This window comes from Oncorhynchus masou, chromosome 9, assembly GCF_036934945.1.
Source record: "Oncorhynchus masou masou isolate Uvic2021 chromosome 9, UVic_Omas_1.1, whole genome shotgun sequence".
Taxonomy (NCBI): Eukaryota; Metazoa; Chordata; class Actinopteri; order Salmoniformes; family Salmonidae; genus Oncorhynchus; species Oncorhynchus masou.
The window spans coordinates 58,492,785-58,626,461 of record NC_088220.1 but is presented as its reverse complement, the minus strand read 5'-3'; the positions used below and the strand labels follow the sequence as shown (position 1 = coordinate 58,626,461).

Below are 133,677 nucleotides of genomic sequence, written 5' to 3'. Positions count from 1 at the left end.
TGAGGACAGAGCACCATTGTGTTTGTTTATGAGTATGACCTGTAAGTTATGTAGCACATTCGCCACAATCACAGCCTCCTAATGTACAGATTTGGAGCGCCCCCCATGAGCTACCCAAGTACACAGATTGGCCAATATAAATGGTCAAAGTTACAAACCCCCCCCTGAAATGGAATCACTGAAGCATCGATTATAGAGACCTGAATTATATTCACAGGAAAAGAGACACATGCACACCTAAACACACCTTCTCCTTGTCCTTCTCAAGTTCTTTCTGTAGTTTCTTGGTGTGCTTCAGTTTCTCTCAGACCTCCACATCCTGCAGGTCCAGCTGGGTAAACTTCTCCTGCTGGAACTCTTTGTACTTGGTCAGCTTGCCTTGTTTCCTGGGAGAAAAATCACAACATAGACATTATGAATGGCAATCAAACAAATTACTGCTAATTTTGCTTTTCTGTATCACTGGTTGCCAGCAGGTCCATGAACATTTTTCCATTTCATAACATTATTGCACTTTAGACTGACATTCATTTTACATTAGGACTATATTTTGCTCATAAATGTGTCCCTTTGGTGTCAATTTCCATTTAAGCAACAAAACCCATGAATAACAAATAAAAAATAGAAAGGCCTACTTCTCCACATTTTTCAGATCTTGGTTCTTCATCTCTTCAGCGATGTTGTTCTTCTCTGAGTTTCTTGGTGTCGTTTTGGATCCTCTGCTTCCCCCCCTCTTTGTTTGCCACTCTCTACTGGAAGTCATGGCTAACAAAGAAACAATCGCACTCTTGTCAACATGGATATATGAACTCTAAAAAGTGACCGTCTGTGGTAATTACACCCAACTGCATCATCGCTTCCTCCCAGATTCTTTCAAACCTGATATCCTGTTAGTAAAAGACACTAAATTTAGCAACACCCTGTGTGGTTGTAATACTCACACAGTCCTGGCAGAGCTGGCTCTTTTGTTGGAAAATATCGTTCTCCAGAGTGAGGAACTCCACGGCGGTGTTCTTCACTCCATCCAGAGCAGTCTTCTCCACCATTCTGACCCTGTTTAGCTGTAACACATGGTCCGCAAAATGATGAAACAGGAAGACAAAGGCTACAGCACCTCTGACTTAAACATTCATGCTGAATTGTCATAAGATTAAGCCCTGAATAAATGTTTGAATTTAAATTTGTTCCTTTTCAGGTGTGCTTAGAATTTGTTTTTGCACTGATTGACCGTGCCGGACATTTATTGATAAACTCTGAGCTTTCCCAAAAAGTAAAATTTTACTCCACAAGCTAGGGTTAATTTGGCTTCAATGCCAAGATTATGCCATTTTTAGTCAGCCAAAAGGCATACGTGACTTAATCAAATATAGACAAATGCAGAGTAAAGGGAAACGATAGAACTTGGACAAAGGCAGAAGTGTGATATGATGCTACACTGCAATAAGATCAACCCATAATCTAATAAGATGAGGATAGTCCAAACCAGTCATGACTCAAATAAAGCATTTGACCCTGTGTATGTGGTATTGCCATATCTACTGCAGGCATTGCGTTAACACAGGAAAATATATCTTAATGCGTTTACAAACGCAGATCTAAAATGCTTCTTATTGTAAATTATGTTCTGCTTCAGTCAGGGTTTGTTCCAAATCATGAATGTAAAATAACTAATTCTGTGCTTCGGTTACACTTCTCCACTTGGATATGAAATAGCTTTGCTCTCATCTTGCCCAATCAAATTCCACCACTCAGAAACCAGCATTGGATCACCAGACAGCACTCTGAGTGATGTGTACTTTTCTCTGGTGGTTTTAGCAAGTTAAAATGATAGATTAACCAGGAAATGTAGTTGGCTACATTCTTTCTATGATAGACATCCAAAATATGATTGCTGTATGTTGTTTTTGCAAAAAACGTGCTTTTTCCATTGTAAACAAATTTACTTGCGTCTGCTCGCTTTGCACTTCTCTGATGAAAACAAAGTTATCGTCTGCCTATTGTGTTGCACTGATATTTTTTGTGTAAAGAAATTATAGTTGCATGCCCCTCATCACTATTGAAGCAAAAAAACACATGACTTTCAATATAAAACAGGTGAAATGGTTTAAAATGCAGATTTGGTCTGCGTTATGAAAATGCAGATTTCTGAATACTAAATCTATTCACTACTGTAAAGCTGCATGAACCAAAAAGTCTAAATCATGGCACCCATATGAAAAATAATAGATATGTTAAAGTAATAAAAACAAGACAGACCAATTAGTTAATACAGTACAGGGAGAAACTTTTTTTATTCTAAACAGGCCTAATTAGTAATGTGATAGTGTAGCCTGCAACAGATTTACTGAACCGGCGGGCTTCACCAGACAACCAGTATTTCACGTCAAATGAAACCCTACCCTGTCAACCTGACTGGTACACTGGAACTCCAACACCATACCCAAATAACAATGTCACTAGTACTGCAATACAAATAAATATATTAGCAAACATCAGGTAATTATCAGCCAAACTTCACCCCCTGCTCACATAATTACTAACACATTTCTAATAAAATCTGATCTAGGGCTGGTCATTAAATGCATTTGATTACAAAAAAATATGACTTGCACATCCCGTTCTTATTCCTTCTCTCAACCGCTCTTTAAAAATAACAATTAAATTGATTGCAAAGCAATTGTTTTTGGCACAGCAATAAAAAAAACTAACGAGCAAGGGGATTAGCCTAGATACAGCAATCTCTGAGGTGTGTGTGGAGATAATTTGCTGCCTTGTAAGAAGAGGCAGGTGTCAGGCCAGGGGCAGTCATTCTGGCCAAGACACAGCATACCTCACAGATTTCACAGTAAAACAGGCCCCTCTAACACACCCCCACAGGGGAAACCATCATAATTTCAAAAAGGAAAAAACACACACATTTTTTTTTTTTTAAATACAACAAATGGACCAATGTCTTGTTACTGGGGTTGTTTCTCACCTTCTCTCCCCGTTGAGGAGCTCCACACGTCACCTCAGGGTGTGGATGGGCTGCTTCAGGCGGCAGGAGGCAATGATGTCCTCCAGGTATTCCATCATGCCCTCATCATGCTCCGTCTGCCCCTTGGGCTTCATCATGGCTATCTGCTCCACCTCACCCTGACCAATGCACAGGGAGGGAGAGACGCAAGCAAGGACACACAGTTATAGCTTCTTCTCACCATAAACTCTACAAACACACACCTTGGATACATGTTCTGTTCGAGACCACCTGATTACCATCCCAGAACAGACATGGATGGGCGGGTTTATACTTTTTTCCAACTTTCTAAAGTCTGAAAAGCAACGAGGGGAAAAATACCTGAAATATTTTTTGTTGAATTCACCCTTTTGGAAGCAAGTTTAAATGCAATTCAAACTAACCTAGGCTAAAACCAGAAAGAGCGACTTCTGAGAGACCCTCAAAAGGCAATTTAATTTTTGATGATTTTAAATAAATTGGTTGCTCTGCTCACAAAAATATTGAGGAAACTTTGCTGATGTTATGATAACCCCTCATTAAAACACATTAACATCTCCTTTATGATATAACCCTAGAGTTTTCATGGGCAGCCAGTCAAATTGGCTATTTACAGTACATTTGGGCATTTTAATGTACTGTACTTCTTACACAACTTCAACCCACACACACCTGAGCCTCAAATAATAACTTATCCTGCACATAACTGTACCCACAACACAGAGAACATTTGTCCATATCCATGACAAAACAATGAAAGGCAAAACTACGATAATCACTTAAACATAGAACCAAACATCTCATCAATTGGAACCGCTACAATAAAGGTTTTATATTTTATGAGGTCACGAAATAAATACATAAACTAAAAGGGGCATCTGGCAAATGTAACTGGTGCCTGTGTTTTAATAAAATTATGAATTTCCTTTCTATGTCAGACATGGGGTAATAGTCCTTGTCTGAACAGTCCTTGAAACATTGATTAAACACAAGCCTGAATGATGGCCTATATAATTATCAGAATGGTCAATCTTGTTTTAATCCTCGGTGTGTGTGTGTGTGTGTGTGTGAGAGAGAGAAAAAAAGCATTTTTCTGCTCTGCCTGACCATTGCACTAAATAGGAACCTTCCCCTGAGCCGTAGGCCTGTAAAAGTGACTTTGTTCTCCAAACTGAAGCTTCTTGCCTCAGTCAGAACAACCCTGTCATATTTAGTGAGCTCAACAATCACCTAAAATTCCAGGAGATAGGGTGAAGAAAATTGCACAAATCAGGACAGAAGAGAGCCTGCTTCTTCTCCCAAAATAAATATTATAAAATGCAGCACAACATCTAATATTCACTAAAAACTAGTCATCTCATTAATCCAGGAGTTGATAGGTACTAGTAAACTATTGTGCAACAAGTGGACTGGCTTGTTCTTCAAACAACCCCTGGATGAGTCTACACACCAAGCTGAACACTACAGGGATGTTCCAAAACTGTATTAATAGAAAAGAAAAAAAATCTAAAATGTATCCATTTGGACCGTGACTGGCAAAAAGCAGCAAATATGACCCAACGCAAACAAAATAATATGTCTTTTAACAACTACACATATTGACATTGGCATTACATTCTATGAAAGATGATTCCAACAAAATCCAAACTGAAGACATAATCATGCACTCAAATGATAGAAATGAAGAGTGGATGCTTGATCCTGCCACACTGAAGCAGCACAGCTAATATTGGGGTCGGGTTCTGTATTCTCACGCCAATATTTACGTGCTGCTATAGCGTGGCAGGTAAAGGGGGGCCAAACTGACCTGCGTCTCCATTCACCCACTAGACAATTCCAGGAATGTTAGAGTTTCCTTAAAATACTAAAGCAGCAAATGATGGTTCGCACCTTTCCAACATTGTTTCAAACCATGATGCGCTGCTATAGCAGTCCAAGTCCGTTTCACACTTAACAGGTCACTCACACAGGCATAATACCGGTTTTCCTCCAAGTGAAGGGGGTCAAGTCTGAGCAGCAAAGCTTTTACAGGATGGGATGTGTGACACAGGAGGGATCAAAGACAAACTGAAAGGAAAACTAAAAATGAATAACTATTTAATTACCTGTAAAATCAAAAATCTGTTGTGTTCCAGGTCAATGCCATGGCTACGCAGCAGAGTCCCCACATCTTTGAAAGTGGCCTTCTTGCCATTGATGTGGTAGGACGAGGAATTGTCTTTGCTGGCAGTTCTGGAAACATAGAACTTGCTGTTGGGGATGACTTCGTAGTCATCTCCTTCCTGACTCAGAGGGGGAGGGGCACAAGAAACACACGAGCTTAGATCCAGTCTTCAGAACACACTCAAGGCAAAAAATAAAAATGCTTAGCAATACAACCCTCCCAAATATAGGCAAGTGACCATCTAAACACACACCTACATACGAAAGTGAAGCCTCAACCACAGAAATGTTGCTGCAAACAGATTGGTGTGATACAAGTAATCATTTAAAATGTATTTAACTTGCACATTTATTAAAAAGTAAAATTCTATTGGTTTATTAAACTAATTTTGAGACAATAAATAAATGATGTTGTCAAGATATGAAGGGGGGCAAAAACAGAATAGCTTAACCTGTTCAACCTTATTTTTATAGAGAAATATATAGTGTGTAGGCTTAAAACTGCAGTGTTAGGAGATGGTTGTATCGTATTGACAAAAAAACAGCTTGGCTGCAAAGAGATTATTTTACATTAAATGTCAATGTCGTCGTTATTTACCGTACTACACCCCCAGTGGTAGTACAATATGTTTTACAATTCTGGAAAAATATTTCTTACTCTGCATACAATTAATATATATACAGGATTCTAGGTTTGCAAAGAAAAGGAGAAACTGTATTGCCCACTAACATTCATTTAACCACCACTAAACTGAAGAAAAAAACTTCCCTGAGGTCCTAATCAATATAAAATCACAAAATAAAGAACAATTTGCAAAGTTAGTAATTTACTTGATTGTCACTTAACTTGAAATGGCTATTCTGAGTCTGTTGCAGTCATTGTAAATAACGTTTTTTAAATACTAAACCAAATGTATACAAGACAATTACAACTACACCCTAAAATAACTACATACATACAAAAACAATTATACGATTCTGCCGCTTTACCCAAATCGCTTATAAAATGTTAAATTGTTATGTTACAGCTGAGCAAGTAAGCGTGTGTTACCTTGTCAGTAATTTTCTGAAAATGCACATCCACAGTGCAGCTTTGCACATCCTTGTGCTGGTCAGAGCTGTGAATCAGCACAGAGTTTTTTTGGATCTGATTTTTCGAGCCCTATAGCCTATGAATCTATCATGTTGGACTTCCCACTGCAATTTGGACCAATAATACAAGAAAAACACTAGGGAAGGGAGAGAAAAAAATAGAAATGAAGTGGGTGGAAAATAAAAATGTACTTCCAATCTGTTCAAATCAAACTAAATTAAATAGAAACCGTATTCACAATACAATTTTCGACCGCTTTGAATAACTAGAAAATTATGCTGGATTAAAATGGTGGGACTCTAACCTCAGTGGGTGTATTTAAGATATTTTATTGCACCTGTGTCCATGATGCAATAAAGAGAACTAAGAAAATGTGATAGAGGGAAAGTTAGTGGGAAACCCTATTTTGTAACTTTTTGAGGACAAGACACAGCTAGATCACCACTAGTGTGAAACACACACACACACACACACACACCACAGCCAAAATGGAGGAGTATGATATGCTGCAAACTATAAAATATAAATCTACAACTTTAAAATAATCAACAATTAAATTACAACTATTCAAATGCTGCTGTCACTGAAGATACAAATATATATAAATAAAAGTTAAGGAAATGGACAACACCCCATACTGAGGCAATGATTAAAACACAAAACCACAATTCCTAGTGTCACAAAAGAGCCATAATGGGGAGTTAGTATGCTTTTTCGTACCTTATGGAAAGGATGCCAGCACATGATTTGACGTTCTGATTAAATATATATATGTGTAATCATCAAGCAAGGAGCGCCTGGTTCATTGGTCATGGCTGGGGGCGGGGGTGGAGGGATGCTACCAAGAATCTCCTCCAAACCTCGATTATCAACAGCCTCGGCACCCTCCCCGGGAGCCGGAGCTAGGGCAAAGAGTTTAACTTTTATTCCCCAGTGCGATTCATTTCAGGTGGGAACACTGGTGTATGGGGGAGGGGTGGTGAAACAAAAAAACAAAAACAAACAAAACAAACATTATAGAGCAAGTCACAGTGGAGGAACAAAGACTCAGGGGAAGATCGAATGTTAACAAAGAGACAGTTAATGTGCGAGTTAACAAAACTAAATTATAACAAGATTAACGTATTCATAAACGACCGCTTGAAGTAACCCCTTTCACAAACGCTCACATTGCAAAGCAAATACACAATATGCACTCACCAACGACAACATCATTTTCATTATATTTCAAACATTGATTCAACGTCGTTTCCCCCACACCAAAACCTACTTTCCAATCAAAACAAATGAATACAAATATAGCCTAGCTGCAAATACATACCGATGATGGTCCCATATCAATGACAAAACGTTTGGTCTCAAGTCTATTGTTGTGCTCAGTAAAAAAAAATTAAAAAAAAATACAATTAAAAAAAAAAGACCCTGACAAATAGTTTCCGACCAACAAACGCTGCAACCATAATACTTTCTAAATCAAGAGTAGACAACATGTCAAATACGGTTATTGTTGTCAGACGAAGTTCTCTTGACAAACCGTTGGCCAACGTTAAATAAATGGAAAGATAGAAAATCATAATCATCCTTCTAGAAGCGAATCGTTTAAAATGCATTCATATCCCAACATAAATGACCTTGCTAGTTACCCAGGCTGGAGACAAACGCGCACACGCCACCATTATAATCATCTCAAAAATCACAATAGACATTTATTAATGCCTTGCTCACGTTTGAAAAACTAGCCAGCAAGCTACGTGTTATGAATCAAGACAACAACTACCACAACTGTGCCAGTTGGACTCAACCATCACGCACTTACATTCAACAAAACACGTTGCCATTGAGTAGACGCGCAACTTATTTAGATGCAGACACCAAAACACCCTTTGTTACTTACCATTTTGTCGGCGGAGCCGCTTGGCCATTGGAGTTCGCTTCTTTAAGGGGTACGTCCAACTCGCCTTCGGAGTCATCCCGAGGCTGCGACCCTTTCCCTCTTGGCTTGGAAGTAGTTATACTTTTCGACGTTTTGGCTGTCATGATTTAGAATCTAAAAGATATCATTCAAATCACAGGAGTAAAAGTAAAATCCATTAGGTGTTTTCGCTTGTCAATCACTTCTCCACAATTGATAGTCAACGTGAAGCACCCCGTTACCCCCCTCCGTCATCACCATCGGGCATTTTATCCAAAGTATATTACTTCATAAACTACACCGAGTTAACTTCACATCGGGTCATAAATCGGTTACCCAGTCAATTATAAAGCTGCAAATAAATTGCCAGTCTGTGTTGTCTGATAAGACAACAGATCTAAAAGTGTTTTGTTTTAGTTTCTTTGCTAAATATGTTTCGTTTTAACTGTACCATAGGTGTATATAAGCGATATTCTAAAGATGTAACCATAATCCAAAATAGAAAATACTTGACACAAAATTGCAATTTAACTCAACTTAATTAGCTGTCTAACTTGAATCTCCCCTTGTCAAGTAGCTTGATTTTGTCTAACATAAGCTGACAACAAGCATCGATTTCACTCAATTATCGAGAAATTAACTGATACGTTTTCCGTACAGTGCGTGTAACTAAAAGACGGACAAAATTGTGACGTTACAGGCTGTCAGTAACGCCAAACTGAGCTCAAAAGTAAATCAACTGCTACTGAGAACTAGAAAAAGATGGGAGGTAAATGTGCAAAATAAAGTCATTGCACTGAAGTAGCCAATCAGAGTCACGTTATCATTAGTGCCATGTAGGCTGCACTCAGTAGTCCAAATTGACCAGCAACAGTTGAAAGTGTCATGTTTAGTTTATTGTACAGATCGAGAGTTATAATCATAAATAATCTAAGATAATATAGCTACAATATGGCTAACTAAATAGCTATATCGTTAATGAGTGAATAAAAACGTCACCTGTGTATAGAAGATTTAACTGAGTTGATCTTGTTTTTTTTTTTAGGTACAGTTACGTTAGTGTTATGCTTCAGTTGTCCACTTGTAATCTAGTTAAACTAACGTTAATAATTTGCCTAAACCGATAAGACGTGGAAATAGCCATTTACACTAGCTAGCTGCTGTATAGAGTATACTAATGTCTGATAATTAGTTAGCTAGCGTTAGTCAGGTAGGCCACATTGGGCTTTGTTAGGCATGATTTTCACGTCAACTGTTAGCCACGAACAAATTTAGATAACGTTAGCTAAAGTACGCTACCTGGATAGCGAACACAACTAGAGCACAGATGAATAGGGGAAAACGGTACTTTGCTTACAGGTTAGGTTAACTTAAATAACGTTACTTTGCACTGGTTCGCCAAGGTAGATAGCCTAGTAACATTAGATAGCTATTTTAGTTAGTTTTTGATGTGTTGCCGATAGCTTAATGTTAGCTGTCGTCTGATCACTTTAAGTTAACGTTACTCAGCTTACTTTACCTAGCTCAACAACCACATATAATCGACGAAAGGTGCCCACAAACGTGCTTGCTACATAGCTATGGTTTGATAGCTAGCGAGCTTACTAGTTTTCTTTTAGCTAACGTTAACTAGCTCTTTCGTGTTCAGATAAAATGTCAGTTTTACCTTGCGGACGAAGTTATTTTGTTGTAAATATTCCCTGTGTATCACTCTCTTTTCAAAGCCAATTGAAAACTGTTTATCGATATCCCGAAGTTAAAAATAAATAAAGTGCGCAAAAGTCAACCCTGTGTCACTCATATCGTTAGCTCGCTGCAAACTCACTCGTAAATGGCGCCTAAACTCTGTTGTCGAACCAAAATTCGTTACAAACTGATGCAAGGCACCATGGATCCTCGACATTGGTAAAATATATATATTTTAAGGACAATATATATATTCAAAAATAGGGCCGATGCCAGGCAACCATGAACATAAATGCAAAAAAACATGTTTAAGTTAACATTATAATGAATATAAATTATACTTTGGTAATGATTTGGGATATTTTCACAACATTTTTTAAAACAGAACGCGCCCCGTGACGTTTGGGCACTGTTACCTAGAGACGACGGAAGGTTGTTGTTTACAGTACGGGTCAATTTATTATGTTGAATTTGGATTGTATTGGTTGAATAGTCGAAAATATGTAAGGGATAATCAACTACGGGCTGTGTGTTCCATGGAAAATAATGCTCTAGGTGGAAGGTGTGTGCCACGACGCACTAGTGGAGTGGCACTAGCCTTCCATAGAGTTACATTATTTTCTAGAGAGAATGTGTAAGAGTTAAGTCTCAAATTGATTATACCCAATGGTGGAAAAAGTACCCAATTTTCATACTTGAGTAAAAGTAAACATACCTCAATAGAAAATGACTCAAGTAAAAGTCATCCAGTAAAATACTAATTGAGTAAAAGTCTAAATATACTTAAGTATCAAAAGTACATGTAAAAGTATAAATAATGTCAAATTCCTTATATTAAGCAAATCAGACAGCACCATTTTCTAGTTTTTTAATTTATTGATAGCCAACACCTAGATATAATTTACAAACGAAGCATTTGTGTTTAGTGAGTCTGCCAGATCAGAGGCAGTAGGGATGACCAGGGTTGTTCTCTTGATAAGTGCGTGAATTTGACCATTTTCCTGTCCTAATAAGCATTCAAAAAGTTGTCTCGACCTTCTTGCCCTTTGTGCTGTTGTCTGTGCCCAATAATGTTTGTACCCTGTTTTGAGCTGCTACCATGCTGTGTTGTCATGTGTTGCTGCCATGCTATGTTGTTGTCTTTAGGTCTCTTTATGTAGTGTTGTGTTGTCCCTTGTCATGATGTGTGTTTTGTGCTATATATTTTTTTTTAACAGGTTCTCTTTCCAAGGTTGTTGACAAGGAACTCTCGCGATAGTTATTCACAAAGTCGACGAACGTCAGCGATATTGGAAAAGGAGTATCTCTGGGTACGTTCCAGAACAGAGCTAGCTTGTATAGCGATCCGTCTATTTGTCTGGTTTTGTCGATAAGTATACGTGTTGAGGAATATATATCACCTTATATGCATTAACTATTAACGGTGGAGCAACTGGACATGCTTAGTTGTCTGCTAGCAAGTGTGACAACAGTGAAGAAGACTCACCACGCGTTAGTTACAATGTATGTCCCGTAGCAACGACGAACGCTTGTTTGTCTAGATAGGTACTGTAGCTAGCGTAGCAGCTACGGTTAGTCAGTAACTATCCGCTACTTATTATTTGCTATACTTTAATGTTATTGCCAGCTATATACAGGCTTAATTTAGCTAGCTAGACAACGAAGTTTTATTTTTGACTCGACCAAGATCAGCAAGTGATACTTGCAAACTGAGTATCGTTAGCTATGAATAGCTAGCTATTTTGCTACTTTCTTTGCTAATTGTATAACAAGCAAATAGTCAGTTTTGTAGCTACAGTACAATATTATGTCCAATTTGAATGATCGATGGCACTCACTGTAAACAGAAGGGGTTTCAAGTACCTATTTTCTGAATACTTCTTTCACATTAGCCACCACAATGAGATTAAAGACATCATTACTCAAGGAACCAAAACATATCCTTTTCAATTGCGTGAATGATAGAAAGATACAACAGTGCTTTGACTTGATTGTTGGTCTTTTCTGTTTAAAAAATATGGACAGTCAGCAATCATGAATTAAAAATATATTATGAAGTTGTGCCTCTAATAACATACTAGAGGCACAACTTCTGGTCCAGGGGGTTAGTACCCGTTGCTCTAACACCATGGACCAAAGCTAGGGCCGCCTGAGACATGATATTCAGTACACCTTGCACCACCAGACCTGGGTTCAAATACTATTTGAAAGCGTTCAAATATTTTTAGTGTTTGCTCTACCCTGCCCCAGGTTTGCAGTTTTGGGACTATTCTAATGGTTCATTAACCCCACTAAGCTCAATCAAGCACAGATAAAGTATAGATTTCAAATAGTGTTTGAACCCAAGTCTGACTGGAACCTTTTTACTAAAGGCATGCTTTTTGCAACCAATATGGAGATGAAAAGATTTTCTATGTGCTATTTGTGATCACATATGTGTGTGGATCTCACCTACCTCAATACAAAGAAAGGTGAATACAGGATCTGTGTTCATTAATTCGACTGAAAGCAACCACTGTGTTTGAGTCTACTGCGGCCACCAACCCTGGATCCGAAGAGTTAGTCTACAGGGTGTGAAAACGTTCGTACCAGATTAACGCGAACACACCTGGTTCAAGTAATTAAGATGAGATATGTTGCAGCAACCACTGATCTATTTCCACATTACCATTGTCCTCCTTAACACCTGGACACACAAAGAGCTTGTGGGCTGGACCACTGCAGACGAGTTGTACTCCTGCAGTGAGGACCACCAGATCCAAAGATCGAACCTGCTAACCAGTGAGATCAGCCTGGTGGTGAAGGTGCAGGAGGACCTCTTCCCCATTAACCTGCACTGGTTCCCCAAGACGGTGGGAGGCAAGAATCAGGCCCAGGCCGAGATCTTTGTGCTCACCAGTACTGACGGCAAGTCACCAATAATGATTTTCTCGTAAGAGATTTTGATAACCAAAAAGTGCTATCTGAAACATGATTATGGCACCGTTAACATAGAAAATAAATGTTGAATTTTAAAACTGATACTTTCTCACATTATTCAACAAGACAGATTGATATTGAATTAGGTAGGTGAAAGAGGATATGAGTCCCAAGGTACATAACTGTATGGTTTGAGTGAAATGTCTCTGGTTGACAAGCTCTTTGTGTGTCCAGGTGTTAAGTGGTATACTACGAAGCAAGTTAGATCTACTCAGGCTTTTATAAAGATAGCCATCTTCAGTTAGCTGCACATTCCAGGTCAGGCTTCAGCCGTACTATGAAGGTGGATATTGCTCATCCGCCTGCCGCTGACTCGAACAGGTATGTCACACGTGGTTACTCAAACGTCAAGCTCTTTGAAACAATGTTGAAACATCAATCCATGGGCGAGTCAGTGACACATTTAAATTTGTGTCAAAATCAAAATGAAAGAAAATATATCTTGAAAATTCAGCAGGCTATGGTGTGAAATAGCTTTTTAAGTAGTGCCATCTTTATTTTACTACTGATCGTTAATGTCGGATTTGGTGTTTGCTCATTTATTACATTTAAAACTGAAATATTATATTTACAGTCATGGCCAAAAGTTTTGAGAATGACACAAATATTAATTTTCACAAAGTCTGCTGCCTCAGTTTGTATGATGGCAATTTGTATATACTTCAGAATGTAATGAAGAGTGATCAGATGAATTGTAATTAATTGCAAAGTCCCTCTTTGCCATGCAAGTGAACTGAATCCCAAGAAAACATTTCCACTGCATTTCAGCCCTGCCACAAAAGGACCAGCTGATATCATGTCAGTGATTCTCTCGTTAACACAGGTGTGAGTGTTGACGAGGACAAGGCTGGAGATCACTCTGTCATGCTGATTGAGTTCGAATAACAGACTGGAAGCTTCAAAAGGAGGGTGGTGCTTGGAATCAGTTCTTCCTCTGTCATCCATGGTTACCTGCAAGGAAACATGTGCTGTCATTATTGCTTTGCACAAAAAGGGCTTCACAGGCAAGGATATTGCTGTCAGTAAGATTGCACCTAAATCAACCATTTATCGGGTCATCAAGAACTTCAGGGAGAGCGGTTCAATTGTTGTGAAGAAGTCCAGCAAGCGCCAGGATCATCTCCGATAGTTGATTCAGCTGCGGGATCGGGGCACCACCAATACAGAGCTTGCTCAGGAATGGCAGCAGGCAGGTGTGAGTGCATCTGCATGCACAGTTAGGCGAAGACTTTTGAAGGATGGCCTGGTGTCAAGAAGGGCAGCAAAGAAGCCACTTCTCTCCAGGAAAAACATCAGGGACAGACTGATATTCTGCAAAAAGTACAGGGATTGGACTGCTGAGGACTGGGGTAAAGTTATTTTCTCTGATGAATCCCCTTTCCGATTGTTTGGGACATCTGGAAAAAAGCTTGTCCGGAGAAGACAAGGTGAGCACTACCATCAGTCCATGCCCAAGTAAAGCATCCTGAGACCATTCATGTGGGGTTGCTTCTCAGCCAAGGGAGTGGGCTCACTCACAATTTTGCCTAAGAACACAGCCACGAATAAAGAATGGTACCAGGGCCTCCCGGGTGGCGCAGTGGTTAAGGGTGCACGGTTAAGGGTACACAGTGTTTCCTCCGGCACATTGGTGCGGCTGGCTTCCGGGTTGGATGTGCGCTGTGTTAAGAAGCAGTGCGGCTGGTTGGGTTGTGTATCGGAGGAAGCATGACTTTCAACCTTCGTCTCTCCCGAGCCTGTACGGGAGTTGTAGCGATGAGACAAGATAGTAGCTAATACAACAATTGGATACCACGAAATTGGGGAGAAAAAGGGGTAAAAATTCAAAAACAAAAAAAGAATGGTACCAACACATCCTCCGAGAGCAATTTTTCCCAACCATCCAGGAACAGTTTGGTGACGAACAATGCCTTTTCCAGCATGATGGAGCACCTTGCCATAAGGCAAAAGTGATAACTAAGTGGCTCAGAGAACAAAACATCAATATTTTGGGTCCATGGCCAGGAAACTCCCCAGACCTCAATCCCATTGAGAACATGTGGTCAATCCTCAAGAGGCGGGTGGACAAACAAAATCCCACAAATTCTGACAAATTCCAAGCATTGATTATGCAAGAATGGGCTGCCATCAGTCAGGATGTGACCCAGAAGTTAATTGACAGCATGCCAGGGCGGATTGCAGAGGAAAAAGAAGGGTCAACACTGCAAATATTGACTCTTTGCATCAACTTCATGTAATTGTCAATAAAAGCCATTGACACTTATGAAATGCTTGTAATTATACTTCAGTATTCCATAGTAACATCTGACAAAAATATCTAAAGACACTGAAGCAGCAAACTTTGTGAAAATTAATATTTGTGTCATTCTCAAAACATTTGGCCATGACTGTACATAAGTATTCAGACCCTTTACTCAGTACTTTGTTGAAGCACCTCTGGCAGCGATTACAGCCTTGAGTCTTATTGGGTATGAGCTTGGCCCACCTGTATTCAGGGAGTTTCTCCCATTCTTCTCTGCATATCCTCTCAAGCTCTGTCAGGTTGGATGGGGAGCGTTGCTGCACAGCTATTTTCAGGTCTCTCCAGAGATGTTCGATCGGGTTCAAGTCCAGGCTCTGGCTGGGCCACTCAAGGACATTTAGAGACTTGTACCGAAGCCACTCCTGATTTGTCTTGGCTGTGTGCCTAGGGTCGTTTGTTGGTGAACCTTTGCCCCAGTCTGAGGTCCTGAGCAGGTTTTCATCAATGGTGTTACGAATCCCTTTTGGCCCGACAGTCTAGGAGGGGATGGTAATGAGACCCGTAACATAACTCATGCAAATTATAATAGTGACAAAGTAAAAGTGTGAACGAAATAACCACGACAACTGAAATCTACCGTCAAACTCAGGGTTTATTAATAGACACATGGTAATGGAGGGGAGCAGGAAAAGGGGCTGAGCTGGACCCAAGGAAAGAAACAATAAGCATCCAAAAACACCCCTGAGCTAGACTAGCCTACTTTAACAACAACTAACTAACCAAAATACAGTGGGTGGTCCGCCCAGTTCTAACTAGTGTATTTAACTAAGTTTACCTATGGGTAGTGTATGCCCATGGGCGACTTGTCTTGGTTCCCCTTTTTCCCACCAGCAATCAAACACCATAACCAAAAACAATATTCACAGGTGAGGACAAAGTGCTATGGAGGTGCTCAAACAAAAGAGAGGTTAATACACAAAGAGAGAGTGACACACAGAGACCTACAGACATGGCATTTACAGAGAGATTGAGCTCTAGAGCAAACAACTGACAGGGTTTTTAAACCAAGGGAAAGGAACTGTGATAGGGTAGGAAACAGGAGGAGGTGTGTCTTCTGATTGATGATTGGATTGGTGACTGATTGGGGAGTGATGATTTTCACCTGTGAGGGGAGAAGGAGAGAAAAGAACACAGGATACACACACACACAGGATACTGTTATCCGTAACAAAGGGTCTCTCTGTACTTTGCTCTGTTCATCTTTGCCTCGATCCTGACTAGTCTCCCAGTCCCTGCCGCTGAAACCCCCCCCCCCCCACAGCATGATGCTGCCACCAACATGTTTCACCGTAAGGATGGTGCCAGTGACGCTTGAAATTCAGGCCAAAGAGTTGTCTTGGTTTTATCAGACCAGAGAATCTTGTTTCTCATGTTCAGAGTCTTTAGGTGCCTTTTGGCAAACTACAAGTGGGCTGTCATATCAAATCAAATTTATTTATATAGCCCTTCGTACATCAGCTGATATCTCAAAGTGCTGTACAGAAACCCAGCCTAAAACCCCAAACACCAAGCAATGCAGGTGTAGAAGCACGGTGGCTAGGAAAAACTCCCTAGAAAGGCCAAAACCTAGGAAGAAACCTAGAGAGGAACCAGGCTATGTGGGGTGGCCAGTCCTCTTCTGGCTGTGCCGGGTGGAGATTATAACAGAACATGGCCAGGATGTTCAAAATGTTCATAAATGACTAGCATGGTCGAATAATAATAAGGCAGAACAGTTGAAACTGGAGCAGCAGCACGGCCAGGTGGACTGGGGACAGCAAGGAGTCATCATGTCAGGTAGTCCTGGGGCATGGTCCTAGGGCTCAGGTCCTCCAAGAGAGTGAAAGAAAGAGAGAATTAGAGAGAGCATACTTAAATTCACACAGAACACCGAATAGGACAGGAGAAGTACTCCAGATATAACAAACTGACCCTAGCCCCCCGACACATAAACTACTGCAGCATAAATACTGGAGGCTGAGACAGGAGGGGTCAGGAGACACTGTGGCCCCATCCGAGGACACCCCCGGACAGGGAAAAACAGGAAGGATATAACCCCACCCACTTTGCCAAAGCACAACCCCCACACCACTAGAGGGATATCTTCAACCACCAACTTACCATCCTGAGACAAGGCTGAGTATAGCCCACAAAGATCTCCGCCACGGCACAACCCAAGGGGGGGCGCCAACTCAGACAGGATGACCACATCAGTGAATCAACCCACTCAGGTGACGCACCCCTTCCAGGGACAGTATGAGAGAGCCCCAGTAAGCCAGTGACTCAGCCCCTGTAATAGGGTTAGAGGCAGAGAATCCCAGTGGAAAGAGGGGAACCGACCAGACAGAGACAGCAAGTGCGGTTCGTTGCTCCAGAGCCTTTCCGTTCACCTTCCCACTCCTGGGCCAGACTACACTCAATCATATAACCCATTGAAGAGATGAGTCTTCAGTAAAGACTTAAAGGTTGAGACCGAGTTTGCGTCTCTGACATGGGTAGGCAGACCAGACCGTTCCATAAAAATAGAGCTCTATAGGAGAAAGCCCTGCCTCCAGCTATTTGCTTAGAAATTGTAGGGACAATTAGGAGGCCTGCGTCTTGTGACCGTAGCGTACGTGTAGGTATGTACGGCAGGACCAAATCAGAGAGATACAGTGCCTTGCGAAAGTATTCGGCCCCCTTGAACTTTGCGACATTTTGCCACATTTCAGGCTTCAAACATAAAGATATAAAACTGTATTTTTTTGTGAAGAATCAACAACAAGTGGGACACAATCATGAAGTGGAACGACATTTATTGGATATTTCAAACTTTTTTAACAAATCAAAAACTGAAAAATTGGGCGTGCAAAATTATTCAGCCCCCTTAAGTTAATACTTTGTAGCGCCACCTTTTGCTGCGATTACAGCTGTAAGTCGCTTGGGGTATGTCTCTATCAGTTTTGCACATCGAGAGACTGACATTTTTTCCCATTCCTCCTGGCAAAACAGCTCGAGCTCAGTGAGGTTGGATGGAGAGCATTTGTGAACAGCAGTTTTCAGTTCTTTCCACAGATTCTCAATTGGATTCAGGTCTGGACTTTGACTTGGCCATTCTAACACCTGGATATGTTTATTTTTGAACCATTCCATTGTAGATTTTGCTTTATGTTTTGGATCATTGTCTTGTTGGAAGACAAATCTCCGTCCCAGTCTCAGGTCTTTTTGCTTTATCCGGGTAGCCGGAAAGTAGAGCATTGCAGTAGTCTAACCTAGAAGTGACAAAAGCATGGATTAATTTTTCTGCATCTGCCTTTTACTGAGGAGCAGGTTCCGTCTGGCCACTCTACCATAAAGGCCTGATTGGTGGAGTGCTACAGAGATGGTTGACCTTCTGGAAGGTTCTCCCATCTCCACAGAGGAACTCTAGAGCTCTGTCAGAGTGACCATCGGCTTCTTGGTCACCTCACTCACAAGGCCCTTCTCCCCCGATTGCTCAGTTTGGCGTGGCGGCCAGCTCTAGGAAGAGTCCCCAGATCTGTGCCTCAACACAATCCTGTCTCGGAGCTCTACGGACAATTCCTTCGACCTCATTGCTCGGTTTTTGCTCTCACATGCACTGTCAACTGTGCGACCTTATATAGACAGATGTGTGCCTTTCCAAATCATATCCAATCAATTGAATTTACCACAGGTGGACTAAATCAAGTTGTAGAAACATCTCAAGGATGATCACTGGAAACAGGATGCACCTGAGCTCAATTTCGAGACTCATAGCAAAGGGTCTGAATACTTATGTATGTAAGGTATTTCTGTTTTTTGTTTTTAATAAATTTGCAAACATTTCTAAAAACGTGTTTTCGCTTTGTCATCATTGGGTATTGTGTATAGATTGATGAGGAAGTAGTTTTATTTCATCCATTTTAGAATATGGCTGTAACGTAACAAAATGTGGAAAAAGTAAAGGGGTCTGAATACTTTCTGAAGGCACTGTATTTATAATCCATAGAAGGGTTTGGGAGTCTCTAACCCTGGCAATTTGACTGTTAAACTCATGGGTACACTAACAATGGCTGCCTGTCTTGACTTGAATGGGAACTGCCATCTATGCATTACACTGTATGTCTATGGTTGGTTGCGGTTGTCGGTTTGCCTTCTTTCAATCACGGGAAAAATGTACAGTTTGGAAAGCAAAAGCTGTCTACTTAATGTCTAATGTGATATATATTTTAACATTACTTTTTTACACGCAAAAAAAACATTTGAATAAAATATTTGATCTGCCGTCTACCTCAGATGAAGAGGATGATGACACAATCTTTGCGAGAGGGATGGCATCTGATTTCATTGGTCCTCAACTCATGGCTCAGACACTTCATTCAGGATAAATGGAGTTAGCCTGCCCGGATCAGGTTAGCCTGAAGGATTCATTGTCATAGAAATGTACTGGTTAAATGGTACCGGTTATCCCAAGTTGAACTCAGAGATGACACAAGTTACCTTGCTAAGTCCTCAAACCTGATTCCTTGCAGAGGGCTCTGTCTATATTAGCTCTAAACACACAGAGTGGAGATGTGCGGCGATGGCAGGCGACGTGTGGTCACAATGTTAATGGCAGTGTAGGGTTGCATAAACACACCCACAAACTGAAGCAACAATTTTCCCTGGCAGACCATGTAGTCATGAAAATGTTTGCATCTGTCTTTCTGGTACAGAATGATTATAGTCATCATATAGGTAATATTGTCACAATCGACTACTTTTTAGAGCAAGTCATTGGTCTCCTCTATGGAGAGGCAGTGTATATGTTTTTGGTGTAATAGTCCTATATCCTAATGCTCAGCAACCTCAACATGTTGGGGTGGATTGGCAAAATACTCCACTGCAGCTTGTAACGGCATATTTTTCTGGTTTCTGTTTTTAATGTCAGTGAAACTGCACATTGCTATGAAATGGTTAAATAGAAACCACAGATGTATAGCTTTGGTGGGTGGGGAAAATCTATAGTAACTTTTGTGGCTTTCTCCAACCTCATTTGGTGCGTGGGCCTCTGTCTGAGGCGATATGTCAAAAATGGTTTTGGTTCATAGTACTGACAGACATAGAGCACATGCTGGGAGCAGTTTGAATGTGGTGTTTAACAGTCGGGTCTTTAATAGAATTGACATTTTTAAAAGGCTATTTTAATTCTTAAGCGTCCTTTTAATACAGCGTGGTTGTATACACACTACCTGTTTTTCTGGGTCGGCGACATTCACATTTGTTAGGACATCCAAATATAGAAACTGGAGAGAGCAGCATCATGCTGATTTGCAGTTTTAGGCAACCAGAAATTACATAGAACACTCTGTATTTTTTAATACGCACCGCCACAAAGTATATGGTAGGCTAGTGTCTTTGATAACTGTCTCCATGCCTGATCGCTCCCCGTCTCTAGCAGATAGGAAACTGTTTCATTTAAGCAGCAGAGAGACTTTGCTTTCATTCTTCCGTCTTGTGTAAAAAAAAAAAAACGTGTCTTCGGGAGGTAGCTACCAACCAGGACAGTGGAACAAAAGGCATTATGTATTGGAACCTGACTCTATGGGTTACAATTCTGTATGTTTATCTCAGTTTGTTTGTTTATGTGTGAGTCCGAGTGCCTATATTCCTGGTCTTTTGTATTTATTAACTCTTCTCACATCATGCCATATGCTTTTATCGTGCCTTTTGACTGTTTGTTGCCTCTCAAGTGAGATTTAGAAATGGAGAGACCGTTTAGGCAGTATATTTCCTTCATATCTAATGGACTGTACCTGTCTTCTACCTGTCGGTTCTGTTGTCCGTCTGTAGGTAAGCTCCACCTGGCCTCTTAAGATGGGCCGTATTGAGAAGAGTGCGGAGGCCCACAAAGGAGCTGTGTTAGCCAGGAGATAGAACTACGACGGGACCGCTCTCATCACAGGTGAGGGATACACAGGGTAATAAACACACACAACAAGAACACTCAAATGTAATACGCTGCTCAGTAACAAGTTTGTTACAATTGCCGCAGGTTGTAACTTAGATTGTTGATGTTGTTTCCTCAGCTGGGGAGGACGGGCATGTCAAGATCTGGTCTAAGAGTGGCATGCTGAGGTCCACCTTGGCCAGGTAAGATTACTAGGAAAAAAAGTTTCAAACTATCCTTTCAAACACTCAGCTCAGAAATGACTATATTTCAAAACAAATTTGGAGTGCAGCAGACTCGTAGTGCATAGCCACACTTTGTTTTGAAACAAATGCAGCCACCAATATTGTCCCTTTTAACAATTTCCTGTTTTGTCAGAATGGGGCCCTGTAGTTTTTGTGGTGCAGTTGCTCCACAGTGTAGAGCCAGCATTGCACTCTCTCTGTGTGAAGAGGTGTATGTGAGCATGTGTGTGTGTGTATGCTAATCTTCCAGCCCGGTGTTGTCAGCATGCTTCGGTTCAGCTGGCGCCTAGTTGAACTGAACAACTGTGCTCGCATACTCCCTTAAAATACCTTTGCGGCAATAGTTCTGTTTGTCCTTCTTCATGTGCCATAGCCAGTATACGCTTCCTCAAAATAGTCAGAATTAATCCCACGATAACTCAAGAAATCTGTCATTATTTTGACGTATATTCCAAGGACATTTTAGCCGTGCAATTTTACATCTAACTAAGATGTTTGGTGCAGTATTTCTCAAGTGAAAAAAATTGCATGAAAACAAATGACAACAAATACTTAATTGAAGAATCGCTACTGTTCACCAATCAACAGGGCATAGACTTCGTCTACTGACTTCGGTTTGCCTCAAGGAAAATGTTGTGTGTGTGCACGAACAGTCGACAAAACCCTTGCTGAAGACCAAATCGAACTTAAACATCCCAAAATGTCATCATAATATATGCACAAACTGTTTTGGATGGGAAGCCTGTGGACGCCTGCTGGTGCTGTGTGGTTAACACTAACATGTCAGGTCTTGTACTGTACCATTGCTGAACTCAGATCAGCCATGTCCCTGTCTGTAAAGTCACCTACAGGTGGTTCTGTTACTCTCTAACAGAACCAGTCCAAGTACTGAATGTGCTTTTACACACAACATGTATATTGAAATTGGCTTTCACTGAATTAATCACTGTACTTATTGAATGAATCACTGAACTAATTTTGAAATCTCAATTTGGAACTAGGATGTTATTTCACTATCCATGTGTGAATGAGGATGCATGCTATTAATCATAGGGGCTGAGTGTGTCACCCTGGTGCTTTCTCAAGCCGTCGGTAGTTCTCTCACACTCTGGTGTGCCCAGTCAGAGGACCTGCTGCTGCTGTGGCTTGGGCCGGGCCTGGGACAGTTGTAATGAGGTCAAACCCATGAACACAGCCACGTGAGTTACAGAGAGATAGACTGCACTGGTGGACATTTTGTAAACATAAGGCAACACAGCCTCCAATTATATTCTCACACACAGACCGCAGTGTTCATTAAGGCCTCTTCTGCTTTTGAGGGCACCTCACTGGATGAAAGAGAGAGAGAGAGAAAGGGATCTGATGAAAAGGGAAAAGGCTTGTCACAGAGGGGTACAATACTGTTCATGTGTATTCAGGGAGCCCTTCCCTCTGTGCCATGACACAAAAGTTTCTCTGCTTAAACTGAGCTTTTGGTTGACCCCAAGTGGAGCATGATGCGCTGCCATTAGACAGCTCTGAGAACAGAGGTTATATAGTAACCTAGATAATGTCGTCACCGTACATATAGAAAGACTAATACAGTTTGAAGCACTCCAGGATATGCCTCATGTTCTTACAATTTTTTGACTTTCAAATTTACTTCCACAGTCGGGATTTGTGTGTGTGCGTACAGTGTGTGTCCGTGTGTATTTGAAACTGCTTTAAACTAGGCCGGTGCGATGATCTGAAAGATGGCCTTTGTGTTAACAGTGATTTAGTCCAGCCAGATGATTTAAGATGACAATCTGGCAGAGGGAGAGGTGTGTGTGTGTGTGTGTGTGTGTGTGTGTGTGTGTGTGTGTGTGTGTGTGTGTGTGTGTGTGTGTGTGTGTGTGTGTGTGTGTGTGTGTGTGTGTGTGTGTGTGTGTGTGTGTGTGTGTGTGTGTGTGTGTGTGTGTGTGTGTGTGTGTGTGTGTGTGTGTGTGTTGGACTATTAGGGTGTAATGCTGCTGGATACAGTTGAAATTGCAGCCAATCCTCCAGTTCCATTTTTATTAAAAGCACCATAAAGTTTTAAAGGTTTATTGGAGTGGAGTTTTATTAAAATCTATAAAAAAGACTCTTAATGATAAATCTCTCTATCCAGTACTCACATACAGATGGGTCTCTTATTAATTGATTCATTCTGCCATTTGAAATATCTTCAGTGTTCTCAACATTTCTGCGTTGATGTGGAGTGGATGCATTCTGCCAAATGAACGGGCTCTATTTCTCCCTCAGTCCTCTGTTTAATGTGTCCGTCTGTGCTGTTGTGATTGTGAACCATGGCATTGACTGGACAGGTGTGAGAGGGAGTGAGCTGCACAGCCGCTGTTGCACGTACAGATTTGTAGAGCGCATGGAGGAACTGGTGGTGTCTCCAAACAGGTGTAGACACCTCATCCACACTGCAGATGCATTCTGTGCAGGTGCAGCTCCCCCTTATGCACACACACACACACACACACACACACACACACACACACACACACACACACACACACACACACACACACACACACACACACACACACACACACACACACACACACACACACACATACACTGCAGGAGTCACAGGTACAGCTGGGGGCCATTGTTGTGAGTCTTGAGTGCGATGATGTACCCATGTCCCATTTGTGTGGGAGAGGAGGAGAAAGAGAGAGGGAGGAGGGGGGGGGCAGAGAACTCGTCTCAGCCGTCTCTCATTGTCAGCCCGCAATCATGTGACCTCTTAGCATTTGTGAGAAACCGCAAGCACCTGGAGCAGGGTTAAATGTCAGCCTGCCTCTCTCTCCCTCTCTCACTCACTCACACACACACACACACACACACACACACACACACACACACACACACACACACACACACACACACACACACACACACACACACACACACACACACACACACACACACACACACGTTTTAGGCAGGTTTCTCTTAACGCTCAGCTGTCTTGCTGTGACACATAGCCAGGTCTGCAGGATTGAAGCAAGCTTTACATACTAAATCCCATTCCTACAGGCTGTACGAAGTGAACCCTCAGAGTAAGTATGACACTGCTGTGGTGTCGAAATTAGAAATGCAATCTCCTCCAGCTACTGCAGTGTCTCCGTCTCTGTGTTTGTAAGGCATACCAAGCACTTCTCCCTATTTGATAAGGACTGCCTCGAGGCAAACTCTGTGTGATAGCTAGTCAATGCTTTCATGAAACCAGAGTCAAGTAACTAGTGGATCTTCTACTGACAGAATTACTTTATTATATGTCACGCTGTTTGAGGAGGAGATGCAACTGTGAAATGGCCTTAAACAAGTTTCAGTTTTCATAATTTTTAATGGTTGTGTTATGAAAATACTATTATAAAAGTTATTGTTTAATCACATGAACATTGCTCAGCAGTGTGATTCCTCACCTCTCCTGCTGTGTGTGTGTGTGTGCGTGTGTGTGTGCGTGTGTGTGTGTGTGTGTGTGTGTGTGTGTGTGTGTGTGTGTGTGTGTGTGTGTGTGTGTGTGTGTGTGTGTGTGTGTGTGTGTGTGTGTGTGTGTCTCTCTCTCAGGGTCTCCTGTATACTCGGTGGACTGGAGCCCGGACTCTGATAGGATCCTGTACACGTCAGGCAGACTGCTGATAATTAGGCCCCTGCAACCCAGCGCCAAGGTCCAACAGGTACTGTAAGTGTGACTGTGTGTGTGGGGATTGAAGACCTCGCACTACAGTGAGTATTTTCCTTGTTCATGTACATTTGTTTATTGTTCTTTTTGGCACTGAATTGTGCCTGGGACCCTGAGTAAACACCAGAGGGTTTAGTGTTCCCCCCTTCACCCCTCTCACCTCACCACCCCTTCACCCCCCCTGAGCAGAGCAACAGCTGGCTGTGTATGGAGAAGCCCCCTGCACAACTCTGTGACCCCTGCAATCCCCCCCATCCCCCAACTCCTATAACCCCCTCACCTCACCCCCCTGCTCCCTCTGGGAGAGACAGACCCGTGGGAGGGGGAGGGGTTTGGGGAGGGGGTGGAGATCAGGAGTTGTAGTGATAACCTTCACATGGTAGGAGGAGAAAGGAGATAATGACTGAGTTGACTCCTCTTGTCCTCCTTTTATGGCACATGCCTCTGGTTATCTGTTGGTCGATACATCTCATGAGCATTGACGTGTGTGACTGTCCAACCTTTCCTGAATTTTTGAAGGGGAAACTATTCTGAAGATTTTCCCCAGTCCCATTCAGTATGCTGAACAATAAGCAGCACATCAGGATGTGTCAGTAAGTCACTTGGGGAAACTCTGGGGTGTGTGAGTTAGTTAGTGTGTGTGTATTACAGAGATGTAATGGGGTCTCTGACGGGGTCGTGTGTGTGATCTCGTCCCCGTGGCGACCTGTGAAGGCTCTGCCCTGTTTCCAATTAGAGCCAAGTCCACGCTATTACATTAACACAGAGCAGACTGGGAGGCTGTCAGAGAGAGCACCTCGCTCGACCTTCAGCTCTAGCTCTCTCTCTTCTTGTCCTCTATGCTCCTTCTGATAAGAACCCTCTCCTCTCCCCTGTATTTGCTTTATCATGTCTCCTGTGTGTGAACTCTCCCTGCAGTCTTCTCCTGCTTGTCCTTGACAACAAAAAAACTCAGTCATATTAGCCTGCAGCCCAGCGGGTAGTATATTGATATGGACCTGGGCCCCCCTCTCTCATTCAAACTCTATCCCCTTCTCCCCATCTACCCCCCTTCTCCCCATCTACCCCCCTTCTCCCCTTCTCCCCATCTACCCCCTTTCTCCCCATCTACCCCCTTCTCCCCATCTACCCCCCTTCTCCCCATCTACCCCCTTCTCCCCATCTACCCTCCCTTCTCCCCATCTACCCCCCTTCTCCCCATCTACCCCCTTCTCCCCATCTACCCCCCCTTCTCCCCATCTACCCCCCTTCTCCCCATCTACCCCCCTTCTCCCCATCTACCCCCCTTCTCCCCATCTACCCCCTTCTCCCCATCTACCCCCCTTCTCCCCATCTACCCCCCTTCTCCCCATCTACCCCACCTTCCCCCATCTACCCTCCATTCCCCCTCTCTCATTCAACCTCTCCCCCTTCTCCCCATCTATCCCCCCTTCTCCCCATCTACCACCCCTTCTCCCCATCTGCCCTCCCTTCTCCCCATCTACCCCCCTTCTCCCCATCTACACCCCCTTCTCCCCATCTACCCCCCTTCTCCCCATCTACCCTCCCTTCTCCCCATCTACCCCCTTCTCCCCATCTACCCCCCTTCTCCCCATCTACCCTCCCTTCTCCCCATCTACCCTCCCTTCTCCCCATCTACCCTCCCTTCTCCCATCTACCCCCTTCTCCCCATCTACCCCCCTTCTCCCCATCTACCCTCCCTTCCCCCTCTCTCATTCAACCTCTCCCCCTTCTCCCCATCTACCACCCCTTCTCCCCATCTGCCCTCCCTTCTCCCCATCTACCCCCCTTCTCCCCATCTACACCCCCTTCTCCCCATCTACCCTCCCTTCTCCCCATCTACCCCCTTCTCCCCATCTACCCCCCTTCTCCCCATCTACCCTCCCTTGTCCCCATCTACCCCCCTTCTCCCCATCTACCCCCCTTCTCCCCATCTACCCTCCCTTCTCCCATCTACCCCCCTTCTCCCCATCTACCCCCCTTCTCCCCATCTACCCCCCTTCTCCCCATCTACCCCCCTTCTCCCCATCTACCCTTCCTTCCCCCTCTCTCATTCAACCTCTCCCCCTTCTCCCCATCTACCCCCCTTCCCCCTCTCTCTCTCTTTCTTTCCCTCCCTCTGTCTCTCAGGTGTGGGGCAGAGCCTGGGACTGGTTAACTGAGGTTCCATCCTGATTGTATTGGTTGTGTTTGGAGAATATCCCTGCTCTTGCATAAACATCTGCTCTCTCTCTGCTCTCTCCCTTGTTCCTCGCTCCCTCCCTCCCGTCCTCTCCCCAGTGGAAGTCCCATGATGGGACCATTCTGAAGGCGGACTGGAACTCTGTGAATGACCTGATACTGTCAAGTGGAGAGGACTGTAAATACAAGGTCAAGTTTGTCCCGTGATCCAAAAATGATTGTCTATGTTATAATGTGTGCATCATTCAGTCACAACACTGTGTAATTGACCCTGTTCCTTCTCCCACCTCGCTCTCGCTCGCTCCCCCTCCTTCCGTCATCTCCCTCCTCTCTCTCTCAGGTGTGGGACAGCTATGGTCGTCTGCTCTACACGTCCTCGTCACATGACTACCCTGTGACCTCCATGTCCTGGTCTCCGGATGGGGAGGTGTTCACAGTGGACTCCTTCAACAGCCTGCATCTCTGTGACAAGCCCGGGGTAAGGGCTCCCCTCACACCCCACCCCCGTCCTTTGCCAATCCCCCACACACCTCTGTATACAGTCACTGTGTGTGTGTTTCAGTGTGACAAACCTGGTTCTGTAAGAGGTCCTCTGTCACTTCCCTAGTGTGTGGAAATAGATGGTGAATGCATGGTGTGAGTCTCTCGGTATACCTCCCTCACTAGTCCCTGTCACATGTTCATATTAATACCTGGTGCTGATCGTGCTGTTGATAGTAAGTGGACTTGTAATGGGAGAGGCCCGAGGGGGCGTGGTATATTGCCAATATACCACGGTTAAGGGCTGTTCTTAGGCACGACGCAAAGCAGAGGTATATTAGCCATGGTATATTTATTGACCATATACCACAAACCCCCGATGTTCCTTACTGCTATTATAAACTGGTTACCAACGTAATTAGAGCAGTAAAAATACTTGTTTTGTTATACCAGTGGTATACGGTCTAATATACCATGGCTGTCTGCCAATCAGTATTCAGGGCTCAAATCGGCCAGTTTATAATTGTTGTTTTGTTATTCTTCAGCGTATGGCCAGAAACAACATGTGGAGTCTCAGCTGGGTTTATTGTTCAGTTAGAATAGAAATGTCAGTGTATTGTTCTATGAGATGTGGCCTAATGAAAACAAACAGCACAAGTCTCTGGTCCTCTGTACTGATCACCACGTATTTCATGCTACAGTGTACATTTTGATCTAATTAGGATCAAATTGCGTTTTTTTTTGTTGCACCGAACAAATGGTCTGGAGAGAGACTCTGAGCCAACGCAGATGTCTACACAACACCGAGGTTATGAAAGAGTGTGTGTGTGTGCGTATGCGTGCGTGTATGCGTGCGTGCGTGTGTGTGTGTGTGTGTGTGTGCGTGCGTGTGCGTGCGTGTGTGCGTGCGTGCGTGTGTGCGTGTGCGTGCATGTGTGTGTGTGCGTGCGTGCGTGTGTGTGTGTGTATTCAAGGGTATTCTCTTTCACTTGTCTAGTTGTTACAGATCAGTGTGGATGAAGGAAAGTAGATGTGGAGAGGACAGAAGCCATCTTGGTCTTCTGAGTTGAACCCTCAGTAGAACGCTATCCAGTCAAAGCCTGTTTCTTTTTGGGGGTTATGAGTCAGAAACAAGATTGCAGCAAGAGTACAGTAATAAGCACTATCTTCGTTTCACACTGTAAATATTGCTTGTTTTTTTGAGTACACAAATCCAGGAAGATTGTTTGGACTACTGAGACCACAGAAACTCTGTGAGCGGGTGTAATTGTGTCGAATAAGGAACCTAAATCACCTTTCTTCACAATGACAATTGTGTCTCTGTGTTATGAGTTTGTTGACGTTGCTAGTCTGTCTGTCATTGCCCACTCTGTGTCTTGTGGTGGAGTTGACTGAGGCTCTCTCTCGCTCTCTGATGATGATGATGCATACAGTAACTCTAACTAACTGGGGTAAGGGTCTGTTTACCTCCACCACCTCCTCAGCTCCTCCCAGGCCACAGAGAGAGAGTGTAGTGTATACTGTAGCCCGGCCCTGGCCCGCCGTGGGAGGGTTGCTCAACACCAGGGAGAAGAAGACTGAGGAAGAAGAGAAACAAAGAGAGGAGAGAAAGAGAAAAGGCCACTCAGAAGTCACTTCGTGACTCCTCCTTGATGAGCTGACGAATCTGATCCCGTGTTCCATCGGCCCAGCGGCCCTTGCTTTCAGTCTCATGCACATTTGATGTGTATGTTGAGTTACAGTACGGGCATGGTAACTGTTGCATCCTTGCCTGTATCTGGCTGTAGTAGGGCTGCGGTGCAGAAGGAGTTAAGCACAGTGAGGAATCTTTGCTGTTACTACCGTGACTAATGTGCAGGAGTTTCATTCTGTATCTGGTACAATGAAACCTTGCACTTTACAGAGCGCTGCCTCAGCAGGAACGGCCCAGCGCGTTTAACCCCTAACCTCCAGCAAGACTCCCCCCCCTGGGACAGATGAAGCACATTACCCCCCTCATTATCACAGGGCTGGGAGAAGGGGGAATACACCATTACAAACACGCGCGCACTAGACGCACAGATACTGAGCCACACAGATGCACCGATACAGACACACGTGTTGGGGCTAGTCTCAATGTCAGTCCTGGGCTGAACTTGATCACTTTTTCTCATGGGCTTTTTTTATGGATTGTTGATCATTTGGAAATATGGTGTTCTATTGGCTTGAATAAGGATCTTGTAAGTCCCCACCCCCTCTCCTCTTTAGGCATGGCTGACGTTGGATTCTGGCACTTTAACTGGATTTGAGCACAAGAAGTGAGTCTGTCTGTGGATATGTGTGTGTTTGTGTGTGCCTGCGTGCGTGCATCCGTACATGCACTCCAATGTGCCTGCGAGACAGCAGTCTATTTACGAGGCACTGCAGCTGGTGTCTAGCGTCTGGACTCTGTCACGATCCCTGACACTGTGACACTCACTAACAAGTGTGACTCATTGTGCCCTCTCTCCTTCCCTCCCCCTCTCTCTTTCTTTTGCCTTCCCTCTCTCTCCCCCTTTCTCCCCTCTCTCCCCCTCACTTCTCTTCTTTTTCTCCATCTTTCCTTCTCATCTGCAGATCGGTACACAGACACTATCATAGACCCTGTTAGTGTGTGTGTGTGACTGTGCGAGTATGTGTGACTGTGCGCGTATGTGTGTGTGTTCGACTAATTTGTCAGAATAACAAATACAGACTGATGATGATGTTCCTGTGGATGCTATGACATGACGGTAAGACGGTAGACGGTAGACTCTTCCAAACCATCCAAACAGAAACCCCCACTCCAGCTTACTAAAAAACCGAACACACACACATCAGACTCCGTGTCCTGTCCCATGTTGGGTCTTGTTTCAGGCCTTAATTGAAATGTCCAGAACAATCGTTGGGCTATTAATACCTGCTGTTCCCGCGGTGTGGTCGGGACTGAAGACGTGGCCCAGCTCTGGCCCAGTCCAGCAACCAGGAACCCTTCACTCCACTAATTAGCCAAAACCAATGGCTGGCCTGCTATAGAAAGCCTGTACTTAATCAGGAGCGGCTGATGGCTTCTTAAAGCTGCTATTTGCCGATCTATTTGACCTCATCTGAAACAGCGCTGTTACATGTAATGACATGAAGTCAGAATGTATCCCAAATCTGTTTCCTACCACCTGACACACACACACACAACACACACACACACTGGAAAAAGGAAAGTCTGACGCTCCCTCCCCACACCCATAACATCTGCCTGCTCCACTCACACAGCCATAGGAGATAAGTCGTCAAATTTATAGCTCACGATTGCAGTGTTGTTCTGAAGAGGAGGGGGGGTCATGATTTGGAGTGTAAAACCACTGGTTTCTGGTGTAATGCAGATGATATTTTGTGCAACACGCAAAAGGTCCCAAATCAATGAAATCAATGATTTATTGATTTAATGTCTCCAGCTGTGATTTGTCTGCCTGATAAGATGTCAGTGTGTTGGCTCACATAACTACACAGAAAACACTCCATACAATGGGTTCTGATAGCATTTGGAAACGTTGTAGGAGGGTTTTTAGTGTAACATGGTGTGATGTGGAGAATCCTATGAGGTCAGGGTCAGTCTAGTCTGACCTGTGTGTCCCATCCTGCTCTCTCTCTCATTCCTCTCCTCAGTTTCACAGTGTTTAATAGTCACTTGTACAGGGTTGCAGGTGTGATTGCAGGGTACAGTGAATATCTTAGTCACCGAGCTCCAACATGCAGGATTAAGTTAAATAAAATAATGAAAATGGTAATAAATAAATAAAAAACAAATAGAAATAACACTATATACATCATAACTGTAGCATTGATGAAAAAAAGAAATGTCCATTAGGGTGAAAAGAGTGTTTAGGGGGTGGGGGAGGGGTGACCATAGGGGGAACAGCATGACCATTGTGGGTGTGTGGCGACCAAGTGAAATAAAAACAATACCAATTATTATAATCAAAAATCTAGAATATACAGTACATATTAACAACTGCAACAGTGATGAGTGTCGTTGGTGTGGGGGCAGAGAAAAAGTCAGTTGGGGGCGGGGTATGCATAGGGGGAGCAGCATTTAAGGTAAATGACCGTTGATGGGGTGTGGGGGTGAAATGTCAATAGGGGGAGTAGCAGGGGGAGGGGGAAGCAGGTAGCTGACTAGTGGTGCCTATTCAGCAGCCTGATGGTCTGGGGGTAGAAACAATTGAGGACAGGGCGTGGCTTGGGTCCCTGATGACGTTATTGGCCTTCCTGCGACACCAGGTGTTGTTGGTGTCCTGTAGAGCAGGCAGTGTGCACCCAATGGTGTTTTTGGCTGCACGTATCACCCTCTGAAGAGCCTTGTGGTCTGCGGTGGTGAAGTTTCCGTACCAGGCTGTGAGTCACCCCGACAGTATGCTCTCGATGGTGCTCCTGTACAACACTGTAAGGGGCCCTTGGGGACAGGCCTAATTTCTTCAGCATCCTGAGGTTGAAGAGTCGCTGTCATGCCTTCTTCACCACAGTGTCCATGTGGTTAGAGCATTTCAGCTTCTCTGAGAATTTGGCCGTCTCCACGGCGGCGCTGTTGATGAGGATGTCCAACCTGGTTCCTCCTGAAGTCCACAATCAGTTCTTTTTGTTTTGCTAATGTTGAGGGAGAGGTTGTTTACCTGGCACCACGCCATCAGAGTGCCTACCTCATCCCTGTTATTGGAAATCAGGCCTACTGCTATTGTGTCGTCAGCAAACTTGATGATGGCGTTGGAACTATGTGAAGCCACTCACTCGTGGGCATACAGGGAATACAGGAGAGGACTGAAGACGTACCCTTGTGGGGCCCCCATGTTGAGAATCAGTGTCGAGGAGGTAATGTTGCCTACCTTCACCACCTGGGGGCGGCCCGTCAGGAAGTCCAGGACCTAGTTGCATAGGGAGGAGTTCAGACCCAGGGCTGTGAGCTTTGTAATGAGCTTATAGGGCGCTATGGTATTGAAGGCCAAGCTGTAGTCGATGAACAGCATCCTCACATACAGTTTAAGTCGGAAGTCTACATACACATTTAAACTCAGTCAAATACATTTAAACTCAGTTTTTCACAATTCCTGACATTTAATCCTAGTAAAAATTGCCTGTTTTAGTTAGGATCACCACTTTATTTTAAGAATGTGAAATGTCAGATGTACGGTGTACGGTGTATCCTCCGTCACATTGGTGTGGCTAGCTTCCGGGTTGGATGTGCGTTGTGTCAAGAAGCAGTGTGGCTAGGTTGGGTTGTGTTTCGGAGGACGCAAGGCTCTCAACCTTCACCTCTCCTGAATCTGTATGGGTGTTGCAGCGATGAGACAAGACCATAACTACTACCAATTGGATAAATAAGAGGAATATTTGGTAGCATTGCCTTTAAATTCTTTAACTTGGGTCAAACGTAGCCTTCCATAAGCTTCCCCATAAGTTGGGTGAATTTTGGCCCATTCCTCCTGACAGAGCTGGTGTAACTGAGCCAGGTCTGTAGGCCTCCTTGCTCAAACACACTTTTTCAGTTCTGTCCACAAATTTTCTATAGGATTTAGGTCAGGGCTTTGTGATGGCCACTCCAGTACCTTGACTTTGTTGTCCATAAGCCATTTTGCCACAACTTTGGAAGTATGCTTGGGGTCATTGTCCATTTGGAAGACCCATTTGCGACCAAGCTTTAACTTCCTGACTGATGTATTGAGATGTTGCTTCAATATAGCTACATAATTGTCCCTCCTCATGATGCCATCTATTTTGTGAAGTGCACCAGCCCCTCCTGCAGCAAAGCAACCCCACAACATGATGCTGCCACCCCCGTGCTTCACGGTTGGGATGGTGTTCTTCGGCTTGCAAGCCTTCCCCTTTTTCATCCAAACATAACGATGGTCATTATGGCCAAACAGTTCTATTTTTGTTTCATCAGACCAGAGGACAGTTCTCCAAAAAGTATGATCTTTGTCTCCATGTGCAGTTGCAAACCGTAGTCTGGCTTTCTTATGACGGTTTTGGAGCAATTGCTTCTTCCTTGCTGAGCGGCCTTTCAGGTTATGTCGATATAGGACTCGTTTTACTGTGGCTATAGATACTTTTGTACCCGTTTCCTCCAGCATCTTCACAAGGTCCTTTGCTGTTGATCTGGGGTTGATTTGCACTTTTCGCACCAAAGTACGTTCATCTCTAGGAGACAGAAGGCGTCTCCTTCCTGAGTGGTGTGACGGCTGCGTGGTCCCATGGTTTTTATACTTGCATACTATTGTTTGTACAGATGAACGTGGTACCTTCAGGCATCTGGAAATTGCACCCAAGGATGAACCAGACTTGTGGAGGTCTACAACTTTTTTCCTGAGGTCTTGGCTGATTTCTTTTGATTTTACCATTATGTCAAAGAAGGAGGCACTGAGTTTGAAGGTAGGCCTTGAAATACATCCATAGGTACACCTCCAATTGACTCAAATTATGTCAATTAGCCTATCAGAAGCTTCTAAAGCCATGACATAATTTTCTGGAATTTTCCAAGCTGTTTAAAGGCACAGTCAACTTAGTGTATGTAAACATCTGACCCACTGGAATTGTGATACAGTGAATTATAAGTGAAATAATCTGTCTGTAAAAAAAATTGGGAAACATTACTTGTGTCATGCACAAAGTAGATGTCCTAACCGACTTGCCAAAACTATCGTTTGTTAACAAGAAATTTGTTTAGTGGTTGAAAAACACCTCCAACCTAAGTGTATGTAAACTTCCGACTTCAACTGTATGCATTCCTTTTGTCCAGGTTAGTCAGGGCAGTGTTCAGTGCAATGGTGATTGCGTCTTCCATGGATCTGTCAGGGCGGTAGGCAAATTGAAGATGGTCGAGTGTGTCAGGGAGGGAGGTGATATGGTCTTTGATCAGCCTCTCAAAGCACTTGATGATGATGGAAGAGAGTGCTACTGGTCGGTTTCTTGGGCACAGGGATGAGAGTGGACATCTTGAAGCAGGTGGGTATAGCGGCCTGAGCTAGATAGAGAACACAACAACTGGTCTGCACATGCTCTGAGAGCATGGCTAGGGATGCCGTCTGACCCGACAGCCTAGCGAGGGTTAACACATTTGAATGACTTACATACGTCCTCAGTAGAGACTGCGAGTGTGTAGCCCACATTGTCATCAGGGGCTCTCTGCAGCTCAGGGTCATATTGCTCGAATCACGAGTAAAAGGTGTTTAGCTCCTCCGGTAGGGTGGCGTTGGTGACTTAGATGTGGCTTGTTTTCTTCTTTTAATCCGTGATCACTAGGAGCCTCTGCCACACACGCCTTGTATCCAACCTGCTGAATTTCTCATCCACTTTGTCCCTATACTTGTGTTTCGCCATCTTGATCAATCTGCGTAGGTTGTATTTGTACTGTTTAACCAAACTATTGTTCCTGGTCACCTTGCCCTATTTATAAGCAGCATCTCTCTCTTTCAGTTTTTCTACAAGACTGCTATCAATCCATGTTTAATTACTCCTCATTCCCACCCCTGGGTCTCTCTCTTTTCTCTCATCCATTTTTTCCCTGGCTTCTATCTTTCTCCTAACTCACTACTTATCCCACCACTCATATTCCCTCAGTTTTATCTTTCTCTCTGGGGAAGGTATGTGACTTTAGGTTCCCTGTGAGGCCCTGTCAGCTTAGACCCTGTAAGGCTGGCATCTGTGTTTCTCCCTCCCTCCCTATAAAGTATCAGTCTCTATTCTCCAGGCTGTACCACTCCCGTGTGCCCTGCCTGGCTGCCAATGGCTGGCCTGGAAACTCTCCCTGCTGCTAGAGCGATATAAAAAGCCTCTAAACTTAACGCTGGTTCGAGTCCTGAAGTGCTCTTAGTAGAGCATGAAAAGGGCAGAGAAAACTATTGTAGATGTATTAGTATTTTCTGCTTTATCTGTTTTCATCACATGAGCTATGATGGTTAGCGGAATACAGATGGCGAAAATGTCACTAAAAGTGAGAGGGCAGGCTGCACGAGTGGGACAGGGGGAAATAAAGAGAGAGAGAGGAGAGCTGCATGGAAAAACAGCAGATGTGGGGGGGTTACACACCAGAGGGAGAGAGTGGGAGAGAGAGAGAGAGAGAGAGAGGGTGAGGGAGAGAGAGCGCAGTGAAACAAAGAGAGTCCTGAGTCAGCAACTGCAGAGCAGTTTTCTCCCCAGGCAACTGGGCTGGGCTCCTCCACTCTCTCTCTCTCTCTCTCTCTCTCTTTCTCTCGCTCTGCCTGACACACTCCACATGCTCCTACTTTGTCTCCTCTATCTCCTTCTTCTCTTGCTCTCTCTCAAAAAGGTAAAATATGCTTTATTGCTATGCAGTTTACAGGTACAACAATCTTGTCATAGTAGTTAAAGACAGTTCATTAGATCAAAAGTATGAAGATAACTATCAAATTAACTCAATTTGGGGGAAAAGGGTGGAGACTTTCTCTCACTACACTTATTCTCCCTTTTCTCCACCTTTCTCCTCCCCTTATGATCCAAACTCTACATGTTCTCTTTCTCTCTCTCTCACTCGCTCTCTGCCCCCAGCTCCAGTTTAGAGAGGTAGAGAGTTTAAGCAGTGAAAATGGCACTTTGGGGTCTATCTTACCACTTAAGTCAAGCCTCTCTTCCTTCACACATTTTCTCTGTTTTCTTTTAAATAATTTTTACTTCTCCTTTTAACACGTCTGGGTGAGGCTGCCTATGAAATGTTTTTGAACAAGTGGGCACATTCTGGTTTTAACAGCCTCTACTTCTCAGCCAGTTAAACAGCCATCAAATGTATGTCTCTCCAGTTTGCATGGTAATAACACAGGCTGGCACTGCAGGCAGGTTCAAGTCCTGGTCTTAAATGATCGTTGCAGGACAGTGGAATCCTACATCAACCTGCATCAAATGGAAAAGAATGTCCTTGTTAAAGCAGCCTCCTATTTCATAACAGTGTGTCTTCAGGTAAGGATGTGGAGGGACAGTCATTACCAGGTGTTGGTTTGCTGTTGCTTGGACTTTTGTTGGCACGGCTGGTGGAAAAGTGTATGTGTTTCACGGTCTTTTTTCAGATGATTGACTGCACTTCCGTTGTGTGTGTGTGTGTGTGTGTGTGTGTGTGTGTGTGTGTAATACCGGTCAGAGTGAGAGGCACTTGTTGACATGGTATTACTTTTACACCTCTCTGGAGCTGGGCTTCAGGCTTGCCATGTTGGAAAGTGAATGGAGGGAGCGTGAAAAAGAGTAAAAATAAAAGGGGGAACGGCTGATGGAGAAATGTAGTGCGGATCTGTCCAATATATCCTGTGAAGTTGGCTGGAGAGTGGAGCTCGGAGAATTGGTCTCCATAAACGATGGTGGTTACCCCCCCCCCCCTCTGTCCTCTCTCCAAACTCCTCACCCCTTCCCCTCACTCCCCCTTTCTGGTCTGGTGTGGGTAAGATGTATGACAGCCTGAGACAGTGCCATGCCAGGCCCTCTGACAGCCATCACTCCCCACACCACTAAATCACTACCTCCACACACCAGGAAAGAGAGAGAGGGTGTAATGGGAGGCAAGATGCAGGTCATTCGAAGGAGTGAAATGTTTTAAAAGAGAAATGAGGTATAAAAAAATCAGGATCAGAGATGCAAAGAGAAAGTGAGTGAGGTACTGTATATAGAGTTATAGAGTTTGGGATATAGAGTACTGTGTATAGAGAAGTTTTATTAATATCAATGTCAATAAAAGGTTCTACATTCAGCTAAATTATTAATTTGACCCTGAAAGCACACAAACCAGCCTCCACATTTCTCCCAAAGTTTGTTGTGTACTGCGGTGAGTGATTATGTATTTATGTATTTGGTGTGTGTTATTGCATCTGTGTGGATGCTTCCGTGTGTGTGTGGGGGGGCTGAAGACCAGTGTTTATTGGTGTTTCACTTCATTTTCACCGCTTATTTACATGGCCCGAGCTCAGTGGCGTAACAAGTAGGGCTGCCAAGTTCATTATGCTATTACTGGGGACCAGGGGAGAGGCCAGGGCGAGAGGGGAGAATGGGGGATGGAGGGGTGAGGTAAGGAAAGGGGTAGGGGGTAGGAGCAGGGGTCGAAGATTTTGGCTGGTCCCCAGAGTTTCTCTCTCCCCTCTTTGTTCCACAAGCTCTACTTCTTGACATTGACAAAGTTATTGACTGCCTCCACAAATGGCATAATTTGATGGATCTGTTTGCGTCCACGAATAAGTAATGGTCTTGCCGTAATTTTTGTGCGTTCATGTGTGTCTCTGCAGTGGTGTAAAGTAAAAATATTTGAAAGTTACTTAAGTAGTTTTTAGGGTATCTGTACTTTACTACTATTTTTTGACAACTTTTACCTTTACTTTATTCCTGAAGAAAATTATGTACTTTTTTACTCCATACATTTTGAATCCTAAGCAGGACAGGGCAATTGTCTAAATCACACATATCCCTGGTCATCTCTACTGCCTCTGATCTGGCAGACTCACTAAACACAAGTGAAGTTTGCAAATTATGAGTGTTGGAGTGCCCCTGGCTATCAGTAAATAAATAAAATAAAAATTGAAAATGATGCTGTCTGGTTTGCTTTATATAAGGAATGGGAAATGTATTTATTCTTTATTTTTTACTTTTGATACTTAAGTATATTTAAAACAAAATTACTTTTAGGTTTTTACTCAAGTAGTATTTTACTGGGTGACTTTCACTTGAGTCATTTTCGTTTAAGGTATATTTTACTTTTACTCAAGTATGAAAATTGGGTATTTTTTCCACCACTGTGTCTGATATTCGTAAGAGCATGCTGTAGAAGGATATGCTTCTTAATAAAACCTTTTGAAACAAGCCATTACACCTCGTTATTATCATTATTATTCGGGTTATTACTTATAAATATTCATCAACAAATTAAGAAACGCCAGGTTGGAGAGGATCTTTCGTATTGACACAACATTAACGGAGTCAAAATAAAGATATGTGCTACCTTGTCCTTTGTGCATATAAAAAATGTAAATACAGATCCTATTTCGAAGCACAAAACTGTTCAAACGAAGTCCGATAGGTTCTCACACTTTCCCCGAAATATTCTCATATCACAAACCCTGCTACTGCGGTCATACGATGGCAGTGGCAAGCGAGGATGCCGTAATTAGATGAATAATGTAGACTAAACTACTGAAAATGGGCCTTTTACAAGATTAAATCATGACAGGAGAATTTGAATCTTATTAAAGAGATTGAGTCCAGACAGGTTACTTTGGGACATTTTCTGAATAGACTATAGAGAATCAGCAAACCCACACCCCAGTAAAAGCACCCGTCAATCAGAGCCACCAGCGTATATCAGACACGAGCAAATATTTCTCCTTTCCTTAAAACGTATCAGGCTTTCCAAAAGTAGGCTTGAAGATAATGAATTGAAAAGGAAAGTATGAAGGGGACAGCTATTCTATAGTATGAATATGAAATTGACAATCATTAAAATAGAAACAAATACACTCAACATGTCCATAGCCTGTTTAGAGTGTTGGAAATATTTTTCAAGTACTGTAACGATTTATTATCATTTGAATAGATTTAAAAAACGGACTAAGTTGACTTACTGTGTGAGGTGAAGAAAAAAATTACTCCGAAGCCCAACTGGGCACTTTCCTACATTTGACATTTGCGAGAAGTAGGCCATGTACTTCTATGCGTGCTCAGTCAACATTAACAGGAAAGAGAAACCAGACACATGCTCACATGAAGCGCGTAAATTATGTTATGAAATAAACCAAACCGTGTTTCTCACAAGTGTAGCAGGTTGTGAACTCTGCAAACAGCATTTCCAGTCCGAGAATAAGAACGGTAAATGACTGTAACATAAATGAATTGCTAGGGCCCAGCCTGATCACCTTGATTAGTCCACTCAATACTGCGCATTCGGAAAACATTCCCTTTTTTTTCAATCTACACACAATACCAGATAATGACAAAGTGGAAACAGGTTTCTGGATTTTTTTGCAAATTTAAAAAACAAATACAATCACAGACCCTTTGCTATGAGACTCCAAATTGAGCTCAGGTGCATCCTGTTTCCATAGATCATCCTTGAGATGTTTCTACAACTTGTTTGAAGTCCACCTGTGGTAAATTCAATTGATTGGACATGATTTGGAAAGGCACACACCTGTCCATATCAGGTCCCACTTTTGACAGTGCATGTCAGAGCAAAAACTAAGCAATGAGGTTGAAGGAATTGTCCGTAGAGATCCGAAACATGTTTGTGTAGAGGCACAGATCTGAGGAAGGGTACCAAAACATGTCTGTAGCATTGAAGGTCCCCAAGAACACAGTGCCTCATTCTTCAATGGAAGAAGTTTAGAGCCACCAAGACTTCCTAGAGCTGTCCGCCCGGCCAAACTGAGCAATCGGGGTAGAAGGGCCTTGATCTGGGAGGTGACCAAGAATCTGATGGTCACTCTGACAGAGCTCTATAGTTCCTCTGTGGAGATGGGAGAACCTTCCAGAAGGTCAACCATCTCTGCAGCGCTCCACCAATCAGGCCTTTATGGTAGAATGGCCAGATGGAAGCCACTCCTCAGTAAAAGGCACATGACAGTCCACTTGGAGTTTGCCAAAAGTCACCTAAAGGACTCTCAGGCCATGATAAACAAGATGATCTGGTCTGGTTCAATCTTGGTTTCATTATTTGGCCTGATTGCCAAGCGCCACATCTGGAGAAAATCTGGCACCATCCCTGTGGTGAAGCGTGGTGGCAGCATCATGCTTTGGGGATGTATTTCAGCGGCAGGGACTAGTAAACTAGTCAGGATCGAGGGAAAGGACAAGGACAATGACCCTATGGACACAGCCAAGACAACGCAGGAGTGAATGTCCTTGAGTGGCCCAGCCAGAGCCAAGACTTGAACCCGACCGAACATCTCTGGAGAGACCTGAAAATAGCTGTGCAGCAACCCTCCACACTCAAGCTGAATGAGCTTGAGAGGATCTGCAGAGAAGAATGAGAGAAACTCCCCAAATACAGGTGTGCCAAGCTTGTAGTCTCATACCCAAGAAGTCTCGAGGCTGTAAATGCTGCCAAATGTGCTTCAACAAAGTACTGATTAAAGGGTCTGAATACTTACAGTACCTGTCAAATGTTTGGACACACCTACTCATTCAAAGGTGTTTCTTTATTTTTACTATTTTCTACATTGTAGAATAATAGTGAAGACATCAAACTATTAAATAACACATGGAATCATGTAGTAACCAAAAGTGTTAAACAAATAAACATATTTTATATTTGAGATTCTTAAAAGTAGCCACCCTTTGCCTTGATGACAGCTTTGCACACTCTTGGCATTGTCTAAACCGGCTTCATGATGTAGTCACCTGGAATGCATTTCAATTAACAGGTGTGCCTTGTTAAAAATTAATTTGTGGAATTTCTTTCATTATTAATGCGTTTGAGCCAATCAGTTGTGTTGTGACAAGGTAGGGGTGGTTTACAGAGATAGCCCTATTTGGTAAAAGACTAAGTTCATATTATGGCAAGAACAGCTCAAATAAGCAAAGAGAAATTACAGTCCATCATTACTTTAAGACATGAAGGTCAGTCAATGCAGACAATTTCAAGAACTTTGAAAGTTTCTTCAAGTGCAGTCACAAAAACCATCAAGCACTATGATGAAACTGTCTCTCATGAGGACCACCACAGAAAAGGAAGATCCAGAGTTAACTCTGCTGCAGAGGATAAGTTCATTAGAGTTAACTGCACCTCAGATTGCTGCCCAAATAAATGCTTCACAGAGTTCAAGTAACAGACGCATCTCAACATCAACTGTTCAGAGGAGACTGCATGAATCAGGCCTTCATGGTTGATTTGCTGCAAAGAAACCACTACTAAAGGACACCAATAAGAAGAAGAGACTTGCTTGGGCCAAGAAACACGAGCAATGGACATTAGACCGGTGGAAATCTGTCCTTTTGTCTGATGAGTCCAAATTAGAGATTTTTGGATCCAACTGCCGTGTCTTTGTGAGACGCAGAGTAGGTGGACGGATGATCTTCGCATATGTGGTTCCTACCGTGAAGCATGGAGGAGGAGGTGTGATGGTGTGGAGGTGTTTAGCTGGTGACACGGTCTGTGATTTATTTAGAATTCAAGGCACAATTAACCAGCATGGCTATCACAGCATTCTACAGTGATACGCCATCCCATCTGGTTTGCGCTTAGTGGGACTATCATTTGTTTTTCAACAGGACAATGACCCAAAACACACCTCCGGGCTGTGTAAGGGCTATTTGACCAAGAAGGAGAGTGATGGAGTGCTGTATCAGATGACCTGGCCTCCACAATCACCCGTCCTCAATCCAATTGAGACGGTTTAGGATGAGTTGGACCAGAGTGAAGGAAAAGCAGCCAACAAGTGCATATGTAGGAACTCCTTCAATACTGTTGGAAAAGCATTCCACGTGAAGCTGGTTGAGAGAATGCCAAGAGTGTGGAAAGCTGTCATCAAAGCAAATGATGGCTACTTTGAAGAATCTAAAATATATTTTGATTTATTTAACACTTTTAAGGGTACTACTTCATTCCATATGTGTTAATTCATAGTTTTGATGTCTTCACTATTATCCTACAATGTAGAAAATCGTACAACTAAAGCAAACCCTTGAATGAGTAGCTGTGTCTAAACTTTTGACTGGTAGTGTATGTAAATACACTATTTTTAATTTTTTAATATACATTTGCAAAATGTCTGCTTTTGATTTGTCTTCATTGGGTATTGTGTGTAGATTGATTATGAAAAAAACATCAATTTAGACATTTCTGAATCAGGCTGTAACATAACAAAAGTGTGGTAAAGTCAACAGCTCTGAATAATTTCCGAACGCACTGTAAATTAAGAAAAAAATCCTTATCAGATGAAACCATTCCAAGTTGGAGTGGATTGGCACATTGTCCAGAAACAACCTTATTGACTGCTGTTGAATAATTAATGAATAGTCAGATACACCCAACTTTGAAAACACCCAAGCAATGAAAACGTGCATTGTATAAAAGAAAGTCTACACATCAAATATACATATATTTTTTTACTGAAGTGCCATAGCCTATACCGCTCTATACCCCAAGCATCTAGCTTAGCTGCTTAAGCATCAAAGCAAGGTTGGAAAGATGAGGAGAAAGTTAAACAGACTAAGTTAGCAAAATAAGTCAGTACTCTCCTGCCATTCTTCCCAATAAACAGTGTGTGTACTACACCAGGGTCACACACACACAAACACACACACACATCTCAGTGTTACGGGGGGTAACCTGGCCCGGCCTGCTGGCTCACATCTCTGCCCTGAGATGGGTAATCTAATAAGAATCTGCCACGAGTGCTGCTGCTCAGGAGAATTAATAACCTCTCTCTCAACCCTCCCCTCAACACACACACACAAACACACACTTTTCACACACTCATAGATGGAGTACTACACCCACACTATCTTTCACGCACAAAAATAATACACACACTTCACACTTATGGGAGATGTGTCACCACCTCACCCCCTGATCTTTGACCCCCCCAGTCCTCCGGTGGCTGGCCCTAACTCATTCTGCTGCTGTTACTGTTGGCCGCAGGAGACGCTCAGCTGAGTGCTGCTAAAGGTAAGGTTGGTACTGCTGCCCCCAGCTGAGTAGTGCCCCTAGCTGTGTAGTTCCCCCAACTGAGTAGTGCCTCCAGCTGAGTAGTGCCCCTAGCTGTGTAGTTCCCCCAACTGAGTAGTGCCCCCAACCGAGTGGTGCCCCGAGCTGAGTAGTGCCCCTAGCTGAGTAGTGCCCCAACTGAGTAGTGCCCCTAGCTGAGAAGTGCCCCCAACCGAGTAGTGCCCCCAACTGAGTAGTGCCCCTAGCTGAGTGGTGCCCCCAACTGAGCATTGCCCCCATCTGAGCGGCGCCCCCAACTGAGTGGTCACCCTAGCTGAGTAGTGCCCCTACTGAGTGGTGCCCCTACTGAGTTGTGCCCCTAGCTGAGTGGTGGCGCTAGCTGAGAAGTGCCCCCAACTGAGTGGTACCCTGAGCTGAGTAGTGCCCCTTGCTGAGTAGTGCCCCCAACTTAGTGGTGCCCTGAGCTGAGTAGTGCCCCTAGCTGAGTAGTGCCCCCAACTGAGTATTGCCCCGAGCTGAGTAGTGCCCCTACTGAGTAGTACACCTAGCTGAATGGTGCCCCAAGCTAAGTGGTGCCCATAGCTGAGTTGTGCCCCACCTGAGTGGTGCCCCTAGCTAAGTGATGCCCCTAGCTGAGTGGTGCCCCTAGCTGAGTGGTGCCCCTAGCTGAGTCGTGCCCCTAGCTGGGTAGTGCCCCTAGCTGAGTAGTGCCCCTAGCTGTGTAGTGCCCCCAACTTAGTGGTGCCCCGAGCTGAGTTGTGCCCCCAACCTAGTGGTGCCCTGATTTGAGTAGTGACCCTAGCAGAGTAGTGCCCATAGCTGAGTGGTGCCCATACCTGAGTAGTGCCCCCAACTGAGTGGTGCCCCTAGCTGAGTAGTGCCCCAACTCAGGAGTGCCCCTAGCTGAGTAGTTCCCCTAGCTGAGTTGTGCCCCTAGCTGAGTGATGCCCCTAGCTGAGTGGTGCCCGTAGCTGAGTGGTGCCCCTAGCTGAGTGGTGCCCCTAGCTGAGTGGTGCCCCTAGCTGAGTGGTGCCCGTAGCTGAGTAGTGCCCCCACTGAGTAGTGCCCTTTGCTGAGTGGTGCCCGAAGCTGAGTGGTGCCCCACCTGAGTGATGGCCCTAGCTAAGTGGTCCCCCTAGCTGAGTGGGGCCCCTAGCTGAGTGGTGCTCCCAACTGAGTGGTGCCCCCAGCTGAGTAATACCCCGAGCTGAGTCGTTCCCCTAGCTGAGTAGTGCCCCAACTCATTAGTGCCCCTAGCTGAGTGGTGCCCCTAGCTGAGTCGTGCCCCTGGCTGGGTAGTGCCCCTAGCTGTGTAGTGCCCCCAACTTAGTGGTGCCCGAGCTGTGTTGTGCCCCAAGCTGAGTAGTGCCCCCAACCTAGTGGTGCCATGAGCTGAGTAGTGCCCCTAGCTGAGTAGTGCCCCCAACTTAGTGGTGCCCCTTTGCAGAGTAGTGCCCCCAACTGAATAGTGTCCCCAACTGACTATTGCCCCTAGCTGAGTGGTACCCGTAGCTGAGTGGTGCCCCTAGCTGAGTGGCGCCCGTAGCTGAGTAGTGCCCCTATTGAGTAGTGCACCTAGCTGAATGGTGCTCTAGCTGAGTGGTGCCCCTTGCTGAGTGGTGCTCGTAGCTGAGTGGTGCCCCACCTGAGTGATGGCCCTTGCTAAGTGGTCCCCCTAGCTGAATGGGGCCCCTAGCTGAGTGGTGCTCTCAACTGAGTGGTGCCCCCAGCTGAGTAGTACCCCTAGCTGGGTAGTGCCCCTAGCTGAGTAGTGCCCCTAGCTGTGTAGTGCCCCCAACTTAGTGGTGCCCCGAGCTGAGTTGTGCCCCCAACCTCGTGGTCCCTGAGCTGAGTAGTGCCCCTAGCTGAGTAGTGCCTCCAACTTAGTGGTGCCCCTTTGCAGAGTAGTGCCCCCAGCTGAGTAGTGCTCCCAACTGACTATTGCCCCTTGCTGAGTAGTGCCCCCAACTGACTATTGCCCCTAGCTGAGTAGTGCCCCAACTGAGTGGTGCCCCGAGCTGATTAGTGCTCCAACTCAGTAGTGCCCCTCGCTGAGTCGTGCCACCAACTGACTATTGCCCCTAGCTGAGTTGTGCCCCTAGCTGAGGGGTGCCCGTAGCTGAGTGGTGCCCGTAGCTGAGTGGTGCCCCTAGCAGAGTAGTGCCCATAGCTGAGTGGTGCTCATAGCTGAGTGGTGCCCCACCTGAGTGGTGCCCATACCTGAGTAGTGCCCCCAACTGAGTCGTGCCCCCAACTGAGTCGTGCCCCCAACTGAGTGGTGCCCCTAGCTGAGTAGGCCCCTACTGAGTAGTACACCTAGCTGAATGGTGCCCCAAGCTGAGTGGTGCCCATAGCTGAGTTGTGCCCCACCTGAGTGGTGCCCCTAGCTAAGTGATGCCCCTAGCTGAGTGGTGCCCCAAGCTGAGTGGTGCCCCTAGCTGAGTCGTGCCCCTAGCTGGGTAGTGCCCCTAGCTGAGTAGTGCCCCTAGCTGTGTAGTGCCCCCAACTTAGTTGTGCCCCGAGCTGAGTTGTGCCCCTAGCTGAGTAGTGCCCCCAACCTAGTGGTGCCCTGATTTGAGTAGTGCCCCTAGCAGAGTAGTGCTCCCAACTGAGTAGTGCCCCCAGCTGAGTAGTGCCCCTAGCTGAGTAGTGCCCCAACTGAGTGGTGCCCCTAGCTGAGTAGTGCCCCAACTCAGGAGTGCCCCTAGCTGAGTAGTTCCCCTAGCTGAGTTGTGCCCCCAGCTGAGTGGTGCCCCTAGCTGAGTGGTGCCCGTAGCTGAGTAGTGCCCCCACTGAGTAGTGCCCCTTGCTGAGTGGTGCCCGAAGCTGAGTGGTGCCCCACCTGAGTGATGACCCTAGCTAAGTGGTCCCCCTAGCTGAGTGGGGCCCCTGGCTGAGTGGTGCTCCCAACTGAGTGGTGCCCCCAGCTGAGTAATACCCCGAGCTGAGTCGTTCCCCTAGCTGAGTAGTGCCCCAACTCATTAGTGCCCCTAGCTGAGTAGTGCCCCTAGCTGAGTAGTGCCCCTAGCTGAGTAGTGCCCCTAGCTGAGTGGTGCCCCTAGCTGAGTCGTGCCCCTGGCTGGGTAGTGCCCCTAGCTGTGTAGTGCCCCCAACTTAGTGGTGCCCGAGCTGTGTTGTGCCCCAAGCTGAGTAGTGCCCCCAACCTAGTGGTGCCATGAGCTGAGTAGTGCCCCTAGCTGAGTAGTGCCCCCAACTTAGTGGTGCCCCTTTGCAGAGTAGTGCCCCCAACTGAGTAGTGCCCCCAGCTGAGTAGTGTCCCCAACTGACTATTGCCCCTAGCTGAGTGGTGCCCCTAGCTGAGTGGTGCCCGTAGCTGAGTGGTGCCCCTAGCTGACTGGTGCCCGTAGCTGAGTAGTGCCCCTACTGAGTAGTGCACCTAGCTGAATGGTGCTCTAGCTGAGTGGTGCCCCTTGCTGAGTGGTGCTCGTAGCTGAGTGGTGCCCCACCTGAGTGATGGCCCTTGCTAAGTGGTCCCCCTAGCTGAATGGGGCCCCTAGCTGAGTGGTGCTCTCAACTGAGTGGTGCCCCCAGCTGAGTAGTACCCCTAGCTGGGTAGTGCCCCTAGCTGAGTAGTGCCCCTAGCTGTGTAGTGCCCCCAACTTAGTGGTGCCCCGAGCTGAGTTGTGCCCCTCGCTGAGTAGTGCCCCCAACCTCGTGGTCCCTGAGCTGAGTAGTGCCCCTAGCTGAGTAGTGCCTCCAACTTAGTGGTGCCCCTTTGCAGAGTAGTGCCCCCAACTGAGTAATGCCCCCAGCTGAGTAGTGCTCCCAACTGACTATTGCCCCTTGCTGAGTAGTGCCCCCAACTGACTATTGCCCCTAGCTGAGTAGTGCCCCAACTGAGTGGTGCCCCGAGCTGATTAGTGCTCCAACTCAGTAGTACCCCTCGCTGAGTCGTGCCACCAACTGACTATTGCCCCTAGCTGAGTTGTGCCCCTAGCTGAGGGGTGCCCGTAGCTGAGTGGTGCCCGTAGCTGAGTGGAGCCCCTAGCCTAGTGGTGCCCCTAGCTGAGTGGTGCCTGTAGCTGAGTGGTGCCCCGAGCTGAGTCGTGCCCCGAGCTGAGTGGTGCCCCTACTGAGTAGTGCCCCTACTGAGTAGTGCACCTAGCTGAATGGTGCCTTAGTTGAGTGGTGCCCCTCGCTGAGTGGTGCCCGTAGCTGAGTGGTGCCCCACCTGAGTGATTGCCCTAGCTAAGTGGTGCCCCTAGCTGAGTGGGGCCTCTAGCTGAGTGGTGCTCCCAACTGAGTGGTGCCCCCAGCTGAGTAGTACCCCTAGCTGGGTCGTGCCCCTAGCTGAGTAGTGCCCCTAGCTGAGTCGTTCCTCTAGCTGAGTAGTGCCCCAACTCATTAGTGCCCCTAGCTAGGGTGTGCCCCTAGCTGAGTAGTGCCCCTAGCTGAGTGGTGCCCCACCTAAGTAGTGTCCCCACCTGAGTTGTGCCCCAACTGAGTAGTGCCCTTAGCTGAGTGGTGCTCCCAAATGGGTGGTGCCCCAGGTAAGTAGTGCCCCCAGCTGAGTAGTGCCCCGAGCTGAATAGTGCCCCCAACTGAGTATTGCCCTTAGCTGTGTAGTGCCCCCAGCAGAGTAGTGCCCCTAGCTGAGTAGTGCCCCTAGCTGAATTGTGCTCCTAGCTGAGTAGTGCCCCAACTAAGTAGTGCCCCAACTAAGTAGTTCCCCTAGCTGAGTGATGCCCCTAGCCGAGTAGTGCCGCCAACTGAGTAGTGCCGCCAACTGAGTAGTGCCGCCAACTGAGTGGTGCCGCCAACTGAGTAGTGCCGCCAACTGAGTAGTGCCGCCAACTGAGTAGTGCCGCCAACTGAGTAGTGCCGCCAACTGAGTAGTGCCGCCAACTGAGTAGTGCCGCCAACTGAGTAGTGCCCCCAACTGAGTGGTGCCCCCAACTGAGTAGTGCCGCCAACTGAGTAGTGCCCCCAACTGAGTAGTGCCGCCAACTGAGTAGTGCCCCCAACTGAGTAGTGCCCCCAACTGAGTAGTGCCGCCAACTGAGTAGTGCCCCCAACTGAGTAGTGCCCCCAACTGAATAGTGCCCCCAACTGAGTAGTGCCCCCAACTGAGTAGAGCCCCCAACTGAGTAGTGCCCCCAACTGAGTAGTGCCGCCAACTGAGTAGTGCCCCCAACTGAGTAGTGCCGCCAACTGAGTAGTGCCCCCAACTGAGTAGTGCCCCCAACTGAGTAGTGCCCCCAACTGAGTGGTGCCCCCAACTGAGTAGTGCCCCCAACTGAGTAGTGCCCCCAACTGAGTAGTGCCGCCAACTGAGTAGTGCCCCCAACTGAGTTGTGCCGCCAACTGAGTAGTGCCCCCAACTGAGTAGTGCCCCCAGCTGAGTAGTGCCGCCAACTGAGTAGTGCCCCCAACTGAGTGGTGCCCCCAGCTGAGTGGTGCCCCCAACTGAGTGGTGCCCCCAACTGAGTGGTGCCCCAACTGAGTGGTGCCGCCAACTAAGTAGTGCCCCCAGCTGAGTGGTGCCCCCAACTGAGTGGTGCCCCTAGCTGAGTAGTGCCCCCATCTGAGTGGTGCCCCTAGCTTAGTTGTGCCCCCAGTTTAGTAGTGCCCCAACTGAGTGGTGCCCCCAACTGAGTAGTTCCCCAACTGAGTGGTGCCCCCAACTGAGTAGTGCCCCAACTGAGTAGTGCCCCTAGCTGAGTAGTGCCCCTAGCTGAGTGGTGCCCCACCTAAGTAGTGTCCCCACCTGAGTTGTGCCCCAACTGAGTAGTGCCCTTAGCTGAGTAGTGCCCCTAGCTGAGTGGTGCCCCCAACTGAGTAGTTCCCCAACTGAGTGGTGCCCCCAACTGAGTAGTGCCCCAACTGAGTAGTGCCCCTAGCTGAGTAGTGCCCCTAGCTGAGTGGTGCCCCACCTAAGTAGTGTCCCCACCTGAGTTGTGCCCCAACTGAGTAGTGCCCTTAGCTGAGTGGTGCTCCCAAATGGGTGGTGCCCCAGGTGAGTAGTGCCCCCAGCTGAGTAGTGCCCCGAGCTGAGTAGTGCCCCCAACTGAGTATTGCCCTTAGCTGTGTAGTGCCCCCAGCTGAGTAGTGCCCCTAGCTGAGTAGTGCCCCTAGCTGAATTGTGCTCCTAGCTGAGTATTGCCCCAACTAAGTAGTGCCCCAACTAAGTAGTTCCCCTAGCTGAGTGATGCCCCTAGCCGAGTAGTGCCGCCAACTGAGTAGTGCCGCCAACTGAGTAGTGCCCCCAACTGAGTAGTGCCGCCAACTGAGTAGTGCCCCCAACTGAGTAGTGCCCCCAACTGAGTCGTGCCCCCAACTGAGTAGTGCCGCCAACTGAGTAGTGCCCCCAGTTGAGTAGTGCCCCCAACTGAGTAGTGCCCCTAGCTGAGTAGTGCCCCCAACTGAGTCGTGCCCCCAACTGAGTAGTGCCGCCAACTGAGTAGTGTCCCCAGTTGAGTAGTGCCCCCAACTGAGTAGTGCCCCTAGCTGAGTAGTGCCCCCAACTGAGTGGTGCCCCTAGCTGAGTAGTGCCCCTAGCTGAGTAGTGCCCCCATCTGAGTGGTGCCCCTAGCTTAGTTGTGCCCCCAGTTTAGTAGTGCCCCAACTGAGTAGTGCCCCCAACTGAGTAGTGCCCCCAACTGCGTAGTGCCGCCAACTGAGTAGTGCCCCCAACTGAGTAGTGCCGCCAACTGAGTAGTGCCCCCAACTGAGTAGTGCCCCCAACTGAGTAGTGCCCCCAACTGAGTCGTGCCCCCAACTGAGTAGTGCCGCCAACTGAGTAGTGCCCCCAGTTGAGTAGTGCCCCCAACTGAGTAGTGCCCCTAGCTGAGTAGTGCCCCCAACTGAGTGGTGCCCCTAGCTGAGTAGTGCCCCTAGCTGAGTAGTGCCCCCATCTGAGTGGTGCCCCTAGCTTAGTTGTGCCCCCAGTTTAGTAGTGCCCCAACTGAGTGGTGCCCCCAACTGAGTAGTTCCCCAACTGAGTGGTGCCCCCAACTGAGTAGTGCCCCAACTGAGTAGTGCCCCTAGCTGAGTAGTGCCCCTAGCTGAATAGTGACCCTAGCTTAATTGTGCCCCCAACTGAGTGGTGCCCCTAGCTGAGTCGTGCCCCCAACTGAGATGTGCCACCAACTGAGATGTGCCCCCAGCTGAGTAGTGCCACCAACTGAGATGTGCCCCCAGCTGAGTAGTGCCCCCAACTGAGTAGTGCCCCCAGCTGAGTAGTGCCCCCAGCTGAGTAGTGCCCCCAGCTGAGTAGTGCCCCCAACTGAGTAGTGCCCCCAGCTGAGTGGTGCCCCCAGCTGAGTGGTGCCCTTAGCTGAGTAGTGCCCCCAGCTGAGTGGTGGCCTTGGCTGAGTAGTGCCCCCAGCTGAGTGGTGCCCCTGGCTGAGTGGTGCCCCCAGCTGAGTGGTGGCCTTGGCTGAGTAGTGCCCCCAGCTGAGTGGTGGCCTTGGCTGAGTAGTGCCCCCAGCTGAGTGGTGGCCTTGGCTGAGTAGTGCCCCCAGCTGAGTGGTGCCCCTGGCTGAGTGGTGCCCCCAGCTGAGTGGTGGCCTTGGCTGAGTAGTGCCCCCAGCTGAGTGGTGGCCTTGGCTGAGTAGTGCCCCCAGCTGAGTGGTGCCCCTGGCTGAGTAGTGCCCCCAGCTGAGTGGTGCCCCTGGCTGAGTGGTGTCCCTAGCTGAGTGGTGCCTTTAGCTGAGTGGTGTCCCCAACTGTGTAGTGCCCCCAACTGAGTGGTGCTAATTGAATTCTGCTGGCGGGCACACAGCTGTGCCCTGCTGATGAGTCCCAGGAGGCCCCAGCATGTGTCTATGGTTACTGTGTTGAGGCTCCAGCATGAAACCATGTGTATATCATTACCCTCTCCTATCCTGCCAAATCTCTGACTTGTGCCACTTGATACAACCCCCAGGCCAAGGATCTGTGTCTTTGGGAGCCAAGCCTATATTACAATGCAGAGAGATGGCCTGCTTTTCACCAGCCTATGTTTATCTCCAGCTTTTACTTCTATATACAGACTATTGTGTGTTATTATAGACCGTTTCTAAGAATGGCTTAATGTTTCACGTTTAGCGGAGACTGAAAGATGGTCTCTAGGTAGACGGGAGTTGGAACCTTTATTGTGTCATTTCTTTTGACAGACGGAAACATAGTTGGGATGTGTTATGGATACCGTGTTATTATGGCATTGAATTTCACTGAGGGGACGCAATCCTGGCTCCCTCTAGAATGCTCTGCATCACACACACTTGCTCTCTCGCTCTCTCTTTCTCACACACAAGCCGGGCTCCTGAATTTTTTGAACCTCGGAATACCCTCACTTTGACGAAAAAGTGCCAAAGCAAAGAGAAGGTCATGTGAAAGGGATTCTGTGGAGAGCTCTTCCAGGGCTGATGAACTAGGCCTTCCTGACTGCTGGTTGATTTTACAATCTTACTGAATAAGTTCCTTTTGCCGGGATACAAAATACACAAGCTGTATCTTACATTACACCCTATTCCTTATGTAGTAGTATACTAGTTTAGACCAGAGGCTGAGAATAGAGTGCCACTTGAGTTTTGCACACAGATATGCTCTCCTCACAGGTGACTGGTTACACACAAAAACAGTGAAAAGTGGATCCGTGCGCTTGTGTGTGTGTGTGTGTGCATTCATGCAAGCGTGTGTGTTTGTGTGTGTGTCTCTCTCTCTGAGACAGTGGGTTAGACAGACAGAGGGTCTGAGCAGTGCGTGTGTGTGAGTCTCAGTGTGATTAAGGAAGCTCAGACTATGCGGTGCCATGGGACGTTTCAAAGCAGCTCTTTTATGGGCCTGAGTCTTGGTTCTGTTTGATAGCGTGTAATTTAATGCAGTGGGCCAGGCTTTATTAGAAAGAGATGCACATAATTTTGCTCCCAAAGAGCCCTTGACATTTTGCCTCTCTACTCCCACTTAAATAACTTTTATCTACAGATATAGTTTTAGGTCTGGCAGACGGTTGTATGTGTGTGTTTGGTATGATGGATTGCCCCTGGGGAGGGGTGGACAAGGCCAAGGGAGGGGTTGGTTTGTACGGGGTCAGCGCCCCCCACCCCCTCCACCTTGACGAGGTGTTCTAAACAGGGTCAGCTCGTCCCTACAGCTCCTCTCCCTATCTGGAAGCTCCAGTTCCTCACCTCCAGCTCCTTAACTCCTCACCTCCACCCCTCACCTCCAGCCCCTTACCTCCTCACCTCCAGCCCCTTACCTCCTCATCTCCAGCCCCTTACCTCCTCACCTCCAGCCCCTCACCTCCAGCCCCTTACCTCCTCACCTCCAGCCCCTTACCTCCTCACCTCCAGCCCCTCACCTCCAGCCCCTTACCTCCTCACCTCCAGCCCCTCACCTCCAGCCCCTTACCTCCTCACCTCCAGCCCCTCACCTCCAGCCCCTTACCTCCTCACCTCCAGCCCCTCACCTCCAGCCCCTTACCTCCTCACCTCCAGCTCCTTACCTCCAGCCCCTTACCTCCTTACCTCCAGCCCCTCACCTTCAGCCCCTCACCTCCAGCCCCTCACCTCCAGCCCCTCACCTCCAGCTCCTCACCTCCAGCTCCTTACCTCCAGCCCCTTACCTCCTCACCTCCAGCTCCTTACCTCCAGCCCCTTACCTCCAGCCCCTCACCTCCAGCCCCTTACCTCCTCACCTCCAGCCCCTCTACTCCAGCCCCTTACCTCCTCACCTCCAGCCCCTCACCCCCAGCCCCTTACCTCCTCACCTCCAGCCCCTTACCTCCTTACCTCCCGCCCCTCACCTCCAGCCCTTTACCTCCTCACCTCCAGCTCCTTACCTCCAGCCCCTTACCTCCTCACCGCCAGCCCCATACCTCCAGCCCCATACCTCCTCACCTCCAGCCCCTCACCTCCAGCCCCTTACCTCCTTACCTCCTGCCCCCAGCACGAACCAGTACATCCCAGAACACATCCAAGCCTTGCCATGTCAGTTCAGCACAGCCCAGCACAGGCCAAAGTACCAACCCAGATCACAAAGCACAACCCAACACAGCCCAGCTACTACAGCCCCAGCTCCATGTGCCTGTGAGGGGGGCCCGGGTCACTGCAGAGCGATGTTTACAACTCCTCCTAATCTGCTGAGAGATTGATGGGCCACCCTCCACCTCTACCTCCTCCACCTCTCCATCCTCCACCTCAACACATGGATTACTTTTAGCCTTTCTTACACTACTAACAAGAATAATGACATGGCTGTGACACTAGATACAGTAATAATAACAGTGGAAAATGTGAGCATTTTTCTCCTTGTTTGTGGATGTCTGCAGAGAACAAGCCATGAGTGTTAGACTCCATTGATGTCTGTGTCTTCACACACACACTGTTCTACTAGCAGCAGATTTAGGCTCCCCTTTATTGGGCTTGCTGTTTGTTTGGTGCTTCTTGCAGCTGGCAGAGTTTGGGGAACAGAGAGAGAAAGATGGTGTGTGTGTACAGGAAATGCTCTATGGGTCTTCTAATGGTCCGACTCCCTCCCTCAGTGTGCATCAATCAGACGGAGATGCTATGCTGCTATTTATTAACCGCTCTCATCAACCCTGTCCAGCGGATCGACAAGATTGTGTGTGTGCGAGCCCTCACATGCGTGCATACACACGTTCGTGCTTGTGTGTGTGCGCACGTGTGTGTCTGTCCATGCCTGTGTGGTAGTGTACATTAATGTGAGGGTTCGTGTAGGGATTTACACCCCATACCTGCCCTGCCAGGTCGTCTCTCAGGAACACTGAGGCTAACTGAGGCCAGCTGGGCTCTTCAAGCCGCCAGCTCTCCAGTAGCCAAACTGATTTATCATGTTAGCCAAGCTATAGGCTAGCCACACTGGTATACCTAATAGCTATAGGCTAGCCACACGGGTGTACCTAATAGCTATAGGCTAGCCACACTGGTGTACCTAATAGCTATAGGTTAGCCAAATGCTAGCCACGCTGATTTATAGAATTAGCCACAATGTCGATGATAGACCAGAGCTAGGCTAACTAACTTTAATAAATTAAGCCAGTGCTAGACTAGGTCTTCAGAGCGAGACCGTGGGTTTAAACAGTGAAAAAGGGGAACCACACACACACACACACACGCACTTTCTCTCTCCTTCTTTCTCACTCTGTCCCCCTCCTTTAGTCTCTCCCTTCAGAGTAGGGAGGCCTTCAGGAGGGGGAGACCTGGGAGATGGGGGACATGCCACCCTGCCGATTAGCGTGCTGTGAGGAGAAGCAGGCCTGTCTGCAGCGGTCAGTGCAGACATATTTAATGTGTCTGATGTAATGGGGCTGAATCAGCAGATAGCTCCGCTGGGAGCCATTAGCCCAAACATGTGTCATTAACCCCTTCCCTGCCCCAGACCAGTCCAGTCCCCTCTGCAGTCCCAGCCAAGTCCTCCCTACAGCCCCCAGCCCAAAGTACTGCTCCAGGTGGAGAGAACTCAGGGCAAGGATGAAGGGAGGACCGATCTGTTATTTAAAATCACCATCTTTCTCTTTATCTCTCCCTCTCCTCCAACCTCCCAAAAAACCAAGAGGGAGGGAGGGAGGGAGGGAGGGAGGGAGGGAGGGAGGGAGTTTGCCTCTCTGGCTGGTGCTGTAGTGAGGATGGGGGATTTGAGGAGTTACCGCCTCCATGTCTTTGAGATCAGTTTGAAGTATTTTTCCCTGCAGCTCGCTGTGGCACGTTACAGCAGCAGGGAGAAGCGGCAGGCTCACAGCACCTGCCAATCTTAATGGCAAACGTATGTGCAGTGAAACGGAGGGCGGGAGCAAATGTTCCCTAAAGAGGGCGGCAATGTTGTCTGACTGGTCTGTTGTCTGTGTGTGTAAGAGAGAGGGGGCTTGTGTTTGAGTGAGTGACTGAGTTTATCTTCTTGTGTGTGTACAAGTGTGTGTCTCTGTTGAAGTGTGTTTCTTTGTATGTATGCCTGCGTGTGTAGGTGGTTGCATGCTTGGAACCCATAGTCTGTGGAACATCGCTTGAATTTGAACTTACAAGAAAGAGGGATCAAGACAATGAAAAGACAAGGGGGAGGGGACAAAGTGCTACTTTCGCAAATGATAGCGGTCAGTGACGTTAAAGAGGGAAAGAACAAGTCAGTAGAACAAGTCAGTGACGTTAAAGAGGAAAAGAACAAGTCAGTAGAACAAGTCAGTGACGTTAAAGAGGGAAAGAACAAGTCAGTAGAACAAGTCAGTGATGTTAAAGAGGAGAAGAACAAGTCAGTAGAACAAGTCAGTGACGTTAAAGAGGGAAAGAACAAGTCAGTAGAACAAGCCAGTGACGTTAAAGAGGAAAATAACAAGTCAGTGACGTTAAAGAGGAAAAGAACAAGTCAGTAGAACAAGTCAGTGACGTTAAAGAGGGAAAGAACAAGTTAAAAAGGAAAAGAACAAGTCAGTAGAACAAGTCAGTGACGTTAAAGAGGAAAAGAACAAGTCAGTGACGTTAAAGAGGAAAAGAACAAGTCAGTAGAACAAGTCAGTGATGTTAAAGAGGAAAAGAACAAGTCAGTGACGTTAAAGAGGAAAAGAACAAGTCAGTAGAACAAGTAAGTGACGTTAAAGAGGGAAAGAACAAGTCAGTAGAACAAGTCAGTGATGTTAAAGAGGAGAAGAACAAGTCAGTAGAACAAGTCAGTGACGTTAAAGAGGGAAAGAACAAGTCAGTGACGTTAAAAAGGAAAAGAACAAGTCAGTAGAACAAGTCAGTGATGTTAAAGAGGAAAAGAACAAGTCAGTGAGGTGAATCAGGTTAACACACCCATGTTAACTCTCTAGACAGGTGTGTGTATATCCTTTACTTCTTTGTATGATCATGCGAGCAGTATATGTTGTATTGTGTTATGCTGCAGTGTGTGTATGTTGTATAGTGCTATGCTGCAGTGTGGATGTTGTATAGTGCTATGCTGTGAAGTGCACCAGCCCCTCCTGCAGCAAAGCAACCCCACAACATGATGCTGCCACCCCTGTGCTTCACAGTTGGGATGGTGTTCTTCAGTTTGCAAGCCTTCCCCTTTTTCCTCCAAACATAACGACGGTCATTATGGCCAAACAGTTATATTTTTGTTTCGTCAGACCAGAGGACATTTCTCCGAAAAGTATGATCTTTGTCCCCATGTGCAGTTGCATGTCCCCATGTGCAGTGCATACTTCTGTACCTGTTTCCTCCAGCATCTTCACAATGTCCTTTGCTGTTGTTCTGGGATTGATTTGCACTTTTCGCACCAAAGTACGTTCATCTCTAGGAGACAGAAGGCGTCTCCTTCCTGAGCGGTATGACGGCTGCGTGGTCCCATGGTGTTTATACTTGCGTACTATTGTTTGTACAGATGAACGTGGTACCTTCAGGCGTTTGGAAATTGCTCCCAAGGATGAACCAGACTTGTGGAGGTCTACATTTTTTTCTGAGGTCTTGGCTGATTTCTTTGATTTTCCCATGATGTCAAGCAAAAAGGCACTGCATTTGAAGGTAGGTCTTGAAATACATCCACAGGTACACCTCCAATTGACTCAAATGATGTCAATTAGCCTATCATACATTTCTAAAGCCATGACATAATTTTCTGGAATTTTCCATTTTCCAATCGTAATACAGTGAATTATAAGTGAAATAATCTGTCTGTAAACAATTGTTGGAAACATGACTTGTGTCATGCACAAAGTAGATGTCCTAACCGACTTACCAAAACTGTAGTTTGTTAACAAGACATTTGTGGAGTGGTTGAAAAACAAGTTTTAATGACTCCAACTTAAGTGTGTGTAAACTTTGGACTTACAACTGTATGTTGTATAGTGCTATGCTGCAGTGTGTATGTTGTATAGTGCTATGCTGCAGTGTGTATATTGTATAGTGCTATGCTGCAATGTGTATGTTGTATAGTGCTATGCTGCAGTGTGTATGTTGTATAGTGTTATGCTGTAGTGTATATGTTGTATAGTGCTATGCTGCAATGTGTATGTTGTATAGTGCTATGCTGCAGTGTGTATGTTGTATAGTGCTATGCTGCAGTGTGTATGTTGTATAGTGCTATGCTGCTGTGTGCTGTCTGTGTGCATGAGCTCATTGTAAGAGCTAGGGGTCTCTCTTTCTCTCCTCCCCCTCTCTCTCCCACAGACCTCAGCAGAGCTCCACGTCATGTCTGTCACCTTCCCTCTGGCCACAAAGCTGCCCATTATAGACAGGCTCAGTGACCAGAGCAGACCCTTACCAGCACCCCTCCACCCTTCTTCTTCACAGGGCTCTCCCCTTCTCCTGCTGCTCCCCCCTCTCTCTCCCTCCCCAGTTTCCAGAGTGATTGTGAATATCCCCTAGCTAGTCCAGTGTTCTCAAGGAGAGAGCAGAGTGGTTTAAGCAGGGCCAGGATCAACCCTTTTGGCTCCAATCAAACTAGTCAGCAAATCTGCTGCTGACTGATCCGCCTCCATCGCTCCTCTCATCCCCTTTCAGCCCTTATATCCCTCCTCTCATCCTTCTCTCCCCTTCCCTCGCTCCTCTCTTCCCTATTTCACCCTCTATCACTCATCTCTCTATGGCTGAAGCACTCTATGGTTGTCTATGGCTGAAGCTCTCTACGGTTGTCTATGCCTGAAGCACTCTATGGTTGTCTATGGCTGAAGCTCTCTACGGTTGTCTATGCCTGAATCACTCTATGGTTGTCTATGGCTGAAGCTCTCTATGGTTGTCTATGCCTGAAGCACTCTATGGTTGTCTATGGCTGAAGCTCTCTACGGTTGTCTATGCCTGAAGCCTGAAGCACTCTATGGTTGTCTATGGCTGAAGCTCTCTACGGTTGTCTATGCCTGAATCACTCTATGGTTGTCTATGGCTGAAGCTCTCTATGGTTGTCTATGCCTGAAGCACTCTATGGTTGTCTATGGCTGAAGCTCTCTACGGTTGTCTATGCCTGAAGCTCTCTATGGTTGTCTATGGCTGAAGCTCTCTACGGTTGTCTATGCCTGAAGCACTCTACGGTTGTCTATGGCTGAAGCTCTCTATGGTTGTCTATGGCTGAAGCTCTCTATGGTTGTCTATGGCTGAAGCTCTCTACGGTTGTCTATGCCTGAAGCACTCTACGGTTGTCTATGGCTGAAGCTCTCTATGGTTGTCTATGGCTGAAGCTCTCTATAGTTGTCTATGGCTCAAACTCTCTATGGTTGTCTATGGCTGAGACCTTCCTAATAGTGAATTGTGGTTGAGAGCAGAGAGTCCTGGAGTGGAGCTCTGTGGCCCAGAGGTGAACCAGCAGTGCTCCAGGTCTGGACAGGTCCTGATTTACTCCTGCAGTCTGGAGACAGTATGTCGACAGATCTATGTTGTGGAGTGGACCCCCGGGATCTTAAAGAGGGCCATAATTGGACTCTGTGCTTTTGGGAAACACTTGCTACAGTACTACCTAATGCTGACACCTTTTGTGAGAGAAAGAGAGAGAGTGATAGGGGGACTAGTCCTGGGGAAAGATAAAGGTAGAGAAAGGAGAGTGAAAGGGAGGTTATTCATGAGGGGGAGGGGAGGAGGGTAGAATGAGAAGGGAGCAGAAAGAGGTAGAGTATACTCTTCTCTTACGAGAGCTACAGGACTCCCCCCAGTGTCCCAAACTCGCTCACTGCCTGACAACTCAGACAAAAGTGCAACTGAGATCCCGATGATTCTCACCTTTTAGACACACACACACACACACACACACACACACACACACACACACACACACACACACACACACACACACACACACACACACACACACACACACACACACTAACTCACACTGTGAATGCATTACATTTACACACCCCACCATCTGTCTTATATACATTTAAATCTACACCCTTGTTCTCTCTTTCTCATACACGCACAAACGTATGCTTGCTGCAGCAGGAGTCAAATGTCCCAATGTGTTAAAAGTATTAGGTAAGCACAAATCCAAAAATGCTTCTCAGGCTGATATCATGTGTATACATTCAGCTGCATCTCTGACCCCCCTCTCCCCCCTCCGCCCCCTCCTCTCCCTCAGGGGAGCTCTAAAACGGAGCGGCTTGAATTTTTGCTGAAGAATAGATGGGGTATTATTATTTTAAGCGTGTATGCTCTCGTTGGCGGTGGAGCCTGTCCAAGCACGGCGCTGATGTTTGGACGAAAGGTATATAAAAGTACACTTCAAAGCCCTGCAGCGGCCTTTATGTGGCCGGACCCTGTTTATCTTTGCAGCAGACACATGCACGCGCACAGCGAAAAATAAGGAAAGTCATTTCTATCGCAGGATTTATGAGGAAGGAGGGAGAGCGCGGTAGAGGTAAAAGGGGCAGGCCGTGCAGAAGCGAAATGACAGAAAACACCACCATTTGATATGAGTTTAACAAGAAATGTATTGTCCAGATTGGTAAGGAGAGTCTTTTTGTTTGGTAAAGAGAGTCTCTTTATTTTTTTGTGTGGCTATTTTGGGTCCTGATACAGTACTACATGGGAGGAAGCTGACCAAGGAAATCCTCTGCTTTGACCGTGGCCACCGGCCACTCTGAGAAAGAGAGAGAGAGAGAGAGAGAGAGAGAGAGAGAGAGAGTGCCCCAACCTGCTGCTGCTGTTGAGACCGTATACAAAGCCACACCTCAGCACATGAAACCAACACAGACCTTATTTGTGCAGCGCAGCACTTGGTGTCCCGTCCAGTAACAGGCAGTGTTAGGGTAATGTTAGTGTTAGCAGTTTCTCCCTCTGCAAGCAGCCTCAGCCCTGCCAGCCACCTGCACACAGGAAAGAGCTGAGGCATAGAGGTCAGGGGTCACAGACTAGACCAGAGGAGAGGGGTGGACAGAAAAAAAGGGATGGCTGGTAAAGCTGGTGAGCCCTGCCAGCCACCTGCACAATGGAAGGGGCTGAGGCAGAGGGGTCAGGGGTTAAAGATCACCACGGGAAGGTCATTGCTGTCTTTGGGTGCACATGGAGGAATGTCCCTAATTTAGACTGTGGACAAAGACAGGAGAGAGGGAAGGGGTGAAAGGAGTTAGGGAGGAGTAAAGAAAAGACAGAGGGGGGCTAGATAGGGGTACAGAGACAGGGTAGTGAGGGGTAAAGAGAGAGACGGTGGAGAATGAGAGACATAGTTGAGAAAGAAGGGTAAAGAGCGACGGACGAGACTGAGTGGGGAAGCAGGAGAGTTCCCTTTAACACACTACAGTCCTGGTTCTTGTGTAGCTAGCTGTTTAAGTTTGGCATTGCTAATCTGACCTCCATAAATCAAGCCCCAAATATCATCCATCAACACTGAGATCTCTCTCTCACACGCACCCTAACAGGTTGAAAAAACACAACTGCAAGCTCAAACTATCTCAACTCAATCATAAGCCCTCTGACAGGCTGGATTTCTAAACCAGAAGCCAAATAACAGAATAGGCTTTGTGTGATACTCTGCAGAACGCTAAGAGAGGGGAGAGAGAGCAGTGAGAGAAGAAAAGAGTGCGAAGGAATATCTTGGAGAGGGGGGGGTTCTAGTGGCCTTAGTGAGTAACTGTTGTCGTGGTGGTGTGGTGTGTTCCAAACGGCAGGCTGGGGAGTTGGTAGGAGCTGCAGCCTCTTTTCAGCTGCCTCAATGGGTGTCACTGACTCACACCAATACACCAAAATAACTCCACTACACACACACACACACACACACACACACACACACACACACACACACACACACACACACACACACTGTAAAATATAACTTTTGAAAGAAAGGAAAAGGTTTGGGTAATCACTCTTTGGCTCTTGATTGTGTGCTCATGCACCCCCCCCCACCCCACCCCCATAACTCTGGCTAGTTGTAATAGATGAGGATAGCAGAGTGCATGTTTACGAGCGCGAGTGCTGGACTTGGCAGGCCTGAACGCTCCTTCAGTGTCTCACAGTTCATCACAGCTCAGTGTCTGGGCCCTGATTCAACCCGTGTCTCTTACACACAGTTTACATGGGGGGGGGGGGGGGGTGACATTCACCCAACCAAACCCCCCACTACCCCCATACTGTACCTATCCCTGTTCACCCCCACACCTCTCTCTATCCCTAACCGCCCTGGCTTACTGTACCCCTTATAGCCCTTTGTCGCTGCACAGTATCTGTCTTATTGTTTGAAATTGTGCATTGATTAAGTACAGTACAACCAAATACATTTTTTTTGCCATTTACTCAACAATCTCTCTCTGTCTCTCTCTAACTTCCTCTTTCTTTCTCTGTCTCTCTCTCTGTCTGTCTGTCTCTCTCTTTCTTTGTCTGTCTCTCTCTCTTTCTTTGTCTGTCTCTCTCTTTCTTTGTCTGTCTCTTTCTTTGTCTGTCTCTCTCTCTCTTTCTTTGTCTGTCTCTCTTTCTTTGTCTGTCTCTCCTCTCTTTCTTTGTCTGTCTCTCTTTCTTTGTCTGTCTCTCTCTTTCTTTGTCTCTCTCTCGCTTTGTCTGTCTCTCTCTCGCTTTGTCTGTTTCTCTCTCTTTGTCTCTCTCTCTTTCTTTGTCTGTCTCTCTCTCGCTTTGTCTCTCTCTCTCTCTGTCTCTCTCTAGTGGTCGTATGCGTTGGAGAAGCCTAACACTGGTCAGCAGACAGCACGCAGCTCACAGGGACCCTCACCAAGAGGAGGACCATGCAGGTAGAACACACAGATCACCCTCACCAAGAGGAGGACCATGCAGGGAGAACACACAGATCCTCCTCACCAAGAGGAGGACCATGCAGGTAGAACACACAGATCATCCTCACCACGAGGAGGACCATGCAGGTAGAACACACAGATTACCCTCACCACGAGGAGGACTATGCAGGTAGAACACACAGATCACCCTCACCAAGAGGAGGACCATGCAGGTAGAACACACAGATCCCCCTCACCAAGAGGAGGACCATGCAGGTAGAACACACAGATCACCCTCACCAAGAGGAGGACCATGCAGGTAGAACACACATATCACCCTTCCCACGATGAGGACCATGCAGGTAGAACACACAGATCACCCTCACCAAGAGGAGGACCGTGCAGGTAGAACACACAGATCACCCTCATCAAGAGGAGGACCATGCAGGTAGAACACACAGATCACCCTCACCAAGAGGAGGACCATGCAGGTAGAATACACAGATCACCCTCACCAAGAGGAGGACCATGCAGGTAGAACACACAGATCACCCTCACCAAGAGGAGGACCATGCAGGTAGAACACACAGATCACCCTCACCAAGAGGAGGACCATGCAGGTAGAACACACAGATCACCCTCACCAAGAGGAGGACCATGCAGGTAGAACACACAGATCACCCTCACCAAGAGGAGGACCATGCAGGCAGAACACACAGATCACCCTCACCAAGAGGAGGACCATGCAGGTAGAATACACAGATAACCCTCACCAAGAGGAGGACCATGAAGGTAGAACACACAGATCACCCTCACCAAGAGGAGGACCATGCAGGTAGAATACACAGATAACCCTCACCAAGAGGAGGACCATGCAGGTAGAATACACAGATAACCCTCACCAAGAGGAGGACCATGCAGGTAGAATACACAGATAACCCTCACCAAGAGGAGGACCATGCAGGTAGAATACACAGATAACCCTCACCAAGAGGAGGACCATGCAGGTAGAATACACAGATAACCCTCACCAAGAGGAGAACCATGCAGGTGTTTCGGTTCCTTATGCCATATTATTGTTTAAACCTCCAGAAAAAGTCTTAATCTTTACTTCACCTAAGAAGCCAAACAGTCCCCGAGCCTAAATGAATTAATGAGACAGCTAACTGAGGGTGAATGGGCCGGTGTGAGAGGCAGACGCAAGTGAGGTGAAGTTAACAGGCTATTTTAAAGGGCCAGACTATTCCCCAGGCCTGGGTACTTGTGGCTATACATTATGCTATAAGCCTCCCAGTGTGGACCAGTGACAATGGCTAGCCTGTATAGCAGCCTCCGTCACAGAGTGTGTTTAAACTTCAGAAACCACAAGGTAGTGTTTACACGCGGTCAACACACCCCCGTGCGCACACACACCGTAACGGACACACACACGTGGATAAGCGCATACGCACACACACGTGCACTCTCACCATAGACAACCCTCGCTGAGCACTGTTTGCGTTAACCAAACAAACCTGTGTCTTCAGCCATTTATTTTCAGGCTTGCAGGTTTTTTTTCTCTCCCTCTCTTTTTTTTAAAAAGTGCACATCTGCCAATGGTTTGTGAATCAGGCGGCTAAATTTACCACTTCGCGGTTAAACATTTTTATTCCTGGTTGTTTGGTGAGTAAATTTGGGTTGTTAGTGGGGGTTAAAGAAGGATGATGTTTAAACCGTTAAATAAATACCCACCACACCTTTTACCTGCTGGTGGAAAACCACATTTCATTCCTTCATTCACAGGGGAAATGTGGAAGAACATTTTTATCGCGTGAAAAAAGTAGAAACACACACGCGGACGAACGTTTCCACACCAGGCATTTCTGTCCCCTCCTGTCCTATGCTTAGACATGGGCTGTTTCCTGTGTATATCGACAGTTAATCCACTCTGGAGTTTACGTGAGTGCCTCCATACCGACGAAACATCTATGATTGTCTCAGAAAATAGGTCTTGTGTGTGTATGCTCGTCTGTTTGTTACAATTAGTTTGTTAGTATTTCAGATTATTTGTTACTCAATGTGTTTCTGGGTCAAGATCTGAGCGACATGTTTCTCTGTGTGTGTGTGTGTGTGTGTGTGTGTGTGTGTGTGTGTGTGTGTGTGTGTGTGTGTGTGTGTGTGTGTGTGTTCCTAAACTGTCCCTCTCTCTCTCTCTCTCTCTATCCATCACCCAGGTGGGGAACGTGGTGAATGATGCGGGGGATGTTCTGGAGTTCAGGGACCAGGTCACCAAAGCCTCTCCGGCCCACGGTCACCTAGTGGTCACCACCTCTCTCCAGTGCTACGCCTCCAGTGCTAAGAACTGGAACACACCTCTCATTTTTGACCTGAAGGAGGGGACCGTTAGCCTCATTATATAGACTGAGAAGTAAGTCTCTCTTTATCCTTGTATCTCATTCTGTCCCTCCTCCATTTCTTAGTCTTTCCCATATTGCCTATCCCTGTTGCACCTATCTCCCAGTTGCGCCCATCTCCCTGTTGCACCTATCTCCCTGTTGCGCCGATCTCTGGACCCCCTCTCCTTTTCTTTCCCTCCCCCTCTCTCACTCTGTGTGTGTGCGTCTGTGTGTGAGAGTGTGTGTGTTTGTGAGAACTGTGTGTGAGAGTGTGAGTGTGTGCTATTAGCAGAGCATGTCTGGCTATGGAAGCCTGACTGCAGTGGGGAACAAAGAGATGGACATTTATCATTCTCTCCTCTGGGTTGTTCCACCTCTTAAAGCACCAGAAAGAGGATTTCAACTCCCACCATCTCAGATTGTTCTGAAATAGTTTCTGTTGATAGAAACAGATAAGATGAGCATTCCTGCAACATTACTTGGTTGAAATATAATTTGATCTCTGAGAAATGATAATGATACGATAATTCATTGCACCCAAATTGTCCATTTTAATTTATAGGATTCATAATATATTAAATAAATATAGTACCTAACATCTGATTTGGACCAAACGTTCTTATAACAATGAGTAAGACATGAGGATCCAAAGAAATGGTCAAAAGCCCCACTAGGACCCCCCACACCCCACGCCAATCCCACCCCACGCCAATCCCACCCCAACAAGGAGGTTATAGCGTCAGCTCTCTGACAAGTAGTATGGAGCTGTGGCTCAGAGTATTGTTTGTTCATCCTATGTAATGTATTCATCATATGTAATGTGTTCATCCTATGTAATGTGTTCATGTGTTCATCCTATGTAATGTGTTCATCCTATGTAATCAAATCAAATTTATTTATATAGCCCTTCGTACATCAGCTGATATCTCAAAGTGCTGTACAGAAACACAGCCTAAAACCCCAAACAGTAAACAATGCAGGTGTAGAAGCACGGTGCCTAGGAAAAACTCCCAAGAAAGGCCAAAACCAAGGAAGAAACCTAGAGAGGAACCAGGCTATGTGGGGTGGCCAGTCCTCTTCTGCCTGTGCCGGGTGGAGATTATAACAGAACATGGCCAAGATGTTCAAATGTTCATAAATGACCAGCATGGTCGAATTATAATAAGGCAGAACAGTTGAAACTGGAGCATATGATGTAATGTATTCATGTGTTCATCCTATGTAATGTATTCATCCTATGTAATGTGTTCATGTGTTCATCCTATGTAATGTATTCATCCTATGTAATGTGTTCATCCTATGTAATGTATCCATCCTGTGTAATGTGTTGTGTTCATCATGTGTTCATCCTATGTAATGTATTCATCCTATGTAATGTGTTCATCCTATGGAATGTGTTCATCCTATGTAATGTATTCATGTGTTCATCCTATGTAATTTGGTCATCCTATGTAATGTATTCATATATTCATCCTATGTAATGTATTCATGTGTTCATCCTATGTAATCTATTCATCCTATGTAATGTGTTCATGTGTTCATCCTATGTTATGTGTTCATCCTATGTAATGTATTCATCCTATGTAATGTGTTCATCCTATGTAATCTATTCATCCTATGTAATGTGTTCATGTGTTCATCCTATGTTATGTGTTCATCCTATGTAATGTATTCATCCTATGTAATGTGTTCATGTGTTCATCCTTTGTAATGTATTCATCCTATGTAATGTGTTCATGTGTTCATCCTATGTAATGTATTCATCCTATGTAATGTGTTCATGTGTTCATCCTATGTTATGTGTTCATCCTATGTTATGTGTTCATCCTATGGAATGTATTCATCCTATGCAATGTATGCATCCTATGTAATGTGTTCATGTGTTCATCCTATGGAATGTGTTCATCCTATGTAATGTGTTCATCATATGTAATGTATTCATCCTATGTAATGTATTCATGTATTCATCCTATGTAATGTATTCATCTTATGTAATGTGTTAATGTGTTCATCCTATGTAATGCGTTAATGTGTTCATCCTATGTAATGTGTTCATGTATTCATCCTATATAATGTATTCATCCTATGTAATGTATTCATCCTATGTAATGTATTCATGTGTTCATTATATGTACTGTATTCATCCTATGTAATGTGTTCATCCTATGCAATGTGTTCATCCTATGTAATGTATTCATGTGTTCATCCTATGTAATGTATTCATCCTATGTAATGTGTTAATGTGTTCATCCTATGGAATGTATTCATCTTATGTAATGTATTCATCCTGTATAATGTGTTCATCCTATGGAATGTATTCATCCTATGTAATTTATTCATCCTATGTAATGTATTCATCCTATGTAATGTGTTCATGTGTTCATCCTATGCAATGTGTTCATGTATTCATCCTATGTAATGTGTTCATGTGTTCATCCTATGGAATGTGTTCATCCTATGTAATGTGTTCATCATATGTAATGTATTCATCCTATAATGTATTCATGTATTCATCCTATGTAATGTATTCATCTTATGTAATGTGTTAATGTGTTCATCCTATGTAATGTGTTAATGTGTTCATCCTATGTAATGTGTTCATGTATTCATCCTATATAATGTATTCATCCTATGTAATGTATTCATGTGTTCATTATATGTACTGTATTTATCCTATGTAATGTGTTCATCCTATGTAATGTGTTCATCCTATGTAATGTATTCATGTGTTCATCCTATGTAATGTGTTCATCCTATGTAATGTGTTCATCCTATGTAATGTGTTCATCCTATGTAATGTGTTCATGTGTTCATCCTATGTAATGTATTCATGTATTCATCCTATGTAATGTGTTCATCCTATGTCATGTATTCATCCTATGTAATCTATTCATGTGTTCATCTTATGTAATGTATTCATCCTATGTAATGTGTTCATCCTATGTAATGTGTTCATCCTATGTTATGTGTTCATCATATGCAATGTATTCATGTATTCATCCTATGTAATGTATTCATCTTATGTAATGTGTTAATGTGTTCATCCTATGTAATGTGTTAATGTGTTCATCCTATGTAATGTGTTCATGTTTTCATCCTATATAACATGTTCATCCTATGTAATGTATTCATCCTATGTAATGTGTTCATCCTATGTGCATCCCATGTAATGTATTCATCCTATGTAATGTATTCATCCTATGTAATGTATTCATCCTATGTAATGTGTTCATGTGTTCATCCTATGTAATGTATTCATTTGTTCATCCTATATGTAATGTGTTCATCCTATGTAATGTGTTCATCCTATGTAATGTGTTCATATATTCATCCTATGTAATGTGTTCATCCTATGTAATGTATTCATGTGTTCATTATATGTAATGTATTCATCCTATGTAATGTATTCATGTGTTCATCCTACGTAATGTGTTCATCCTATGTAATGTATTCATCCTATGTAATGTGTTCATGTGTTCATCCTATGTAATGTGTTCATGTATTCATCCTATGTAATGTGTTCATGTGTTCATCCTATGTAATGTGTTCATCCTATGTAATGTGTTCATGTGTTCATCCTATGTAATGTATTCATTTGTTCATCATATGTAATGTGTTCATCCTATGTAATGTGTTCATCATATGCTATGTATTCATCCTATGTAATGTATTCATGTATTCACCCTATGTAATGTATTCATCTTATGTAATGTGTTAATGTTTTCATCCTATGTAATGTGTTAATGTGTTCATCCTATGTAATGTGTTCATGTATTCATCCTATATAATGTGTTCATCCTATGTAATGTATTTATCCTATGTAATGTATTCATGTAATGTTTCATCCTATGTAATGTATTCATCCTATGTAATGTGTTAATGTGTTCATCCTATGGAATGTATTCATCCTATGTAATGCATTCATCCTATGTAATGTATTCATCCTATGTAATGTGTTCATGTGTTCCTCCTATGTAATGTGTTCATGTATTCATCCTATGTAATCCTATGTGTTCATGTATTCATCCTATGTATCCTATGTAATGTTTCATGTGTTCATCCTATGTAATGTGTTCATCCTATGTAATGTGTTCATCCTATGTAATGTTTTCCTATGTAATGTGTTCATGTGTTCATCCTATGTAATGTATTCATGTATTCATCCTCTATTCATCCTATGTAATGTGTTCATCCTATGTAATGTGTTCATTTGTTCATCATATGTAATGTGTTCATCCTATGTAATGTATTCATCCTATGTAATCATCCTATGTATGTGTTCATCCTATATGTGTTCATCCTATGTAATGTGTTCATGTATTCATCCTATGTAATGTATTCATCTTATGTAATGTAATGTTTCAATGTGTTCATCTTATGTAATGTGTTAATGTGTTCATCCTATGTAATGTGTTCATGTTTTCATGTATTCATCCTATATAATGTATTCATTCTTTGTTCATCCTATGTAATGTATTCATCCTATGTAATGTGTTCATGTGTTCATCCTATCCATATGTAATGTATTCATCCTATGTAATGTGTTCATCCTATGTGTAATGTGTTCATCCTATGTAATGTATTCATCCTATGTAATGTATTCATCCTATGTAATCATGTGTTCATCCTATGTAATGTGTTCATGTGTTCATCCTATGTAATGTATTCATTTGTTCATCATATGTAATGTGTTCATCCTATGTAATGTGTTCATCATTCATCCTATGTAATGTATTCATCCTATGTAATGTATTCATGTGTTCATTATATGTAATGTATTCATCCTATGTAATGTGTTCATGTGTTCATCCTATGTAATGTGTTCATCCTATGTAATGTTCATCCTATGTAATGTGTTCATCCTATGTAATGTATTCATCCTATGTAATGTGTTCATCCATCCTGTAATGTGTTCATGTATTCATCCTATGTATCCTATGTGTTCATATGTAATGTGTTCATCCTATGTAATCATCCTATGTAATGTATTCATCCTATGTAATGTGTTAATGTGTTCATCCTATGTAATGTGTTCATGTGTTCATTCATCCTATGTAATGTGTTCATGTATTCATCCTATGTAATGTATTCATCCTATGTAATGTATTCATGTGTTCATCCTATGTAATGTGTTCATGTGTTCATCCTATGTAATGTGTTCATGTGTTCATCCTATGTAATGTATTCATCCTATGTCATCCTATGTAATGTGTTCATCCTATGTAATGTTTCATCCTATGTAATGTGTTCATGTGTATTCATCCTATGTAATGTGTTCATGTATTCATCCTATGTAATTCATCCATCCTATGTAATGTGTTCATCCTATGTAATGTGTTCATGTATTCCTATGTATCCTATGTGTGTGTTCATCATGTTATTCATCCTATGTAATGTGTTCATCCTATGTAATGTGTTCCTAAATGTGTTCAATGTATTCATCCTATGTAATGTATTCATGTATTCATCCTATGTAATGTATTCATCCTATGTTGTGTTCATGTGTTCATCCTATGTAATGTATTCATCCTATGTAATGTATTCATCCTATGTAATGTATTCATCCTATGTAATGTGTTCATCCTATGTTGTGTTCATCCTATATGTATGTGTTCATCCTATGTAATGTATTCATCCTATGTAATGTATTCATCCTATGTAATGTGTTCATCCTATGTAATGTGTATTCATGTATTCATCCTATGTAATGTGTTCATCCATCCTATGTAATGTGTTCATCCTCATGTATTCATCCTATGTAATGTAATCCTATGTAATGTGTTCCTATGTAATGTATTCATCCTATGTAATGTATTCATCCTATGTAATGTATTCATCCTATGTAATGTATTCATGTGTTTCATCCCTATGTAATGTATTCATCCTATGTAATGTGTTCATCCTATGTAATGTGTTCATGTGTTCATCCTATGTAATGTGTTCATGTATTCATCCTATGTAATGTATTCATCCTATGTAATGTGTTCATCCTATGTAATGTATTCATCCTGTAATGTAATGTGTTCATCCTATGTAATGTGTTCATGTGTTCATCCTATGTAATGTTCATTATTCATCCTATGTAATGTGTTCATGTGTAATTCATCCTATAATGTAATGTGTTCATCCTATGTAATGTGTTCATGTATTCATCCTATGTAATGTGTTCATCCTATGTTCCTATCCTATGTAATGTATTCATCCTATGTGTTCATCCTATGTAATGTATTCATCCTATGTAATGTATTCATCCTATGTAATGTATTCATCATCCTATGTAATGTGTTCATCCTATGTAATGTGTTCATCCTATGTAATGTGTTCATCCTATGTTTGTATTCATCCTATGTAATGTATTCATCCTATGTAATGTATTCCTATGTAATGTATTCATCCTATGTAATGTGTTCATTCATCATCCTATGTTCATGTGTTCATCCTATGTAATGTATTCATCCTATGTAATGTATTCATCCTATGTAATGTGTTCATCCTATGTAATGTATTCATCCTATGTAATGTATTCATCCTATGTAATGTGTTCATCCTATGTAATGTGTTCATCCTATGTTTTGTTTTCATCCTATGTCATGTATTCATCCTATGTAATGTATTCATCCTATGTAATGTATTCATGTGTTCATCCTATGTCATGTATTCATCCTATGTCATGTATTCATCCTATGTAATGTATTCATCCTATGTAATGTATTCATGTATTCATAATGTATTCATCTTATGTAATGTGTTAATGTGTTCATCTATGTAATGTATTCATCCTATGTAATGTGTTCATCCTATGTAATGTAACATGTTCCTATGTAATGTATTCATCCTATGTAATGTATTCATCCTATGTAATGTATTCATCCTATGTAATGTATTCATCCTATGTAATGTGTTCATGTGTTCATCCTATGTAATGTATTCATGTAATTCATCCTATGTAATGTAATGTTCATCCCTATGTATTCATGTGTTCATCCTATGTATGTATTCATCCTATGTAATGTGTTCATGTGTTCATCCTATGTTATGTATTCATCCTATGTAATGTATTCATCCTATGTAATGTATTCATCCTATGTAATGTGTTCATGTGTTCATCCTATGTAATGTGTTCATCCTATGTAATGTGTTCATCCTATGTAATGTGTTCATGTGTTCATCCTATGTAATGTATTCATGTGTTCATCATATGTAATGTGTTCATCCTATGTAATGTGTTCATCCTATGTAATGTATTCATCCTATGTAATGTGTTCATGTGTTCATCCTATGTAATGTGTTCATCCTATGTAATGTATTCATCCTATGTAATCTATTCATCCTATGTAATGTATTCATGTATTCATCCTATGTAATGTGTTCATCCTATGTAATGTGTTCATCCTATGTAATGTATTCATGTGTTCATCCTATGTAATGTATTCATCCTATGTAATGTGTTCATGTGTTCATCCTATGTGTATTCATCCTATGTAATGTTTCATCCTATGTAATGTATTCATCCATCCTATGTAATGTGTTCATGTGTTCATCCTATGTAATGTGTTCATCCCTATGTAATGTGTTCATCCTATGTAATGTGTTCATCCTATGTAATTGTTCATCCTCCTATGTAATGTATTTCATCCTATGTAATGTATTCATCCTATGTAATGTATTCATGTGTTTCATCCTATGTCATGTATTCATCCTATGTAATGTATTCATCCTATGTAATGTAATGTGTTCATCCTATGTAATGTGTTCATCCTTGTAATGTGTTCATCATCTATGTAATGTATTCATCCTATGTAATGTGTTCATCCTGTGTAATGTTTCATCCTATGTAATGTTTTCATCCTATGTAATGTATTCATCCTATGTAATGTATCATCCTATGTCATGTATTCATCCTATGTCATGTAATTCATCCTATGTAATGTATTCATGTCATCCTATGTAATGTATTCATCCTATGTAATGTATTCATCCTATGTCATCCTATGTAATGTATTCATCCTATGTAATGTATTCATGTGTTCATCCTATGTAATGTGTTAATGTGTTCATCCTATGTAAATGTATTCATCCTATGTAATGTATTCATCCTCTTATGTAATGTATTCATCCTATGTAATGTGTTCATGTGTTCATCTTATGTAATGTGTTCATGTATTCATCCTATGTATGTGTTCATGTGTTCATCCTATGTAATGTTTCATCCTATGTAATGTATTCATCCTATGTAATGTATTCATTTGTTCATCATATGTAATGTGTTCATCCTATGTAATGTGTATTCATCCTATGTAATGTTCATTCATGTAATTCATCCTATGTAATGTGTTCATCCTATGTAATGTATTCATCCTATGTGTTCATCCTATGTAATGTTTCATCATCATCTATGTAATGTGTTCATCCTATGTAATGTGTTCATCCTCCTATGTCATGTCTGTATTCATCCTATGTCATGTATTCATCATCTATGTAATGTATTCCCAGTGAGTATGAAATCATTTTTTCCTTGTTCAGAGAAATGAGCCATTGAAATTGTTAAGTCCCATCATCCTACATCCTGATATGACCAGATTCTGACCTCTAGTTCTTCCACAACCTGTTATCAGTCTATGGACAAGTATTGACAGCAATCCAAATGATCCTAATGTAAAAAATAAAATGGATTGTGTAACTCAATGATGTTACCTATAGATGATTTGGATATGAATGTATTCATCCTATGCAAAAATGCTAATATCGATGCCATTGACTTATTTTGGATTTATGCCACTAATGCTGAAAGTTAGCATTTGAAACAGTTGCCAGGTAAACAAAACCTAATATGCTTTCATGGGTTGCTGTCATACCTTGTCCATAGACTGCTTACAGTCTATGGACAACCTGGACATCCTGAACCAGGGACCCTATCCTCAGCACACATCACATGTATTCATCAACAACCTCCCACAAGCATCGTTACCCATCATCCTATGCCATCCTATAGATTACAGAGCAAAGGGAACAACTACTTCAAGGTCTCAGAGCGATCATATGTGACTTCACCGATTGAAACATCATATCTATTCCCACGCACCCCGCTAACTAGCTTCCCATTTCACATCGGTTCCCACTCACCCCCCCCTTTGACTTCACTGAACATCCTATGAGAAAAAACATCACCAAATTCACTGAGAATACATTACATCGGATGAAGAAACAATACTCTGAGTCACAGTTCCGTGCTGCTTGTCAGACACAGATAACTGATACTGTATAGTCGTTGATGGGATTGGTGCGTGGAGTCTGTGGGGCTTTTGACCATTTCTTTGGATTTCTCATGTCTTCCTCCATGTTAAAAAATGTTTGGTCCAAATCGGATGTTAAGTACTATATTTATTGAATATCATATGAATCCTATAAATTAAAATGGACAATTTGGGTCCAATCAATTAGCTTAAATTATATTTAAACTAAATAATGTTTCAGGAATGCTAATATTTTCTGTTTCTAACTACAGAAAAGACATCAGAAGAATCTGAGATGGTGGGTGTCATGGATTGCAGGAATGACCCTAATGCTCCATTTCTTCTCAGTGTTTGTTCATCAAGCAGCCTGTGAAATAGAAACTATTTAGATTTCTGGCATCCCCTCTTCGCTCTGTTATGAAATTTGATTGAGAACGAGACAGTAGATGGAAATGAACTTGATAGACCCCTGACAAATACACTGAATGAATATATCAATCAAATTAACAGACTCCCTCTTAGTTATTTGGTGAGATTTTTGTAATATCTTGGCTCCATCTTGCGGTTTGTTACTCTCTTCTCCTTTCTACCACTCCCACTCTCCTCTTTGTTGCGCCCTCCTTCCTTTCACTCGTTCTCTTCTCCATCTCTCTGTCCCTAACCCTGCTTTCTATCACCCCCCCATCTTTATCTCTCTATCCTTCCCTTTCTCCTCTTTGTTTTGGCTCCTCTCTGTCTCAGACACTTCCTGTTAGTGGATGGGACGGGGGTCTATGTGTTCTCCTACGAGCGCCGTCTCATCTCCACGCCCAAATTCCCCGGCATGAGAACGGACATCCTCAATGCCCAGTCAGTCTCCCTTAGCAACGCCACCATCGCCATCCGGGACAAGAGCGATGAGAAGGGTGAGTGGAAGGTCAGCCGAGCTGTCCCTTCACTACTACAATACTAAACTTTGTTGTCCACAGAGCAGGGCGAGATTTGCCTTAGGCTTTTTTACTCAATGACATTTACAGCCGTTAAACACATTGAAACATCAGGAGCACTTTGTCAACAAGAGGATTACACTTCACCAGGAGATAAGACGCTGGAGAAATGACTTTAGCAGGACTGGAACAATGACCATTTGCCATCATTATCCTGCTTGCTCTGTCCTCCATCCTCTCCTCTCTTCTTTTCCGCAAATCATCTCTCTGTTTGGTGCCCTGACGGGGAAAGCCCTGGGTGAAGGGAAGCCCCTGACTGACAAGCTGGGTGATTCACCAACCAACACACACCAACAGTCAGTCACAGCACACATTACACACTCCTGTTAGTGTGCACACACTGACTTGAGAAGACTGTGCATATCTCCATGTGCGTCTTAATCCCTACTGTTACATTGAGCAACCTGTTAGGATTGGGGGAGGGTAAGCCGATCCTAGATCTGCGCCTCAGGGTAGCTATGGGTTCGAGTGCCCCCAACAGAAAAGGTCAGGGAGTCATGGAGAGAAGACAGAGAGAAGAATTAGTGGCGTTGAGGGGAAAGAAGAAACTTCATAGTTAAGAGGGAGACATACAGCCTGTGTGGAAATTGGAGTGAGTGCATGTGTGTGAGAAAGAGATGGAGAGAAAGGGGGAGGGTTATGGAGGAAGAACAGGACTGAAAGGGATTAAGATAGAGGAGTGAATTAGAGAGAGAGAAAAGGAGGAGAAGTGGCCAGGATCAGTAGTTACTGTCTCTGCCAGCACTCCACAGCTCCAAGACAGAGGAGCACTGCACTGGAGCCAGCTGGCTCCGAAACACACGCACACACACACAGTCACACACCCTGTTGGGGAGTATGGGCCAGGAGCTGTGGGGTCAGACTGCTGGCACCCCTTCCACTCTCTTGCCTCCCCCATTTCTCCCTCTTGTCTCCCCTTTCCTCCGCCTCTTCTCTCTGAGTTGAGTCTCTTCCCTCTGATCTGGCCTCAATTGTTCCCTCCTAGTCCTCCTGTGTACTCAGGGCTGTACTGGGGACTAGAGAGTGTGGCGGAGGAGAGGGAGGGGGCCTGTGATTTGGGTGATCATGTGTTGAGAAGAGATGTGTATCAAAAGACACTATTGTAAGTGTATGTGTTATGGGGACTGGTGGGGTTTGACACTGGTGGTTCAGTTTGCCCTGCTTATGTGAACCAGGCCTCTCTCACACAACTTTCTGCCTCCCATTTCACTGTGTGTGTGTGTGTGTGTGTGTGTGTGTGTGTGTGTGTGTGTGTGTGTGTGTGTGTGTGTGTGTGTGTGTGTGTGTGTGTGTGTTCCAGATGGAGGTGGTGGAGATAGCTCTGGACCAGTGTGGCCCGTCCAGCGAGAGGAAGATCGCAGTCATAGACAAGAACCGTGACCTGTACCTGACCGCTGTGCATCGCATCAACAGAGAACACAACATCTGCAAGATAGGTAGGAAAGAGAGAAAGGGAGGGGAGATAGATTTCAAACTGCTTTGTGTTGTTAAGCAACTAAAGCCTACCAGATAGATCTTTCTAAACATAACCCACATGCACTATGGTCTACACACCATGTGGTAGAGCTTATAGTTAGTTATTCTGAGTGTAGTCAATAAGAGTGTGTTGTCTGTCTCTATCCTGCTCAATAGGTCCACACCATGTCCTAGAATGACTCCGAACATCCTGTGTGGTATTCAGGACACACAGTTCACTGTGTGGCACTATCCCGTGCGGTCTTCACTGGACCTGCTGGCTAAAACACTACATGAAAGACGCCAGGTAACATGTGCACACACACACACACACACACACACACACACACACACACACACACACACACACACACACACACACACACACACACACACACACACACACACACACACACACACACACACACACACACACACACACACACACACACACAGAAATCAGTTCCCCATTATCGGAAATAAAAGGTACTGCTTCATCTGAAATGTTTTCATGTTGTGGTAACGCTGTTTAAAAGAGATTCCTGAGTGGCTGCCCTTCGGCAGAGTGGCTGTGTGTACAGAATGTATTTTTATATCTGTCGGTCTGTGCCCCTCCACAGTGAGTTCAGCCGTGCGGCCCACATCCTGAACTATGTGGGACTCAGGTGACGGCTCGTTGGTGTTCAGCAGCTTACCTACACCACCGTGCTGCATGTGTACAGCGCCTCCTTTCGCTGGGAGGACGCACTGCGCCTCTGCCGCTTTGCCAAGGTAACACACACCTGACAGGAGAGGGGACATTCTCGTGGGGACCTTCTATGGTGACTCCCTGGTCCGGTGCAGAATGAGTCTGATCTGTATAGAGCAGAGCACACATCATATTCAACACCAAATACTGTACAAAACACATCTTTAAAAACTCTCCACATTATGGCAGGGTAGCCTAGTGGTTAGAGCGTTGGACTAGTAGCCGGAAGGTTGCAAGTTCAAACCCCGAGCTGACAAATCTGTCGTTCTGCCCCTGAACAGGCAGTTAACCCACTGTTCCTAGGCCGTCATTGAAAATAAGAATTGGCCCTGCCCCTACCCTACCCAGGAGTGGAGGCCTGCTGTCTCCCTGGCCCTGCCCCCTACCCTACCCAGGAGTGGAGGGCTGCTGTCTCCCTGGCCCTGCCCCTACCCTACCCAGGAGTGGAGGGCTGCTGTCTCCCTGGCCCTGCCCTACCCTACCCAGGAGTGGAGGGCTGCTGTCTCCCTGGCCCTGTCCCTACCCTACCCAGGAGTGGAGGGCTGCTGTCTCCCTGGCCCTGCCCCTACCCTACCCAGGAGTGGAGGCCTGCTGTCTCCCTGTCCCTACCCTACCCAGGAGTGGAGGGCTGCTGTCTCCCTGGCCCTGTCCCTACCCTACCCAGGAGTGGAGGGCTGCTGTCTCCCTGGCCCTGTCCCTACCCTACCCAGGAGTGGAGGGCTGCTGTCTCCCTAACCCTACCCAGGAGTGGAGGCCTGCTGTCTCCCTGGCCCTGCCCGACACAGGAGTGGAGGGCTGCTGTCTCCCCTGGCCCTGCCCCTACCCGACCCTGGAGTGGAGGCCTGCTGTCTCCCTGGCCCTGGCCCTGCCCCTACCCTACCCAGGAGTGGAGGGCTGCTGTCTCCCTGGCCCTGCCCTAACCCTACCCAGGAGTGGGGGGCTGCTGTCTCCCTGGCCCTGCCCTTCCCTACCCAGGAGTGGAGGGCTGCTGTCTCCCTGGCCCTGCCCCCTACCCGAACCTGGAGTGGAGGCCTGCTGTCTCCCTGGCCCTGGCCCTGGCCCTGCCCCTACCCTACCCTACCCAGGAGTGGAGGCCTGCTGTCTCCCTGGCCCTGCCCTAACCCTACCCAGGAGTGGGGGGCTGCTGTCTCGCTGGCCCTGCCCCTTCCCTACCCAGGAGTGGAGGCCTGCTGTCTCCCTGGCCCTGCCCCTACCCGACCCAGGAGTGGAGGGCTGCTGTCTCACTGGCCCTGTCCCTACCCTACCCAGGAGTGGAGGGCTGCTGTCTCCCTTGCCCTGCCCGACCCAGGAGTGGAGGGCTGCTGTCTCCCTGGCCCTGCCCCTACCCGACCCTGGAGTGGAGGCCTGCTGTCTCCCTGGCCCTGGCCCTGCCCCTACCCTACCCAGGAGTGGAGGCCTGCTGTCTCCCTGGCCCTGCCCTAACCCTACCCAGGAGTGGGGGGCTGCTGTCTCCCTGGCCCTGCCCTTCCCTACCCAGGAGTGGAGGGCTGCTGTCTCCCTGGCCCTGCCCCTACCCGACCCTGGAGTGGAGGCCTGCTGTCTCCCTGGCCCTGGCCCTGGCCCTGCCCCTACCCTACCCTACCCAGGAGTGGAGGCCTGCTGTCTCCCTGGCCCTGCCCTAACCCTACCCAGGAGTGGGGGCTGCTGTCTCGCTGGCACTGCCCCTTCCCTACCCAGGAGTGGAGGCCTGCTGTCTCCCTGGCCCTGTCCCTACCCTACCCAGGAGTGGAGGCCTGCTGTCTCCCTGGCCCTGCCCTAACCCTACCCAGGAGTGGAGTCCTGCTGTCTCCCTGGCCCTGCCCCTACCCTACCCAGGAGTGGAGGCCTGCTGTCTCCCTGTCCCTACCCTACCCAGGAGTGGAGGGCTGCTGTCTCCCTGGCCCTGCCCCTACCCTACCCAGGAGTGGAGGGCTGCTGTCTCCCTGGCCCTGCCCCTCCCCTTCCCAGGAGTGGAGGGCTGCTGTCTCCCTGTCCCTACCCTACCCATGAGTGGAGGGCTGCTGTCTCCCTGGCCCTGCCCCTACCCAGGAGTGGAGGGCTGCTGTCTCCCTGTCCCTACCCTACCCAGGAGTGGAGGGCTGCTGTCTCCCTGGCCCTGCCCCTACCCTACCCAGGAGTGGAGGGCTGCTGTCTCCCTGTCCCTACCCTACCCAGGAGTGGAGGGCTGCTGTCTCCCTGGCCCTGTCCCTACCCTACCCAGGAGTGGAGGGATGCTGTCTCCCTAACCCTACCCAGGAGTGGAGGGCTGCTGTCTCCCTGTCCCTACCCTACCCAGGAGTGGAGGGCTGCTGTCTCCCTGGCCCTGCCCCTACCCTACCCAGGAGTGGAGGCCTGCTGTCTCCCTGTCCCTACCCTACCCAGGAGTGGAGGGCTGCTGTCTCCCTGGCCCTGTCCCTACCCTACCCAGGAGTGGAGGGATGCTGTCTCCCTAACCCTACCCAGGAGTGGAGGCCTGCTGTCTCCCTGTCCCTACCCTACCCAGGAGTGGAGGGCTGCTTTCTCCCTGGCCCTGTCCCTACCCTACCCAGGAGTGGAGGCCTGCTGTCTCCTTGGCCCTGCCCCTACCCTACCCAGGAGTGGAGGCCTGCTGTCTCCCTGGCCCTGCCCTAACCCTACCCAGGAGTGGAAGCCTGCTGTCTCCCTGGCCCTGCCCCTACCCTACCCAGGAGTGGAGGCCTGCTGTCTCCCTGGCCCTGCCCCTACCCGACCCAGGAGTGGAGGGCTGCTGTCTCCCTGGTCCTGTCCCTACCCTACCCAGGAGTGGAGGCCTGCTGTCTCCCTGGCCCTGCCCTAACCCTACCCAGGAGTGGAAGCCTGCTGTCTCCCTGTCCCTACCCTACCCAGGAGTGGAGGCCTGCTGTCTCCCTGGCCCTGTCCCTACCCTACCCCGGAGTGGAGGGCTGCTGTGTCGGTGGCCCTGCCCCTACCCTACCCAGGAGTGGAGGCCTGCTGTCTCCCTGGCCCTGCCCTAACCCTACCCAGGAGTGGAGGCCTGCTGTCTCCCTGGCCCTGTCCCTACCCTACCCAGGAGTGGAGGGCTGCTGTCTCCCTGGCCCTGTCCCTACCCTACCCAGGAGTGGAGGGCTGCTGTCTCCCTAACCCTACCCAGGAGTGGAGGCCTGCTGTCTCCCTGTCCCTACCCTACCCAGGAGAGGAGGGCTGCTGTCTCCCTGGCCCTGTCCCTACCCTACCCAGGAGTGGAGGCCTGCTGTCTCCCTGGCCCTGCCCCTACCCTACCCAGGAGTGGAGGCCTGCTGTCTCCCTGGCCCTGCCCTAACCCTACCCAGGAGTTGAGGCCTGCTGTCTCCCTGGCCCTGTCCCTACCCTACCCAGGAGTGGAGGGCTGCTGTCTCCCTGGCCCTGTCCCTACCCTACCCAGGAGTGGAGGGCTGCTGTCTCCCTAACCCTACCCAGGAGTGGAGGCCTGCTGTCTCCCTGTCCCTACCCTACCCAGGAGTGGAGGGCTGCTGTCTCCCTGGCCCTGTCCCTACCCTACCCAGGAGTGGAGGCCTGCTGTCTCCCTGGCCCTGCCCCTACCCTACCCAGGAGTGGAGGCCTGCTGTCTCCCTGGCCCTGCCCTAACCCTACCCAGGAGTGGAAGCCTGCTGTCTCCCTGGCCCTGCCCCTACCCTACCCAGGAGTGGAGGCCTGCTGTCTCCCTGGCCCTGCCCCAACCCGACCCAGGAGTGGAGGGCTGCTGTCTCCCTGGCCCTGTCCCTACCCTACCCAGGAGTGGAGGCCTGCTGTCTCCCTGGCCCTGCCCTAACCCTACCCAGGAGTGGAGGCCTGCTGTCTCCCTGTCCCTACCCTACCCAGGAGTGGAGGGCTGCTGTCTCCCTGGCCCTGTCCCTACCCTACCCAGGAGTGGAGGGCTGCTGTCTCCCTGGCCCTGCCCCTACCCTACCCAGGAGTGGAGGCCTGCTGTCTCCCTGGCCCTGCCCTAACCCTACCCAGGAGTGGAGGCCTGCTGTCTCCCTGGCCCTGCCCCTACCCTACCCAGGAGTGGAGGGCTGCTGTCTCCCTGGCCCTGCCCTACCCTAACCAGGAGTGGAGGCCTGCTGTCTCCCTGGCCCTGCCCTAACCCTACCCAGGAGTGCAGGCCTGCTGTCTCCTGTCCCTACCCTACCCAGGAGTGGAGGGCTGCTGTCTCCCTGGCCCTGTCCCTACCCTTCCCAGGAGTGGAGGGCTGCTGTCTCCCTGGCCCTGCCCCTACCCTACCCAGGAGTGGAGGCCTGCTGTCTCCCTGGCCCTGCCCCTACCCTACCCAGGAGTGGAGGCTGCTGTCTCCCTGGCCCTGCCCCTCCCCTACCCAGGAGTGGAGGGCTGCTGTCTCCCTGTCCCTACCCTACCCAGGAGTGGAGAGCTGCTGTCTCCCTGGCCCTGCCCCTACCCTACCCAGGAGTGGAGGCCTGCTGTCTCCCTGGCCCTTCCCCTACCCTACCCAGGAGTGGAGGCCTGCTGTCTCCCTGGCCCTGCCCCTACCCTACCCAGGAGTGGAGGCCTGCTGTCCCCCTGGCCCTGCCCCTACCCTACCCAGGAGTGGAGGGCTGCTGTCTCCCTGGCCCTGTCCCTACCCTACCCAGGAGTGGAGGCCTGCTGTCTCCCTGGCCCTGCCCCTACCCTACCAAGGAGTGGAGGGCAGCTGTCTCCCTCTCCCTACCCTACCCAGGAGTGGAGGGCTGCTGTCTCCCTGGCCCTGTCCCTACCCTACCCAGGAGTGGAGGCCTGCTGTCTCCCTGGCCCTGGCCCTGCCCCTACCCTACCCAGGAGTGGAGGGCTGCTGTCTCCCTGTCCCTACCCTACCCAGGAGTGGAGGGCTGCTGTCTCCCTGGCCCTGCCCCTACCCTACCCAGGAGTGGAGGGCTGTGGTCTCCCTGGCCCTGTCCCTACCCTACCCAGGAGTGGAGGCCTGCTGTCTCCCTGGCCCTGCCCCTACCCTACCCAGGAATGGAGGGCTGCTTTCTCCCTGGCCCTGCCCCTACCCTACCCAGGAATGGAGGGCTGCTGTCTCCCTGGCCCTACCCCTACCCTACCCAGGAGTGGAGGGCTGCTCTGAGCCATGAGCTCTGAGCCCTCTCTAAAAGCCAGTTATTTATGATAAATGGTGTAATTAGCGGCCTGTAATTGCTAGCACATTGTGGGTTGCAGCAGAGCAAAGCAGGGCCAGAGGGCCCACAGAACCAGAGCCCTGGCCCCAGGGGGAAATACTCAGCCCCGAGAGGGGCCACGCGGGCTAGGGGGCCACCGATCAGTGAATGTGATTTCTCCTTATGGGATCCCCCCACCATAGCGTGGTAACAACAGGCAGCGTGGGAACTCACTGTCACCCTTTGGAAGTGGGGTGTGTGTGTATCTCAATGTCTTGTCTCAGGTCTCAGTGTGTCAAATTTCTTTCCTCATTTCTGTGTGGTCTGTTCTATTGTCTCATGTCGGTCTTGTTGTCTCGTGTCTGTCCGGTTGTCTCGTGTCTGTCCGATTGTTTATTCAAGTAAAATTGTATTTATCACATGCGCCGAATACAACAGGTGTAGTAGACCTTAGAGTGAAATGTTTACTTACAAGACCCTAACCAACAAAGCAATTTTAAGAAAGTCCTTTTTTTAAGTAAGAGATAAGAATAACAAATAAATAAAGAGCAGCAGTAAATAACATTAGCGGGGCTATATACAGGGTCTACCGGTACAGAGTCAATGTGTGGAGGCACCTGTGTCGTGGTAATTATGTACATGTAGGTAGAGTTATTAAAGTGACTATGCATAGATAATAACAGAGAGTAGCAGCAGCGTAGAAGTGGGGGAGGCAATGAGTCTGGGTAGCCATTTGATTAGCTGTTCAGGAGTCTTATGGCTTGGGGGTAGAAGCTGTTTATAAGCCTCTTGGACCTAGACTTGGCGCTCCAGTACAGCTTGCCGTGCTGTAGCAGAGAGAACAGTCTATGACTAGGGTGGCTGGAGTCTTTGACAATTTTTAGGACGTTCCTCTGACACCGCCTAGTATAGAGGTCCTGGATGGCAGGAAGCTTGGCCTCTGTGATGTACTGGGCCCTACGCACTACCTTCTGTAGTGCCTTGCGGTTGGAGGCAGAGCAGTTGCCATACCAGGCAGTGAAGCAACCGGTCAGGATGCTCTCGATGGTGCAACTGTAGAACCTTTTGAGGATCTGAGGACCCATCCCAAATCTTTTCAGTCTCCTGAGGCGGAATAGGTTTTGTCGTGCCCTCTTTACGACTGTCTTGGTGTGCTTGGACCATGTTAGTTTAATGGTGATGTGGACGCCAAGGAACTTGAAGCTCTCAACCTGCTCCACTACAGCCCTCTCGATGAGAATGGGGGCGTGCTCGGTCCTCCTTTTCCTGTAGTCCACTATCATCTCCTTAGTCTTGATCACTTTGAGGGAGAGGTTGTTATGCTTGCACCCCACGGTCAGGTCTCTGACCTCCTCCCGAAAGGCTGTCTGATTGTTGTCGGTGATCAGGCTGTTGTGTCATCGGCAAACTTAATGATGGTGTTGGAGTCGTGCCTGGCCGTGCAGTCATGAGTGAACAGAGAGTACAGGGGCGGACTGAGCATGCACCCCTGTGCGGATGTGTTGTTATCTACCCTTACCACCTGGGGGCGGTTCGTCAGGAAGTCCAGGATCCAGTTGCAGAGTGAGGTGTTTAGGAGTGAAAGGGCAGTGTGGAGTTCAATAGAGATTGCATCATCTGTGGATTTGTTGGTGTGGTATGCAAATTGGAGTTGGTCTAGGGCTTCTGGGATAATGGTGTTGATGTGAGCCATGACCAGCCTTTCAAAGCATTTCATGGCTAGAGACGTGAGTGCTACAGGTCGGTATTCATGTAGGCAGGTTACCTTCGTGTTTTTGGGCACAGGGACTATGGTGGTCTGCTTGAAACATGTTGGTATTCCAGACTCAGACAGGGAGAGGTTGAAAATGTCAGTGAAGACACTTGCCAGTTGGTCAGCGCATGCTCAGAGTACACGTCCTGGTAATCCGTCTGGCCCTGTGGCCTTGTTGACCTGTTTAAAGGTCTTACTCACATGGGCTGCGGAGAGTGTGATCACACAGTCGTCTGGAACAGCTGATGCTTTCATGCATGTTTCAGTGTTACTTGCCTCGAAGCGAGCAAAGTTATTTAGCTTGTCTGGTAGTGTTGTGTCACTGGGCTGCTCTCGGCTGTGCTTCCCTTTGTAGTCTGTAATAGTTTGCAAGCCCTGCCACATCCGACGAGTGTCGGAGCCGGTGTAGTACGATTCAATCTTAGCCCTATATTGACGCTTTGCCTGTTTGATGGTTTGTCGTTGAAAGCGGCAGCGTTACCCTTTAGCTCAGTGCGAATGTTGCCTGTATTCCATGGCTTCTGGTTCGGGTATGTACGTACAGTCGCTATGGGGACGACGTCCTCGATGCACTTATTGATAAAGCCAGTGACTGATGTGGTGTACTAGTCAATGCCATCGGAAGAATCCCGGAACATATTCCAGTCTATGCTAGCAAAACAGTCCTGTAGTTTAGCATCTGCTTCATCTGACCACATTTTTATAGACCGAGTCACTGGTGCTTCCTGCTTAAATTTGAGCTTGTAAGCAGGAATCAGGAGGATAGAATTATGGTCAGATTTGCCAAATGGAGGGCGAGGGAGAGCTTTGTAAGCGTCTCTGTGTGTGGAGTATAGGTGGTCTAGAGTTTTTTTCCCTCTGGTTGCACATTTAACATGCTGATAAAAATTAGGTAAAACTGATTCAAGTTTCCCTGCATTAAAGTCTCCCGGCAACTAGGAGCGTCACCTCTGGATGAGCATTTTCCTGTTTTCTTATGGCGGTAGACAGCTGACTGAGTGTAGTTTTAGTGCCAGCATCGGTTTGTGGTGGTATGTAGACAGCTACGGAAAATACAGAAACTCTCTAGGTAGATAGTGTGGTCTACAGCTTATCATGAGATACTCTTCCTCAGGTGAGCAAAACCTTGAGACTTCTTTAGATATCGTGCACCAGCTGCCGTTTAACTTCTTGAAACTCCCCATCCCGGATCCGGGATCGTGACTAAAGCCTCAGGCTCATTAGCATAACGCAACGTTAACGATTTCTGAAAATCGCAAATAAAATGAAAATAATGCGTCTGCTCTCAAGCTTAGCCTTTTCTTAACAACACTGTCATCTCAGATTTTCAAAATATGCTTTTGAACCATAGAAATGGACTAATTTGTGTAAGAGTATGCAAAGCTAGCATAGCATTTTGAGTAGCATGTAGCACGCAACATTTTCACAAAAACCAGATAACCAAATAAATAAAATCATTTACCTTTGAAGAGCTTCTGATGTTTTCAATGAGGAGACTCTCAGTTACATACCAAATGCGCAGTGTTTCCTGAAAGCGTCTGTGTGTAGGAGAAATCGTTCCGTTTTCTACATTGCGTCTGGCTACCGAAACGAACCGAAAATGCAGTCACCTACAACGTCAAACATTTTCCGGATTAACTACATAATATCGACCGAAACATGGCAAACGTTGTTTGGAATCAGTCCTCAAGGTGTTTTTTCACATATCTCTTCATTGACATGCAGTTCGTGGAAGCTTGCTTTACTCTCTGTATCGCATGGAAAAATACTGGCAGGTGACTTTTGCGCACCAATTTCGGCGCAGGACACCGGGCGGACACGTGGTAAATGTGGTCTCTTATGGTCAATCTTCCAATGATCTGCCCACAAATACGTCACAATGCTGCAGACACCTTGGGGAAACGACAGAAAGGGTTGACTCACTCCTCTTGCGTTCACAGCCATATAAGGAGACCATGGAAAACAGAGCCTCAAAAATCCTTGTCATTTCCTGGATGCCATCTCATCTTGGTTTTGCCTGAAGCTCACGTTATAGGGCACGCACAGAGAAGATCTTTGTATTTCTGGACACATCAGAGTGTTTTCTTTCGAACGGTAGCAATTATATGCATAGTCGAGCATCTTTTTGTGACAAAATATCTTGTTTAAAACGGGAACGTTTTTTCATCCAAAAATGAAATAGCGCCCCCAGAGCATCAACAGGTTAAATATATGCATCGGCCCCCGCCCCGTGTCTTACCAGAGGCTGCTGTTCTATCCTACCGATAGGGTGTATAACCCGCCCGCTGTATGTTATTAATGTCATTGTTCAGCCACAACTCAGTGAAACATAAGATATTACAGTTTTTAATGTCCCGTTGGTAGAACATACATGCTTTCAGTTTGTCCCATTTATTTTCTAGCGATTGATAGTTAGCTAGCAGGACGGATGGCAAAGGCAGATTAGCCACTCGTTGCCTGATCCTCACAAGGCACCCTGATCTCTTTCCGCAAAATCTTTGTTTCCTTCTTGAGCAAATTACGTGGATGAGGGCCTGTTTGGGTGTTTGTAGTATATCCTCCCCATCCGACCTATTAAAGAAAAACTCTTTTGTCCAATTCGAGGTGAGTAATCGCTGTTCTGATGTCCAGAAGCTCTTTTTGGTCATAAGAGACGGTAGCAGCATCATTACGGGGCGGCAGGTAGACTAGTGGTTAGAGCGTTGGGCCAGTAACTGAAAGATTGATAGATCGAATCCCTGAGCTGATAAGGTACAACTCTATCATTCTGCTCCTGAACAAGGCAGTTAACCCACTGTTCCTAGGCCGTCATTGTAAATAAGTATTTGTTCTTAACCACTCTGCGCACAGAACCCGTTAGCGGGATGAAATTCGACAACATACGGTGATCGCTACATAAATAGTCATATTAAACATTCATGAAAATACAAGTGTCTCACGTTTCGAAAGCCTAGAATCTTGCTAATCCAACTGCATTGTCAGATTTTAAAAAGGATTTACTGCGAAAGAATACGATGCGATTATCTTAGGATAGAGCCCCATTAAAAGCAACTATTTCAACCAGCACAGGCGTAACAAAATCACAAACTGCAATAAAATAAATTGTTTACCTTTGACAATCTTCCTCTGTTTGCAATCCCAATGCTCATTGTTACACAATGAATGGTCTTTTGTTTGATAAAATCAATTTTTATAGCCTAACACAAAACATTTTGTGAACCGCTTGTGTCGTGAATTCCGTCTCATTCCATTTTCGACGACACATTCGATGTAAATACACACACGAAACGTGACTTTTCCAGTCATGTTTGGTTTCATTGCAATCAACTGGTTTGTTTGTAACACAACCAAAAAGATGGGTCATTTCGCGGGACGTATTGACTGAAAGAAACCAACAACAAGTAATGACATCATTGTGCACCAATGATATGACCGCTGTTTTGTTGATTGGCTGTATTTTAACCCAATGACCACTGATCGTCTTGAAATCTAGCTGGGTAGTTAGCCAATGAGCTGAGGTAAACAGCAATATGTAATGTTTATGTGTTGGAAGACCAACTTGTGTCGTAAAGAGGGTCATTCACCATTGAAGTTTCATACCGGAAGGAGCAAAGCATGTTATGCACAGGGTTGTTTTGGTAAAGCGCATATTCAGCTGTTTATATATCAATCAGTAAGTCAAGGAAAGCTAAATCTAAGTCTAGATATACAGATGTACACACAATTTTAGAAGAAATTGATCGGGAAAATGAGACAGATATTGTTGGAGGACGATTCATTTAGCGATTCCCAAATGGAGGAATATTTTTGAACGGAAAGGACATCGTTTTGGACTGGTAAGTTTTTCTCATGCCAATGCCGTTGTTTGAAATTAATAATATAAAATATTATTTGTGAAATTAAATAGCCTATTTGAGGCTGTTGAGGGGAGGGCAGGCCCACAACAATGGCCAAAGTGAAATGGAGACAGTAGATACAGCTGGTCTGTTGTAATATAATAAAGACAGTAGATCTAGCTGGTCTGTCATAATATAAATGAGACAGTAGATCTAGCTGGTCTGTCATAATATAAATGAGACAGTAGATCGAGCAGGTCTATAATAATATATTCAACCTTATGTTCCCTGTACTCTATATATATATATGTTTATTATACCTGTTGATACAGGGCTCATATGTGAAACTATTCTAACTGAACATTTTCTTACACAGTGACACTGACTCCGAATGGGAGCCCCCAGTGCCAAGGTGTCCATCCCCCACTGAAGCTGGTTCATCCAGCTCCTGCCACAAGTGGTGTTCATCTGCCCAAATTTATTTCTGCAGGCATGGATGTGCCTCAGGGCCAAAAGAGCACAGCATGGAGGCGTTGCTGTGTTTTTTGCAAAATGAAGTCCCCCATCATCTGCACCACGTGCTTGGTGACCCTCTGCTTTACAGCAGAAAGAGACTGCTATGGCACCTGGTATCAGCAGCACAATATTGTGTAGAGGACTGAGGGTCTTCCAAATATTGAAAGTGTTATTTTGTACATGTATATATTTTTTTCCATTTTTTTTTTTTGGGGGTGTGTTAGAATACCATTTTGGTATTTTGTATATAGTTATTCCATTCAAAATGGCCACTTGGGCACATTTGGGCTACTTGTGTGGGACACCTGGGTGACTTCATGATAAATGTCATGTAGCACACTCATTTTGGAAGTTATCATTCTGAAACTTTGCACAAGTACTGTTGCCCTCTTATGTTTTTCACTGAAATTGTCCCCATCATCCTATCTGAATGTTTGTTTTGTCTTGTTTATTGTAAAGATGATGATACAACAATAAAAATGAAAAAACTTATGGTTTTGTCATTGTATTATCTAAACCAGATCTATTGTGTTATATTCTCCTACATTCAATTCACATTTACACAAACTTCAGTGTTTTCTTTCAAATGAAATCAAGAATATGCATAAGTAGGGGGTAGCTGTAAGAGGTTTTAACTGACTTGCTTAGTTAAATAAAGGTTAAATCAAAAAAAAAATTACAAAACAAGTTACAAACAATGCAAAACAACAAACAAAATAGCATGGTTGATTAAGAGCCGATAAGACGGCAGCCATCATCATGTCTGTCGCTGTGATGTTCCTCTCCTGTGTTGGTGTCTCACACCCCCACTGATTCTCTGAGGAAGAGTTGAGTCTCTCTCTCGTTCATTTACGTCTTTCCATGTCCACATCTTTCCATGTTGTGATACAGCCCGGGCTCGAACCCGGGTCTGTAGTGACGCCTTTAGCCCTGGGCCTTGGAATGGTGAAGGGTCCATGACGGAGCCACTGTAGTGGAGCTTTAACGAGACACGACCAGCAGCTTTGAATTAGTTTCTAATTTGCCTGGGTGACACCATTTATGTATTTAACATCCCCAACACACACACACAGCCAACCCCTGAACCCCAACCCCAGTGAGAGCCTAACTTGCTGACCAGCGCGAGTGTCGCAAAATAAATTTAGAAATCCATGTTATTCAATTATTGCACCCACACTGCTCGCACGCGCCAACGAGCGTCTGCGTTGCCAAGGGCTAAAATAGAACTCCTTTCTACTTCTGACGCAGATCGCGCTGCGAGGCAGGACTTTCAGCGAGATCTGCGTCAGAAATAGAAAGGAGTTCTATTTTATTTTGCGACTTGTCCGGTCTGGTCAGCATGTAAGGCCGGACAAAATTGTTTAACGGATTTTCCCCCCAGAAAAGTGAGGCGAGTGAAAAATATATATATAAATAAATCAAATCATTAGCTGGTAAAGGAATAACAGTAGTTTACCACATTGTTCTGGGCTGCTATATGGACATGAACAATCAGATAAATATTCAATTTCAGACTGATTGTCAGATGATTATTATACTACACAAATGAACATTATTCAGGATGTATAATAGAATGCAATATTCTATCATATTCAAAAATTATTTGAAAAGAAAAGTTATGACTGTATTCAGTTGAATAGCCTAACAAATTCAAGAATTATTGACAATAAATAATTGTCATCAAATTAAAATGTTGATGCATAATAATGACTTCAGTACCTGAATGCATCTATATAGCCTTGGCGTTAACAAAATATTCAATCAAATATGATTAGGCCTCTCATAGACTAGGCCTTGTAGAAAGAGAGTCAATCAAGTTTGGTCTGCCAAATGAATGTAGCATTGACAAAAATACATAAATCCAGCCATAGAGTATAACCTTTAATCATAAAAAAATGTGTTTATAAAATGCACAATTAGAAGCATCAATATATATAGAGCAAGCGTGACTAAATTCGAGCCCAAATCCTCACCGCATCCTCATTCGATTGTCTCGTCTGGCTGCCACGAAAAGCCCCCACTTGCTGAACTGCACGAAGTGTGTGTGCCGCTGGCGATGTACTTTGCTGGACATGCTAGCTGTTCTCGGCGGTGCATCATCACTTCAAACGCATTCCATTGTGGTGTTATCGGTTGGACTAGTACTACCGGTAAAATGTAAATTATGAATTGCAAATCACTATATACAGTGCCTTGCGAAAGTATTCGGCCCCCTTGAACTTTGCGACCTTTTGCCACATTTCAGGCTTCAAACATAAAGATATAAAACTGTATTTTTTGTGAAGAATCAACAACAAGTGGGACACAATCATGAAGTGGAACGACATTTATTAGATATTTCAAACTTTTTTAACAAATCAAAAACTGAAAAATTTATGTGTGAATTAATTGTCAGAGTAGAGGACCTTGTGCATTTCAGGTAAACTAACAACTCAATGTTTATATCCCAGGACAAATGAGCGAGCAACAGCAAGCTAGCTAAATGGGACAAATTAGCTAGCAAGTGCAAGCAAGCTAGCTAAATTCCATAAATGTTTAATGCTTTTCGACCTGTCCCCAAAGTAATGTAATTGGTTCAGAGTTTGTTTTGATATTTAACCTGCGTGTCGTGATCGCGTTTGGTGTGGGGGTGACAAAATAAATGTATGCAAGCTGGAGCATGCTCACAGCCGGGTTGGGTTCCGTGTCATAAAGGGAGAGCTGACAGTGCATTATAAACAATGAGCCGCATATATTGGCCAAAATAAACAGTAACACGGAACCCAAACTTGCTGGTGTGTTAGAACTGACTTCTATTTTAGCCCTTATATTTTAGCCATTTCTTTCCAGTTTTACTTTAGTACCTTGTTGAAAACAGGATGCATGTTTTGCATATTCTGTAAATGCTTCCTTCTTTTCACTCTGTCATTTAGGTTAGTATTGTGAAGTAACAACAATGTTGTTGATCCATCCTCAATTTTCTTCTATCACAGCCATTGAACTCTGTAACTGTTTTAAAGTCACCATTGGCCTCATGGTGAAATCCCTGAGCGGTTTCCTTCCTCTCCGGCAACTGTTAGGAAGGATACCTGTATCTTTGTAATGACTGTGTGTATTGATACACCATCCAAAGTGTGATTGATAACTTCATTATGCTGAAAGGGATATTCAATGTCTGCTTTTTTAAATGTATTTTTAATAGGTGCCCTTCTTTGCAAGGCATTGGAAAACCTCCCTGGTCTTTGTGGTTGAATCTTTGTTTTAAATTCACTACTCAACCTGAGGGACCTTACAGATGATTTTATGTGTCGGGTACAGAGATGAGGTAATCATTCAAAAATCACGTTAAACACTATTATTGCACACAGAGTGAGTCCATGCACCTCATTGTGACATTGCACATTTTTTACTCCAGAACTCATTTAGGTTTGCCATAACAAAAGGGTTGAATACTTATTGGGTAAAGACATTTCAGCTTTACATGTTTTATTAATTTGTACATAATTACACTTTGACATGATGGGGTATATGTGTGTAGGCCAGTGACACAAAATCTCAAGTTAATCCATTTTAAATTCAGGCTGTAACACAACAAAATGTGGAAAAAGTTAAGGGGTGTGAATACTTCCTGAATGCACTGTATGGAAGAAGGAGCGTCACCACTTTAAATAGCCACCCCTCCTCCTTCCTCCCCCATTTCTGGTAAGGGTTTGGTCTTCCGTGGCCGTTTGGTGTGGTTTTTCCCGGAGTGGGAGGAGTGTTGTGGGGAAGTCCTGTCAGCCAGGTATGGAGGATTAGCCCCTTGAGGATACTTTTCATGGCACTGATTGTTGGTAACAGACGCATGCACACACACACATAGACACACACATGCTGATAGACCTGTACACAAACAACCATACTGTACACAGTCACACAAACATGGGCAGCCCAGCAGTGTGACTAAATCCCCTGCCAGGCTCTAACAGTGAGCCAACACCACAATCTCTCCTCTGATTGGTGGATACTGGCTCATCTCTCTCTGACCAGCATTTAGTGGCTTTAGCAAAGGATGATTTTGTTGTTGTCTTCACAGTTTTATGGCCAATGTTGTTTTTCTTAATGAAGGATTCAGATGACAGGATGCATCAGGATGTTGTTCTGGGCTTTGCTTTCAACGATAATGTTGAGTGGCGTAGTTTGAGTGTGACTAAGAGTGAATGGAAGTGACATTATAGTGACATTATGTCTGTGTGCGTGTGTGCCTGCATGTTTGTCTAAGTATGTCTCCATGTCCTGAATGAGTATGATATCAGAATCACACACACAGAAGTCAGTTTACAGGGTGTGTGTGTGTGCCCTGCAGAGTGACACTAACGAGGCCTGTGTTGTGAGGATGAGCAGACTGGTAATGGGAAGAGTGTCCATGTGGAGACGCCAGTGTAATGGACCTCCCATCCCTCTAATAACACACAGCCCTCCTCTCTCTCAGTGCCCGTCCCTTTAATGACCCAGGCGAGCAGGGCTAAGCTAGCCCCCCTGTGCAGGGCCTTGTGGTCAGGGCTGGGCCACGCGCTACGCCCCGGCGCCACCACCAGCCTGTCAGGCTGAGCAGCAGTGCCCCCCCCCCTGACAAATATTCCCATATCCCGGCTCCCTGTCCCCTGGCACTCATGCCTGCTCCCTATCACGTGTGGATGTGTGCGTTTGTTTGTGTGTGCGTGAGTAAGTGAGTGAGTGAGTGAGTGAGTGAGTGAGTGAGTGCGTGTGTGTATGCGTGCGTACGTGGTGTGTGTTTATTTATGCTAAGACAATGTGTGCATGGCAAATGTAATTTCCTATTTGCTTAATGTCTGTCTCTGTTTCTATAGGACCAGTTGCTGTGGGCGTGTCTCGCTGGCATGGCAATGGCCAATAGGGAGATGACGACAGTAGAGGTGGCCTTCGCTGCCATTGGAGAGGTAAGACCCTCCATCAATCTCTTTCTCTCTCTCTTTCTCTAAAGGTGGTTATGGTGCAGTATATTAACTCTATCAAGGATCTGCCATCTAAGGAATATTTAGTGGCCCACATGTTACTGTCCACTCTGCTACAGGCTGGTCTACCAAGCCATACAGGTCCACATCAACCTCTACAACTGGGATAGGTGTGGGGGTGTGTGTCTATCTCTAAATGTCTGTCTGCCTGTGAATCCGAATATTTCTGTCTCTCTGACATGCCTTTCTGTTGGTCTGTCTGTCTTACATATGCGTCTGTGAATGGGACTGAAAGCTTCGTGTGTCCTCAGGGCGTTGGAGCTGGCAGTAAAACATAACCCTTGTGGACACAGTGCTGGCCTACAGACTCCAAGTTCCTGCAGGACTTTAGCAAGAAAGAGACCAACAAGAGGTTCATGCAGTACGCTGACAGGTTAGGGTATGTCATTGCTTTTGACTGTCATATAGTGAACACTAACCAGCTGTAGTAGTAAAGACTTCTTCTCTTTGAAACTAGACAAGATTTTGTTACAAGAGGTAATGTGCCCTTTCTATCAAACTATGTCCCATTAGACTGACCCACTTCTCTATCCCCCCCCCTCCCCCCCGATCAGGTGGAGGTGAACTGGGAAAAGATCCAGGTTAAGGAGAGAGAGAAGGCTGCCAACAACTCTGTCAGGAGCAGCTTGGCCTCTCGACTCTGACCCTTGACCCCACACGTCTGACCTCATCCAGGGACCAAATGTACAACATATTTTCAAGTCGTCATTTATCAAACATGGTTAGTGTTATTTTTGTGTTTGTGTTTTTTATAAAAAATATATTTTTACAATTTAACTTAAATGTCTTATTCTCTTAGAATGTACATATGTAGACGTTTAATAAATACATATTTATCAGATCGATCAACTCTGACTTATTTTTATCTCAACTGCTATTTCAATTCAATGCAGTCAGCCCCAGCCCAGTCCGTTTTAACTAGTAATCATAGGCTGCTCGAGGGACGGAGTGGTCTAAGGCACTGCATCGCAGTGCTAGAGGCGTCACTACAGATCCGGGGTCGATCCCAGGCTGTGTCGCAGCCGGCTGCGACTGGAAGAACCATGAGGCGGCGCACAATTGGCCCAGCGTCGTCCGGGTTAGGGGAGGGTTTGGCCGAACGGGATGTCCTTGTCTCATCACGCTCTAGCTACTCCTTGTGGCGGGCCGGGCGCATGCACAGTGACTTCAGTTGTACAGTGTTTCCTCCGACACATTGGTGGGCTGGCTTCCAGGTTAAGCAAGCAGTGTGTCAAGAAGCAGTGTGGCTTGGCCGGGTTGTGTTTCGGAGGACGCATGGCTCTTGACCTTCGCCTCTCCCGAGTCCGTACGGGCGTTGCAGTGATGGGACAAGACTGTTACTACTACCAATTGGATATCGCGAAAAAGGGGTAAAGAAAACCTTTAAAAAAAAGAGTAATCATATATATTTGTGTTTATATTAAGTATTAAGGCTTTTACATGTATTCTCTGTGGTGGTGGGAAACAGCTTCCTCCCCTGACAGCGGTCCAGCCCATAATTTGCCATTACACCCTATCGATCTCCACTTCCAACACACACACTCAAACACAGCCCCAGTATGGAAGCCAGGAGCAGCAGGATAGATCCCTGTCATTCTGGTCTGGACCGGCGCTCCTGGGTTCCTGATGGATACAGGATGATGGCTAATGGGCGCAGTAGAGGAGCAGTCTAGGGCTGCTTGTCATACACTATTACAGAGCAAGACTGAATCATTAAGTTCAGCCTCTCTCACACCACTTTCTCTTCATGTCCTCTCTTTTTCTCTCTCTGTTTTTGTATCCTATCAATCCCTGTTCACTCAGGTATTGTCCTAAGTGCAGGCTAGAATGAACTCCCTCCATCTTTCCCCAGCTAACTGCAGTCAGGCCGTTCTTGTCTAGAGTAAAGTTCGACAGAGGGGGACAGGTAGCTATGATGCCGGTGGTAGTGTGGAAGCTCTCCAGTCATCTCTGACCCAAGAGGAGCAGCACTCTGTATCAGCCAGGAGTCAGGTTTCTCATGTGTTACCACCGGAAAACACACACCTCAACGCACGTGTTCCCTGAACTCTTACATAAGTATGTTCAGACACACAGCACACAGATAACACACATACTGAATTGAATACGCTTTATCCAAACCATGCTCCTACTACCAAAGCTCAGACCCTGACGGGGCATAATGTAGGATTTATGAGGAGCTTAATAATGCACATTGATCTGGCCGATGAGTGAGTCAATTGTAAGCTGGGGATGATTAGTTGGCGGTATGGGGGCCAGCTTGGGAATTTAGCCAGGACACCTGGGTTAACACTCCTCTGATAAGTGCCATGGGATCTTTAGGTACCACAGAGAGTCAGAACACCCGTTTAACATCTCATCCGTAAGACAGCACCCTACACATGGCAATCATTGCCCTGGGGCTTTGGGATATTATTTTTTAGACCAGGGGAAAGGGTGCCTCCTACTGGCCCTCCAACACCACTTCCAGCAGCATCTGGTCTTCCATCCAGGGACCAACCCTGCTAAGCTTCAGAAGTAAGCCAGCAGTGGGATGAAGGGTGGTATGCTGGTGGCAGCAAGTCATGTCAGCAGCCTGTCTCATTATTGTATTCAGATCTCCTTTGAGGGACTCCTCAATGTGCAGAATAGCAGAGTTTTACTCCATCTGATTAAACATTAATGCTGGGGATTCTAGAGGATTGGACCGTGCCCTAGGCCCCTGAACCCACAGCCTGAGTGCAGAGGACTTGTAGAGGCTGTCTCCACCGCAGAGAGTGAAAGTGAGAGAGAGCCTCAGAGCCAAAGATGCAAAAATATGATCTCTACTGTTAAATCACAAATTCCAGTAATACCATATCTGTATTCTGACACTAAAACGTACTGTGATGTGTAATGTGTCTGCATCTTGTCTCATTCCCTCCATTCATCCATCAGTGGATTGAATGCTTTTTTGTGTAAACTCCTCTTATCCACCAATTTCCTCTGTGGAGGAAATCCATCAGTGTCCAACACAACTGGCCGGCCCTGGATGGACGGCATAGGATTACCCTCCAGTCAGACAGACTAGCTTTCCCATTATTGTGATCCATAAAGGCCATGGTCAGAATCCCTATTGAAGATGATGGTATCATTGAGACTAGGAAGCCTGGCTAAAGCACATACAGTATTTATCTGACATCACTCCTGTAACCCAAACTCCTAATGAGTATCCTTTAGTTTCTCATTGCTTATCCACTCTTATGCACTTCAGATAAACCAGTTCTTGGAGAGTTGGTGCATCTCAACAGTCCACTGTTCCACAGAAAGATTAATGATGACTTTTCTCGTCCAGCCTACTGTGGAGAGGATGTGGCTGTGCACAGAGGAGTAGTTTGTAAATGTAGAAATCTATTGCCCAATTCCAAATAGAACCCTACTCCTGTGTCATTTTCTGTGTAGATCTGAGAAGAATGGATAGGTAAGGTTTATAAAATATGGCCAAAAATGCCACCTAGTCTATCATAAGCTTAGCTGGACATAGCTACAGTTGAAGTCGGAAGTTTACATACACCTTAGCCAAATACGTATATACTCAGTTTCACAATTCTTGACATTTAATACTAGTAAAAATTCCCTGTCTTAGGTCAGTTAGGATCACCACTTTATTTTAAGAACGTGAAATGTCAGAATAATAGTAGAGATAATGATTTATTTCAGCTTTTATTTCTTTCATCACATTCTCAGTGGGTCAGAAGTTTACATGCACAGAATTTGTATTTGGTAGCATTACCTTTAAATTGTTTAACTTGGGTCAAACGTTTTGGGTAGCCTTCCACAAGCTTCCCACAATAAGTTGGGTGAATTTTGGCCCATTCCTCCTGACAGAGCTGGTGTAACCGAATCAGGTTTTTTCTGCCTCCTAGCGCGCACACACTTTTTCAGTTCTGCCCACAAATGTTCTATAGGATTTAGGTCAGGGCTTTGTGATGGCCACTCCAATACCTTGACTTTGTTGTCCTTAAGCCATTTTACTACAACTTTGGAAGTATGCTTGGGGTCATTGTCCATTTGGAAGACCCATTTGCGACCAAGCTTTAAGCTTTAACGTCCTGACTGATGCCTTGAGATGTTGCTTCAATATATCCACATAATTGTCCTTCTTCATGATGCCATCTATTTTGTGAAGTGCACCAGTCCCTCCTGCAGCAAAGCACCCCCACAACATGATGCTGCCACCCCGTGCTTCACAGTTGGGATGGTGTTCTTCGGCTTGCAAGCCTCCTAATTTTTCATCCAATTAGAACGATGGTCATTATGGCCAAACAGTTATATTTTTGTTTCATCAGACCAGAGGACATTTCTCCAAAAAGTATGATATTTGGCCCCATGTGCAGTTGCAAACCATAGTCTGGCTTTTTTTATGGCGTTTTTGGAGCAGTGGCTTCTTCATTGCTGAGCGGCTTTTCAGGTTATGTCGATATAGGACTGGTTTTACTGTGGATATAGATACTTTGTACCTGTTTCCTCCAACATCCTCACAAGGTCCTTTGCTGTTATTCTGGGATTGATTTGCACTTTTCCCACCAAAGTACGTTCATCTCTAGAAGGAACAGAACGAGTCTCCTCCCTGAGCGGTATGACGGCTGCGTGGTCCCATGGTTTTTATACTTGCTTACTATTGTTTGTACAGATGAATGTGGTACCTTCAGGCGTTTGGAATTTGCTCCCAAGGATGAACCAGACTTGTGGAGGTCTACAATCTTTTTTCTGAGGTCTTGGTTGATTTCTTTAGATGTTCCCATGATGTCAAGCAAAGAGGCACTGAGTTTGAAGGTTGTCCTTGAAATACATCCACAGGTACACCTCCAATTGACTCAAATGATGTAAATTAGCCTATCAGAAGCTTCTAAAGCCATGACATCATTTTCTGGATTTTTCAGGCTGTTTAATGGCAAAGTCAACTTAGTGTATGTGAACATCTGACCCACTGGAATTGTGATACAGTGAATTATAAGTGAAATCTGTCTGTAAACAATTGTTGGAAAAATGACAAGTAGTTGTCCTAACCGACTTGCCAAAACTATAGTTTGTTAACAAGAAATTTGTGGAGTGGTTGAAAAATGAGTTTTAATGACTCCAACCTAAGTGTATGTAAACTTCCGACTTCAACTGTATATTATTTCTGGTTCCTGGACTACAGATCGATTTAGAATTGAGCATTAAGATATTGAAATGTACCTGCCTGCTAACTGGTCTGGGCGACAGACAGACAGACACATGTAAGTATGACAGATCAATCAATAAACAGACAAGGGTGTAATCTCTGTTAACTGATCTCTCCTGTATTCCGGCTATCTCAGTCTGCAGCTCCAGCTTTATGTCTGCCAGCTTAGCTCTTTATTTACTGCTGTCTATTCTATACTTCTGTCTTTATGACTGTCTGGATTGTCTATCAGTCATCTTCCTGCCTTTTTCCATGCAAGGCATGTCTGTATTCAAGTGCTCTAATGCTGATGATGGTGAATGATTTGTCATTCAACTATGGTCACTACATCAAAGATAAACTATCAGAGGTGGTCTGCTCACTCACATGGTAACTCGACCTTGGATCAGTATTTAGGATCATCATCATCTCTCATTGAGGAGGGAGGAGATAGTGTTCATGCTGCAGTGTGTGAGCTGAGCTCTCTGATACATTGGATAAAAGCACTTGCTGATGTAACAAAATATCAGGCATAGCTTATGTAGATGTGTCGGAGAGAGTATTTGTATTCATTTCATGGTGTGACTATTCTATTACTTTTGAATCCCCACTAGGCTACTGAAAACTGCACTAGGTGATTCTCATAGACCCAGCCTGTGACCTGGGGAGAGTTGTGATATGAAGAAAAGAAAAAAACATTTCTAATTCTCGCGTGCATATTAATACACAGTTGTACATGTGTGAAAAACGACAAATACTATTATATGACATTATTTCTAGGATATAGATATATGAATGAATAGACGTCTTTCAGGCCCAGCAGACTCAAACTCATTCTCAGCCTGTTCATCTCATAAAATAAAAATATGGTAGAGAAAGCCAACTGTCTCACGGTGCCTTTGGAAATTGAACCGATCAGCAAAACTTAATGTGATTGTACCGGGGCCAAATTAGCTGCCTGTCAATACACAAAAGAGCACCAATTATAGCAGCCATATCTCTTTTATTGTCTCCGTTTCTCATACCAAGTCTTAATTTGCATACAAAAGGGGAATCATCCACCCAATCATATAAAACTCACGTCATTGACCAAATTGCCAGTTCATATTATTTTCAACATTCATTGCAACAGATTGTAATTGCACTTGTTATAATATAGCATGTAAGTCTCTCCTTTAGTTCATAATAAAATAACAATAGTCCATCACATTTAGTCAGACAGAATTCCGTGACGCGCGTGTGTTCTGTCCTGAATTGTCCTGTCCCTCTTCTCTGGGTATCGGTCCTCCCCGCGTCCCTCGGTCCGCAGCAGGCTCCTCCGACTGGACCAGTAAATTATCATCCGACTGGTCTCTGCGCACCTCCTGCATGGTCTCTTCGTAGGTCGGCAGGTACTTCACCTCATCATATGCGGGTAGCAGCACTGGCGAGGTGAAGTCCCCAAAACTGTATTCGGGGTACCGGTCCAGTAGGGAGTCCTGGGACGCGGTGGCGTGTCCGTGGAAGAGAGAGGGCTCCTCGGGGTGTTCTGGGTGGGGGTGTCGGCGCGGGCGCGGGCAGATAATCCGCTGGATGAAGTAGCCCATTGCGAAAAGGAGCAGCAGGATCAGGATGCCCGATAGTTTGCGCGTCACCCAGCCCACGTTGTCGAAGAATATATGCAGTGGGAGCTTGCAGCAGCGCACCATGGAACTCGCGCTACCGTTGCCGGTAACGGTAGGGGGACAGCACTGCTGGCCCTCAACGCACTGCACGTCCCCACAGCGGCGGAGCGCGTGGCAGGAGGAAATCACGACCGCAGACAGAAAGGTGATGATGTATATGCACGTTCTGCTGCCGGTGGCTAGATTAAACATTATGTCCATTTACTAGTCGGTTCGTCCGGTTAGGATAGACCTGTGCGTCCGTGCGTGCCTGCCGTCTGGTTCCTCTTTTGGTGAGAAAGAGTCCACAGCAGTTTTAGCTACTATGCTGCCTGTTTGTTCCAATCCTCTTCCTTCATTCGCTCTCCGGAGACAGCTACTGCAGAATAATATAGCCACCAGCTCCTCCGGTTCTGCGAGTGAGACGAGTAGCCTCTTCTACAGGGTGTGAGTGCGCGGGACAAGACCCCCAGTAAGCAAAATGACGTATTTTCCAGACGTTGAAGTCAGGTGCATTCTAGGTGCTGAATGAAAGGTGAAAAACGTATTTTCCGGTTGTCGAAAATATGTATTTTCTAGACGTTAAATAAGTATTTTGGGGATGTTGAAATCCAGTGCATTTTCAGTGCTGAAACAAAAGTGAAAATATGTATTTTTGGAATTTTCCATATGTAAAAAAATATGTATGTTCCAGATGTTGAAAATACAACATTAGCAGCAGTAAATTCTATGGACAAATTTCAACTGCACATACAGTGCATTCGGAAAGTTTTCAGACCCCTGACTTCTTCCACATTTTGTTACATTACAGCCTTATTCTTGAACTGATTAAATTGATTTCCCCCCTCATTAATCTACACACAATACCCCAAAATGAAAACGCAAAATCAGGTTTGTAGACATTTTTGCAAATTTATAAAAAAAATATTTAAAAAATACCTTATTTACATAAGAATTCAGATCCTTTGCTATGAGATTTGAAATAGTGCTCAGGTGCATCCCGTTTCCATTGATTATCCTTGAGATGTTTCTACAATTTGTTTGGAGTCCACATGTGGTAAATTCAATTGATTGGACATGATTTGGACAGGCACACACCTGTCCATATATGGTCCCACTGTTGAATGTGCATGTCAGAGCAAAAAACAAGCCATGAGGTCGAAGGAATTGTCTGGAGAGCTCCGAGACAGGATTGTGTCGAGGCGCAGGCCTAGGGATGGGTAACAAGAAATGTCTGCAACATTGAAGGTCCCCGAGAACACAGTGGCCTCCATCATTCTTAAATGGAAGAAGTTTGGAAACACCAAGTCTCTTCCTAGAGCTGGCTGCCCAGCCAAACTGAGCAATCAGGAAAGAAGGATCTTGCCAAGGGAGGTGTCCAAGAACCCGATGATCACTCTGACAGAGCTCCAGAATTCCTCTGTGGAGATGGGAGAACATTGCAGAAGGACAACCATCTCTGCAGCACTCCACCAATCAAGCCTTTATGGTAGAGTGGCCAGACAGAAGCCACTCCTCAGTAAAAGGCACATGACAGCCTGCTTGTAGTTTGCCAAAAGGCACCTAAATGACTCTTGGACCATGAGAAACAAGATTCTTTGGTCTGAAGAAACCAAGATCGAACCTTTTGGCCTGAATGCCAAGCGTCACGTCTGGAGGAAACCTGGCACCATCCCTACAGTGAACTAGTCATAGATGTCTAGGCTATGTTTCACAAGTTTGAACATCACAGTACAGTACGGCACAGTTCACTACAGTAGAGCACAGTACAGTACGGTATGGTACAGTATTGTAGAGTTTTATTCAGTAGAGTAGACTATAGTAGAGTTCAGTATAGTACAGAGTAGTTTAATACAGTAGTGTTCAGTACAGTATGGTTTAATTCATTAGAGTACAGTACAGTATAGTTTAATTCAGTAGGGTAGAGTATATTAGAGTACAGTAGGATACAATAGAGTACACAATACTTTACTATTATTTACTATATTCTACTGAATTGTACTGTACTCTACTGTACTATACTATGTACTGTAATGTAGGCCTACTGTACTCTGCAGTGCTCTACTGTACTGCATTGTGCTGTACTGTTCTGTCCAAACTTGTGAAACATAGATGTCTATGATTGGCTCAGATTTGGACAGGACCAAATCTGAACCAATTGTAGACGTCTTTGTTTGCGCCAAATCAAGGGCGGTCCGGACCAAATCTGAACCAATTATAGATGTCTATGTAGATGTCTAATATAGGCCGGTCTAATATAGGCCGGTCCAGACCGGACAAAATCTGAATAAAGCATAGATGTGTGGGGTAAGATTAGCTCAATCATTGCAGGTTCTGAAGAGCAAAAGTGTGTAAAGGGTTTTGTCCCAGCCTAGCTCTAATACCTGACTTAAATAATCAACATATTGAATCACGGTGATAGGCTATGATTTGTATTCAGGTATTAGTTGGTCTGGAACAAAAGCTTATTCACACCCCTACAATTCAAATCTGGAGATGGACACCCTTTTAAGTAATTATTCTGTACTATGGGTACAATCGGTGGGATTCATTTAAATGGTATTGATATACAGTTGAAGTCGGAAGTTTACATACATTTAAACTCTGTTTTTCACAATTCCTGACATTTAATCCTAGTATAAATTCCCTGTCTTAGGTCAGTTAGGATCACAGTGGGTCCCAGTGGGTCAGAAGTTTAAATACACTCAATTAGTATTTGGTAGCATTGCCTTTAAATTGTTTAACTTGGGTGAAACATTTCGGATAGCCTTCCACAAGCTTCCCACAATAAGTTGGGTGAATTTTGGCCCATTCATCCTGACAGCTGGTGTAATTGAGTCAGGTTTGTAGGCCTCCTTGCTCGCACACGCTTTTTCTGTTCTGCCCACAAATGTTCTATAGGACTGAGGTCAGGACTTTGTGATGGTCACTCCAATACCTTGACTTTGTTGTCCTTAAAACATTTTGCCACAACTTTGGAAGTATGCTTGGGGTCATTGTCCATTTGAAGACCCATTTGAGACCAAGCTTTATCTTCCTGACTGATGTCTTGAGATGTTGCTTCAGTATATCCACATAATTGTCCATCCACATAATTGTCCTCTTCATGATGCCATCTATTTTGTGAAGTGCACCAGTCCCTCCTGCAGCAAAGCACCACCACAACATGATGCTGCCACCCCCATGCTTCACGGTTGGGATGGTGTTCTTCAGCTTGCAAGACTCCCCCTTTTTCCTCCAAACATAACGATGGTCATTATGGCCAAACAGTTCTATTTTTGTTTCATCAGACCAGAGGACATTTCTCCAAAAAGTATGATATTTGCCCCCATGTGTAGTTGCAAACCGTAGTCTGGCTTTTTTATGGTGGTTTTGGAGCAGTGGCTTCTTCCTTGCGGAGCGGCCTTTCAGGTTATGTCGATATAGGACTCGTTTTACTTTGGATATAGATACTTTTGTACCTGTTTCCTCCAGCATCTTCACAAGGTCCTTTGCTGTTGTTCTGGGATTGATTTGCACTTTTGCACCAGAGTACGTTCATCTATAGGAAACAGAACATGTCTCCTTCCTGAGCTGTATGACGGCTGCATGGTCCCATGGTGTTTATACTTGCTTTCTATTGTTTGTACAGATGAATGTGGTACCTTCAGGCATTTGGAAATTGCACCCAAGGATGAACCAGACTTGTGGAGGTCTACAATTTTGGGCTGATTCATTTTTATTTTATCATGATGTCAAGCAAAGAGGCACTGAGTTTGAAGATAAGTCTTGAGTTACATCCACAGGTACACCTCCAATTGACTCAGATTATGTCAATTAGCCTATCAGAAGCTTCTGAACCATGACATCATTTTCTGGAATTTCCCAAGTTGTTTAAAGGCACAATCAACTTAGTGTATGTAAACTTCTGACCCACTGGAATTGTGATAGATTTCACTTATATTTCACTCCGTCTGTAAACAATTGTTGGAAAAATTACTTGTCATGTACAAAGTACATGTCCTAACCGACTTGCCAAAAATATATTTTGTTAACAAGAAATTTGTGGAGTGGTTGAAAAACGAGTTTTAATGACTCCAACCTAAGTGTACGTAAACGTTCGACTTCAACTGTATAATACATGCTCCACTCTCAATTTGAAGTTGAACTAGTTGACTGATGCCAAGGCAGTGGCTGCTAAGGGAGCAACTGTGGACCAGAAGACTGCAGCGTAGGCAGCACTGGTCCACACCTGCCTTGTCTGTCAGGTGAGTATTATGGGTTGGTACTGTGTGTGCCTAGTTTATTATTTGTTTTAACCAGTGGAGGCTGGTGGGACGAGTTATAGGAGGATGTGCTCGTTGCTATGACTGGAATGGAACGGTATCAAACATATGGAAACCATGTTTGACTCTGTTCCAATATTCCTTTCCAGCCATTGCAATGAGCCCATCCGCTTATAGCTCCTCCCACCAGCATCCTCTGGTGTCAAATTTGAATTCAATCTAATCCACAGATTAACTTCCTACATTTTGTACTTAACCTTTTATAGATGCAGACCAGAAGACATTCAAGCAGAACTTTGAGAGCAAGCATCCCAAGTCTCCAATTGTCCCAATACTGGTTGATGTGCAGACCTAAGTGACCACACACACTGAAATGGACCTTCAGCTTGGGTAATATTCTTCTATCATTCACACACAGTAGACATAGTGTAAACCGCCATGTTGTCAACAAAAGGCTGTCATCAATGCTTTAGTTGTATTTGGTATGGCTTCATTTCTTGAAATGCTGTGATCACTCATTGTCTTTAATGTTGTGATTAACAGACACACGATGACCACGATTTGAATGCTGCAACTGAGACGGCATGAGGGACACACAGAGACCCTGTGTATGACTGGATATTTGTGACAACGACCTAAAAGGGCTGCAGAAGCACACCAGCCCCCATTTTGTTTATTCCACAACCAAGCCTCCCTCTAGCTCCCCATTATTCCACAGTGCCTTTTATGCCCCATGGTCCCTCAACATCAGACATTTTGGAACTCTCCATCTTATCTCTATAAACCCATCCGAACTTCACCCATGTTCTCTATGCTGCTTCCTACATTGATTCTTCTCCTGATTTGATAACGTCTAGACTAAGTAAACAAAGTGTTGCGGTGCACTGTTTTTGTAACTTTTTTTTCACCAGTGTAATACTGTCCTGCTTATTTTGTGGTTCAGACTGAATGCAGTGGTAAATGTTCTGCTCACAACTGACATCAGCAATATGGGCCTGTTACATTGACAAGAAGGGTGTTGATAATGCTGCGTTAAGGCATGGCTTCCTTGTTTTGAGTCTATTGAGTGTGCTTCTTATTCTGCTGGAGTTGACCTAGTATTTTATATTAAACCTACCTTACATATCCAGTTGTTTCTCCATTTGTATCTCACCCACCAAAAATCACAATATGCTGTTTTACAGGTTGTGTTATTTGTGCTGGTTTAATTCCTAAAATGGAAAATAAGAAGAATCTGTGGCTCTCTGATAGTAATAAGAGTTCAAATGGTGACCTTTGATGTCCCAGGTTTGTAGCATTGATTAATAAATAATTTAATCTTTACTTCAAGTCAGATGTTTATATGTTATGTATGAAAGGCATATGTATGCATTGTTTAGCATTTTTGTTTATTAAAATGTCATTGTTTGAGTTCAGGTGTTTGACGGGTTTGATGGATGACTAGATGCATTCTTGTCAAAAAAATATGCTTATTCGTGATAATGGATACATTCTGCAATAAGTTAATCTGGCTTTGAATCTGCAACAGAACATGGCAACAAGTTAGTTATGAATAGCTTTAATACAGCAGTGGATTCTGACATTATGAAGGGAAGTAGATTTCACCTCGTTCATATAGTTGGCAGAAATAAGGTATTAAATAAAGACCTCTGCTGGCTGAAGGAGAAGAGGACATGGTAAAATAAGGGTATGTTGCTAATATCATGTAGGTGGGTAGCGAGCTACTTTGCAAAATAATAATATTCATGGCACAATGTAAATACCTGACTGCTACTAGGATGGTATTCTATACAAGACAGAAGACCTAATACATAAATAAACCAGCACATATGAGTTTCTATTTTCATTGTTCATTTTGGATCAAGGTGGCTAGCTAGCTGACAGCAAAGGTGTCAGCTAGAGATGATGTGCAGGAGCTTGCAGAGATTTGTAGTCTTGCATGTTTTCTCCTTTGATGCTAATTAGCATTTTCGAATCTGAGAGGAAATAGAGACGAATATATTGATAAAAGTAAACTTGTCCGTGAGAGATTTACACAGTTATCAAAATTGTTTGAAGTGGTTCTAAAATCCCCTATGGGAAAAATGAAAGGTGAAAAAACATTTAGAACTATTTCCTTGTTTGACAGCTAGGTTATATGGGTATTATGATGTGTCCACTGTGGCGCTCTATTCCTTTGGGGAAATTAATGGAGAAAAAAATGGGTTTTGGGATAAACTTCAAAAATAAGGTGTGAGGTTAGGAGATCTTATACGTTTTGTTAATATCAGTCAGTTAACATGGCCTTTATGAATTATGAAGCCTTTATGTGCTGTTTTTATTACATAAATGCTTCAGAATTCACAAGAGGTGACGTTAGCTGATTAAATTTATCTCATAGAACAAAACGTATAAGATCTCCAATGCCTGTGTTTACCACAGACCTTATTTCCAAAAATAACTCCTTTCATGTTCCTGTAGGCTTTGTCCAACGAACCATAGTGGAATTAGTGCCTACAAAAAGACGGCATTACTATTGCTCTCTATTAAAACCAGTAGATAATGATAGTGCTGACGTCATCCAAGCATTCCTATGTAAAACTCCCGATGGCGCATGATGCCGGAAGCATTGAATTTGAAGCGCATTTTTTAAATATATTTATATTATTATTACATTTCTAATTACAATACATAAACTAAAAAACATAGGACATCACGACATGTATATTTTCTCTAAAGAAACATCAAATAACACTAAAGTAAATATACAAAATAAATAAAATAAAAAATTAAACACGTTAATTGACTTTCAAAAGTTAAAGTACCTAAAATAAAATAAATAGAATAAGGTCAGGGCTGAGTGGGGCTGAATGACACCAAAATAAATGCTAAAGATCATGGTGAAAGTGGCTGTAACTAGCAAAGGATCATGGTCGATGTAGTCGTTTTCATTGTGCCTGAGAGTCAACTGGGACTTTTTTTGTTTGGACGTTCTGTCGATTGTTATTTACATCAGCTTTCTAGGCAGACCAGGGCTTTTGGCACCGCTAGCAGACCAGCAGAGCTCCTGACTTCAAGCTCCAGACCGGACACTGGGGGCCTGGTCTGCCCACACTCATTGCTTGCTCCACCGCAGTTCACCAGCTGATGTAGGCTGTGTTTGCCAGGTGGGACATAACCTTCCCACTGCTGAACAGAACTGCACTGTGCATTGGTTCTGCTAATATTATTTGTGCTCATCACTGAAAAGCTTTAAATCTCTCCAAAAACTCTTGTCCAGTCCACTTAGTCAGATTCTAGTCACAGAGAATTTTGTCTAGTCTCGTTTTAGTCAACTGAAATTAAATAATTTTATTCTGGGACTAATATTTTTGTCACTATTTTTGTTGTTGAAATTCACACAGTTAATGTGTGGGAGGTGAACACTCACCTGAAACTCCATAAGAGGGAGTTGGACCTGGTGCAAGATACATTTTCTGTAATTTGCACTGCATCCCACGGTGACAGACCATTCTCTCAGCGACTGAATGGGCATGGAGAGTCACTGTGCTCCTCCCTTAACCAGTGAGTCTGTCACTTCACTTGATACAGGTGTTCATTAGCTATCAGTTCCATTGTTTCCTGTAGTTTTATAGTCTCTGAACTTGTGGCCTTTATTTTCTGTTTTGCTGTAGCATAAACGCTGCAAGTGGAGATCAGACTGTGGCTCATCAATTGGGTTTATGAGCAGAAGCTTACTCCAAAAGGCCATTGAGGACATTGTCAGTCACTTGACCTACCTCCCAGCCTCCCATCTACAGAGTGCATCTTGGGTGGTGGTGGAAATTGTCACCAGTCTGATTCTTAGCATTGGAGCCAACCCTGCAGACTCCTCTGAGGAAGAGGGATACACCAGCATTGCATGGTCAACCTGATCATGTGGGTGGTGATGTCTGTGCTGCAGGACCTGGCTGGTACTCTGCACTTCACATATGCTTTCACTGATACAAAGCAGCTGCAGATCCTCTTCTCCAGGCCTGTGAGCTCTATACTTAATGACCTGCTGAGTGTGGCTGGTGGCCCCGTTGTCTTGAGAAAAGCCTTGAGTGCCGGAGATAGCAAAGTTACCGAAACTGTCATGAAAGCTGATCTCTCTAATTGTCAATTAGCTTATCACATGTAGCCACAAGACTATACCCCCCTCCTGTGTAAACCTTTGTTATATACAGAACTCCCGAGACAGACCTTGGCAGTAAGCCCCCTCTTGTCTATAGAGAACTTCTTGTGATTGGTTCTGCCACTCTGCACACTATTGTGACCAAACTTCTGCACCAAATCTACTGTGGTGCTCCAAAGGAGGATGCCAAACACTTCCTGAGGCACTTGCCCTTTCTGGATGATCTGAAGAACCACCTTGGAATGTCAGTGGCTAGTGGAGAAACAGAGGCAAACTTCTACTTGAAACCAGCAGAGGCAAAACAGATTGTAGCCTCTGTCTATGATCAACTGGCCTAGAGCTCAGAATCCAAGATGATTCTTCAGTGTAGTGTCTCCTCCAGGAGCCAAATAGTGTCCAGAGATATCGCCTGCCTGATTGTGAGAGCCATGATGAAACTCCTTCCCAATATGTATGGACAGTAACATGTCAAATCTGGATACTGTGGAGAGCACAAAGCTGTGAGCTACTGGACACTAACGTCTACTGGTAATGTCCCTTATGCCCTATTTCTGGACATCATAGACAAATGTGTCCATACCATCTTTCCAATTGAGCCTGCCATGTGAATTGTGAAGGTGTGAGGAAGACGAGTTCACCAAAGCTCCAAAGAGCAAGGCTCGCCTGCGAGGGTTGAATAAACTACCTGGATTGTGAAGAGAACCTGGGCCAAGTTTCCTCTGAGCTACATATGTTACAGAATTCCATGCTTACCAACTCAATATTGATGCCTTCATGTAGAATGGATGGATGGGTGTATAACGCAAACGTCTAGCAACCCAATTATTGCGCGTTCGATTCGCATCACGGACAACTTTAGCTAATTAGCAATTTTGTAACTACTACTTTTGAGCTACTTTGGAACTACTTAGCATGTTTGTTAACCCTTCCCCTAACCTTTAACCAGTGGCGATTTTAGCATGTAAATCTTGGAGCAAACTCAACATTTTTTTTAGATGCATGCCAGCAAAGCCACTACACTTCACAACACTACAGTAATTGCACTATGATGGGGAAAAACAGTGCCCACAAACTGTTAGGGCCTACATAAAGCTGTCCCAACAGCAGAGCTTTCTTTTCAGCACCATGGAGTGAATCCTTGCCACCGCTACATCTGGCTATCAGGGGAGGCTTGTCTGGCAGCGAAACAGTTCTTTCAGCCTCAGTTACCGCCTTTTTTTAAAAACATAACTGATATGGCTGACTTGCTTAAACAAGTGTGGTTTCTACTGACATTTGCGATGTACAAACTATGGCATAAGGGAATGATGACAGGATACGAGGCAATCTGCATTTCAATGAAAACATTAATGACTGAGCTATGACGGACATAGTCAATATCACTATTTATTCAGTACTTTTTAAATGGGCCGATCTTACAGTCTTCTCCCTGTACACCAAGTCAGAACCGTATCATAAATAAAGGGGGCATATAAACAGACAATGAAAGCTCTTACAATATTTATATTACAAAATTTATTTTATATTACAATATTTATTTTATTTTTTTGTTCAAATATTTTTTATTGAACACGCACAAGAATGGTGTATAGGTATAAAAGACAAGTATGCAATTCTTATCTAAACATAAAAGAGCAGACAGAAACAACAAGACCCAGAGTTCTAGGTATAAAACAAGACATACAGAACAAGAACAGGTAGAAAGAAAGAGGGTAGATGTCACCCCCACCCCCTTATTCCCCTCCCCCTTATTCCCCCTATTCCTCTCCCAACTGCTCGGGTGGCTGGGCCAGCACATGCTGCCCAAAGGTAGATTCAAATGTTACAATTGAGAGTGCGTTAAAATGTACAAATTCACAGCGCCGACTGGTCCAAGAGAGGAAAGGCTGCCAGATTTGATCAAATGTTGATAATTTATTGTTCAGAATATATCTAATTATTTCTAAGTGTACAGAGTTTGCCAATTCGCTGAGACATAATTTGGTAGAGGGAGCTTCCCTCCTTTTCCAAAACAACAAGATCAATTTTTTTGCCGAAATGAGAATGTTAGAGATTAGTTGTTTTGTGGGGTTGGTTAATCCGTTTAGGGAATCAGACACTCCCAGGATTATCAGAAGAGGGTCTGGGTCTATTGAAGTCTCCAGAACTTCAGAGAGGATCCTAAAAATTCCACACCAATAACCATACAAGTTAAAGCACAGGGCAAAGCAGTGGAGTAGTGTACCCTGCGCAGCCTGACATTTATCACACATAGGGGATGTATCAGGAAATATCTTATGCAGTTTAGTTTTGGAATAGTGTAATCTGTGTAATACCTTGAATTGTATGAGACGATGTCTGGAATTAATGGAGCATGTGTGGATATACTCCAGGCTCTCTTCCCAGTCTGCCACTGAGATGTCAGTCCCTAGTTCTTCCTCCCATTTTTGCCTTAATGGCATCTGTAGATGGTGTGCTAACAGATTGAAAAGCATCATGTAGATGTGATATCAGTTTATCTGAGGTGGGGCATATTTTTATGCATCCGTCAAACATGGAAGGTTTAGCATTCCCAAATGTTGGGAGGTGTTTTCTAACGTAGTCTCTAATTTGTAGGTATCTGAAAAAATGACTTCTGGGAAGATTATAAGTTTCCCTCAGCAACTCAAAGGAAGCAAAGGTCCCCTCTATGTATAAATCCCCTATGGTACTTATCCCCAACTCTCCCCATCGCTCAAAGGTGTTATCAAGGTTAGAGAAGGCAAAGGAGAGAATCCTGGCGACAGGGAGCATGAATGGCATTGGTCGAAACTCAAAGTGGACTTTAATTTGCTTCCAGATTCGGACTGTGCTATGTATAATAGGATTCTTACAATAAAGTGACATCTCCAGATTGGCAGGCGACAGAATCACAGCACCAATAGAGAAGGGATGACACTCCTCACGCTCCATACTAAGCCAACTGGATGACGGAAGTGCGTCATCCAGCAAAAACGTAATAACGCGGAGGTTAGCGGCCCAATAGTAAAATATAACATTTGGGAGAGATAATCCTCCTTCCATCTTGGATTTACAGAGGTGTTTTTTGTACCTATCCTGTGTGTTTTATAATCCCAGATAAAAGGATTGATAATTGAGTCCAGTTGTTTATGAAAGGATTTAGGTATGAATACTGGGATGTTCTGGTATTGGTAGAGCAGTTGTGTGAGGAAGACCATTTTAATGGCATTAATTCTTCTGAGCAGAGAAATTGGGAGAGTTCTCCAAAATTGTATGTTTGCCTTGAGTTTTTGCATCAGAGAGGGGAAATTCTATTTAAATAGTGAGGAGTATTGTTTGGTAACTACAATTCCTAGGTAGATAAACTTTTCTGAAATTTAGCCAGGAGGTGTTTTGCAACTGTATGGGCATTAACTTGCTCTTATTCCAATTTCTTCTGTATCCCGAGAAGCTACCAAACAAATGAATCACATCAAGGATAGCTGGGATACTTGCTTGGGGTTCTGTTATATAGAGGAGAATGTCATCTGCATGTAGAGAAATCTTATTTAGAGTATCTTTAGTATTATAGCCATGTATTGCTGCATGAGATCGAATCGCCTGAGCGAGAGGTTCAATAATTAGGGCGAAGAGCATAGGCGACAGCGCACAACCCTGCCTTGTCCCTCTGTAAAGGTTAAATCAGGGCGACAATGATTGGTTAATGAGTCAAAATCTCACGACACATGGCCCCATTAATTCTTTCCTTTACACGGATCAGTCGTCCTGGTCCCTTTGCAGAAAAACAGCCCCAAAGCATGATGTTTCCACCCCCATGCTTCACAGTAGGGGTATGGTGTTCTTTGGATGCAACTCAGCATTCTTTGTCCTACAAACGCGACGAGTTGAGTTTTTACCAAAAAGTTATACTCCCTCCAAAGATTTTCTATGGGGTTGAGATCTGGAGACTAGCTAGGCCACTCCAGGACCTTGAAATGCTTCTTACGAAGCCACTCCTTCGTAGCCCGGGCGGTGTATTTGGGATCATTGTCATGCTGAAAGACCTAGCCACGTTGAAAGTCCGTGTTGCCCAGCAACAGCCCCAAAACATCACTGCTCTAGAGGAGATCTGCATGGAGGAATGGGCCAAAATACCAGCAACAGTGTGTGAAAACCTTGTGAAGACTTACAGAAAACGTTTGACCTCTGTCATTGCCAACAACGGGTATATAACAAAGTATTGAGATAAACTTTTGTTATTGACCAAATACTTATTTTCCACCATAATTTGCAAATAAATTCATTAAAAATCCTACAATATGATTTTCTGGATTTTTTTTCTCATTTTGTCTGTCATAGTTGAAGTGTACCTATGATGAAAATTACAGGCCTCTCTCAGCTTTTAAGTGGGAGAACTTGCACAATTGGTGGCTGACTAAATACTTTTTTGCCCCACTGTATATCCATCCGAAAGTGTCAATGATCAAACCTGGAAGGCCACCCAAACAGGCATCTCTCTGAACTCCAACGACATGTCAGTCGTCAAGCCGGAATCAAAGTAAAAATGAACGTTAAATGAGAGCTCTAACTGCCCTCCATTGGTCGGCTCAGCGTCTTACCAGTTCGGTAGCCCTTGCTGAGACAGTTTCATAAGGTTTCATCAGCAGACCATAACACACAATGACAAGGCGCTCTAACCTGTATATTCCCGGATAAACTTCTCTGCGTCCAAAACTGAGGAGAGACAAATCTTCTCACCGGAAGGAGGGGTAATTCTGAGTCTTGCAGGGAAGAGCAAGGCTGGGCGAGGATGGATTTTGTAGAGTTTGGTCATGACATCTCTGTAGCCGGCGCAATGCTTTGCAGCATAATCCTCATAGACACTGTAAGGGTGTCCTTTATGTAACAGATTACCCCTCGTTCGAGCCTCGCGCAGGATAAGATCCTCGGTCTTGACAACAGATGATTACTGGGCGCGGACGTTGGCCTGGACCAGGCACTGGGACAAGAGCGCGATGTGCACGGTCTAGCTGGGGAACCGAAGCCAAGACATCCGATCGCATTGCATCCCTTAATAGCTTGGCGAAGAAGTCGGTGTGGCGAGATCCAGCCTCCACCCCCTTTGCCAGACCAACAACGAGAAGGTTATGACGTCTGGGTTGGCCCTCTAGGTCAACCACTTTCACAGAAAGCCTCTGCACACTATCCTGCAAGGACGTGCATAGCTTCTCTAACTCGTCGATCCTACTAGCATTGAATTCAGAAGCTTTCTCAGGGTCCACAATACTCTGGCCCTGCGGAGCAACCGTTCAAATGGTGCTCTCGATTTCAGTGTCCAGTTCAGCAATAGTAGCCTTAAGATCCTCAGCTATAGCAACACATAGTTCTCCCAGAGCCCAGGTAAGTTCTGTAAGTGTCACGTTGTTACCTGTGCCTTCCACCATGTCTGTCTCGTTGTTTGGTGGGGAGCGGGCCTCCAATGTGGATTTATTGTCCTTTGGTCGCTTATGACTTTGCATTTTCACAAAGAAAGTTACAATATTGTATTAGAAAGAGACGTAAAAGTGCCATAAATTAGGTTAAGTTAGATTGTTTCGCAAAAAAGTTGCAGGAGCCTCTCTCACACACAGCCTTTCACTCCAACATGCTAGCTCCGCTCCCAATGATGACATTTCTATAAAACAGCGTATAGGCTACATGTGCACCACCAATTCAGAACAGTAGGCTAAGTTATGAGGTTAAAGGGACCAAATTATTAGGGTGAGGCACATGGGCAGCCAACAGTTTACTACACAACATACACCTACACGGAACCCAAACCGGCTGCGCGCGTTCGCGATCGTGCGCTATCGTGCATACATTTATTTTGCCCCCCCACACCAAACGGGATCATGACACGCATGTTAAAATATCAAAACAAACTCTGAACCAATGACATTAATTTGGGGACAGGTCAAAAAGCATTAAACATGTATGGCAATTTAGCTAGCTAGCTTGCACTTGCTAGCTAATGTTAATTTGTCCTATTTAGCTAGCTTGCTGTTGCTAGCTAATTTGTCCTGGGATATAAACATTGAGTTGTTATTGTACCTGAAATGCACAAGGACCTCTACTCCGACAATTAATCCACACACAAAACGGTCAACCGAATCGATTCTCGTCATCTCTCCTCCATCCAGGCTTTTTCATCTTTGAACTTATATGGTGATCGCATCTTAACTTTCATTGTATTACCACGACAACCGGCAACAAAGTTTGTCTTTCAATCACCTATGTGGGTACAACCAATGAGGAGATGGCACGTGGGTACCTGCTTCTATAAACCAATGAGGAGATGACTTTCAGCGCGATCTGCGTCAGAAATAGGAATGACTTCTATTTTAGCACTTGGCGTCGCAGACGCTTGTTGGCGCGCTCGAGCAGTGTGGGTGCAATAATTGAATAACATGGATTTCTAAATTTATTTTGGTCCTGTTTGGTCAGCATGTTAGTATTACTTTCTTAGCGACAGTATACATATCTCCCTGGCATATTACATAATTTATGCAGCAGCATACTCCAAGACACTCCTGCTAACTTGAACAGGAAGGTGGTGCGGCAAATTCGGTCATTAAACTTTTTCATCAAAGTCTGGCATTCTCTGGATTTAGGGCGCTTTCAAGTCTAAAACTATTTGGTTTTAAATATACTTAAGTATCAAAAGTAAATGTAGTTGCTAAAATATACTTAAGTATTAAAAGTAATAGCATGAATAACTGAAAAAAAGTCAAGTACAGATACACAAAAAACAACTTAAGTGGTACTTTAAAGTATTTTTACTGAAGTACTTTACACCACTGGTAAATGTTTATCCTTTTAAGCTTGGAAAAGAGACCCTTACACCCAGACTTGGACCACACACCCTCTCCACCGAATAGCAGACAGGGGACGCAAAATAATGATTGCTTGGCTTTTCCAACTTGTTGTGTAATGTTTATGTACAATGTCCGATGAGCACCGATACGTTTATTTTTATTTTTTAATTAACCCCCTTTTTCTTCCCAATCTCAATCTTGTCTCATCGCTGCAACTCCCTAACGGGCTTGAGAGGCGAAGGTCGAGTCATGCATCCTCCGAAACATTTGATCTATCATTTATATCATATGACAATGATTGAAAAAGATTTGCCAGTAGATTGTCGACTTGATTCATGATGATGACTGCCAGCTAAGCTTTTAAAAGTACGATGTTGACATGATCAGTCCAAACTACGGTAGACATAACGTGATTTGACGTCATTTTATCTGTGGCCAATGACCTTGAGCCTTCTTTGATGGGCACTTCTAATCTAATCTTTGGCAGCACCCAATGAGGCTTGAACTTTCGAGCTCTCCCTGTAGATTTTGCAGTGACGTAGTGTCCCCATGAGTGTCCCCTAATGTTAGCAACAACAAATTGGAATTCGTAACATATCAACCATTTTGCAAATTTGTAACATACTGTACATTTTGAAAATTGGTAACATATTGTATGAATTTCATTCATAAAATATTATACGAATTGCAATTCATGACATATCATACGAATTACATTTCGTAGTTACGAATTGCAATTTGTAACATGTGATATCAAATGGATGATAGACATCCACAAATGAAAACATACCAGACGAAACTTATCATATCATACTAAATGGAGTGGCTCAGATTTACATACAGAATCATATGAAATGCTCTGAGCACTTTGGGAGGAAAAGTTGCTCTATTGCTAGACCCCATCTGCCATCGATAACAGACCTGCAGGTGTTGTAGGATCAGAGGTCATGGGGACAGTGCCATTTCTAGGCAGAAGCGGGGCCCCCAACCCCCAAAATGTATTTACATTTTTTATTGGGGTCTCAACTTACTGTTAGTAGATAGTAGATAGGATAGTACATGTATTCCCAAACTGGGGTGCATTCATCAAACAACACTGTTTCACGACGCGTCAGTGACATGGCAGGAGATGTTTTGAAACAATTACTGCTTCGCATACAAGCCAGTGAATTCTATGCGTTACAGCTGGATGAGTCAACAGATGTGGTGGGCCTGGCACAGCTCCTGGTATATGTCCGTTACGTTTATGGGGGGTCAATTAAGGAAGACATCCTTTTCTGCAAACCACTGGAAACTAGAACAACAGGAGAGGATATTTTTAAAGTACTGAACAGCTTTGTGGCATCAAATGGATTTTGGTGGTCAAGATGTGTTGGTATCTGTACTGATGGCGCAAAAGCCATAACAGGGAGACATAGTGGAGTGGTAACGCGTGCAAGCAATTGCTCCCGACACCACTTGGCAAGGATCTTGCTGCCAAGGGAATGCCTGACAGCTTGAATGACATTTTGAACACTACAGTGAAAATGGTTAACTTTGTTAAAGCAAGGCCCCTGAACTCTCGTGTATTTTCTGCGCTATGCAATGATATGGGCAGAGACCATGTAACGCTTTTACAACATACAGAAGTGCGCTGGTTATCAAGGGGCAAAGTATTGACACATTTTTTTAAATTGAGAGACGAGATTAAAGTTTTCTTCACTGACCATCATTTTCACTTGTCTGACCGCTTGATGACGAGTTTCTCACACGACTGGTCTATCTGGGTGATGTTTTTTTTCCGCCTGAATGAATCTAGGATTACAGGGACTCTCCGCAACTATATTCAATGTGCTGTTGGAACTATTCTAATTTGGAACTATTCCCTGTCTGCATTAACACCGACAACACACTGGTCTTTCCATCATTGTCTGATTTTTTTGTGTGCAAATGAACTCAAGCTTACAGACAATGCAAAATGTGATACAGCGAAGCACCTGAGTGAGTCGGGTGTGAAATTCACAGGTACATTCCCGAAACGGATGATTATCCCTTTCATGCCCTGCCTCCAGTCCATTTACCGATATCTGAACAAGAGAGCCTCATCACAATTGCAACAAGCGGTTCTGTGAAAATGTAATTTAATCAGAAGCCACTGCCAGATTTCTCGATTTGATTGCGCTCAGAGTATTTTGCCTTGGCAAATCGTGCTGTTAAGACACTGATGCCCTTTGCAACCATGTACTTATGTGAGAGTGGATTCTCGGCCCTCACTATCATGAAAACTAAATACAGGCACAGACTGTGTGTGGAAAAAGACTGAAACTCTCTCCAATACAACCCAACTTTGCAGAGTTATGTGCATCCTTTCAAGCATACCCTTCTCATTAACCTGTGGTGAGTTATTCTCAATTTCGATAAACAAATAAAGTTTTATATGTAAGATGGCTAAATAAAGAGCACAATTATTGATTAATATTATATTATTTTTTGTGCCCTGGTCCTATAAGAGCTCTATGTCACTTCCCACGAGCCGGGTTGTAACAAAAACCCACACTCATTCTTATGCTTAATAAATGTATCGTATAGTGTGTGTGGCAGGCTTACAATGATGGCAAAAAACAACATTTGAGAGTGCGCTGACCCTGGTGCTAGAGGGGGTACGTAGCTGGAGGTTGAATGTTTGAAGGGGTTCAGGACTATAAAAAGTTTGGGAACCACTGGGATAGTATAATACACAACTTGCAACTTTGAAATTTGTTCTGTCAGTCACTGACAGTCACTCAATTAGCTCATGTCAGATAGCATTTTATAGATTGCTCGATAAATTCGTCTTTTCAGCTATCTAAACCTTTTTATTGACCAGGCACAAAGTATTGACGAGGCATGCAAGGCACGTGCCCAGGGGTCCTGACCTCCAGGGGGCCCCCATTGATTTAGTTTGTCCTTCTCACTCATATATCATATGAACATGGCATAAGTCATTGCAAAATGTCAAACATTTCAGGAGATTAGCTTTAAAATTGCAACATGTTCTCTCCATCCCATGGCAAAATGTGTAGAACTGTAGCAAATCAGCTTTAAAGCTGCACATTTTTATTTCTGCTGCTGCTAATTTTTTATTTATTTTTAAAAATCCCCTGGCCCTGATGAACTGGACCCCCGCCTCCTACACCTAGCCGCAGACATCATTGCTCCCCCATAACATGTATTTTTAACCTCACGCTTGATGTTAAGGAAATCCCCAAGTTATGGAAATCTGCTTTTGTACTGCCTCTACTGAAAGGTGGAGATACTGAGCATTTCGCTACATTTCGCTACACTCGCATTAACATCTGCTAACCATGTGTATGTGACAAATAAATTTGATTTACCTCGCTACTTGACAACTATCGACCCATATCAAAATTGTCTGTACTGTCAAAGGTACTGGAGTCCTTAGTTAGTAGGCAGCTAAAGGTCTACTTCCAAGAAAACAACATCTTAGATGGAATGCAATTAGGTTTTAGGTCTGGCCACAGCACTGTTTCAGCAACATTGAAGGTTTTAAATGACATCCACTGTGCTCTTGATAAGAAGTTACATTGTGTGTCTGTTTTTATTTTATTTTTACGAGGCAAGTCAGTTAAGAACAAATTCTTATTTTCAATGACGGCCTAGGAAGAGTGGGTTAACTGCCTGTTCAGGGGCAGAGCGACAGATTTTGTACCTTGTCAGCTCAGGGATTCGAACTTGCAACCTTTCGGTTACTAGTCCAACGCTCTAACCACTAGGCTACCTTGCCGCCCCTATTGATTTGTTGAAGGCTTTTGACACCGTGGACCATGCTGTGTTAGTGCAAAGGTGGTGGAAATACTGGTCATGCTGTCATGATCATCATGGGAAGTAGATCAAGGTGCAGCGTGGTAAGCGTACATTTTCCTTTATTTGATAATGTCGCCAACAAAAACAATAAACAGTACAAAACGACCGTGAAACTTACAGGGCAAAGTGCCACAAACAAAGTTAACTACCCACACTGAAAGGAGGGAAAAAGGGCTACCTAAGTATGATTCCCAATCAGAGACAACAATAGATAGCTGTCCCTGATTGAGAACCATACCAGGCCAAAACATAGAAATAAAGAAACCTAGAAAACAAAAAATAGAATGCTCACCCCACATCACACCCTGATCTAACCAAATAGAGAAATAAAACGTCTCTCTAAGGTCAGGGCGTGACACATGCTCTAGATTGGTTTATAAATTACCTATCAAATCGTACACAATGTGTAATGGAGGATGGTTGTAAATCTGAGTCCAGGTGTGCTCAGGTGTTCCGCAAGGTTCTATTTTGGGCCCACTGTTGTTCATTTTGTATATCAACAACATTGGGGATCTTATTGAAACAGCAGATGTTCATTTTTATGCAGATGATACTGTTCTTTGTTCAAGTGGTAGTAGTTTATCTTTAGCTTTTGAAAATGCCCAAAGAGCATTTAACATCATACAACAGAATATGTATGATTTAAAGCTGATTCTAAATTCGGGTTAAAAAAAATGCATGGTATTTTCAAATGCCAGGCATGTTACAAATCATGTCATTGCTACATTGGCTGGACATACTATAGAGCAAGTTAAAGTGTACAAATATTTGGGTGTGTGGGTTGATGATAAGCTGAGCTTCACTGTGCATGTAGAGAACTTGATAAGGAAGCTCAAGTTGAAAATAGGATTTTATTACTGGCATAAGGCTTGGTTTTCTTTTGAGGCCAGGAAGGAGCTGGTACAATGTACATTACTGTTGGTTTTTAGATTTTAGTGATGTTATATACAGTGGGGCAAAAAAGTATTTAGTCAGCCACCAATTGTGCAAGTTCTCCCACTTAAAAAGATGAGAGAGGCCTGTAATTTTCATCATAGGTACACTTCAACTATGACAGACAAAATGAGAAAAAAAATCCAGAAAATCATATTGTAGGATTTTTTATAAATTTATTTGCAAATTATGGTGGAAAATAAGTATTTGGTCAACAACAAAAGTTTATCTCAGTACTTTGTTATATACCCTTTTTTGGCAATGACAGAGGTCAAACATTTTCTGTAAGTCTTCACAAGGTTTTCACAAACTGTTGCTGGTATTTTGGCCCATTCCTCCATGCAGATCTCCTCTAGAGCAGTGATGTTTTGGGGCTGTTGCTGGGCAACACAGACTTTCAACTCCCTCCAAAGATTTTCTATGGGGTTGAGATCTGGAGACTAGCTAGGCCACTCCAGGACCTTGAAATGCTTCTTACGAAGCCACTCCTTCGTAGCCCGGGCGGTGTATTTGGGATCATTGTCATGCTGAAAGACCCAGCCACGTTTCATCTTCAATGTCCTTGCTGATGGAAGGAGGTTTTTCACTCAAAATCTCACGATACATGGCCCCATTCATTCTTTCCTTTACACGGATCAGTCGTCCTGGTCCCTTTGCAGAAAAACAGCCCCAAAGAATGATGTTTCCACCCCCATGCTTCACAGTAGGTATGGTGTTCTTTGGATGCAACTCAGCATTCTTTGTCCTCCAAACACGACGAGTTGAGTTTTTACCAAAAGGTTATATTTTTGGTTTCATCTGACCATATGACATTCTCCCAATCTTCTTCTGGATCATCCAAATGCTCTCTAGCAAACTTCAGACGGGCCTGGACATGTACTGGCTTAAGCAGGGGGACACGTCTGGCACTGCAGGATTTGAGTCCCTGGCGGCGTAGTGTGTTACTTATGGTAGGCTTTGTTACTTTGGTCCCAGCTCTCTGCAGGTCATTCACTTGGTCCCCCCGTGTGGTTCTGGGATTTTTGCTCACCGTTCTTGTGATCATTTTGACCCCACGGGGTGAGATCTTGCGTGGAGCCCCAGATCGAGGGAGATTATCAGTGGTCTTGTATGTCTTCCATTTCCTAATAATTGCTCCCACAGTTGATTTTTTTCAAACCAAGCTGCTTACCTATTGCAGATTCAGTCTTCCCAGCCTGGTGCGGGTCTACAATTTTGTTTCTGGTGTCCTTTGACAGCTCTTTGGTCTTGGCCATAGTGGAGTTTGGAGTGTGACTGTTTGAGGTTGTGGACAGGTGTCTTTTATACTGATAACAAGTTCAAACAGGTGCCATTAATACAGGTAACGAGTGGAGGACAGTGGAGCCTCTTAAAGAAGAAGTTACAGGTCTGTGAGAGCCAGAAATATTGCTTGTTTGTAGGTGACCAAATACTTATTTTCCACCATAATTTGCACATAAATTCATAAAAAATCCTACAATGTGATTTTGTGGATTTCTTTTTCTCATTTTGTCTTTCATAGTTGAAGTGTACCTATGATGAAAATTACAGGCCTCTCTCATCTTTTTAAGTGGGAGAACTTGCACAATTGGTGGCTGACTAAATACTTTTTTGCCCCACTGTATATAACATATATCGGTCACATACACATATATATACACACACACACACACACGCACGCACGCACGCACGCACGCACGCACATACGCACATACGCACATACGTACATACGTACATACGTACATACATACACGCACGCGCACGCGCGCACGCGCGCACATACGCACGTACGCACATACGTACATACATACATACATACATACATACATACATACATACATACATACACACACACACACACACACACACACACACACACACACACACACACACACACACACACACACACACACACACACACATACACACATACATACATACACAAACATTCATACCCCAAAATAATAATCTACACTAATTTAAAATATACACATACATAATAATAATAAAATGCAAAGACAAAAAATAATAATAATAATAATAAAATACAAATAGTAATTATATGTACTCACACTCACACATAGACACATGCACCACAGAAGGCTGGTGGGAATCTAATTGGGAGAGCGGCCCACAGCTATGACAGAATCAGAACGGCACAAAACACCAACTTGCTATCCAGGTGTCTGTGTCTGCCCAGCCCCAACCATCACCCCCAGTCCCCTGCAAGCAATATATATATATATATATTATATACACTGAATCAAGTGCTCTCAGGGTAGTGGCTGAAGCCTGCATATATATATATATGCAGGCCTCAGCCACTACCCTGAGAGCACTTGATTCAGTGTATCATGCAGCCCTCAGGTTCATTACAAATCAGAAATGTCTAACACATCATTGTGATCTCTACAGCTCTGTTGGCTGGTCATCATTGACCTTGCGTAGGCTTAAACACTGGTATACACTGATTTATAAGGCCATATTGGGTAAAATGCCATTTTATCTCTTTTCTTTTTTAGTCAGGTCAGTAGATAAATATCAATTCGGCCCCATTCTGATTTGCTTCTAACAGTACCAAAAATTAGAACAGGTCACGGTAGAAATAGTTTTAGTTACTTAGCACCGTGGTGCTGGAATTCTCTCCTGAACATTTTCAAATGTGATGTTCTAGTTTTGTTGGTGGAGTTTAAACACTTGATTGATGTATAAATCAATATCAGAGTGTAATTGTTTTTAGGCCAGCTGTTTTTAGTCAAGACGTTTGTGTTTTTAATGTAATATGTAATTGTTGTACTGTATGTGTGTTTATAGTTTTGTTTAATGATGTTTTAGTGTATGTACGTTGTTTAGTCTAAAACGTTGTTCCCCCTGCTGCTATTGGACCAGGTCTCTCTTGGAAAAGAGATGTTATCTCAATGAGAAACACCTGTATGAATAAAGGTTAAAAAAAATAAAAAAAGAGGAGTATCACTTCAATGTTGAGGTGGGGGACGCCCCAACCAGATCTCGCTTAGGGCCACCAAAATACTAGAAATGCACTTGTATGTGGAGAAGGGTAAGCTCTATGTCATCCTGAATGGTTCGGGTTGGTAGAGAATGGCGCTTGCACCGCCAGCGTTGTGGGTTTGATTCCCGGGACCACCCATATATAAAATGTCTTCGTTAAAACCTTCTGCTAAATGGCATATATTATTATATGAATACAACTACAGTCTGTAAGTCACATAGATGTGGTTTAGTGAGTTACAACTGTGGTGATATTTGTCTGTTTACAGTGTGCAGCAGACTTTCCAGCCTCATTGAAACTAGGACAGACAGAATTGAAAGCTTAGGAGAAACCAAACCTCCAAACAAAACAGGTGGGCAAACAAATCACATGTACACGTTCTCCAACGATTGTAGTGGATTTGGAGATGAATACTAAAATACTTCATCTTATCTTTTAGGTGACCTTCGCAAATCTCCCAAGAAGAAAGGGTTGCTAAAGAGAGTTTGGAGGACTGCGAAATGAGTCATCTGTGGCTGCTGTAGACATGCCAGGAGCCAAGACTAAAATACATAGTCAATGTTGGCCTCGTTCGACACTTTGTAAAATAGACAAATCAAGTATTTTTAATGCTTGAATCTCTATTTTGTCATCTAAAGCATTGTTGACATGATTACATTCTTTATTCATTACATTTTACAGGGTTGTTTTCTAATTTTCTAACTGTGAATTTGTGTGTAAAGAATATTCTATTACATCAGTGGAAACCCCTCATAGAGTTACAGAATCAGTACTTCACATCACAATTGGTAAATAATTACTTTAAAAAAGATTTGCCCTAGTTGTTTTTAATTCTAACGCAGAAAATATATTAAAGGGATTGGTACACATCTATTGTAATCTACTTTAACCATTAAAAGGGGGTGTCGACAGATCTCGCCTCATTAAAAATGAATAGCTCTGTCAGTGTGGTTTGCAATGGGTCCCATTAAGAGAATGTATGACTTCACATTAGCACATAGAAGACCCCAGAGAACACAGTTATGGGAGCAACCATAAAACAGCATTTATATAATATATTCTAATCTAAGCCAAAAGTGTAGCCGAGGTTATAGCTAAGTATGTCATGTCAGTCGTTGCTCAATCAATGTCTATTCATGCCCATGTAAACGATGGCAATGGGCCCCTGCAGTCTACAGTGAAGGTAGGCCTCTTAGTCTATAGCCTACTGTAACACCATCATGTTAAGTGTTGGTAATCTCAGGCTCAGTTAACCCTATTGTGAAATAGGCCTAAATAAATATGAATAATAAATAAATCTTCAAGTCAAAGAACCTTAAATATATACATTTTCTATAGAAGCCAGTTTTAACAAATCCTCAATGTACTGTCATCTGTTTTTGTTGTCTACTTCTAAAAGACTCCTAGCCCACCAGTCCGTTTCTCATAAACAACAGCTAATGCACCAAATTCAATTACCAGAGCATTATGACGTGAATTCAGTGGAAGAGGAACATCAACGAGCCTAATTTATGCAGCATCATATTTCTAGCAGTAATCGGCCTCTATTAGGGACATGCGATACCAGGGCCCTCTGCTTTAAACAGATAAACAAAAACACAATCAATCACAGTTTAGTGGCCTGTATAGTCATATCAGGATTAGGCCCTGCTATGACCATTATAGTAACAATAATACTGTTCCTGGTTTGTCGAGTTACTCCTCCAAAACCATAACTAGATAAAACCCCCCCCGCTTCTCCCCTGCCTACCCCTCACGCCCCGCAGTTAGGAACCACTGGACTATACTGTCTAATGCGTGAAAAGCAAACAAATCACTCCTCTAAACATAAGTGCTATTAATTTGACACAAGGGCCTCTTGTGCTGTGCTTAATAATTCTGCCTTACAGGGTCCATTACCCCCATTATTGATGTATAGTCTGCTCCATGTTCCATGGCACGCTTATCACGTCTGCATTAATTATGGACAAAGGCAGCCTTGTCAGGCCATCATCCTTACTAATAGATGGCTCCCAATATCCTGACATTAAATCAAGGGGGAAATGGAAACATGACTTCAGATCAGTGTCTCAGGACAACATCATCCTACTCCCTCTGATCCACTGAAGGACCCCAGAATACAGCACTACTCTGGGTGAATGCAGTACTGTACGTTACTCTGCTAATGCTTCTGTGTTCAACATCACCCAGAGATCTCTGTCAGGCATGGTGTGTGCGTGTGCGTGTGTGTGTGTGTGCGTGTGTGTGTGTGTGTAAACATGTGTTGAGCATATGTGTAGAGAATCTGTGTTTGTTTAAGATCCTTCAACATGCATTATATGTGTTTGATGTGTATGTGGGTGTATACTGAACATATCTGTTTCTGTGTTTCATGTGGGTTTGTTTTGCTTGTTCAATGTGTGTGTGTGTGGGATGATATCTGTGCTGCATTAAGTAAAGAATGGCAGGATGCTGCGTGGGTGAATACAGCATCCACAGATTCCCATCAGTTTAGACTGTAATAAAAAGCAGGACCTGCATTTAGAAAAAACAGAGTAAATTGTGTGAATCCAGAAAATCCCACACCACAGCTATTTCACACCCACATACTTCCCCTACCCTTATCGCCCTGCCGGCTCAGAGTTTGGGGCTGTGTGTGTGTGTCTGTGCATGTGTGTGTCTGCGTGATTGTGTATGTGCGTGCATGTGCGTGCGTGCATTTGTGTGTGTGAGTGCATGTGTGTGTATGTGTGTGTGTGTGTGTGTGTGTGGCTACATGTGTGTGTATGTATGTGTTTGTGGCTCTTCTACTCACAGTGTGTTTCTTGGCTCGGAGATTAATCAAAGCCTGGCCTTCCTTTGAAAGAGAAGCTAAACTCTCTTTTCAGAAAAGAGGAAACTAAAATCTTGTTTTAGAAGTCAGGAGACTAAAATCCTTATTTTGTCCTATCTTGAGCCCCACATTTTTTGAAAAATGGGTGGGCTTACCTGTTTTGCATGTTATTTTGGCATTAATATGTGTCACCTATCAGTTTGCAAACAATACAAAAAAACAAAAAATAATTGAGTTACTAAAGCCGCATACAAACATGGTCTCTTTTTTGTTTTCCCGAGTAAGGCAGCTCCAGAATGCAGGTGTTTCAGCCTAACTCAGTGCTTTCTGTGGTAGTAGGCCAGAAACCGGAAAATACGGAGTGTAGGTGTTGGTAATGTTCTCTAGTTGCACCATGATTAGCTCAGTGTTCTGTCACTCGTGGGGACAGTACGTCACCTCCAAGTCGAAGGAGAGACCTCAGAAATTCTAGCCCCTTGGGTGCTGCCATAGAGTTACATTAGAAGTGCCCATCCAAGAAGGTTAAAGGTCATTGGTCACAGATAAAATTATGTCAAATCTCGTTATATCTGCAGTAGCTTGGATTGGACTGATCATGTCAACATCATACTTTAAAAATCTTAGCTATCAGTCATCATCATGAATCAATTTGACAATCTACTGGCAAATCCTTTTTAATCCTTGTCATATGAAGAGAAATAATGAAGAGAAAGAGAAAAGAGAAAATGTAGATAAAATCGGTACTCATCGGCAATTGGACACAAACATTACACAACAAGTTGGAAATCTCAAATTCAACAATGAGTGGTTTGGAAGGAATCCGTGAGTGGCTAACTGCAAGCATTGCACAGCAATCACAAACCTGCTATTCAGTGGAGTGGCTGTGTGTTCCCAAATCTGGGATTAAGTGTCTCTTTTCCAAGTATAAAATGATAAACATTCAACGTTGTCCGTACTGTCGATGAAGCATGATTTGTGCTTCGGAACTGCAAAAACATGACTTCAGTGAGTTCAAGACAACTGGGAATTCCGACAGCTGGGAAATACGTTTTGAGCGGTCATCCAACTCGGAACTGTAAATCGGGAGCTTTGATCTCTTTCTAGAGCTATGACCTGAAGATCAATGACGTCATCGTGAGTTGAACTTGTTTTTTTCAGAGTTCCCAGTTGTCTTGAAAGCACCATAAATCCAGAGAATGCCAGACTTTGATGAAAAAATTTGACAACAAAGGACTGCGGTGCCACCTTCCTGTTCAAGTGATCACAGCATAACATGGTGAGTACAAAAATGTATTGTATGCTGCTGCATAAATTATGTAATATGCCAGGGAGATACTGTAGCTAAAAAAGTAATACTAATTGTATATTGTGTAGCAAGCTGTTAGTAGCCCATGTGCCTCACCCTAATAATTTGGTCTATTTACCCCTCTTCATTTTGCCTAATTTTCTGACTTGGTGGTGCACATGTAGCCTATAACCTGTTTTAGAGAAATGTAATCATCAAATTGGTGTACAATTTGGTGTACAGGGAGAACACTGTAAGAATGGCCCATGTTCTGAATTCTGAGCAGCTGCATTTCAAAAGTGCTAAACAAAAAGTTATATTGACTACGTCCGTCCTAGATTGCTCATTAATGTCTTAATCGAAATTACGGATTGCCTCTTATCCGCTTGTTGTCCCCTTATGCCATAGTTTGTACATATCAATTGTCATTAGAAACCACATTTGTTTAAGTAAGTCAGGCATATCAGCTATGTGATTTTAAAATGCAGTAAATGAGGCTGAATGAACTGTTTCACTGCCAGACAAGGCTCCGCTGATAGCCAGGTGTAGCAGTGGTAAGATATTGGGACTGATGTTGGGACAGCTTTATGTAGGCCCTAACAGTTTATGGGCACCGTTTGTCCCCGTTATAGTGCAATGAATATATTGTTTAGTGTTGTGGCTTCGCTGGCATGCATCCCACTATTTGTATTTTTATTTATTTATTACATGCTAAAATCACCATTGTATTCAGTGCATTCGGAAAGTATTCAGACCCCTTTCCTTTTTCCACATTTTGTTATGTTACAGCCTTATTCTAAAATGGATTACATTTTTTTTTAAATCCTCATCAATCTATTTTTGCTAACATATTATAAATCAAAAACAGAAATGGCTGATTTACATAAGTATTCAGACCCTTTGCTATGAGACTTGAAATTGAGCTCAGGTGCGTCTTGTCTCCGTTTGTAACGGCGTTCTTCGTTTGTCGAAAGAGAGTCGGACCGAAATGCAGCGTGTTGGTTACTCATGTTTTTAATAGACAAATGACGATACATGAAAATAACAAAAACAACAAACGGAACGTGAAAAACCTATACAGCCTGTCTGGCGAACACTAACACAGAGACAGGAACAATCACCCACGAAATACAAAGTGAAACCCAGGCTACCTAAATACGGTTCCCAATCAGAGACAACGAGAATCACCTGACTCTGATTGAGAACCGCCTCAGGCAGCCAAACCTATGTAACACACACCCCTAATCAGCTACAATCCCAATAACTAAAAAACCCAACTAAGAATTACAACAAACAATAAACCCATGTCACACCCTGGCCTGACCAACTAATTAACTAAAACACAAAATACTAAGACCAAGGCGTGACAGAACCCCCCCCCCCCTAAGGTGCGGACCCCCGAACGCACCTCAAAACCATATGGAGGGTCCGGGTGGGCGTCCGTCCATGGTGGCGGTTCCGGCTCGGGACGTGGACCCCACTCCATAAATGTCATAGTTCCTCCCCTTCGCGTCCTGGGATAATCTACCCTCGCCGCCGACCATGGCCGTATAGTCCTCACCCAGAACCCCACTGAACAGAGGAGCAGCTCGTGACTGAGGGGCAGCTCGGGACTGAGGCAGCTCGTGACTGAGGGGCAGCTCGGGACTGAGGGGCAGCTCGGAACTGAGGGGCAGCTCGGGACTGAGGGGCAGCTCGGGACTGAGGGGCAGCCCAGCACTGAGAGGCAGCCCAGTACTGAGAAGAAGCCCAGTACTGAGATGAAGCCCAGCCAGGCAGTTGAATCCGGCAGATCCTGGCTGACTATCAGATCTGGCAGATCCTGGCTGACTGGCGGATCCTGGCTGACTGGTGGATCCTGGCTGACTGGCGGATCCTGGCTGACTGGCGGATCCTGGCCGACTGGCGGATCCTGGCTGACTAGCAGATCTGGCAGATCCTGGCTGACTGGCGGATCCTGGCTGACTGGCAGATCCTGGCCGACTGGCGGATCCTGGCTGACTAGCAGATCTGGCAGATCCTGGCTGACTGGCGGATCCTGGCTGACTGGCGGATCTGGAAGAGTCTGGTTGACTGGCAGATCTGGAAGACTGACGGCTCTGGCTGCTTCATGCTGACTGGCGGCTCTGACTGCTCCATGCTGACTGGCGGCTCTGGCTGCTCCATGCTGACTGGCGGCTCTGGCTGCTCCATGCTGACTGGCGGCTCTGGCTGCTCCATGCAGATTGACAGCTCTGGCGGCTTCTTGCAGACTGACAGCTCTGACTGTTCCATGCAGACTAACAGCTTTGGCAGCTCCTTGCAGACTGGCAGCTCCTTGCAGACTGGCAGCTCCTTGCAGACTGGCAGCTCCATGCAGACTGGCAACTCCATGCACACTGGCAACTCCAAGCAGACTGGCAACTCCAAGCAGACTGGCAACTCTGGCTGCTCCAAGCAGACTGACAGCTCTGGCTGCCCCATGCAGACTGGCAGCTCTAGCTGCTCCATGCAGACTGGCAGCTCTGGCTGCTCCATGCAGACTGGCAACTCTGGCTGCTCCAAGCAGACTGACAGCTCTGGCTGCCCCATGCAGACTGGCAGCTCTAGCTGCTCTATGCAGACTGGCAGCTCTGGCTGCTCCATGCAGACTGGCAGCTCTAGCTGCTCCATGCAGGCAGGAGGCTCCGGCAGCGCTGTAGAGGAGGAAGACTCTAGAAACGCTGAACTGGCGGGAGACTCCGACAGCGCAGGAGAGGGAGAAAGCGCTGGCTGCGCTGAACAGGCGAGGCGCACTGAAGGCCTGATGCGTGGTGCTGGCACTGGTGGTATTGGGCCGAGGACACGCACAGGAAGCCTAGTGCGGGGAGCTGCTACCGGAGGGCTGGGGTGTGGAGGTGGTACTGGATAGAGGACACGCACAGGAAGCCTGGTGCGGGGAGCTACCATCAGAGGACTGGTGTGTGAAGGTGGCACAGGATGGACTGGACCGTGAAGGTGTACTGGAGAGCCTGAGAGCAGGACTGGCACAGGACGTGCAAGGCTAGGTAGGTACACAGGAGGCCTAGTGCGTGAGGCTGGCACATTTTTCACCAGCCGACTAACACGCACCTCAGGACTAGTATGGAGCGCTGACCCAGGTGCCATTAAATCCCCGACACGCTCCGTCGGACGAGTATTGTACCTAAAGCACCAAACTAGCAACTCCCTCATTACTTTCTCCTCCAATTTCCCCATTAACTCCTTCACAGTCTCTGCTTCGCTCACCTCCAACACTGGTTCTGGTCTCCTCCTTGGCTCTTCACGATAAACAGGGAGAGTTGGCTCAGGTCTGTCTCCTGACTCAGCCACTCCCCCTCTGAGCCCCCCCCAAGAAATTTTTGGGGCTTCGCTCTGCGCCGCCGTGTCTTTTTTTCCGACTCCATTCTCCTATAGCCCTCTTCGCACTGCTCCAGCGAATCCCAGGCGGGCTCCGGCACTCTCTCTGGGTCGGCCGCCCACCTGTCTATTTCTTCCCACGTCGTATAATCCATACTGTACTCCTCTCTGGGCTGCTCCTGTTTCCTCTTCGCCTGCTGCACCTTTGGGCGGCTACACTCCCCTGGTTTAGCCCAGGGTCCTCTCCCTTCAAGGATTTCCTCCCATGTCCGGAAATCCTTAATACGCAGCTCCTTTTTGGGCTGCTCCTGCCTGTTGACACGCTGCTCGGTCCGTGTGTGGTGGGTGATTCTGTAACGGCGTTCTTCGTTTGTCGAAAGAGAGTCGGACCGAAATGCAGCGTGTTGGTTACTCATGTTTTTAATAGACAAATGACGATACATGAAAATAACAAAAACAACAAACGGAACGTGAAAAACCTATACAGCCTGTCTGGCGAACACTAACACAGAGAACAATCACCCACGAAACAGGAACAATCACCCACGAAATACAAAGTGAAACCCAGGCTACCTAAATACGGTTCCCAATCAGAGACAACGAGAATCACCTGACTCTGATTGAGAACCGCCTCAGGCAGCCAAACCTATGTAACACACACCCCTAATCAGCTACAATCCCAATAACTAAAAAACCCCACTAAGAATTACAACAAACAATAAACCCATGTCACACCCTGGCCTGACCAACTAATTAACTAAAACACAAAATACTAAGACCAAGGCGTGACACCGTTGATCATCCTAGAGACTAGTCAGGATTGAGGGAAAGATGAACGGAGCAAAGTACAGAGAGATCCTTGATGTAAACCTGCTCCAATGCACTCAGGACCTCAGACTGGGGGAACATGTTCACCTTCCAACAGGATAATGACCCTAAATGCCCCCAACCAATAGTGTTTTTTTGTTCATTTATCTGCGTTGTTTGTAACTTATTTTGTAAACTATTTTTGTACATAATGTTGCTGCAACTATCTCTTATGACCGAAAATAACTTCTAGACATCAGGACTGCGATTACTCACCACGGACCAGCAGAATCCTTTTTTTTCTTTCACGACTCGAGGTGGAGGATATACGGCTCCCTCGGGAACAGGCCCTGACACCAGTGATCTGCGTGAAGAGGAGGCGGAGAAAGAGAGGCCGGAGGGCTGGCTGTCTTCTGAGGTGTAGGAGGCGATCGAATAAACCCCCACTTCCCTCAATTCTGCTCGTAAACATGCAATCGTTGGACAATAAAATGGACAAGTGATTGGGAAGGTTAAACTACCAACGGGACATTAAAAACGGTAACATCTTATGCTTCACGAAGTCGTGGCTGAACGACGACAATATCAACATACAGCTGTACCTGCAGGATAGAACAGCGGCGTCTGGTAAGACAAGGGGTGGTGGTCTATGTATTTTTGTAAGCAACAGCTGGTGCACGATATCTAAGGAAGTCTCAAGCCATTGATCGCCTGAGGTAGAGTTTATCATGATAAGCTGCAGACCACATTACCTACCAAGAGAGTTTTCATCTAAATTCTTTGTAGATGTTTACAAACCACCAGAGGCTGGCACCAAGATAGCATTGAATGAGCTGTATTCCGCCATAAGCAAACAAGAAAATGGGTGTCGGTCCTAGTAGCCGGGGACTTTAATGCAGGGAAACTTAAATCAGTTTTACCTAACTTCTATCAACATGTTAAATGTGCAACCAGAGAGAAAATAACTCTGGACCACCTATACTCCACACACAGAAATGCATACAAAGCTCTCCCTTGCCTTCCATTTGGCAAATCTCACCATAACTCTATCCTCCTGATTCCTGCTTACAAGCAAAAATTAAAGCAGGAAGCACCAGTGACTAGATCAATAAAAAAGTGATCAGATGAAGCAGATGCTAAGCTACAGGACTGTTTTGCATAGACTGGAACATGTTCCGCGATTCCTCCAATGGCATTGAGGAGTACACCACATCTGTCATTGGCTTCATCGATAAGTGCATGGATGATGCCGTTCCCACAGTGACCGTACGTACAGTACATACCCCAACCAGAAACCATGGATTAAAGGCAGCATCCGCACTGTGCTAAAGGCTAGAGCTGCCGCTTTCAAGGAGCGGGACTCTAACCCCGAAGCTTATAAGAAATCCCGCTATGCCCTCAGATGAACCATCAAACAGGTAAAGCATCAATACAGGACCAAGAACGAGAGGTACTACACCAACCCTGATGGTAGTCGGATGTGGCAGGGACTGCAAACCATTACAGACTACAAAGGGAAGCACAGCCGAGAGCTGCCCAGTGACACGAGTCTACCGGACGAGCTAAACTACTTCTATGCTCGCTTCAAGGCAAATAACACTGAAACATGCTTGAGAGCACCAGCAGTACCGGAAGACTGTGTGATTTTAACTGCACTGTCGGTTAGGGGCTTGTAAGTAAGCATTTCACTGTAAGGTCTACACCTGTTTTATTCGGTGCATGTGACTAATAACATTTGATTTGAAGCACACAGCCAAGACAAAGCAGGAGTGGCTTCGGGACAAGTGTATGAATGTCCTTGAGTGACCCAGCCAGAGCCCAGACTTGAACCCGATCTAACACGTCTGGAGAGACCTCAAAATTGCTGTGCAGCGACACTCCCCATCCAACCGGACAGAGCTTGAGAAGATCTGCAGAGAAGAATGGGAGAAACTCGCCAAATACAGGTGTGCTAAGCTAGTAGCGTCATACCCAAGAAGACTTGAGGCTGTAATCGCTGCCAACGGTGCTTCAACAAAGTACTGAGTCAAGGGTCTGAATACTTATGGTAATGTGATATTTACTTATTTTTTTAAAACACATTAATAAGCAAACATTTCACAAAACCTGTTTTTTCTTTTTCATTAGAGGTATTGTGTGTAGATTGATGAGGGAAAAAAATTATTTAATCCATTTTAGAATACGGCTGTAACGTAACAAAATGTGGGAAAAGTCAAGGGGTCTGAATAGTTTCCATATGCACTGTATATACAGGAATATTGACGACTTTGTTGTTGTGAGCAGAAGTGATAGCTTGCCATTCAATAAAAGTCTCTCTGCCTCTATCTGTCTGTGCTTCCCTTTCTCTTGATCTCTGCTGTAAGAGACACCACCATGCTCTCCTCCTGACAGAGCATGTAAAACACATTTCTCTTTCAATAAAGAACCATTACAGTATCTCTCTCTCACACATGCATGCATACACACACACAAACTCTCTATCGCTGTCTATCGGGTTCTCTCTCTCTTTTAGTGTGTCAATTCTCTCTGGCTCACACACACATCTGTTTCTCCTTCCTGCCACATCTGGCCTTGCTGGGCTAAATTCTGTTTTTGCATGGGGACACACATACACACTGTGACACACACACACACTGTGACACACACACACACACACGGTGACACACACACACACACACACGGTGACACACACACACACACACACACCTGCCACACCTGTCTGTGCTGTCCTCCCGTTTCTCACCCCTCTCTCTCTCCCATCCTCTCC

The 133,677-nt window shown here is 44.9% G+C and overlaps 2 protein-coding genes and 2 long non-coding RNA genes across 4 annotated transcripts; 3 read left to right on the top strand and 1 right to left on the bottom strand.

Annotated features, from left to right (window-relative positions):
- The first annotated feature begins 12,482 nt into the window (after positions 1–12,482).
- Positions 12,483–28,467, top strand: LOC135545029 (intraflagellar transport protein 80 homolog). The gene is made up of 7 exons (XM_064972686.1): positions 12,483–12,756; positions 21,157–21,220; positions 22,384–22,461; positions 23,525–23,712; positions 24,845–24,954; positions 27,240–27,329; positions 27,481–28,467. Exons 1-7 carry the CDS (start codon positions 12,483–12,485, stop codon positions 27,745–27,747), a joined length of 1,071 nt encoding a protein of 356 aa, XP_064828758.1. The 3' UTR covers positions 27,748–28,467.
- Positions 28,468–61,794: 33,327 nt separating this feature from the next.
- LOC135546330 (uncharacterized) lies at positions 61,795–76,094 on the top strand. The gene is made up of 5 exons (XR_010456567.1): positions 61,795–61,858; positions 64,054–64,247; positions 74,190–74,353; positions 75,735–75,870; positions 76,067–76,094. It is a non-coding gene; the product is annotated as an uncharacterized LOC135546330 (long non-coding RNA).
- Positions 76,095–76,518: 424 nt separating this feature from the next.
- LOC135546329 (uncharacterized) lies at positions 76,519–105,041 on the top strand. Its single transcript, XR_010456566.1, has 6 exons — positions 76,519–76,660; positions 92,680–92,769; positions 93,096–93,223; positions 93,399–93,565; positions 104,183–104,306; positions 104,460–105,041. It is a non-coding gene; the product is annotated as an uncharacterized LOC135546329 (long non-coding RNA).
- LOC135545266 (uncharacterized membrane protein C3orf80 homolog) lies at positions 99,051–100,074 on the bottom strand. Its single transcript, XM_064972894.1, has one exon. It carries the CDS (start codon positions 99,871–99,873, stop codon positions 99,223–99,225), a length of 651 nt encoding a protein of 216 aa, XP_064828966.1. The 5' UTR covers positions 99,874–100,074; the 3' UTR covers positions 99,051–99,222.
- Positions 105,042–133,677: the final 28,636 nt, after the last annotated feature.

What these genes read in the sequence shown, in the direction of transcription:
- LOC135545266 (XM_064972894.1), bottom strand. Translation starts at nt 99,873, where the DNA reads ATGGACATAATGTTTAATCTAGCCACCGGCAGCAGAACGTGCATATAC.
- LOC135545029 (XM_064972686.1), top strand. Translation starts at nt 12,483, where the DNA reads ATGTTGCAGCAACCACTGATCTATTTCCACATTACCATTGTCCTCCTT. An exon ending in TGTGCTCACCAGTACTGACG is followed by an intron (nt 12,757 to 21,156) that starts GCAAGTCACCAA and finishes TTGTTTCCTCAG; the next exon opens with CTGGGGAGGACGGGCATGTC. An exon ending in GAGAGGACTGTAAATACAAG is followed by an intron (nt 27,330 to 27,480) that starts GTCAAGTTTGTC and finishes TCTCTCTCTCAG; the next exon opens with GTGTGGGACAGCTATGGTCG.